Source organism: Carcharhinus amblyrhynchos, chromosome 13 (genome assembly GCF_965287045.1).
Source record: "Carcharhinus amblyrhynchos chromosome 13, sCarAmb.v2.hapA, whole genome shotgun sequence".
Lineage (NCBI taxonomy): Eukaryota > Metazoa > Chordata > Chondrichthyes > Carcharhiniformes > Carcharhinidae > Carcharhinus > Carcharhinus amblyrhynchos.
In genome coordinates this window covers 45568918-45713096 of record NC_137336.1, presented here as the reverse complement: position 1 = coordinate 45713096, position 144179 = coordinate 45568918, and the positions used below count along the sequence as shown (strand labels likewise).

At 41.2% G+C, this 144179-nt stretch overlaps 2 protein-coding genes across 2 annotated transcripts; one reads left to right on the top strand and one right to left on the bottom strand.

Annotated features, from left to right (window-relative positions):
• Positions 1–17716: 17716 nt before the first annotated feature.
• On the bottom strand, positions 17717–20215 carry dusp1 (dual specificity phosphatase 1). Its single transcript, XM_080201637.1, has 4 exons — positions 19718–20215; positions 19235–19383; positions 18770–18989; positions 17717–18425 (listed from the first exon to the last, which is right to left on the bottom strand). Exons 1-4 carry the CDS (start codon positions 20085–20087, stop codon positions 18061–18063), a joined length of 1104 nt encoding a protein of 367 aa, XP_080057763.1. The 5' UTR covers positions 20088–20215; the 3' UTR covers positions 17717–18060.
• A 13267-nt stretch (positions 20216–33482) lies between these two features.
• On the top strand, positions 33483–128611 carry ergic1 (endoplasmic reticulum-golgi intermediate compartment 1). Its single transcript, XM_080201635.1, has 10 exons — positions 33483–33612; positions 81227–81288; positions 98331–98403; positions 100760–100854; positions 103142–103266; positions 107695–107799; positions 110091–110151; positions 113813–113913; positions 114923–115045; positions 123824–128611. Exons 1-10 carry the CDS (start codon positions 33593–33595, stop codon positions 123929–123931), a joined length of 873 nt encoding a protein of 290 aa, XP_080057761.1. The 5' UTR covers positions 33483–33592; the 3' UTR covers positions 123932–128611.
• The last annotated feature ends 15568 nt before the right edge of the window (positions 128612–144179 follow it).

The following is a 144179-nucleotide window of genomic DNA, read 5'->3' as shown; positions in this document are numbered from 1 at the left end:
TTGTTGCTCCCTCCTCTCAGCTCAAGTTGCCATCCTTTTTCTCACCCATGTCATATATAGGGGAATTTCACAGTAATTTCATTGCAGTGTTAATGTAAGCCTTACTTGTGCCTAATAAATAAACTTTTTACTTTAAATGTTATAGTGACAATTTTCTTCTTTCCCACCTCAGTATACTCCCAGCACCTCTCCGACCCGTCTGCAGTCCCCTGTGCTCTTTCTGTTCATATTGATTCCAGCGCCTAAGCATCATTGCATACAAAGGGCGGGAAGGAATTCCTGATGGAGATGCAAAGCTATAGTGGGAATTCCTGCCCATAGCATACAGTAACATTTAAAGTGCTGACTGTCAGTGTCAAATGTGGATAGTTTGACAATATATGAAAATGATCACTGTATGAGGAATTACAATTCCAAGAATAGTCAAATAAAATAAGACTCAGCAATAAACGGTGCAGTGAAAAGTTATTTCTGCTATTCTGCTGTGAATTACTGATATTGGAATACATCATTGTGATAAACTGATCATTTGTTCTGCAGGAATAAACCAACCCACAAGGTGCTATAAGAGACCTGAACCCAGAATGGCCAGCAGGTGGCACTTTCCACAACACAATCATGCAAGCAAGTGGCAGGTGCATTATTCCTGAAACGGTGACCTGAGAGTGCTGTGAAGATTATCTTAGATTGAATTTTGAACAGATCAAACCAGGGGTAGACTGCACTCCTTCCCTCCCCCTTCCCCCACCCCCACTCTGAAAAGGAGCAGGATTCTTCAGGGCTATTTTTGTTAAAGAGCAGGATAACAGGGGGATGCAGATGGAACAGCCACAAACAACACTGTGGAACTGTTTATGCAGGTACTTGCAATAACTCAGGAAGCCTGACTGGAAAGTGTACAATCCAGGGTAGGATGGCTATCTGGGAGGTTGGCAGAGTTGTTGAGTACTGTGATAACCCCAATGAGTTCCATGGGGAATCTCTAACTGATCTCCACATGGGGTTCATTGAATGCAAGTTCCCTTGGTAACAGGCTGTCCAGGTGGAATTCATCACCTGAGCCCTGTATAAGCATTGGTGGTGGTTTCGAGGTGGCTGGGTACCATCAAAAATTTCAAACAACACAAGATTCACAAAGCCAGTTTCTCAGTTTAAAGACGTAACCCTTATTTTGACTAGCACCTGCTAAGAGTGCTGGTCAAAACGGTTGGGGCAGCTCCCGGTGAGCTAGACCTCTCCAATGAGTTCTGATGTATACAGTTCAAAACAGATCAATTATAGACCTTTCATGAGCTTTAAATCAATCATCTTCAATATACATAAATCAACAACAATACCTATCATATACTTTAGCTAATCACATCTTACCCTCTGGCATAATGGCATTTCATTAGTCCTTAGAATGCTTCCTCCCATTTTAGACAACTTAGCTTCCTCTGTTGCCTAGTAACCACAGGCGCTAGCCACAAAGTTGAAAGCTTCCCTACAGGTCACTAACAAACCAGTTTAACACCTGATTCCATGTCTGGGCATGCATTCATCTTACCTCGAGGCTGTAATATTCCTTACGTGATGTAGAAATACAATCTAACTCTAACCTGGTGTTGTGAGACTTCTTACTGTATTCCTGACAGCCAGGTGGTGAAGGAGACCAGAAATCAACGTTTACTCAGTTCAGGATTCAGAGTACAAAACTAGATCTACATTGTCATCAGAAATATCTCACTTCACTCAAGTATAGAAGATAGCAAGCTTTCTTGTGAGATTTACCATAATATTGCCTTAGGTTCTTCATAGAAAACAGTAAATAAGGAATACCTCTTTAAATGTATTTGCATGCAGTGAATTTGCAAATGCTCCAAGAGTTGCATGTCTGTCATTACTGCAAACGGAGAGGCCTTGCTTTCTTTCTCAGTACAATTATTTTGTGTTCTTCTCTTTTCCTTTCCTTGCAGGTTTTTCTCTGTTACACATGACACCCTTAATAAATGGGCAGGTAGTCAACATGCTCAATGGCATTAAGCAATTGCCTTTGGATGGATGAGGGAAGCTTCAGGTTTGTGAAATTCTGAGCAAGCTTCCCTCCTGCTGAGCATCTCTTAATGTTGGCACAGCCTAAACCAGGGAATTAAAATGAAAGTAACCTCTGCCGTGTGAGTCATTCAGAAATCAGCACAAATGGGTTGGTTTGGACTTTGGATGAAATCTAATCAGCCACAATTCTCCAGAAGTTAATTAATGTCACTTGAAAAATGGCCCAAAGTAATTTCGACACATAACATTTGGTTCCGAGAACTGTTCTTTATTGATGAGCCAAGACGTTGAGGGCTGAACTTTATTGCAAGCTTTGTCACCCTGGTGTCAGTCCGGTCAAGAAGTGAGCTTTGAGCTTGTTGTTGCTGGCAACAGTATTGCTCAGTGACTTTACTGCAGGCAGATCTTAATTTGTTGCCTGTGAGCTTGCTATCAATTCAGGATGGTTGCAGACCCAAACAGTGGTCCAGCACCTCTGAGCCTCAGCAGAATTACTGAAGTCTCAGTCCCAGATTCAGGGCAGGTGAGGCTCGCAGAATCACATTATCCGTTGGCCTTGGGTGGGATCTTACGAGCCTTGGACAGGCAAGACAGTAAAACTCCAACAATAATGTTTCACTCTGTGAATACATCCAGAACTGAGTAAAGATCAGCTTTTGGTTTCCTACTTCACCAGCTGGCTGTCAGCCATTTAACAGCCTCAAGTTTATGGCAGATAATTGTTAAAAACATGAAAAATTAAGGGGTCAAGAGTCAGAGTGATTAAGTCATTCAGGAAGGTCTTTGAGGTCGCAGGGGCTAACTTCTCGGATAGCAGCTCCATGAAATGGTGTTAAATAGAAAGTAAAGTTTGCAAATCGGGCTATCCCATTTCCTTAGAGCAGGCAGCTTCTCCATAGTCAGTCCTGCCATTGGGAAAATGCCCCAGTGTTCGGACTGCATCAGGGATCTGTTCTAATGCAGCTCCTCACTATTTTACCCAGTCTGTCAGTCTGGTATTTGACTAAAGGGGGTGTCATAGCCCAAAACTGATCCTCACTCAAAATCCACACATGCATTTCCGAAAGAGGTCACTAGATAATATTTATGAATGGGAATGTTGGCCAACATCCTGCTCCCTTCATTTGTGGCTCTGAAGGCAATCACACTAAGATCTGTTATCTCAGCACAAGACAAGGATTGAAGCTGGTCAGGATCACTGTGAAGAGACTGGGAGGAAACAAATTCCAGGATCTTCTTTGCCAATGCTATCACCCACTCAGCTGAAGTATCAGGGAGCTTTTTTTTTAAGCCAATCAGAAACATCTTGGCCTTTTGGTTATAATTCAATTGATATCAATTCAGCACTGTTGATTGTTCTGTCAGCACTCAGCAAAAACCTCACAGTGGTTCGAAATCACTGTGCACGTGAGGAGCTTTATCAACCACATTCCAGCCTAATGTGCTCATATCACCATCAAATATTGGCAGAACTGCATCACCAAGTGCAGTATGATAGAACCAATAGAGAGGATGTAGGAATAGTCTGTGGGAAAGACAGAAAGATTGTTCTTGAGGTCAGGCACTAATGTATGCCACAGTGCAGAATAGGGTGCATTTACACCACAATTTTGTATTAATACTGAAACACTTGTGCTATGTTGAAGCAACACCACAAGGGGTGGCACAGTGTGTGGGTGGGGGGAGGGGGTGACGGCATTGTGGCACAGTGGTTAGCACTGCTGTTTCACAGCGCTGGGGACCCAGGTTTGATTCCCGGTTTGCGTCACTGTCTGTGAGGAGTTTGCACATTCTCCCTGTGTCTGCGTGGGTTTCCTCTGGGTGTTCTGGTTTCCTCCCACAATCTGAAAGATGTGCAGGTTAGATGTATTGACCCAAACAAGTGCCGGAGTGTGGCGGTTAGGGGAATTTCACAGTAACTTCATTGCAGTGTTAATGTAAGCCTTACTTGTGACTAATAAACTTTAGTTTTAATCCAACATCATACCCAACCTAACTCAGGAAACAACCAATCTGAGACTCCTGGAGGGGGTGAGCTCATTCCTTGGAATAAACACTATATGAAATATAGTCACTCTAGTGCAATATACTACTCAGTTAACGGGTCACTGGACTTTTTAAATCCACCTACAGATGACCTAAACATTTGAAGAGTGTGATCTCTGCAAAACGTGCACCTTCAAGAATGATGCTTTAACTGTTGGAAGAGGAAGTCACATAGAGAAGTGTTTGATGAGAGCTTCCCCACCCACTGCCACCTCCAGACAAGCAGGAGGCAAGTAGTGTAAACAGGACTCTAACTGGCTAGAACTCATACTGCAGCTATCGAGTTGGAAAAATATGATTGCAGATTTAATGTTGCAGCAACTGGTCTGTGACTGATGTACAGAATACAAAGTACAACTGGTCAAACCTGCTGCAAAGTAGACATTTAACAGCTAAGGGGGAACTTGGAACTAGTGCACTCACGTACACATATAGCATGTTACAGCACTAGAGCAGCATTTATACCATTGGGCCATTTTGAGACTAAGTGCTTTCACCAGTTGTGGCTGATTCACTGGAGCCAGGAATCACCTGAATGAGCAAAAAGCGGGAGCAGATTAAAAGCACTTCCTGTACACCCAGCAGTCACATTGCCAAGGAAGATGGTTGGAAGGAGACCAGCCCTGTGTGAGATAGTCAATATCTTTTCCCAAAGGTAGGGGAGTCTAAAACTAGAGAGGATAAATTTAAGGTGAGAGGGGAGAGATACAAAAGTGTTCAGAGGGGCAATTTCTTCACACAGAGGGTAGTGAGTGTCTGGAACAAGCTGCCAGAGGTAGTAGTGGAGATGGATACAACTTTGTCTTTTAAAAAGTGTTTAGATAGTTACATGGGCAAGATGGGTATGGATATGGTCCAAATGCAGGCAATTGGGATTAGCTTAGGGGTTTAAAAAAAAGGGCAGCATGGACAAGTTGAGCTGAAGGGCCTGTTTTCATGCTGTAGATCTCCGTGACTCCGTGACTCTAACCCCTGATGTGCTCCAGCAGCTCTTCAAAATATCAGAACTTCCTGTAGACTGGGGGACTATGGTCTCGCTGTCTTCATAGAATCCCTACAGCGCAGAAGGAGGCCATTCAGCCCATCAGGTTTGCACCCACAACAAGCCCACCCAGGCCCTATCCCCGAAACCCCACATATTTACCCTGCTATTCCCTCTAACATACACATTCTGGGACACTAAGGAGAAATTTAGCATGGCCAATCGATCTAACCCGCATATCTTTGAACTATAGGAGGAAACCGGAGCACCTGGAGGAAACCCACACAGATATGGGGACAACGTGCAAACTCCATTCCAGGAATTGAACCCAGGTCCCTGGAGCTGTGAGGCAACAGTGCTAACCACTATGCCACTGTGATGTCTTCTTGCCACCTCCTCAGCCTTTCTACGATTGGCACTGAAGCTGACTTCTTATTTTTGGGCTCCGGCTCCTGTGATGCAGGGTCATGCCTGGGTTAGCACTGACACTCTTGCAAGCTCCTGCCTGCCTCAGTGCCAACAATCAGAGCCATCACTATCTGGAATGGCTCCAAACCAAAATCCATCCTCAGTCTGTGAGTACAAAGAAAAGAGAGAGCGGAAGAAATGCTGTTCACAACGTTATCCATTTTTGCACTTGAGCACATCCCTCCCACCTCCTTCCAATCCCTTTATTCAACAGCTGGACAACCCTTAACATCTGCCCCACCCCCTCACCCACCTGTGCAATCATGTATTACTGTAGCTGCTGTCCACACCACCCAGCTTGCATAGTGAGGCCTTTGCTCCTTGTGTCCTCTTCTTCTGTTATAGCCTCCAGTCCCCATCAGCCCTCTCTTTACAGCACTTATGGAACACTTTTGGATGTGCTGAAAGTGGTGAAGTCTAAAGATTCCCTTCAATAGGAGATGTGAACCTTTGAGGGAAGCTATGCTGCACCAAGTGACACTGGTACAAGTTTCAGTTTGAGCTTCCATCATGTTCCTTGATGAGACCCAGCAAGTTTCCGGCAGTGTTAATGTCATCCAGTAGGATAACGATGAGGCAGACAAAGGCAATGGAGATTCATTTTTTATGGAGTTTCCCTTATATGTTTCAGCATTGCAGCTGTTTCTGTAACATGGGTTATCCGGCAACACTTTTTCAGCTGCTAGTGGGGTGCCTGATCCTTATTTATTTATTATTGACACAGGTAGGCTTACATTAATACTGCAATGATGTTACTGTGAAAATCCCCTAGTCGCCACATTCCTGCACCTATTTGGGTACACCGAAGGAGAATTTAGCATGGCCAATGCACCTGACCAGCACGTCTTTTGCACTGTGGGAGGAAATCGGAGCACCCGGAGGAAACCCACGCGGACGCAGGGAGAACATGCAGACTCCATACAGACAGTGATCCATGCTTGGAATTGAACCTGGGTCCTGACACTGTGAGGCAGCATTGTTACCCACTGTGCCACCTTGCTGCCCACTTTTCTGATTCCTCTCCCTCATCTGGTGTGGGACTGTCAATAAAGGGAGTTCCATGAGGTGTGCCAATGTCCAGTGCTCATGTAGGGTTTGAAGGGAAGGAGGTCCTGGGTCAGTGACACTTGCTGTCTGCAAAGGGAGTTAAGACAGGGCTGGCCTGAGTTGTAGGCTTCTGCATGAGGACAGGATGATACCAGACTGTGAGAAGTTAACAGGAGTAGGTATGCAGGAGTCCATACATCCTCGGTGTATGTGATTCCCATGAGCCAGAAGGACAGAGCTGAGATCAGACATAGAGAGGAACTCTCACATTTGACATTCAGGTGCCTAAAACTCATATGGATTAGGTTAGCTGCAACACTTTTATAAGTCAATGGAAGCAAGACTTCCTCCACCCAGGGGATCCCAGCCACCACCACCTCTGCCACCCACCCCCCTCCCCAACCTGGTGTCACACCCTTCCCTCCAATTTGAACCACAGTTGCCTGCACTGAGTCAGACATGTCCCCCACAAGCAAGACAAGATAGTTTAAAAATAAACACCTTCTTGCTCCACCTCAGATACCTTGCCATCAGGTCCCTACTTTCCAAGAGTAACACCAAACTACACCCACGAGACCTTTAGTGAGTAAATGTCACTTGGCTGCTGCATCTGGGGTCAGTCCCACTAATGACATTCAAATGACTGTATTTGCATAATTATCAGGTTTCCACCCGCTCTCATCTGGATGGGAACCTGGTAGAATGATGGAGCAGGGAGTGTAAATCCCGAGAGCCCTCAAGTCTGTCCGGAATCCTGATTTTTCGGCTGACATCCGTCCACCGGGATTCCAGCGCATTGTCTGAAGAGATTGGAGGATCATCCACATTAAGTCAGAACTGGTATCTTTGTTCACATGATCTCACTCTCCTTTTTGTCCATGAAATTTAATGTTCTTCTTTTCAAGTAACAATCTAATCCTGCTTCTGTTTATGTTATTTTAAAGTCTAACTTTCATTAACAAGATCGTTTTTCAAACATTTTCTTTAAATCTTTATGTGATTATTTTAAATTTTCACTGTCTCATGTATTGTTAGAAATAATCTTTTTTAATTAAAAAAAATTCATTTATGGAATGTGCGCATTGCTGGCTGGCCAGCATTTATTGTCCATCCCTCGTTGCTCTTGTGTGGTGAGCTGCCTTCTTAAACTGCTGCAGTCCCTGAGGTGTGGGTACACATATAGTGCTGGTAGAGAGGGACTTCCAGGATTTTGACCCAGTGACAGTGAAGGAACAGTGATAAATTTCCAAGTCAGGATAGTGATTGACTTGGAGGGGAACCTCCAGGTGGGAGGCGTTCCCGGGTATCTGCTGCTCTTATCCTTCGAAATGGTAGTGGTTGTGCATTAGGCACTAAAGGGATCAAGGGATATGGCGGGGGGAAAGGGGAGACCAGGATATTGAATTCAAATATCAGCCATGATCAAAATGAATGACAGAGCACGCTCGAAGGGCTGAATGGCCTACTCCTGCTTCTAGTTACTACTTGGAAGGTGCTACCTAAGGAGCTTGTTGAATTCCTACAGTGCCTCTCGTAGATGGTACACATGGCTACCACTGCTCATTGGTGGTGGAGGGATATAATGTTTGGGAGGAATAAGATGGAAGCAGGCTGCTTTGTCCTGGATGGTATCAAGCTTCTTGTCGGAACTGCAGTCATCCAGGCAAGGGCAGAGTATTCCAACATACTCCTGGCATCGCTTTGCAGACGGTGGACCGGTTTTGGGGAATCTGGAGGTGAGTTACTCACCACAAGATTTGTAGGCTTTTATCTGCTCTGTTAAACACCATACTTTATGGCTGGTCCAGTTCAGCTTCTGTCCAACCCTCAGGATGTTTATCAATATTCACCCTATCATACCATTGCAATTTTATCACTCTATCACTAGACATTCCTGAACTGACTTAGCTCAATGGAAGATCTCCCAAATTCCTCAGGTATCTTACAACAATAATCTTTCAACCCTGATAACATCCTGGTGAATCAGCTTTGCATTTTTTCCATTATTTTCATATCCAGCCTTTACTGGTATGTCAAAATTGTACAAAACTGGTATGAAGTCATAGAGGATATGAGAGTAAGAAGGTAATATTGAACTTATACAAGATTTCCAACTTTAGTCAAAGTTCTTGTATAAGTTCAATGTTGCCTTCTTACTTTTATATTCTCTGTTCTATAACTTCTTTTATAAAAACAGACATTCCATTTTTAATGGACTTTCAATTTGTGATGCCATATTTAATCATGTCTGTACCCCATGCCAAGGTGTCCCTTCTCCATTTAAAATAATATTATTTATTGCAAGTTTCCATTCCCTATTATTTCTAATTTCTTGTGTTTTTCTTTATTAAACTCTATCTGCCACATATCAATCCAACCTGCAAACATAGCCATGTCCTCCTGCAGTTTTTACAATATTCCTGCCATATTTTGTTGTATTCCTCCTATTCTATTCTAGGGGTGGCATGGTGGCATAGAACATAGAACATTACTGTGCAGTACAGGCCCTTTGCTGCTTCACAATGCCTGGGACACAGGTTCAATTCTGGCATTGGGTGACTGTCTATGTGGAGTTCATATGTTCTCCCCGTGTCTGCGTGGGTTTCTTCCAGGTGTGTTGGTTTCCTCCCACTGTCCAAAGATGTGCAGGTTAGGTTGATTAGTCATACTAAATTGAATCTTAGTGTCCCAAAGACGTGTAGGTTCGGCGGATTTTTTTTTTGTTCTTATTCCAATTCAATCCAATCAAATCCAATTCAGAGTCTCAACAAGTTGAGACATCCCAATCCAAGCTGACAAGATAGGGATCTCACCTCCTGTCTTGGTCTTGATTTACATGATCCAAGTTGATGGGAGTAAGCATAGCTCCTCCTGCAAGGCTTGATCTCATTTGCATCGAGATGCTGCTTTTAGAAATTGCTTCAAATGAAGCCAAAATGTAACCTAATGACTTCAATCAAGCACATCGATACTACACTTGATCTTAGCCAAAAGACCATGGGAAATGTGCGAGAATATGGAGACAGGGTGGGAGGAGGGTAAAATGCCCTTTCGGAAAGTTGGTGTAGACTCGATGGACCAAATGGCCTCCTTCTGCATTGTTGGGTTCTATGCCTATTGTCATTAGTTAATTCCAACAAAAACAATCAATAAAAATTATAATAAAATTTCTTGAATCCTATATCAAGATCAGAATCTGCACCTGAAATTTCACCATCATTTTGGTTTATTGGAAAATGGGATCTGCTGTGCATGACTACAAACAGGGCACATTTGTTATGTCACACATCATCTTAAGACTGTTTAACACTGACAGTGTGAGCCAAAATTGGTAAAGAATTGATTTCCAATCCTGATATTTCTTATCTCATTAATTAAGACATTTATTATATTATTTAAAAGATAGTACAAATATGAAATCTGCATCTTGGAATTACTGTTTCAGATTTATTTTTTATCTTGTTAAAATGCTGAAGGATTTGACATTAATGTTTCATAAGTCTCTGTTTGTACAGTTTAATAGTAAATTATTGTAAGAATGAGAGTGAATGTTTTTCATTCTATTGAAGCAGAACGTGATGTTATTTACATATAGCTTGGGATCAGGACTACAAACCAAATCCACAACAAGCACCTTTATCTTTCACCATCTTTTCTTGCCAAAAATCCCTGATGTACTGCCGCTTTTTCAAATCTAGGGCTCCCCATTGATATTCTCAACCCTTCATTCATGTATTTATGTTGCAACACTCCATACTCTGTCCCATCACATCCTGATAACTCCCTACTAAGTGCTACCAGAATCACAGAAAATCCACAGAGGCCATTTGGCCCATTGAGTCTGCATTGGCCTGCAGATTCTACCTAATCCCACTCCTCTGCTTTATCCCCATAACTTTGCAGATCCCACAACCCTCTTCCTAATCCTAAATCATCACACTTCCTCAATGCTGAGATGTCCCATTTTCCCATATCCAAGTTCACCTACATCCCAGTGCCACTTCTCCAATGTCACCAGGTCCAAACTTTATATTTCTGCAACATCACACCTGTGCCACATACTTAAAGAGCTAAGAACAGTACAGCATAGGAACACGGCTTTGGCTGATCAAGCCTGGGCAAGCACATGACACCTTTTTAAACTAAAGACGTTTTGCCTCTATGCAGTCTCTATCCCCTGCCTATTCACAAATCTGTCAAGATGCCTCTTAAATATTGCTATTGTATCTGCTCCTACCACCTCCTCTGACAGCTCATTCCAGGCACTTACCAACCTCTGTATAAAAAAACTTGCCTCTCACATCTCCTTTGAGCATTCCCCCTTTGACCTTAAACCTATGATCCCTAGTAATTGACATTTCTACCCTGGCAAAAAGGCTCCAACTATCCATTCTATCCATGCCCCTTATCTGGGTGGCATGGTAGCATAGTAGTTAGCACTGCTGCCTCACAGTGTCAGGGACTTGGGTTCAATTCCCAGCTTGCATCACTGTCGGTGTGGAGTTTGCACATTCTCCCCATATCTGCATGGGTTTCCTCCAGGTGCTCCAGTTTCCTTCCAAAGATATGTGGGTCAAGTGGATTGGCCATACTAATTTGCCCTTTAATATTAGGGGGATGAGCTAGGGTATGGGGTTATGGGGATAGGGCCTGGGGTGGGATTGTGGTCAGTGCAGACCTGATGGGCTGAATGGTCTCCTTCTGCGCAGTAGCATTCTATGATTCTATGATCCTAGACTTCAGAGATTTCTCCCAGAATTTCTACTTTCCATTTTCTCATAATTACCTACTCCTAACACTCTGATATCCCAATGTGCCTAAACCTTATCTTTCGCTCTTCCTAACAAACCAAAATTATCCCCCACCTCCCCCCCTCCCCCACCCTCTGCTTCTCCCGTTTTTTCAGGCACTCTTAATATTCACAGAGCCGATATTCCCTCTTTCTTACACACCTACTAAATCATTCCCAGTACTAATTATGCACAATAAATGCCTATAATGAACAAACAACAAAATTCCCATATTCTGGATCATTGGTCTTTTAACATCGCAAAAATCCCCCTGGAAAACTCCCACACTGTAAAACCATTTCCCCTGCTATTTCCCACAACCCTGTTTTCCCTTTATCCAAGCATCATTATCACACTACTTCCACGTTCCACAATATCCTTCTCATTAATGAGACATCTCCATACACTCCTCCTAGGATCCAAAATTCACCTCGCATTCATTACAGCAGACCAAACCCCATTTCTCCGACACCAAGAAACTCTGCATTACCAAATTCATGTGCACCCTGTTACTCACCAACATACCCAAACCCTGATTCTTCTCATTTCAGTGCAATTAGATAGGCATTTCATAATTTGCACTTATCAATCTATCTTTCCTTATCTTCTTTTCTTCTGATGCTCACCACCATCATCCACCACCAAACTCTCTTCAACCCTTTCATTTTCATCCTCTAACCTTTCACCACGACTCACTGAGCTTGCAGTTGAACACCAACATCCCAGCACCAACCTCGTTCCTACTCAGCTCCATCAATATATCCTTCTGCATTCTGTCCAGCATCTTTCTCCCTGTTATTTTGTACCTCCCCCATCACTTAACCCCACTGTGAGTGAGATAAGGTGAACATCAGAAGAAAAGAAGGTAAGGAAAGATGGATTGATGAGCGCAAATTACAAAGCACCAATCTTTCTTCTCTGTCCGCTCAATACATATTAACCTTCAAAATCAGAGGAAGACTTCAATGTGGAAACATTCATTTTTAAAAAATCTTTAACTTTAAATATTGCAAGGTACTTTTTATTATTTTGTATATTTCACTTTAATGTTGGATAATAAATCACAGCTATATAATCAAACACAACACATCATTTCTTTTCCAATGAATTAAATTCAATTTATTTGAGATTGTATCGATTTCTCATCATTTTACATCATTACATTTCATCATTGTTTTGTACCTAACCTCAATAATGCACTCCAGTACATTATACAAATCTCTCCTTGTCACTTATCACATTGTATACATGTATGCGCACAGTCATAAATCACGGAGTCTGAAAACACCACTAAAATTCCCACAGCACTCTGGGCCAAAAATACAGCTCACTAATTGAATCCCCAGAAATCAATGACCAACGTGCTACACTCCCTCTACCCCCTCGCTATTCTTGCTGGCTGCAATGTTGATTGACATTTAGGGCTGGGAATGTTGGTTTTGTCCATTCGGTGTCCCCACCCACCCATTTCCCACTGCAGCTGCCTCCAATGTACTCACTTCATGTCTTGTAGCCTGCCTGCTCAGTTTTGTTTCATTTCCTGCCTACACCCTCCATTGAAATTTCAGGCTTCTTGCCACCTACCTCTTCCAGTATCTGTTGCTGTCATCCTGCCAACTGCTACCAACTCACCTTGAATCCATCCACCTGTCCTGTCTTGGGCCTCCCTATTTGAACAATTCCCCAACATCATGACTGTGCCATCCAACACTGAAGTCATCATCTGCCCACCATCTGCACCTTATTTTGTATCCCCTTGGAGAATGCAAATATTCTGGCCCCTATGTTCTACGCCAAAGGGCCATCACCGTTTTATGAATTTAGAAACCCACAGAATGGTGTACCTGAGGTGTAATTTTCTTCCTTTAATTTTATTTCTTTCTCAAGTATTGCCTAAAAATTTTAAGATAGTGTTTAACTAAGCTTTTTTTCAACTATTAATTATTAATGGGGAAAAAAAACTGTATATATCGTACACTCTGATAGACACTTTGTACACAATCTGAACGTGTGCATTGAGGTAAGGTTCCATTACAAGTTCTGGGCCTAAATCCTAACCTATGCCTGTAACAATTTTATTTTTTGCCTTGCACTTAATTACGATTTTCGATTGTAAACATAATGATGTGGAAATATATTGTAAACATAATGATATTGAAACTCAATGGCAGGGTTTGACCAGAGAGAGAGAAGCATAGCTAGCAGAAAGCTTTTGGAAGCTGTTACAATAGTTTCCATGACAGCTGGGCCAGAGATAAAATAAGGTGATTGTTCATCCTCCATCCGGCACTGCTCACATTTCTAAGAAATGAATTATCTGTGATCACGGATGTCCTGATTTGCTCTGCAACTTCATGTAATACTTTCATTCTTAATTCCTGTCGGATTTTTAAACGGCCCATATAGCAAGCGCATCCTTCCCCGTGTACCTCCTGGGGGGTTAGTCCTTTAAACCTGCAGTTAGTTGTCGAAAATTCAGTGACTTGAACAGAGTTCTGGCCCACTTTCCCTAAATATAACCACAGCTTAAACGTTAGAATGTGTCTACATGGGAGTGACTATAAAGACCAGATTTAGCTGTGGGGGCTGTAATATAATTAGTGTTTCTCTCATTATCTGTTGTTGGAGCTGCTATGCATCGTTAATACCCCAGCGCTGTCTCGGGGGAAGCTTACGTCGTGCTCTCAGGAGGAAAAGTGCAGCTTCAGCATTTTATTTTTTAAAGGTGGTGTGAAAGCCGGAATGGCTTCGTTATCTGTCAGGCGAATGCTGGCGGAAGTAATGCCAGTTCTATCAGAAATGAAGCGCAAAGGGTAAGATATCCCGATACTCAGAACAGGATGCAAAAAAAAATCCATCCGTTGCAAAGCTATTTCAGTCCATGGTGAAATGCTGCACTTGCAATTCGACCCATCAATGTTTCCAATGATAGAAGCAGTGTAACATCCGGCCTGAGCTGCCGCTGGGACAATTTGGAAAGGAATGGGAAAAGGGTGTGGGACACATTCCGAGGAATGAGGGGAACGTAGTGTCTCTCTCTCTCTCTCTCTCCGCCTCGCTGTGCCTCTCGCCGGCTGCAACGTCAATGCGCTCCTCTCTCTTTCCTGTTCATGTGCCGAAGACGCTCGCCTGCCGACTGGGGGCCTTGTCATGGAAAGTAACTGAGTGGCAGTGCCACTGGCCACACGCCGGCTTTTCCATAATAGAACAACGTCAAGGGCAAGAACGCCCAGTGAAAATAGGAGCTGGCTGTGCTGGGGGTACTCCTTCCCTGAGGTGATCCTCAGTGGCTCGGGATCACTTACCCCACCAACTCATCTGAGAAGTGAAATGCTACCAAACAGCTGATCAGCAACCCCCAACATACCCGATACATGGCGTTTTTATATATATATGTTAAAAAACATTGGAACCTATTATTTACACCTTTGCAACGTCCTTTTGTCTCACTGTTGTCGAAATTGATACTCTGGTTTGTGACAATCTATTTGAAATTGACACTCTAGTTTAAATGACAATCTATTTGAAATTTGCATCCTAGTTTAAATGACAATCTATTTGAAATTGGCAGCCTAGTTTAAATGACAATCTATTTGAAATTGGCAGCCTAGTTTAAATGGCAATCTATTTGAAATTTGCAGCCTAGTTTAAGTGACAACATCACTTGATTGTTTGGAATGAATACCCTGACGGGTTGAATCGGATTTGATCCTCTGTGGTTCACCCGGGTACAGAGAGAAAGCCACGCTTTTCTGCGGATGGTTCGATTGTCCACATCTGTTTTCTCAAACTGCAGGCATCGTGTTTAAAATACATTCCCCCGGCAAGGTTACTCATCAATTTAATCGCCATGCTTTTGACACCAGTGGACATGTAAGCCCACAGGGGGGTTTTGTACAAACGGTTGCTTCCCACAGTGGGGGATTTAACTGTAATAAATCGAAGAAGAGTTCGTCATTCCAATATTCAAGGTTCACTTCCGAAAGCTTTAACCTCTGGGGTGCACATACATAAATACACAGAAAAAGAAATCCTGATATTCAAGGAAGTTAAGATCAGTATGTATATATTTTCTATATATATACACATATACACACACTCTATATATATATATACACACACACTATATGTATACCCATACCAAAATGTTACTTTATAGGGACATATCCTCCGGGAATCGGTGCGTACGAACTAATTTTCACGTTCCTTAGAACACAACTCATTTATATTTATATATATATACAATGTATACATATATATATAAAGAAATCTTGATACTCAAGGAATTGAAGATGGGTGTGTATGTGTTTGCGCGTATATAAACACACACTATATAATATACATACCCTTATATGCATATATACACACACACACGAGCTATATGTCTACCCATATTAAATTCCTTGAACATTAGGATATCTTTTTTTGTATGTATATGTTTATGTAAGTATAAATGAGTTGTCTTCCAAGGAATGTGAGGTAGTTTGTACACACTGATTCCCGGAGGATATGTTCCTATAAAGTAACATATTGCTATCAGACTTGGAGACTATTCACTATAAACACTGCCTGCTTAGAGAGCCGGGCTGGTGGCCAAGAACAAGCCGTGACGCGCGGCTTCCTTGTGCGAAGAAGGAAACTCCCTGTGGTTTCCATGGAGACACAACCAGTCATACACTTCAGAGGAACAACTCCTCCACGTAACTTAGCAACGCCATTGATCCACGATTAAACCAGCGCCAAGACAAATAACTTGGCTAATCTTTACTTTTTAGCCCAAGTACCTCCGTCATTGTGAAACGTTCAGGATAGGTCCTTTTGCTTTGAGATTCCGTCTCTCTCTTCTGTTCACTTGGGTTTCATTTCTGCGACTGTGGGACTGACATGTATACTGCTGTCCCCAAAGTATTTCCGCTGAATATGGGACAGACTGTCCTGTCCCAGTCACTTTTATTTTGCTGTTCTTTGGATTTGCATCACATTCAAAACGTTTAAATTTTTTTAACGCTAGTGTGGTGATGATTGTTGGCGGCTTTTATGTTATTCTATAAATGTACATAAACTGAGCTCCAAATTAGCGAATACCTACCTTTGTGTTAGAGTATATTATCTTTTGTCTTCAATTTTTCAGGGTCTGAGCTACACTACCAAAGTTAACAATTTTAGTTGATCCTTAAGTACCTGGAGAGAGTGGTGGTAACAGCGGAACGACTTTCTCGGTCGCTTCTCAGGATATTTAAAGTACATCTAGCCTAAAACTACGAACAAAGGCGGGCATGGGGGTCCTTCGCTAATGGATATTAATGAATCGGCTGTTTAAAAAATATTGGACAGCTTCCTCGATAATGGAGTTATATTTTGACTTTTAAACGGAATCCAAATCACTTTCTCAATATTTGAATTACGACTCGAGCAACACCATCCTTCCTACCTCACTCATCAAAAGACAATGGTTTCTCATCCCTCCAACCCATTCAGAAGCAGTAGCTAAGAATAATTCCCCTCTAAGCCCCAAATACAATCTCAGTAAATGCCTGACGTAGGCAAAATATGTCTTTCGAATAAATTGGCACTTTAAATATAGCTACATCTGAAAGAGCCAGTTTAAAGGGGAACTGGATTGCAGTTGTTGCTTCTGGTAATAAAGACTGCACTGTCAAAAAAAATGTATTTTTGTACCTTTATAGACAGGGCGCAATGAAACTAAACCAGCTCCCTGAAGACATGATTTTTAACTAATTGCTGTGAACAGGATTTTGAAGATGCCGAAGCAACTGGCTGGACTATATTGAGGAAGATACCATACCCTCCAGGTTTTTTTTAAAAAAACGTAATGTCACTGAAACGATAGGTGTTACTGAAATTAAACACTCTCACTGTGTAATAAGGGACACCTACTCGGCGGTAGATTACGCCCCCGAGGAATGGATCACACGTTCATCTGCGGGAGAAACCTCAAGCGGAAATGGCGCACTAATTTACCATCCCCACTTTGTGTGCATAGAGGAGCTCGAGGATGGAGGATTGAAAGGGTTATGTTTCACGGCTCCCTTTCGTTTGAATTTGGCCTATGCGTCAGGAAAATGCTACAGTGAGAGAATCCTGAAAGTTTACTAACCCTTCCCCGAACACTGCATATGTTTTAAAATTCTTTATAAAATTAACCATTCCAAACCAAGTGAGAATTACTAGATAACTACCTGGTGCTGATAACTAGGGGAAAGCTAGTATTTAAAGTAACAGTTGGTAAAAGCTAAAACAGAGCAACTACCCCACGTCTCAGAACAGAACTTGCTGCTTTTAGGTGATTGATGGAAAGAGCTAGTATAACACGCCGTGACACATGAAGAAAAGTTTATGTAAAAAAATTTATTGGATTCATACAAAATAGCTGTACAATAAACAAAATGGCCATTATGTAAATAAATAATTGCATAAATTATCATACTGACAAATCAGTATGAACTGTAGTCACAGGTATAAAAAGTGCTCAAACGCCGGTCGGGTCCTCCCCAGACAGTTTAAGAATTGACACAGTGCACGGGTCTGGTTGAGGTAATAAAGTTCTTCAAAAAGAAACACAATAAGCAAACTCCTGGTCTGGGTAATCATAGATGGATCCCTGTACATCTAACATGATCTTTCAGCTTATTGTACTTGGTTCAGTCTTTAAAAATCAGTCTTTCCAGTATGTCAGTACGTGGGAGAAGTGGTGATGGGACTCTGGAGATAATTTAGTGAATTAGTTGCCGGATGGACTGGCATGGAGACAGGAAAGTTAAAGACAAATCGAGTTGAGGTACCAGAGGGGTTGCCGGAGGGACTGGAAGCCTCTGTCGAACACGAGGGGGTCAATACTTGAGATTCAAATTGCAGGAGCTGTCCCATGAAGCTGAAATTGGGGGAAATAACACTCCGGCGCTGCTTAACGAACTCAAAAGCTTCGTCCAACTTCACTCTGTTCGCCCGCATGAGATAAGCCAGGCAGATGGTAGCAGATCTGGAGATGCCAGCCTGGCAGTGCACAAACACCCTACCACCAGTACTCTTCACAGAGTCTGAAAGAAACAACAAGATCTGATTTAGCACCAGGAACTGGATATTAAAACACCCAATACGATTATAATTTACGTTAAGTTTAAGCAAAAACTATTTTAAACGGATTAGTACAACTAGAAACTGACCAGAATGTCAAAGGTTTCAAAATGAAGTAGAAACTAAATTTAAGTTAAATTATAATTCGGAGATCGAATTCCACCTCTGCTATTAAGAATGTTGACGTTATTTTATCCAATTAAAATATTCTGACAGCAATAGGAAACATGATACAACGACTCGTCAACATTCTTATTTGCTGATCTAAAAGAATAATGTTTATTGTTTAATGACCTGATGAGCTTACCGATAAATTCAATTGCCTCAATGAACCAGGAGCTGATGTCTGCTTTGTGACTGTCCTCCACAGGAATGCATTTGTATCGATAATGTTCCTCAAAGTGGTTTGGGCAGTTGGCAGAGACATTGATCAGGGCTGTGATGCCCAGGGCATCCAGCATGTCCTTCCTGGACGCATGGTAGGCACTTCCGAGGTAGAGGAAAGGGAGGATTTCAACAGGTCCACCCTACCGAGAAAAAACACACCACAGTTCAGTTTTCAAATCAAACCATCTCATTTTTGCGACGTACATATTATACTCCCCGAAGCAAACACATCCATTAAAAAGATTACAAGTTATAAAAGGGGCGATTTAAATCAATTTTACTAGGCAGTGTTATCTATTTTATTACTTATTAAAATGTTGGGCAATACAACTGGGCTAAACACTGAAGCTCATCGATTATTAATTTCCTTCTCGAGTTAACTAACCTGATCATATAGCGGAGTCTCGCAGGAACTGCAGCTCGACTCTGCACTGTTGGGATTGTTGCTGGAGCTCAGAGGTAGAGATAATCCCGAAGGAGGTGAAGGTTTAGTGCAAAATTCTGGATATTCCGAGGAGAATGTATCGTAGCCACCTGAAATTGAAGACGCGGAGCTGGTTAATTGTTTTTGTTAACTTTAAGACACCGATTTCAAACTTACTGGCGCACAGTCAGTAAGCGATTATGTTATAAACACGTGTACAAGGTTCAGAAGGATAGGACCGTCGCGTATATTGAAGAGGAAAGTTAGAATTCGTTTAAAGAGACAAATACAATGTTTTAAACTATAAAATCACCAAATGCGTACATGCCGGAGTTATATCGCTTTGAACAATCGATTGTTCATGCGAGGTAACGAATGGTTGGGGTACATTCATTGTGTATCGATGTGGGGATTTTTTTTAAAAAGACGCTCAATTGTGCTTACCTCGGAGAAAAACGATCCTTGCTCCATAGGATTCCCGGCACAGCGCGTTGACCGCCAGGAGTACAGTGCTGTCCTTTTTGAGCAGGTCAAACTCACACGTTCTTTCGTCAAACACAACGACCACCGAGTAAAGACCGGACACTAAACTATGGCGGGACTCCTCGTTGGGCACAATGTGTTCGAGCCCCATTGTCCCCTTGGCCCTCCGCTTGACGATGGTGCTGAAGCGGACATTGAGCGAATTGACGATGTGCGAAGCGTTAAAGGCGAAGAAAGAGCGACAGTCCAGCAGCAGGCATTTGGAGGAGTCCTCCTTCAGGAGCTGCCCGAGAGTTTCATTGCTGACACTAGAGATTTCCATCATGACCATAATTGCTGATTTACACAGTTGATTCTTAAGGAGCCAGCTCTGCTTCTTGGACTTTAAATGAAAATCCTGGCTATCTGTGCGGTGAGATTGCTTTGCCTTCTGGTTCTGGCCCCCGCTGCTCCAAGAGTTGCCTTTTTATGGGCGACTTTGTGAATGAAGGTGACGCGCTGCGTGTCACGTGACGGTCCATTGTGACGCACTCGGCGCCTGGCTGAGAGTGACACGCCCTGTCCTTGACGTTTGCCAGGGGAACACGTCACGCTGGGCTTGTTGTTTCAATGGACACAATGTGATGTAACCTCAATCCTTCAGCAGCAGCTGACCGGCAGCAACTCCGCTGTAAGCAACACAGGGCACTGTAGCATGGCACAGGCACTGCAACATTATACAGGTTTACTCACTGCAAATAGCACTGCGAAAAGTACAGGGGAAGTCATGACAAGCAGCAGTGCCTCACCTCTGAGTTTCTGTGCTTTCCCAAAGTTCTGTGCCTTTCCAAAGTTGGAGAAAGTTTTAAAACCAAGCTGCTAAATTTATTGCGCACTTCAAGGCGCCGTGAGACTCGCGTGATGATTAAACTTTAGTTATCTTGATTTAGGTGGTCAGCTGGGAACATAAACTTTGTTTGGTCGTCACTTTTTCGTTTTACTTATTAATGCCCTGACCTCCCATCTGGGTTCAAATTGAAACTGAAGAGGCTTGGGATCCATTTAATACCTCCCTTCACCAACGTAATTGAACTGCGCTGCAAAGGAACAGACCAGGTGACGGAGTACTCAGGGTATTGGTATGAAGTTACCTGATTCCCCAGTGAAATCATTCTGACTGTACATCTGCGCGCACGCTCTTCGGGAGGGAGAGATATCGCGAAGTATGTAGCGTCTTCAATTGCTGTACAACTAACCAGGATGTATTTCTTTTACTGTCTATCAATTTGATATTAAAGTTAGGTTAAAACACGCTCTTGATAACTCGAAGAAATACTAGTCGGTCGTTCTGAGCCGATAGTTTAAGTAACGAATGATTTTTTTTCCCCTACTGACTGAACAAGCCGCTGACTGCTGAACAGCAGAAACACGCGGCCAATGAGCTAAATCTTAAAACGTGTGAAGTCATCTTTTCACAATATCGCAATGCAACTACATTGCCAGGCACACATTTTAAAAGGGGGGAAAAAACACGCGTTTAGAACCTAACCAACCATCAAACACCGTTGCAAAAATATATGTCGACAGTAACAGAATATTTGTTAAAGACCATGAATATCTTAGACCTTTATTCGATTATAATGCAAAATTAATGTGTGGAATTACTAACATCATGCTTTGATATTTTTACTTTTTGAAAACAATTTAGCTTTGTCAAACTGCAGTGAAATGGGTCGACATGCTTAACAACACCTATGGGTTAATTAACGATGAATTAAAACAAGACTATTTTCGGATGGATGATTACTGTAAAAAAAAACTATGTGTTTGTAATTTAGTTATGATGTAATTTCTGAATTGTCTCACCTGACGTGATCATCAACTCAAAGTCAGAAGATGATGAGTGTCCCTTCCCCCCACCACCCCCACCCCCGATAATGTGCAATTTATAGAATTGGTAGGTAGGTGTTTTTACAATTGGTCCGAACATTGATTAATAACGTGGTTAGAATTTCTGTGCATTCAATTTGGTTTAAAAGCGAACTGACTTTGCCTGCTGGCAATTCTAGCTTATTTAATAACGCTTTGGTTTATTGTTGGACTGCGTAGAGTTTGAGACGAATATTCCAGACACAGCGGAATAGCCAATTGCACTACATCCTCAATCATGGGGTTAAGGCATCTGCCACTGGTTTTTGTCAGTGAAAATTGAACTATTGTAGATGAATTCTTAAAAGGATAGGTGTCATCAAGTAAATTATTTTTAAAAAAGCACAAACTTTGAGCGGCTAAATTACGCAAAACAGAAAGGAAAGTTGGTAACTTAAACCAAGGTGTTTCTGTAGTAGTTTCTGTATTGCCCATTGGCTCTGGAAGGCTTCAGATGTACTGGCAGATACCAAGGCACCTCCCCCCCCCCCCCCCCCCCAGGGCTAGGCAAGTACAGACAGGGATGCAGAAGAGCAACTTGAACCATTGGAGTGTGGCTAATGACGCATGTTATCAGCTGAATTCTACAAGATTTTGCTGAGTGCAGCTATTTTTACCCTTACGGTGTTTCCTCTTATAATAGCCAGGGCCCTTGAACACAACTATCCTTCTATTTACTAATGAAAGTCTGGTGTGTATTAAAATAGTGTGTTCTGATGTACATCCACCCCTAGAACTGGCTCTGGGTTGTTCTTGTTAAACTGAGGAAGCAAGTCACTCTCTTATGCTTTGAGAAGCACCATTCCTCAACAGTGGAAAGTTTACACTGCAAAACAAAGAGCATGTGATTTAGTTATATGATAGTCATAAAATTTGAGTGCTCATTCATGACATCTTAAAATTATCCATTATGTTGTTATGTATGTCATAAACATTGTCAAGCTTATTGCGAAATCCAGATTTCAAAAGAGGCCTAAATCTTAATGTTTCGATTCCCATATTGGTTATGGTAGTTTAGGGAGACCTGTTGCCTCACCTTGTTCCATACTTGAGTGGTGCCCCTCAAGCTACATGTAACCAGTTGTCTCTCTTTAATGGAAAGGGATGCATATGGTCCTGTGTGGACCACAACTAATTATCTTGCTTTAACCTGTAATGTTGTCAAGCATACATTTTAAAAAACAACATTTAATATGAAAATTCTAAGGATGATCAAATAATAACGTCAGTGCAGGAGAACATCAGCATTTTGTCTCTCTGAAAATTTAAACATGTTTGTATTTACAAGAGTAAAGTGCAGCAACTGGAAATCTGAAATAAGAATATACCGCTGGAAATAGTCAGCAAAGTTAATCTTTTAGATGGGGAAGCCATGATGGCAGAAGCTGCGAATCTAGTAGGAGAGTGACTGGGAAGATGTGTGTAAACTCTGACAGAATGGAACAAAGAGGAACTTGGTGCAGGCATGAGAGGTGAAGTGGAGGCAGAATAGGAGAACAACATAGTGAATACATTAAAAATAAAACAATGTAAACTGAAAATGCAGTGAGAAGGTAAACAGCAGAGAGTTAAGAGACAAAGTTCAGTTGCATATGAGACGGAGTCCACCTGATATGGAATTGTTTTGTTTATGTGGCCTTCCCCATTGTGAAATGCTGATAACATTTGACATAAAATTGGATTACCGATTATAAATGTTTACATGGTTAAAGTTCATTGTAAGTATTGATGTAAACATGTTAAATAATGACAAATATCTTTCACTTCAATAGCTAATGCCGCAAATGTTAGAGTCATGGATCATAATTCCAAGATATATTACGAAGCCAGACTAGACTCCAAGAATGTGCTTATTATGACAATGTGAGGAAAGGATGCTTTATCAGAACAAATTTTATTTATAACACAGTTTAAGTATAACTCTAACAAAATAAAGGAGATTAACACTTAACAGTTGAACAATCTCTAAACATGAAAGGAACTTTAATTTCTAACTTATCACTACTTCAGTTCCAAATAAGCACCATTCTTCTTAAAGATTTAAAGCCCACTTATTTAATTAGCAATCACAATTATACTTGTTCTAATGACAACCTTGGAGTTTTCAGAGAGATCTAGAACTTTCAGAACTCTGCAAAACTCTCCTAACTAGAACAGCCAAACTCCAACTCCTTCCATCAAAGATGCCAAAAGACAGAACCAGACCAAACTAGAGACTCAGGCTAGCCACATTAACCCCTGCTGACTGTGGCAAGGTCTGCAAATCATAACAGGCTACAAGATGAAGGCATGTAAAATCATCGGCTCCAACACACCCCTCCCTGATGAACGCAATGCATTCTATGTCTGTTTTGAGCAAGAGGTCAACGAGAGCATGCCCTCCATCCTGGAAGCCCTGAATGAACCTATATCTGGGGTCACCATTGCAGATGTCAGAGCAGCTTTCTCAAAGATCAACCCATGGGAAGTATCTGGCCTGGATGGGGACACTGGACGAGCAATCAGGTCCTGCACTGATCAGCTGGCAGGGGTATTCACAGACATCTTCAACCTCTTTTTACAACAATCTGAGGTCCCTATCTGCTATAAGAAAATGGCCATCATCCTGGTACCTAAGAAAAACCAAGCAGCATGCCTTAATGACTGTCATAATGGATGTCAGAGCCACCGAATGGCTAGTTATGGCACAAATCAATTCCAGCCTCCAGAACTATCTAGATCCACTACAGTTTGCCTACTACCACAACACCTCCACAGCAGATGCCATGTCCCTGGCCCTGCACTCATCCGTGGAACACCTAGATAACAAGGATACCTATGTCAGATTCTGATTTATTGACTACAGCTCAGCCTTCAACATTGTTATTCCCATGGAACTCATTTCCAAACTCCATGATCTTGGCCTTGGCACCTCCGTCTGCGACTGGATCCTGAACTTCCTAACTCACAGACTACAATCAGTAAGGCTAGGTAACAATACCTCCTCCACAATCATCCTCAACACTGGTGCCTACAAGGCTATGTTCTCAGCCCTCTACTATACTCCTTAGGTACCTGTGATTGTGTGGCCAAATTCCCCTCCAATTCAATTTTCAAGTTTGCTGATGACTCCTCCATAGTGGGTTGGATCTCAAACAATGACAGAGCACAGGAATAGGATAGAGAGTCTGGTGAACTGGTGCAGCAACAATAATCTCTCCCTCAGTATCAACAAAATGAAGGAGATAGTCATCGACTTCAGGAAGCATAAAAGAGAACATGCCCCTGTTTACATCAACAGGGATGAAGTTGAAAGGGTTGAGAACTTCAAGTTTTTAGGTGTCCAATCACCAACAATTTGTCCTGCCCCCCCATGTCAACACTGTAGTTAAGAAAGCCCACCAATGCCTCTACTTTCTCAGAAGACCAAGGAAATTTGGCAAGTCTAATAGAGGTGTATAAGATAATGAAGGGTATAGATAAACAGTGGCAGACTTTTTCCTAGATTGGAGACAAATATCACGAGGGGCCACGGGCTTAAGGTGAGGGGGGAGAGGTATAATTTGGATGCTAGAGGCAGGTTTTTCACACAAAGGGTCTGGAATGCACTGCCAAGTAAGGTGGTGGAGGCAGGCACGCTGGAATTGTTTAAGGTTTACTTAGATGGACACATGAGCAATATAGGGATGGACGGTTATAGGAGACTGTTTTAAATAAGGATCAAAGCCTCGGGACACTCCTGGAAATCAACTGTGACATGTGTTGATGTTTTTCTCTTTTACTCCACAGGTGCATCGGTCCACCTTGTTGTCTAACGAGGGGCATACATGCGGTGGGTCGTGCGAGGGCTGCTCTTGGATGTTTCGAGAGTAGCCTAGTACTTTGCGTCGTTTGTGTATGCTTAAACTGGACCAGCAGACCAGCAGATGGGCACCACAACAGCTCAGTGACTATCACTGTTTGCTGTGCAGATACATGGATTTGGGCCAGTATCTTTGGGAGTTTGCGCATTCTCCCTGTGGTTGCGTGGGTTTCCTTCGGGTGCTCCGGTTTCCTCCCACACCCCAAAGAAATGCTCTTAGGCTGATTGGTGTAACAAATTGTCCCTAAATTATTCTCCCCTTAATCTGGTTTCCAATGGGGGGTACCATAAGCATAGACATGGGTCAAGGGTGGAGGAGGAAAAGCACATTGTTAAAATGGCGGCGTGGGCTCGTTGGGCCGAAGGGCCTGTTTCCCATGCTGTGTTGTTCTTTGTTCTTTGCTCTTTGTTCTAAGTCAGCTATGACTCTCACCAACTTTTACAGACGCACCATAGAAAGCATTCTTTCTGGCTGTTTGACAGCTTGGTATGGCTCCTACTCTGCCAAGACCACAAGGATTTACAAAACGTTGTGAATGTAACCCAATCCATCACGCAAACCAGCCTCTCACCCATGGACTCTGTCTACACTTCCCACTGCCTCGGCAAAGCAGCCAGCATAATTAAGGACCCCATGCACCCAGGACATTCTCCCTTTCACCTTCATCCTTCGGGAAAAAGATACAAAAGTCTGAGGTCACATACCAACTAACTCAAGAACAGCCTCTTCTCTGCTGCTGTTAGAGTTTTGAATGGACTTACCTTGCATTAAGTTGATCTTTCTCTACACCCTAGCTATGACCGTAAGACTACATTCTGCACTCTCTCATTTCTTTCTCTATGAATGGTATGCTTTATTTGTATAGTGAGCAAGAAACAATATTTTTCATTGTATACTAATACATGGGACAATAATAAATCAAATCAAACCTTTCAGCAAAAACTTTCTGCAGACCCAAGACTGCACATAAATCACAACTTCACGTGACCCTGTCAATCACTCTAATCTGAAATCCCAGGGGAATGTAAGTGATTAACTCTATTTAACAGAACCACTAGCAAGGTTGACATGCTCTCCCAGCATCTGAGCTGACTATAGAAAATAAAGCTGAACTTTAAAACATTCTTCTGAAATTCATAAAAAACACACAATGTACATATCATTTGCACACTCTCATGACACAAAGGCACTTCAAGGAACAATATCAAACAAGCTTTTACACTAAGTTAAATAAGGAGACATGAGGGCAGATGACTAAAATATTGGTCAAAGATTTTAGGGAGTGTTTTAAGAGGAAAGGGAGATAAAGAGATGGAGAAATTTAGGAAGGGAGGATTCAGACGTTAAGACTTTAGCTGATGAAGGCACAGCTGTCAAAGGTAGAGCAATTAAAATTTTAGATACGCAAGAGGCTAGAATTGGTGGAGCTCATCCATCAAGAGGGTTGTGGAGCTAGAGGATATTTCAGAAATAGGAAGGGATGACGCTATGAAGGAATTTTTAAAAAATGAGAATTTTAAAAGTAATGCGATGCTCAGCTGGGAACTGATATAGATCAGCAGGAATAGGGGTAATGGGTGATAGTTCAGCTATCAACAGGAGAGGGTTAGGTGAGATTAAAGTTATGAAAGGAATATTGTGTGTCACATATAGTATATTACGAGTATACTGGTAGATAATTCCATGATCATCGTGAGTTGGCGTTCTTATAAATACAGTTAGGATAAACAGGGACATTGACCTATTGATCTCCAAGGCAAATGAGGTCATTGGCAATCGAGGAACTCCAGAAGAGTGGAGTATGACATTTGAAGAATGATTTCCTACACAGTGAATATTAGGGATGTTTTCGGGATCGAAAAACACTCATCTGAGTGGTTGTGTTCAATAAGAATGGGACCCTGGATGTCAGGGAGCCTGATATAAAGCAGGTCTGGGGAGAGATTTAGAAATATTCCTCATTGCTGGACTCTGAAAGAATTGGATTGAGGGTTTGGAACAAAATTTAGCAGTTTTAGCAAAATGGAGCAATTTTGTGGGGAAGGGAACAGGTGAATGAGATTCAAACTGCCACTGTTGTTTGGAACCAGCAGGACCCAGCTACCCATATGCTTTAACAGCTCTCTCAGCTTCCCCTGCAATCTTCCAAACCTCATGTATGTACACCCATCCCTACTACCTAAATGGTACTGTTTAATTTGTATTGTTTCTTGTCATTCTTCCTACTGAAGTTAATCACTTAACACATCTCTGTTAAATTTCTTCTGGTGTGTTTGCCCATTTCACCAGTCTATCTTTGCCCTCATGAGGTCTGCTTTATTTTACTCATTGGTTACTATGTTTCCAAATTTACTATTATTTAAAAACTTTGAAATGATGCCATTCCCCTCTACACAAATCATCTATTATATAGCAAAAAGATCAACGATGCCAACAACAGAGTAGCTTTGGATAGTGTGTGGAATTTTGATGAGAGGAGGGAATTCAGTGAGGAGAGGAGGGCAGTACTCCTTTACTTTCATAAATGTGTGACCCTGTAGGAAGTGTTTTCTGCTGTTCTGCAGGGGAGGAGATTTGGTGAATTCTAGTGAATGGTCAAAGTCTATTTTCCAAAGGTTTAAATTTGTCCTGCAGTTTGTGATAAGCTTGCTTAATACCTAAAATAAAATAAATAATCAATTAAAGATCACAAGGATGGCAGGACAAATTATGTATCAAAGCACATGAGAGCTCAAGGATACTGGTGTTATCCAGGAGTGTCTGCGGCTTGAAGAACTTTGGCTCAGAGTCTTTGAGCTGGAGGCCAAGCTGTGGACACTGCTATACATTAGAGAGGGAGAAAGATCCTGGATTCTTCGTTTTAGGGTGGTCATACCCTTTGAGAGAAAATCTTCCAGTTTGGAAAACAGTATGGGATGGGGGTGGGGGGGTGGGGAGTGACTGCAGCTGAGGTAGGTAAGGGACCCAGAGGACAGGAGTACAGGCTTGTCAGCTTCTGGAATTGTCCAAAAAGTTTGATGTTCTTTTAATGTATTTGGATGAGACTGTTGGCTGCAGGGTGCATGAGCTGACTGCTATGGCACCATGGTAGAGGAAGCCACATGGTGTGAGAAAGGTTGACTTTTGGTTCATGAGGCACTGACAACAATACTGGGGAAAGCTGGGTAGGAGGGGGGGGAGGTGCTGCACCATTGAGACAATCTACACCTGAACTATGCTGGGACCAGTGTTCTTGCAAACCGCATAACTAAGGAAGTAGAGGGGGATTTTGTAGTAACTCCACAGAGGCGAAGGTCCCGTCACCATAAGTTTCTTTATTTACAATACAAGGTATGCAACAGAGCATTCTTTGTGCTTCCTGCATTAGCAGGCAGAGAGACTGACACACCTGCAATAAATAAGGAACATGAGGCTTCCTGATTGGACCATCAAATAGGGCTCATCAGGGATATATTTTTGTTTAACCAAATAAACAAAATCAAACTAACTTAGGGACAACTCAAAGGGGCAGCTCCCTAAAGGGGGGGGGGGGGGGGGGGAACCGCCCAAAACAAAAAAAAGTGGAGAAGAAACTTAAAACATCAAATTAAAATGTGGTTTAAAGAGTCAATAATACACCCCCTGTCTCTGCAGTGCCCAGCAGTTATGGAAAGCATCAACAGTGCCCCCAAACACTGCATGCTTCCTTTCCAGGAACACCCATCTGTGAATGTAGCTATGGTAGAGAGGCAGACAGTTGGGTTGGACAACCCCCTCGATTGCCTGCTGCCTCGACCAGTAGATGGAAAGGACTCATCAGGGAATTCATACTCAAGCAGGCCAACCTCATTTGCCTGACTGAAATCATCACACATCTCCCCCACAAAGTCTGAGGAATCTTCTCGATTTACTTTCCTCAGGGGTCTTTTCTTCCACTTGAACATTGGGTCTGGATCCTCCATTGTGGCATTGGTAGGGTGTAATGGTTGGGCGCCCATCTCTGGAGGGCTGATTCCTCTTCAACTTCTGGCATGTGGGAGCTGCTGCAGCTTTGTCCCCTGTGTCCATCTTGGATTCTGAGGTTCCCACCAGGGGTGCTGGAGATATTGGCCTATGGAGGGGGACCCTGCTTGTCCCTAGGACTGCAGGGAGGATTGGGCTTAAGAATAGGTGGAGGGTTTGAGGCATGGACCTGGGACAGGCATTTCCTTACAAGAGCCTCACCCATGCATCCTCCGTAGGATGCCAGTCCTGCCCTGGACTTGACTGTTCCCGTTATCCATGTGGGTCCATTTGCATAATTTCTTACACAGACTTTCTCATTGGCATCAAAGTGCCTGTCTTGGCGAGTGTTGTCATGGCCCCGGCATTGGGCTTCTTGGTGTCTTTCCACCTTTCCTCCTAGGTTTGGAAATAACAGGCTCAGTCTGGTGCGGGGTCGTCTGCCCATCAGTATTCCCATAATGGTATGTGGAGCTTGCCTATAATTGAATTATAGAAGTCTGACAACACCAAGTTTAAGTCCAACCGATTTATTTGATAGTAAACTCATAGGCTCCGTCTGAGGCCAGAACTCTCCTTTCACCTGACAAAGGGAGAAACCCCAAAAGCTTGTGAGTTTACTATCAAATAAATCTGTTGGACTTTAACCTGGTGTTGTCAGACTTCTTACTGTGTTTACCCCAGTCCAATGCTGGCATCTCCACATCATGACTATAATTGAATAGCCAGCGTGAGAGTTTAGTCTCTAATGACACCACTGTTTTTTCAACCAGGTGTTTAAGGTCTAGACTGCTCTCTCCACTAACCCATTTGATGCTGGGTGGTATAGTGCCATCCTGATGTGCTGAATCCCATTCGATTTCATGGATTTTGTGAACTCTAGGCTCGTGAAAACTGATCCATTGTCGGAAACTAACACCTCTGGGATCCTGTGCGTTGCAAATGAGGTGTGCAGTTTCTCAACGGTTACCATTGTGTTTGCCAAGTTCAGTTTGTAGACATCCAACCATTTGGAATGGGCATCTATTATTACCAAAGTCATGGACCCCATAAATGGGCCTGCAAAATCGACATTGCATTGTGACCATAGTCTAACTGGCCATTCCCACGGGTGCAGCGGGGCTGCTGGTGGCGCCTTCTGCCCCTGTTGACATTTCTGGTATTGTTCCATCAATTCTGCTCTGTCTGCATCCAGACCAGCCCACTAGATGTAGCTCCTTCATTTTTGACATTCTGGGATGCACATGGTGTAATTCGGCCAGTATCCATACTATGACCCATGCCCCCCATAGCAATATCTCATCTTCCACAGTGATCTGCTCTCTTCTGCTCCAATATGTGTGGAAGTTGGCTGGACTGGACTTTCCAATTCCCCTGTTAACACCAGGTGCTTTACCTTTGCTGTGTCCACTGCCGTATATTGTGTGTGGCCACTGGGAGGGTATCCAAGATGTTTAGTGTCATCACTGTTTCTTCTACTCTCGGTATCAATGGTGGGGCGTCTGCTAATGGTAGCCTGCTTAGAGCATCGGCATTTGTCACTTGAGTCTCTGGACGGTTCTCCAACTGATATTGGTATGTTGCCAGTAATAATGCTCAGCACTGGATCCGGGCTGAAGCAATTGGCAGCACTGCTTTGTCCTCCTTGAATAGGCCCAGCAAAGACTTGTGATCTGTTATGATCATGAATTTCCACCCGTATAGGTACTGGTGGAATTTTTTTACTGCGAAGATTACAGCCAGACCTTCTTTTTCAATTTGGGCATATTTTGTTCTGCTATTGCTAGGGTCCTGGAGGCATACGCTTTTGACCATTCCTGTCCGTTTTGCCATCTGTATGCCAGAACTGTGCCAACCCCATATGCGAACGCATCGCAGGTGAGCACCAACTCCTTCTTGGTGTCATAATGTGCTAATACATTTTCTGATGAGAGTTGCTGTTTAATTTTCTCAGTGAGCCAACTATCCCTAAAATGACTGGAGTCCTAAAGAAATGATTACTTACTATTTCACTCTCTCTGTTGACATAAGCCTGAGGGTATTCATTACTAGATTAATGCCACATGACTGATTTCACAACCATCCATTATCACAGCAGGTGCCTGCTGTTTCAATTTGATTGACAGCTATAAGTGGTTATAGATTTTATTGCAGAACTATGAATTCCAATGTTTGTTGAAATAAATTGTGCACTTGAATGAGATATTTGACATTTTTGTGGCTTTATTTAGTTGAAGGTATATAAAACTAGTAAATAGGTTCTGAGTGTTTTTTCAATGATAGTGAAGTCTGCAACAGACACAAAAAATATTTTACAGAATTTTAAAATTTTAGATTTAATTTATCTAATTTTTGCATGGGTTCTGAGGCCAGCCCATGATGAAGTGGCCAGGTAGGTATAGAAGAAAAGGGTGTGGAGGCATGGATTAGTATAAGTTGGCCCTAAATTAACATGGGGTTATAAAGGGCTAGGGTGGGTTGAGAAGTATGAATTGGCACAGATGGGGCATGGGGAGTACTCTGAGGGGGGAGGGGGTGAGGACTGAAGGGATCTTTCATGTTTTAATTTTTATTGATGAACTTTGGGCACAGTGCTGGTGCCCCATGTGGCTCTTCTCCCCAGCCCATTCCACACCTGTCAGTTCTTTTTGGGTTGTCAGTCCTGACCCTCAATCCCCATCCCAGATAAATGACAGATCAATCATAAATGCCTGGGTATTAACAGGGTTGAGAGTCACTGGGAGCAAAAATCTGGGCCTGGGAAAAAATCCCACAGCAACAAGGTGAAAGCCTTGTAAATAGCCTCAGTAACCAGCAGCCTTTGTGGCTGCCCTGACCCTATTCTTGGATCAGCTGGCCCAAATTCAGCCCAAAACCACCTCCCATCCCCCACAATGAAAATCTCATCCTTGTGCGAATCTTCTCCCGAGACAGTGAGGCCAAGTGGGAAGTTTTCCTAACTCCCACACCCGTCTCAAGGCTGAAACTCCAGGCTTAAGTATTTAACCACACTACAGAATCTGGGCAGTTCACTCTTTTGTGGTAAAGCTCAGGATAGTTTCTTCAATAATCACACCTATCAATTTTGTCTTATAAAACTAAAAATCTCAAAAATCAAATGCTATTTTTCCAATGTTCTTTCTATTTCTTATCAGATGGTGTAGTACAATGTTTTCAAACAGCTGACTTTTAGATATATTCCACACGTGTTTCACCAGAAATGCCAGGCGGCAGTGTGGTACACTGGTTAGCACTGCAGCCTCACAGTGCCAGGTACCTGGGTTCAATTCTGGCCTTGGATGACTATGTAAAGAGTTTGCACATTCTCCCCATGTCTGCATGGGTTCACCCCAGGTGCTCCAGTTTCAAAGGTGTGCAGGGTAGCTGCATTGGCTATGCTAAATTGCCCCTTAGTGTCCAAGGATGTGTGGGATTGAGGGATTATCAGGACAACTATGTGGAGTTATGGGAATAGGGTGGGTTTGGATGAGATGCTGAGATGGCCGAATGGCCTCTTTCTGCACTGTAGGGATTCTATGTTTCATTCTCTGTTCGAAATTGTGATAGTTGTTGCTTTGGGTTTTCACGTTTTCCAACTACTATACATCAAGGTACAACACTTGAAGGGCATCATCTGAAGTGCCTCTACAACTGATTGATATACTGCTTGGGGGGACACACAAGTAGCCCAGGGCTATTAGCTATTCAACCTGTCAAGTTTATGTCAGCGCTACATCTTTAGGGGTGGAATCAGCTCGCCTGGACCTCTGTCTCAGCTTTACTGTTCTTCTTTGGCCATTTGGCTCTCCCGTGGCCAGGGGCTTCCAGTTTGGTGGGTCGAGGAGGAACCCGCAGAGAAGGCAACAAGAACAAATTCCAAACAAAGTACCAAACTTTCCTGCAGTCAACAGACCGGAAAAGGAGCGAGAAAGCTGTTTCTCAGCACAGCCAATAGCGAAATGCAAGGCGTCCCGAGAGTGACGGTGCATCCGGGAGCAGCCGGCGGGCTCCAGAGAAAGTTGCTCACTTTGCTTCTTTGATCATTGCCACTACGTTTCATTGATTTGCCTCGCTGATCTGGCTCTCGGGAGTTTGAGCCGCCGGGATGGCTTTCGATGTCAGACGGTGAGTTGGAGATAGGACGGGCTGGTGCATCAATAAAATGTTTTATTTCTTGTTGCAGGGAAGGATGCAGAGAGTTTATTATTTAACTGGTGGTGCCTGCAAGGTCCTATGTAAAGGGTTCCCTTTCAGAAAAGGCACTGCAACCAAAAACCTCAGAGAACCCAGGCAGAAAGGAGTAGCTTGCACTGTGGGCGTGTGTTTGCAATTCTTAAAATACTGGGCTTCTTTCGAGCTCAGGAATGCACCTTTTTTTCCATAATTGTTTCTGATCCCATGTTCTAGCGGAATTTGCATGGAAATATACTGTCAGGTCTGGAGCATCTATTCCAATATCCGTGACCAGCAAATAAATGCGTGTGTCATAAGAGCCTCTGTTAAAATGATACATGTAGCCAGGATAAATAGTATCGTTTTCTCTGTGTTGTGAAAGGACCCGTGTCTCCAGCTCGGTGAGTTCTTTGCGGTTGATTTATATTTAATATCCTTCTTTTCCCAGAGCAGCTTTAATGTGTTAACACGTGGCGCACCGTGATTTGTCCTAACCTAGGTCCGGCTCTACCCGGAAGTTTTTTCTCCTCTTGCTTTAATGTGGCATTTCAGAAATCACATGTAATTTCAGGTAGAAGATTAAAGCAATGATATAATTTAAACATTTTTTAAAAGCAGAACTCCTTAATTAACTATTTTGCATTATTGATTAAAATCCTCTTTGAGTTGCATATTTTGATTTGGAACTGTATTTTTTTTTTGGTAAGTTAGAATTATGATTGACTTTCCATTCACTTCTCCACACTGTTTTAGCTCATAGGATTTACTCATAGGATTCCTTTATGCAAATTTTTTTGTTATCAATGCGTGTAATTACCTGGAAATGAAGTTGCGTTAGGTTGCATATTGATTGGTCGACCCATGTTGGACGAGGTGGGCTCGAGGAGGAGTTCTTGGAATGCTGCCGGGATAGTTTCCTGGAACAGTGTGTGTTGGAGCCGACGAGGGAGCGAGCTATCTTGGATCTGGTGCTATGTAATGAGGCGGGTAGAATTAGGGACCTTGAGGTGAAGGATCCTCTTGGAGAGAGTGATCATTGTATGGTGGAGTTTCTGTTGCAGATGGAGGAGGAGAAAGTGGGTTCCCGGGCACGTGTCCTTTGTTTGAATAGAGGGGAGTATGGTAGGATGAGAGAAGAATTGGCGAATGTGGACTGGGGGAGTGCGTTGGAAGGTAGGTCTGCTGAGGAGCAGTGGAGGGTCTTTAAGGAGATCTTTCTTGGTGCTCAGCAGAAATTTATTCCGATGGTCAAAAAGGACAGTAGGAAGAGAGGTAATAAGCCGTGGATAACGAAGGAGGTGAAGGAAAGTGTTAAATTAAAAGCGGAGGAATTTAGAGTAGCTAAGAGCAGTGGGCGAGAAGAGGATTGGGAAAGGTTTAAATGTCAACAAAGATTGACAAAAAAGTTGATAAAGGAGGGTAGAAGAAGCTATGAAGCTGGGCTAGCACTTAATATAAAAAAGGATAGCAAGAGTTTTTATAAATATATAAAAAGGAAGAGGCTGGCTAGGGTGAACGTTGGTCCCTTAGCGGATGAGAAAGGGGACCTAGTGGTAGGGGATGGGGATATGGCTAAGGTCTTGAATAACTTTTTTGTTTCTGTCTTCACGGAGGAGGACGTGAATAATTTGCCGGGTGTTAGCGATGGAAAGGTGGTAGGACTGGAGGGTCTTAATGACATTACTGTTACTAGAGAGGTGGTGCGCGACAGACTGGAGGGGCTGATTGTGGACAAGTCCCCAGGACCGGATGGAATGCATCCGAGGGTTCTGAAAGAAATGGCGGAGGTGATAGTGGATGCCTTGGTGGTTATTTTCCAGACGTCGCTGGATTCCGGGGAAGTGCCGGAGGATTGGAAAACGGCTAATGTTACGCCGTTGTTTAAGAAGGGTGCCAGGCAAAAGGCGGGGAATTACAGGCCGGTTAGTTTAACGTCTGTGGTAGGTAAAATGTTAGAATCCGTCATTAAGGAGGAAATTGCGAGGCATCTTGAAGGGAATTGCTTGATAGAGCAGACGCAACACGGTTTCATTAAAGGGAAGTCGTGTCTGACAAATTTACTGGAGTTCTATGAGGATGTGTCTAGGGCGGTGGATAGAGGAGAGCCGGTGGATGTGGTCTTTCTGGATTTTCAGAAGGCGTTTGATAAGGTACCTCACAAGAGGTTACTGCAGAAGGTCAGAGGACATGGAGTTGGGGGTAGGGTGTTAGCGTGGATAGAGGATTGGTTGTCAAATAGGAGGCAGAGAGTGGGGGTCAATGGGTGCTATTCGGATTGGCGGTTGGTGACTAGTGGAGTGCCCCAGGGGTCGGTGCTGGGGCCTCAGCTATTTACCATTTATATAGATGATCTGGAGGAGGGAACCGAGTGTAGGGTGTCGAAATTTGCTGATGACACCAAGATTGGGGGAAAGGCAAATTGTGCGGAGGGTGTGGAGAGTCTGCAGAAGGATCTAGATAGGCTGGGCGAATGGGCCAGGAAATGGCAAATGGAATTTAATGTTGGCAAGTGTGAGGTGGTCCACTTTGGTAGGAAGAATGGTAGGAAGGACTATTACTTACGTGGCGAAAAACTGCAGCAGGCGACGGTGCAGAGGGACCTCGGGGTCCTTGTGCATGAGTCGCAAAAACCCAGCCTGCAGGTGCAGCAGGTGGTCAGGAAGGCGAATGGGATGCTGGCCTTCATAGCGAGGGGGATTGAATATAAAAGTAGGGAGGTCTTGCTGCAGCTGTATAGGGCATTGGTGAGGCCGCAGCTGGAGTACTGTGTGCAGTTTTGGGCGCCGCACCTGCGCAAGGATATTTTGGCCTTGGAGGGAGTGCAGAGGAGGTTTACTAGGCTGATACCGGAGTTGAGGGGGTTGAGCTACGAGGAGAGGCTGAATAAACTAGGCTTGTACTCGTTAGAGTTTAGAAGAATGAGGGGAGATCTCATTGAGACGTATAAGATGATGAATGGGATGGATAGGATAGAGGTGGAAAGACTCTTCCCGCTCAAAAAAGACAGTAGGACTAGGGGGCACAGCCTCAAGATAAAGGGGGGGCAGTTCAGAACGGAGTTGAGGAGGAACTTCTTCACTCAAAGGGTGGTGAATCTCTGGAATTCTCTGCCCGTTGAAGTGGTGGAGGCTGCCTCGCTAAATATTTTTAAGAAGCGGGTTGATGGGTTTTTGATAAGAGAGGGGATTAAGGGTTATGGGGAGAGGGCGGGAAAGTGGAACTGAGCCACGACAGATCAGCCATGATCTTATTGAATGGCGGGGCAGGCTCGAAGGGCCAGATGGCCTACTCCTGCTCCTATTTCTTATGTTCTTATGTTCTTATGTAGTAGTATTGTCACTGGGCTAGTAATCCAGAGACCCAAGGCAATATCTATGGTCCCAGGTTCAAATCCTACCATGGTGAAATTTAAATTCAACTTAAAAAAAAATTGGAATTGTTGATTGTCATAAAAACCCATCTGACTCTGGATCTACACCAATGTGAATGAAATGGAGGGCAGTTGGGGATGGGCACGAAATGGGCAAAAAGGGCGGCATGGTAGCACAGTGGTTAGCACTGCTGTTTTACAGCTCCAGGGACCTGGGTTTCATTCCTGGCTTGGGTCACTGTCTGTGTGGAGTTTGTACATTCTCCTCATGTCTGTGTGGGTTTCCTCCAGGTGCTCCAGTTTCCTCCAGGTGCTCCAGTTTCCTCCCACAGTCCAAAGATGTGCGGGTTAGGTTGATTGGCCATGCTAAAATTGCCCCTTAGTGTACTAGGATGTTTAGGTTAGAGGGATTAGCGGGTAAAATATGTAGGGATATGGGGGTAGGGCCTGGGTGGGATTATGGTCGGTGCAGACTCGATGGGCCAAAGGGCCTCTTTCTGCACTGTAGCATTCTCTGATGAATATCCATCACATCCATCACTTCTATGATGAATATCCAAATGTCCAGCCACTACTATTCACAATATATGATTATTTTATATGGATGTGAAGTGTGTTTTTAAGGGTCTTATGAGCATCAACCACCCTGAAGTTGTTCAGGTTTTTACATCTAGGTAATTTAAGGCCTTGTGGTTTGTGAACTACCTATTTCTCCTTTTGCCCAGGACTTCTGTTTAAGAATTAGAAGACAAGCAAAGATTGGGAGTCGTGGTACAAGGATACAAATTAATTGGAAAGTGCATCAAAGTGTTGAGCCAATATCAGTGCTTTTTTTCCTTTTACACCCTCCATTTTCTAGTTTTATCCTTGAGCTTCTTTCTCTTAAAATTGCCGATTCTTTACTGAAATATGTAGTTCTCTCCTATCTTGTCCCAATAATCATTTTCCTTCATAAGTTAAGATGGTGCGTTAATGGATTGTGGTGGACATAAAGATCTCCATTACTGTACGTATGTGTATATTAGAACACACAGACATCGAACAATCCTGGATATCCGGATTGTTTTTGAGGAAGAAATTTGGATTTTTCTTTCATCCCTATCCCAGGGATGCTGAATCCAGTGGGAGCCTCCATATTTCCACTTCAGCTAAGAGCTAACACAATTTAAATCTGACCTTCTATTGTATGATCTGGCAATTATTTACGAAGTGATGTCGTCTTGTGTCCTCTTCCAAACGTACTTAATCACTTGCTCTTTTATCCTCCCCCTGTGCTTTTTGGTTTCTTGTATCTCCACAAAAGGATCAAGTGAACACACATTAGAATTACTTGAGAGATTCTCACTTCGTTCCTACTGCTAACTGATGTTTGTAGCTCTTATTCTCAGGATGTGATGTTTGGATGGTGTGGCGATAACCAAGGGACAAAGTGTTATTGGAGGGCGGACCAAACACCTCCAATTGTTCTAGAATAATAATGATGGTAAATAGGATAAATATTTTCGGGACTGGGAATTATCTTTGGATAGCGGTGAACATTGTTGCAACAGATTTCATTCCTTTTGTCCAACAATCAACCTACCATCACCACCACCGTCACACCATGTGCAGCCCCTCCAAAACCCCCTTAACCCCCGCAATCATCGAAATTCTAAATAAAAATGATGAATTGCTTCCTTAGATATTCGGTTTCTTGTAAAAGCTCATCTTACTGGATGTTGCACTTTTAAACATCTGTTTTCAGCCTTTAGTGCTCTTGTGTTAGATCAATCTTGAATAAGTAATCCGAAAGGGAGAATTATATATTAATGAATTATCAAAATTAATTTGCAGTAAACAGGAGGAAAGGGTGCTGATTGGTTGGCAGGTCGACACTGGTTGAGGCATTGCCATGGAGAAAGTGTGAAAGATCTATAGGTTCCATGGGCTCCTCTGTAATTCTGAAAGGACACAAGGCTTGCTCCTTTGCTTTATGGAAAACTGATGTCAGTGCATAAATGTATTTTGCTTCTGGCAAATGTAAATGAGCCACCTATGAGTTTGACTGATTATCTTAAATTGGTTGTTTGTGTAGCTATTAGTGAGCAATGTAGCTTATTTATATTTGCTGGAAGCAATACACATTCACTTGTCAGGGTACTGTTCTCTGCAAGCAAAAGAAATATGTTCAGTCCATTTTACTTTTTTTGAATTATGGAAGCTTGAAGAACCTACAATTCCCCACTGCCTTCTCCATGGCAACAACTCGCCCAATCAGATTCAACTTGCCAACCAGTTGGCATCCGCTTTTCTTGTAGTACAAAATATTGAGAATGGCTGAAATTTGGCTTTCCTGTTGAGTACAAGATAAAAAATACCTCTGTCACAAACCTCTTGATGCATAACTTTAATATTACTGAACAATCATGACAATATTCATGAATTCTGGCATAAGTTTGAGTAGCCTGTGGATAAAGATAATGTTACAATGCCAAGCAAAATGTTGCTGTACTTTGGAAAGTGTCAGCCTTCATGTATTTATGCATTCATAACAAGTAAAAGAGTCACCAGCAAATGTTCAAAGACTATACTACATACTATAATACATTTCAGCTTCTGCTGTATTGAATATTTCTTGTTTCTGCCTTCAAAAAAGTGATTTTATAATCCAGATGGTCACCCAAAGAAAAGATTAAAAGTGTGCACGACTGAAGTTAAGTGCAAAACCTACTTGGTACATAGTTTATCAGCCAAGATTGAATTGAGTTTTCAGATGTGAATGTTTTTTTTGTTTGCCTGTCTAACATTGAGTCATCCTGCATTAGGATTGCTACAGTTCCATGTTCAGCGGGAAATGAATTATCAATCGCATGGCCTATTAATAGAGTATACAGGATGTGCTTCAAATTCACAATCCACATTGTTCTGCGGCAGAATTATCATAATTTTACAATGAAACCATTCCAGACTTTCAAATGATTACATTCATACGCACCATGCGCATGCTTTTAATATGTATCAAATTTTTCTTGATGAGGACATCCTTTGCCCTTTTTTCATGTTCTATATCATCTTACTAGGCTTTGATTGATGTCTTTTATGTATTGTGTGTTAATTTATGTTTGAAGAATTGAGAGAGCTGCTCAACCAAGCCAGTTCATGACTGTCACAAGGTTTTAGTTGAGCTCTTTCAAGGCTTCTCTGAACCCTTTCAGTATGTTGAACATTGTGTATATCATGGTGGATAGCAACAGGATCAGAAAGAACTTGATGCCAAAAGTCTCACAAATACAGTTGAGCTATGGTGACACAATGGCCTCGCAGCACCAGGGGCTTAGAGTTCAACATCCTCAGGTGACTCCATGTGGAGTTTGCGTGTCGTCCCCATATCTGCATGGGTTTACATTGGGTGCTCCAGTTTTCTCCCACAGTCCAAAAATCTGTGGAGTAGGTTGATTGGCCATGCTAAATTGTCCCTTAGTGTCAGGGGGATTAGCAGTGTAAATAGGTAGGGTTATGGGGATTAGGCCTGGCTGGGATTGTTGTTGATGCAGCCTTGATAGGCTGACTGGCGCCTCTCTATACTGTAGGCAATCTCTGATTCTAATGGTTTATCCTGGAAAATTGGCATATGTTGCAGTCAACTGCTGCATTGTGGGTTTGTTTAAAACCAGTTAATTTCAAACTTTAATGTACATTTTCATCTTTGGCCTAATTTTCAAGAATTAGAGGTAGGTGCTTGGAGGGGTACAGCTATTTTATGATTTGGGAGTGCCAGTCATTGGGCCTTGATGGTAGAATTAGTGGTATTTAACCTCATACAGTGCCTCCAGTATCTCACCTCCCAGGTGACTGCGTGGATTGGACTTTCATAGTCCCAATCTGGACCAAAATGGTGGCTGGTCCTGGAGCTGGAAGTCCTCTTTATTCCTGGCATTGATTATTTTCAGTGGCATGGAAAGGGGATGGCTTGTGACCCCCAGCCTCCTTGTGGAGTTGGTGTCACTGTTTTAAGGATGTCAAATTCAGATGTCTGATGATTTTTGTGGAAGTGGCCACGATTGAGGTGACCCTCCTAATTTATATCTGATAAATGAGGTTATGAACTGTGACCTGGAGGTAGAAGAATGTTTCCTGCTTTATTGTTCATCAAGAAATACTGCAATCTGAGGTGTATCTGTGCCACTTGAGCTGGCAGAGTTTTGGATGGGGGAATGTTTTATTTTCCTCCAACTGCTTAAAAGTCTAATGTTTAAGTGAAAAAGTCAGTCCAGTAGACATTTGAAGGGTGTTATTATAGCACTGCGTGTGAACACTTGAGTGAGGGCGGGTGGGTGAGGAAGTGAAGGGACGGAGGAGGAGAGGCCATAATACTAATCTGTTATGCTTTATTTATTGTTTCAAACTGCTAGTTTCCTTACCCACAACGATGAGCCTCGGAAATGGGCTGCATTAGCATTGGCCTGTTCCTCTCAGCCCATTTCTGCATCTGGAGCAGGCTCAAGGGGCCGAATGGTCTACTCTTGCTCCTTGTTCATATGTTTAAATGTGAACCCATCTCTAGTTCAACTCCCTGACAGGAAAATAGAACTGGAAAAATTCCAGCCTCAACTACAAATATCCGGGACTATATTTAGTAGATGCTATTTAACATGTCAGTGAGTGGCTTTCGTGTCAGCTACTTAATTGAAAAACCAAGTTAATGTTTTATGAATGATAAAATGTTAATAATCACAGGATATATTTATTTTATTTGTCTGAATAGCGTCAGTCTGCCAGAAATTTTTTTCACATTTTAAAACTGTCGGTTTTACTTTTATTATATTGCAGTAACTTTTGAAATATTGTATGGAAAGGACTATTTGCATTATTTTGCCCCTTGGGGTTTGAGTTGCATATAGGAAATGGGTTGCAGCAACGGCTGTATGGTGGTTTCATTATAAGGAAGTATTAAAAAGATTAGCAAACTGGTAGCTAGATAATATGTAAAGAAACCACTAAAGACCATCTGTGATATTTTGTAGAATTCAATTTGTAAATCGGTGTACTGTATAATACATTATTACTTTACTGTTTCTTCAGTAGCTAATTTATTAAGTCAAATAAGACTAGTTCACTGATTTTGCTACAATTTTGCCAGTTGGGAACACTTATTGCATCCTCAGCAATGTTGTCATTAGGGAAAAATATCACATTTAAGACAACATGCACTTATTCAGGTCGGCCATAGGTATCTGCTCTGATTATCGCTGAGAAAGTACATGTATTGGAGCTTTTTGTTTTGCACTCATCAGGATATTTGCAAACATACCAAATGTAAAGGGAACATCAATTTGTACTTCTGTAGAACTTAACCTTTGTGTAAGAGTAAAAAAAAGGCTTCTCAGTCACACCAGCTGCTCATTGTTGCCCTAGTGGTATAGTCTTGATGGGAAGATTAGCCTCATTCGTGACCTTCCAAATTCTCCTGGCAATTTTATCCTCTTCAACTTGGGGAAATGCAACTATTCCTTTAAAAAAAATAATCTTGTTGTCTTGCACACCTTGTACAAATGTTTGGTTAGCTAATCTAATATCTCCTAATATGTGGCCTAGTGTCACATTAAGAGCCCTCCTGTGCAGTACCATGAAAACTTTCACTAACTTTTAAAGATGTTTTGTAAATGAGAAATCTTTATTTCTATCCTCATCCCCATGTCTCTCGAAGCAAATTTGTGAAAAATTACTTTGCTCAAAAAAAAGCAATGCAAAGATAGTTAAACTGAGCTCTGAGATCTGGCAGTTGTGCAGGACTGAATCAATTGCCTCAAATTATTTGCAGCAATAGCGATAAACTTATAACCCCCCAGTACTCCATCTGCCTTCAGATATCATCCAGATTTGGAAGACAGCAGCAATGTGCATTTATATAATACCTGTAACATCAAACATATTGCAAAGATTTGGAATAAATCAGGTGAAGGAATGCCGAACGATATTGGAACAGTTTGGAAAGATGGCTGAAAGTTGGGTTAAAAGGATAAATTGGGAAGATGTTAAAAGATGAAAAGTGTAACATTAATTGAGTTCATTACTGTGGGACAAGGCTGTTGAAAACTTGAATTCTGGATAAAGAGAAGTTGGGTGCGCAAAAAGATGAGTGGCAAGACTGAGGGTATGTGCGGCGATCAAATTGTTAACTTTACTGTTCAGTAATTTTCATGGTATGTTTGGACAGAGTTGCAAATTCCACATATCACTACACTGCTCTGAAATGCTTGCGATAATCCTTTTCTTGTGTGTTTCCTTTTGGCTTAATGAGGAACTTAAATGGTGATAATCTTAAAAGTATTGGCATGACGTGGCTATCTTATTGCAGCATTTGTCTTTTGCAGTAGTGTTGTGTTGGCAGATATGCAAAAATCCGATTAAGGTGACCAGAAAGCCTCTTCCCCTGCAGAAAAGAATGGCGTGGGACTTACCCCTGATTTTGGACGTCAGTTATCAGTATTTCGGTTTCTAAAATGAGGTGTGGGTTTGGCTTGTGTGACAATTTCGAGCTGTTTTCAAAGAAGGGGGAACAAGTATTGTTCCAGTTGAAAACCTTAAAACATTTTCTGGTGCTTTATTTGTGCAAATCCAGATTCCTGCATAACTAAAGTGGGGAGTAGACATTAATGCTTGATATTTGTGGTCATAATGTTTGATTTGCTTTCAGAGATAATTGACATTGAGGAGGGATATTATTATGACTGATATTTGAGATGGATCTACATCTGGTACTTAAAGTCCTGAGGTGCATTAAGTCTTGTGATGCAGTACATTTGCAGCACATTTCTTAATGCTTTTTCCAATTACCAAAGATTTAAAATGACCACACTTCCTTTTTACAGTAAAGCAGTGGGTAAACACTTAGTTTTTAATTTCTGGATGTGTGTACTGCAAATTCTCCATATTTTCAGGATCACAACTTTAAGGTATTAGCCTAAATTTTCACAAAGTTGGTTTGACTTAAGAGCCTTTTTTTTAAAAAAAGTGATGATTGGGTCCATATTCTGGGATTCCTGACTCCTTTTCTGGACTGTCTGATTTTCCAGTGTGCTTTCAAAGGATGAGGTCTGTTCCCTGTCAAAAGTCAGCATCAGGTACTTCCATGTTGGCTGGCTCCATTGTGGAGATTAGTAGTTCCTTCTCCACAATTTTCATGGAGTCAGGCCAGGTTTTTAGAACAGTGGCTCACAGCCCCTCAGAGGAGCCATGGATCCTAAGCTGCATGAGAGGACCTTTTTAAAGGATAATTTCAAAATGCCCTCCTCGTGTCCTTGTTCACACCCTATGCCTAGCTATGTCCCTTCCATTGCCATTGACCCACTATATACTGTCTAGGACAAACAAATCCTTTAATTTATTGTGATATATCTTTTTTTAAAAAAAGCTTAAAAAATAATTGTTTCATAATTTTCTCCTATATTGAAAGAAAGGTTATTTCAATCAAGCTAATTAAAGTGTCAAGATTCTTTTGAAGTATTAATAGCAAAAACTATGAATGCTTGAAGCCACTGTTTTGAGGATAAGGGGATGTGAGGGGGAGAAAGATCCCCCTCCCCCCCCCATTGTGTCAATTTTTCCCTCGTGCTCTCCATTTGCAGAATCTTCTTGAATCTTGCATTGTGTTAACTGTGGTGTATTTTTTTTGGTGGTATCCAGAAATCACAGGATGTGGCTGGATATTCCTCAAAGCCAAAGCTGATTCAATTGTTCCTTAAGTAAGTGGGACTTAGGTTTGAATTCAGTCTAGATTGGGTGAATCACCTCTCTGAGGCTGTTGAACCCAGGGAGAATTTGTTTAGTGAAAGCTAATTTCATTTTGGAGCAAGCATTGTCCACAGGATCTTTAGTATTTTGGAACACATTAAGCAACAGTGACGACAAAATGTTTGGGGAAGTGGAAATCTCTGAGTGCTAGTCAAGTGTTATGTTCTGAGCGGAGTTGGAAGCACACCATTGAGACCAGTACAGAGACAACATTACCGTACATAAGCCGATTGAGGAATACTGAATGTTGACCAGGAAGAGGTGGTTAACATTGTCTCTGTCCACCTTATTACAAAATTGCTGGGAACGTAAATGAGAAAAGACAAAATGAAGACAAAGTAACACCATGATGCTCTGTGGTAGGGTATTTGTGACTAAGCTACATCTACTAGCCCTAGTGCACGCAGGAAGAAGTCCCGCAATGCCAAGTTAAAGTCCAGCAGGTTTATTTGGAATCACAAGCTTTTGGAATGCTGCTCCTTGATGAAAGAGCAGTGCTCTGAAAGCTCTTGATTCCAAATAAACCTATTGGACTTTAACCTGGTGTTGTCAGACTTCTTCCTGTGCTCACCCCAGCCCAATGCTGGCATCTCCACCAAGTGAGGACCAGTATCTCAAACCTGAGACCAAGGTCTTGCGTGGTTTACTGGGCAGCAGTGATCTCCACTCTCTGATATCCTTTGGAAACTTGGAGAACCTGCAGCAGGCACTTCAAAGCACTGGAGAAGTAACATTAGTGGGGCCTTCGCATGCTCCTCCAAATCTGATGATAAGAAAGACAATCCAACAGCAGCATCCCCTTCCAAGCCTACATACCTGACATTGAACATAGAACATTACAGCACAGTACAGGCCCTTCGACCCTCGATGTTGCGCCGACCAGTGGAACCAATCTAATGACCCTCTAACCTAAACTATTCCAATGTTATCCATATGCCTGACCATTTGAATGCCCTTAAAGTTGGCGAGTCCACAACTGCTGCAGGCAGGGCATTCCACACCCTTACTGATTGAAGTGTTAATCACTTAAAACTGGCTCCAGTGATCAGAGCATATTTGTCATATGCCTGATACCAGACTCCTGTTCTATTTGGAATGCAGTTGTGGTCAGACACTCTCAGGAATACAAGAAACACACTTGGGGGACGTACCCAAATAATCCCTGAAGGCATCAAACATTCTGGAGGGATTTCCTCAAAGAATCCCTGAAGGGATCAAACTTAAGAACATAAGAAATAGGATCAGGAGTAGGCCATCTAGCCCTTTGAGCCTGCCCCACCATTCAATAAGATCATGGTTGATCTGAAGTGGATCAGTTCCACTTTCTCGCTTTCTCCCCATAACCCTTAATTCCCTTGTCTATCAGAAATCTATCTATCTGTGACTTAAATATATTCAATGAGGTGGCCTCCACCACTTCAACGGGCAGAGAATTCCAGAGATTCACCACCCTTTGAGTGAAGAAGTTCCTCCTGAACTCCGTTTTAAACTGCCTCCCCCACCCTTATTTTGAGGTTGTGCCCTCTAGTTCTGTTTTCCTTTCTAAGCGGAAAGAATCTCTCTACCTCTACCCTGTCTAGCCCCTTCATTATCTTGTAAGTATCTATGAGATCTCCCCTCAGCCTTCTAAACTCTAACGAATACAGACCCAGTCTATTCAATCTCTCTTCATAAGCTAACGCCCTCATCTCCGGTATCAGCCTAGTGAACCTTCTCTGTACTCCCTCCAAGGCCAATATATCCTTTCGCAAATAAGGGGACCAAAACTGCTCACAGTACTCCAGTTGCGGCCTCACCAGTGCCTTGTACAGTTGCAGCAAGACCTCCCTGTTTTTATATTCTATCTCCCTCGCTATAAAGGCCAACATTCCATTTGCTTTCTTGATCACCTGCAGACCGGGTTTTTGTGATTCATGCACAAGGACCCTCAGGTCCCTCTGCACTGTAGCATGCTGCAGCTTTTCACCCTTTAAATAATAATCCCTCCTATTATTTCTTCCAAAGCGGATAACCTCACATTTGCTAATGTTATATTCCATCTGCCAGGTCCTCGCCCGCTCACTCAGCTTATCCAGATCTCTCTGCAGATTTTCCGCGCAATTCGCTTTTCCACTCATCTTCGTGTCGTCAGCAAATTTCGTTACCCTACCCTCAGCCCCCTCCTCTAGATCGTCTATGTGTATGGTACACAGTTGAGGCCCCAGCACCGATCCCTGCGGCACTCCACTAGTCACCAACTGCCAACTAGAAAAGCATCCATTGATTCCAACTCTCTGCTTCCTGTTAGATAACCAATCCTCAATCCATGCTAACACCTTACCCCCAACTCCATGTACCCCCAACTTCCCTGCTGTTTCATGGGAGTCCCTGGCGCGAGACTGATCAAAATAGAGAAGGTTCACTCAGGAAGGCACCGGACACCTTAAGACTTTGTCAGGAGCAAATCGGCAAAGCCAGGGTGTTGGAGAGGGCGCATAAACCTTCAAGCAAATCATACACCTGACTCTTTGAGCACATCTGCCCATTTGTGGCACAGTTTGCAGACTGTGCTCTGGACTTGATCAGTCATGTCTGGTCCCATGGAATCAGGAGTGGTAGCAAGTCATCCTTGATCTTGAGGTACAGCCTGAAAGAGGAGGAAAAACATCTGCTAACATTTTATCGTCTATCATGATTTTAAATTGAACTCTGAAGTTCACACAGCTGCTAACCAGAAGAATACATTTTGATTAAAAAAAAAAGTCTGGCAATTAAGTGACCGCCTTACTGCGTGAAGCCAATATTAGCAACTTGTTAGAGGATGGAGTGAAGTCGTATTGAGGGGAATTTGTATTGAACCCTTTCTCCTGCACAGCATGGGGCAACTTTATTCAATGCAGTTTATTGAACTTTTGCTGCATGCTGTTAAAATTGGGCTCTTTGTTCCATTTGCCAGAGGCAGTGATTATAAGGGACCACTTGTAAATTGAAACAAATGTAAGAAAAACTGCTGATTTTGCAGTGCTTGTTACAAGTACATTATTATTATGATTCAAGACTTTTCTCTGATGTATTGGAAACAGATTATAAAAAGTATCATTAGCAAGAACAATAAAAAGGGAAAACTGCACATTATTTTGGCTCACCATTGCAGTATATAGTATAAGCAAAATGTGGCAGCCCATCACAATATGGTGAATGCACAATAATTCCTGATAAGGTGGTCAATGACTGTTTTATTAAAGAAAACAACTTGCAGCTCTTAATCACATTTTTGCTGTTTTCACAGGTGTCAGTTTACTGTTGCTTTGTCACTTTGTCACCTTTTATATCTGATGCCAGAAAATGAAGGCTCTTAATTGTCTCCCTCAGCTCCAGATTTTCTCTTTTTCCTGCTTTCACTTGCCTCTCCGTACTCTTGCTCAATTTCTCCCTCATTCTCCTTTTTTCTGCACATATACATCACCTACATCACCTATCTTTATCTCTCTACATTACCTTTCTTTATATTTCTCCTGTCATCCTTTCTCTGTATTCATCCATTCCTTTCTTTCTGTACTCTTCCTTCCTGTGAACCATTATAGCACAGCCCATTATATGCCTGGTGGCAACATGCCAGAACAATCCAAAACTGCTTTCCTACTTTCTTCTTTACACCAGTAGTTCTGATTCTTGCTTTTATTTTGTATATTAATCCACTTTTCTGTTGAACGATGCATTGATCCCTGCCTCAACAATGCCCCACATGTTCACTCTCGCAGAAAAAGGCAAACTGAAAAGTTGCCGTCATTTATGAGGTAACGTGAGGTTTGAATTTCATCTTGTCCAAGTTCTAGTTGAACTCCAAATCGGAAGCAGATTATGGTTATGTAATTATTATTGTTGCCTGGGCAACATCAAAAGCATTGGTAATGAGGAAAATTGAGTTATGCAAGCATTTGGTCTTGTGGTTGTTCCTGTACTGCATCTGGTAATTGGATCTCATGAGAACTTTTATACTTTGTGAAGGTGTCACAACTGAAAGCAAGTAGTATGATGTGAAAGAGGTTTTAACAGTGATAACAACTGTAGCTGCTTTCCAAACTACATTATATTGACAAAATTACATTAACAACTGTTTGCATTTTATAGAATGCTTTTAACTCAAACGGAAACTCAAATTAGATACATAAGCTTTATTCCGAGGAAAAATAAAACTTCTTACGAGAAAGCTAGGCTTGAGTACAACTGTTCAGGTCTTGTGTAAAATTTACGTTTTAAGTTTTGCCTATTTTTCCAAAATGTGTTATAAATAAAACGTCAGGATTTCTCTGATGACAATTGGTCATGGCTGTGCGCCAAGTCCTATGGCATCAAATGTATACATGTAAACAATTGCTAATTGTTCAAATAGTGAAACAATAGACTCATAAAGGACTTGACATGTTGAAAGTTTATGGAGAATGACCAATATGATTCTGGGCCTTGGCTCTTGAACCATAACTAAGTCCCAATTTGTGCAAAATGTTAAAGTAAATGAAATGAGACAATCTCCTCATGTAAACACTGCTGAATGCAAGAGACCGAGAAATATGAAGGTATTACAATCCCAGGTGTTATGCTCCCAGTTGATACAACTAGACTCCAGGATGGATCAAAAAAAATTACTCTTTTTAAACCTGGAGAGTAAAGTCACAGGACTGCCAATTAGTTTTAATAAGAAAAATCATACTAAAAATGAAAAAGAAGATATACTCCTTTACTCCCTCCTCACAAATACACACAGATTTTAAGATTAATATGAATTACAAAACATACCTTAAACGGCAATGATCTCAGTAACACAAAATCCCTTTAAACGTACACTGGCTGTGTCAAAACACACACTTCACTCTGAACTCAAGCGGATATCTGTGGATTTCTCATCAAAATCCTCTTAAAAGATTGTCACATGAGAGTTTTCAAACCCCATTCCTAGGAAACACACATTTAAAATCTCTTTTCACAATAATGTTTTTGATCAGTGGCTTGCATTTTGAAATCCAGTCCACGTTTTCCAAGTGACCCTTAAACAGCTTCTGCCCCACTTTCAACAGATCCAAGATTTTCAACTCCTTTTAGGATTTCTTTATTATGACTGCTGTACATGTGATTCATAGTTGCATTAAATCATGATTCTCAGACTATTAAAAAGGCATCAAACTTTTGATTTAGCTCTGAAGTCTTTTTTTTCCCATTTATTGCAAATGCCTCTTTCACTCACAACCTTTTTGTTTGTTTCTCCCTTTGACTTCTCTTCTGTTGCATATCTTGGTCTCTCATCTCTTAACTTAATTCTGTCCCAATTTCTTAGTTATCTGGACACTATCTGATTCTTTGGGAAGCTTGCCTCTTTACAACTCCCTTGTCCTGGCAGAGTTGAGAGATGTACTAGCTTCAACTGCAATATATCCAGCTGAATCTAAAGTCCAAAAAAAACTGTTCTACATTAAAGGATTCCTGGTTACTAAGCAAACACTGCTACTTCTGTCAGCCTATTTACTCTTGATGTCGTAACACTCTCTAAGCACAATAGAAACAGAGTTGGAATTGAAACCAACACCCATACATGCAAACATGTTTGTCCGGCATGAATCTTAACTATAGGGTATACCCATCTAGGTGCCAAAACATTAAATTAAATCCCCTTAATAATGTCTACTAATTCATTTAAAGCTACCTTTGCTTTTCAAACAAAGGAAACACTGTTGTACCACAAGATGCTCAGGTAAGCAAAAGTTGCAACTCAGTGTTTTTGATCAGCCATACATTTGTAAATCTATTTTTTAACTTGGCGCATAAGAATACATTTTACTTGCAGGCCAGGTTTCTGTGGAGCAAAACCAGCAACATTTTAGTTTAGCTTCTTGACAGTGTATAGATCATGAAAGATCCAGGAATGTCATAGAACCATTAAAAAAACAACAGCTTTATCAAACAAATAGAAAATATACATGCATCATATTGGTCATGTACATTGATGAACAAATGGTGACTTAAAATACAGCAAAAGTCCAAATACAAAGAAAATACTGTGGCTTTGTTTCAGAGCTGTGGTTGAGCGGATGCAAATCATACTCTCGGCAGCTGGTGACTTAGTGGCTTTATTGTGTGTCCTTCTTGTTCAAACTGTCTTTGGGGAACTTGGGTAGCCCTTGACATTATGGCTTGTAGATACAAGGATGCAATCTGCACCTTCATGGCTGCAAAATAGGCTATTGACAGCTACATGAGTGACTTCAAGCATCTGAACATCATCACAAAGACAGGTACAAATAATACTGCATAGACAGTGACACCTGTAAAGACAGGTACATTTGGGGCACCTGACAGATGTGAATGTTGAATGCATTTGTATTTTAGTTCAGGATTGATGTCCATGAAGAAGTACAGTGTGTCCTAGAATCTATAAGGGGCAATGATGTTGGCTACCTGGCTTGGTCATAGCTGGATTCTTGACCATAAATGAATCAGATGAGTGTAGAGGTACATTGGAAAGAAGAAAGCTTAAATGCATATACATGTGCACAAGATCAAAATAGCTTTGTGCTTGTTCACCAAGACTAGAGTCGTGTATTATTGGTTGCAATTGAGAAAATATTCAGGCTTTTATTACCTCTCATGACTTGATGATCTCATCAGGTATTGGCCAAGTGTAATATAATCTTTTATCATTCATTCAAGAATGAATCACATACAACTTCTGACATTGGTTTGATATTTTGAAAAAAAGTATGGAGGATGGCAAATTAAACTTCCCCTGGCATATTTTTCCATCTAGATTATGACAAAAGAACAGGTTTTGAGTTGCTCCCAAAGAAAACTTCCACCCCAATACCTTTTACAGCTGTTTAGCTTGAAAGGTAGCTGATGGTCATCTTAGATTATTGACCCTGCATTGGAAAACTGTCAGTGTCCAGTCTAATAATTTATATCCGAATAGTAATAAGTGATATTGGGGCTAGTTTGTATAGTTTTGGATGTGGGCCACAAGTAAAAAGTGATTACATTTTCTTTAAAGCTAATAGTTTGAGAGGTGTGTGTGTGTGTGTGTGTGTGTAATTGCTTAAGTGTGAATAAAAGCTGTTTTCCCTTGTAACATACAGTTGAAGTTGGCTGAATATTTACTTCATAAATTTAGTACCTCTGATCACAAGTATTTATAGAAGAGATTGAATTAAGTCATGTAGCAACAAATAAGGCACATGTGCTGCCAGCAATTGAGTAAAGCAATGACTTTAATTTCTAGCATAGAACATTTGTTTATTTCTTTGCTTCACAGAAAGTATCATCTTATTACTTTCTACTGTTTCTATAGAAATGGCAGGGTTGACTTTCAGTTTGTGTGTATTAGTGATAGCAGCATAATCTGGAAGAAATGTGACAAACCAATGCAAAAGATTGGGAACCTTTAAAACTCTTGAGATACGGCCAATATCCCTTGTGTTCATATCTTCCACAATCTTTTACAGTATTTTAATAATTCAATTTTACAAATCAGGTCCCACTCCTAAAACTGGCTGCATCTCTAAGGCAACATTGCAAGATTCTCCAATTGTGTTGTTTCAGGAGAACTCTTCAAATTGCACATATTTTGTTAGGCGAAGGCAAGTGTTAAAAGTTTTCTTCGTAACAAAAATATGTAATTGGTAAGTTACGCTATTGAACAAGCTTTGAGTTCAATAGCTGGTCACTTTATCACCAAAAATAAGTCTTTTTAAGTAAATCCATCCCCAGCCATATATGTGGCACAGCGGTTAGCACTGCTGCCTCCCAGTGCCAGGGACCCAGGTTCAATTCCCAGCTTGGGTCACTATCTGTGTAGAGTTTGCACTTTCTCCCCGTATTTGTGTGGGTTTCCTCCCACAGTCTGAAAGATATGCTAGTTGCTGCTGGAACTGCAGGAGGAAAAGGAAAAAGGCCCACTGATCCCTGGGGTTTGGGGCTGGGAGGGTTTGGGTCGGTTAGGGAATGGAAAGGATAGAGCAGGGCAGGTGGATTCAAGGCAGTGGGTGGTTAGAGAGGGTGTTCGATTTTGGAGATGCCATTCTGTGATCAGCAAAGGGCAGTCACTGAAATGTGATCCAATCCCCCCCCCACCCCTGCGCACTTTGAACTTAAAAAAAAATCCTCCCAGCTGTTCTTGCCAAACATTTTATGGGTAGCGTATTATTAGCTTCTATTGGCTTGATTTCACATGCCCCCCGCCCCCTGTCAGCATACTGGGCATGAGAAATATAACCCTTGGTCTCAGGTATTTAATAAGGGGTGTTTGAAATGAAGAGTGGTTGAATTATGGAGTCCATTTGGATTGAAATGGCCTAAAGGGAACTGCTTATAGGAGACATGTGTGGCTTGCTATAGAACCCAGTGCCAACAGAAACAGAAAAATTTAAAGTGAGATAGCCCATTCAGGCAGATGTGATCATTTGGTTGAAATGCTTCAGGATTCCAGGTTAGACGATAAACGTAAGCAATCTTGTTTGGCTATCTACTGCAACATCTCAACACTCTGTCATCTCGTTCTACCAGCCTGACGACCTGTATGTGAGTTCGTAAGACAAGTCACGTCCAATACACAAATGTTCTCATGACTCAAGATTACCAGGAAATTCAAACTTAAAACAGCCGCTACACACCCCATTTTATGTGAATTGCCTTTGGGCTTTGCATTTACCATGATGCTCCTGGCAAGAGGCAAAGAATGATTTGAATGGGTGAGTCAGAAATGGTATTCCCTGCTGATTTGCATTGAAGTGGAGATGCCAGCTTTGGACTGGGGTAAACACAGTAAGAAGTCTCAAGTTTGTGTCTTTATATGCCCTGTTTGTGAACAGAACTCACACTCGCCTGATGAAGGAGCAGCACTCTGAAAGCAAGTGGCTTATGCTACGAAATAAACTTGTTGGATTTTAATCTGGTGGTATGAGACTTCTTACTGGATTTGTATTGAAGGCGTATAGTTAGGTGTGTCCCTTCCTTTGATAAAAGAAACCACTCCTTTTATCAAGAAGCTACAGCTGTTTTCTAACTTTGTCTACTATTCTTCCCAGCTCGGCTGATGCTGTGAATAGCCAGTATTGGTGTTCATGACCCTGGGATCAAAATCCTGGAACTCCCTTACCTGACAGTACCATGGGTAGATTTACATCACACATACCACGGCAGTTCAAGGAGTGACTCACCACCTCCTTTTCGGGGGGTCGTTAGCGGTGGGTAATAAATGTTGACATTGTTGGCCATGCCCAAATCACATGTTTTAAAAAAAAAAGTGAGTGAGATGCATGAATGAAAAATGTCAGACAATAGAAACAAACATGATCCAGATGTGCCATGGAAAGAGACCATGTGATTGACAAAATGGAGGGGGGTGAAATTACAGCTGGCTGTTTGGAGGGGGAAAACATTTGCTGACTGTCTTGTGTTTGGCGGTCTGTTCAAGCATTCATTCATGACAAAGCTTTGAGAGAAATTGGACAGTGTACTTTGGCTATCTGTGAGGAAATGTGAGTTCATTCTTTTTCCTTGGAATATCTGAATGATGGCACTGAACTGCGTGGAGCTTTTGTACCTGCCAATAATGTCAAGTACCACCTCCTTCTACTGAACTATAGCCATTGATCTTTGGAACTGCCTGACGTGGATGCCAAATAAGCTGAGCTTTTTTCTGCCCATCTTCTGAAAGTAACTTGTTACGACTCACCCCAAGTGACAAATTGAGACCCCGTAATTTGTCACTCTGTGGCTGGGATGCCCGCAAATTGTTACAATTCCAGGTGGGGGTGGGGGGGAATGACCTGGCTCCCTGTCTTAATTCAACACCTTCCCTGTTGGTTGTAATGAGTTTTATTCAAAAAAAAATCCTTTTTCATGCACACTCTTTCCCCCAGACCCAGTAGTGAAAAAGGAGACAATTTAGGCAGGCTTTCATGCGTTAACGGTAGAGTGGGTTTATTAATTGCGCAAGGCAAGGAAATGGTAAAACACACACACGTAGATATTCATGTAGATCAGAAAGAAGAATTGAGTTCAAAGTAGGTAAATATAAAAAAGTGTATAGAACAGTCCTTGTGATTTAAGTATCTAGTAAAATTGAGTTCAGTAAGTGAATAGTCAATTTCAAGATTCTGGAATTATTGACTTCAGCAGACAAATAGTCAGTTTTGCAATTCCAGTGTTCTGTAGTTTGGTGATGAAGCTTCCCAATTCTCTTTTCAGCAAGCGTCTTTGCTGACTTGCACAGTCAGAGAGTGAGAGTGATCTTCCTGCAAAATGCACTTGCTGGTTATTACTTCCATGTCATCACTTCCAGCATTTGTTGTGACAGAGCAAACACAAAGACAACCTGGGCCAACTTTTTAGCTGGGTTTCAACCCATTCTTTGTAAATTCCAAGTGGGACGGTGAAGCCACAAATTCAGTCTGGGCATTACACAGGAAATCTCTTGATGAAATGATGATTATGTACTATTGTCTCTAATGGAAATGGCAATTTGTTTCTTGATGCTTTTCAAAGTATCTTGTCTGCTAATAGGGTTGGCTTCCATTGTCACTTCATGATTCACCTTGCAACAATTCAGTCAGTGGCTTGTGCGTCCATTTTAAAAAAAACTCAGTTTTAGGTAAACATCCAATATTTCCAGATGTAATTTGATGCATTTTTTTCTCTCCATTATAATGACAACCTCCATCTCTCTGTCTGCAAAACTGGCTGTCATCTAGTTGTGCCTCCTTTTCCTTTGATTGCACCTTTAAGCTGCTGAAGTACTTAAAGTCCTTGACAGTGCGAGAGGTACATCTGCCGTACCACCCAATTTATAAAAGGAAGACCTCAGTCAGCACCCTAATAGAAATCTGCCTGCAATTATTTATATTAGTTGACCTTGGAAAGTATGCTGGTGTCACAAAGTAAGCAGAAGGACCCCTCTCATCCTGACCCCATCTTACACTGATGCAAGGGAGATCTCAGCCATTGGCCCCACCACACCAACCAATCTCCAAGATGATCATTAATGTATCAATCTCAGGGTCTCATCTACAACTGAGCTACAATACCAATATATATTAGATCGTAGAACCCTACAAAACAGTGCAAAAACAGGCCCTTCGGCCCATTGAGTTTGCACCGACCACAATCCCACCCAGGCCCTATCCCCATATCCCTACACATTTACCTGCTAATCCCTCTAACCTACACATCGCAGGACACTAAGGGGCAATTTTTAGCATGGCCAATCAACCTAACCCTGCGCATCTTTGGACTGTGGGAGGAAACCGGAGCACCCAGACATGAGGAGAATGTGCAAACTCCACACAAACAGTGACCCGAGCCGGGAATTGAACCCGGGACCCTGGAGCTGTGAAGCAGCAGTGCTAACCACTGTGCTACCGTGCCGCCCATATTGAATATGGTGACAGTATATCATGGTCACTCAAGGAAAATCAACTTGCAGGACTATGTGGATAGCGTTGGGCAATGGGGAGTAATGTATTATTCTACAGAGGGGCTAGCTTGGACTCTGGACTGAATGGCCTCATCCTATGCTGTTAAAACTCTATCTACTTTGCACAAGGGCAAATTGATAATTCCTATATAGTTAGGATGAATCCCTTATGATTGGTTTTGGGCTGGGATTGGGTACTAATGAGTTGAAAGAAAATCATGAATCCAAAATTGTGTAGTAAAAATGTTGTCAATGCAGTTTCAAGCACAATTTAAAAGAAAAGTCATGTGCTCCCTAGAATATCAGACAATGTCTTTTTAAAAACTGTACATACTTGTATTGGGATTATGTTTTGGATAATGAGTGGATTTTTAAAAATAACGTTTCCTAATGTTTCAGAATGACCTGAGAATATACATTTGGGAAATCTTCAAGCTCTGTCATGCTATATCATCATTTTATGAATGTATGCTTTTGCTCACTTCAAAACATTGATTTAAGCAGCAACAGCTTGCCTTTAGATTCTGCCTTTGATGTAATAAAACATCCTAAGGCCCTCAAGCAGTAAATAAGGAAGTACAGTGCAATGGGTATAGTACCTGAAGCAATGTGATATATTTCCATAACTTTCACCTGTTGCTTTAGGAATATAGGAACTGGGAGCAAAAGTAGGCAAATTCAACCCTTCGAGCCTGCTCCGCTACTCAGTCAAATCGTGGCTAATCTCTTCCCGGTCTCAAATCCACCTCCCCACCTGTTCCCCATATCCCCTTATCCCTTTTATAAGAAATATATCTATTCAATGACTCAGACTCCACCGTGCCATGGGGTAATGAGGTCCACAAATTCACCACCCTCTGTGAGAAGTCGTTGTTCCTCATCTCAGTTTTAAACGTACTGCCTCTCAACCTATACCTGTGATCTCTTGTTTGAGATTGCCCCATAAGAGGAAACATTTGGTTTATATTTACTTCATCAGTCCCATTAACGTTTTATAAACCTCGATTTAGATCCTCTCTCATTCTTCTAAACTCCAGCGAGTATAAGCCCAAACTGTTTAATCTCTCCTCGTATATCAACCTTTTCATCCCCAGAATGAATCTGGTGAACCCCCTCTGAACCACCTCCAATGCCACCACATCCTTCCTCGCCTCCCATGCCACCACACCCTGCCTCAAATAAGGAGACCAAAACTTGTCACACTACTCCCGATGTGGTTTCACCAACACCCTTTACAATTACAACAATACTTCTCTACTTTTATACTCCAGTCCCTTTGCAATAAATGCCACCATCCCATTTGCCTTTTTTATGACATGCTGCATGTACATACCGACTTTCTGTGATTCATGAACATAGACACCCAGATCCCTCTGCCGTGTTCAAAATCATATGGAAGCTGGTGCTAATATACTCCTCAGTTTAACTTCTTAAGCTATTGGTAAGCTTCATCGGAAGCAACATGGTTCCAGTTTGTACAACATACTACATGTGGAATATCCTCTGTTTGCAGAATAAAAATAATTTTAAAACGTCCAAAATATCTATCTTATGATGTGGATGTTGTGCAGATCTAAAATATCTATGGGGAGAGAGCATTAAAGAAACAAAAATGTAACACTTACGTTGGCTCACAACAGAGTGCATTTTGAATCAGTAGGAAAGAGGAAGTAGATAAATGGTCCAGAGCAAAAGAAAAATTAAAACAGCCATAGCAAGTGAGCAAAAAGTAAATTAGACTACAAGAAGAAACAGAAGAGATTTGAAGGTTGAAATTGGGAATACTGAAGGAAGGGAAGCAGAGAAATTAATGGATATGGAGATGCATGGTTGTACTTGCAATGGCTAATGATGGCTAATGTTAGTTTTATTGCAAGTATTTCTCTTGAGCACATTTACCTACTTTAATACATTTTGTGGATTTGCTGTTGTACAATCCCTGGAATGATAGAAAGATAAACTGAACAGCCAAGAGTGGAATTATGAGTTTCATCTTTGGTTGTGTAGTTCTGATGGAGTTTTCTTTTGTAGCTGGAGGTTACTGCAGCAGTGTCATAAAGCCGCTGCAGACATTTGGGCACCGTTTTCCTAAAACTTGGTTTCCACATCATCGTGCAATGGCTGAAAGGGTCAGCAGCTGGCCATGTACCAGAGGAGATCCTAGCTAGCTGTTTCCCTCAGCCAGATGTCCATCGTGTCATCAAAAGAAACCTAGAAGTCAGCAAGTTATACTTTTTCTTAAAATTGTTATAGGGCGATGTTTAGACAAATGGGAAAATATCTCCCAAACAGATGTTGGCTTTTTTCCAGCATAGTTGGAAGTCATGATTGCATTGGAGCCATTGATAACCAAGTGGTCTCTGGGGTCTACTTGAGTCTTTGCCACTTTAGCAAGAGCACAATTGTGGGTGACTCCTCTAGTGTCAAAGAGCTCTTTGCAGTTCACTTTCAGAACTAATAGTTCTAATCCAGCTAATGGATTGACTAATATCTCTCTGGTGATGCCACCCCCAATTGTCTTTTATGTTCAAATGTTCAGTGCCAGACTTTGGTGTTAATTTACTCTAATCATTTACAACTACCTTTGCAAAGTGGAAATTTTGACTTGAAGCAGAAGCTGTAGTGACACTGAGTTAGAAAATTGCTGTAAGTGAAACCAGCACCAATTTTTATTAAAAGTAGGCCATAGGTGTATTGCATCTTTCCTCTGTGGATGGGTTGATTGGGAGAGGGGGGTATAATATATAACATAGTATAATATTCATTCTCTCAAGGCATTCCACACATCCTTCACAAAGTAAGTTCAGAGCTGCAATTACTGAATGAATTCTCACTTGTTACAGTGCCACTTATTGCTCCATTGTTAACAATGCTGTACTGCATGTATTGTGACTGACATCATATGTCCAGAAACTCAGCTCCACATGGTGTAATGCACGTCTTAATCGCATTGGAAGGTTACTATATTGTCTCTTCTTAGCTTTAAAATCTAAGCTCCAATCACCTGTGAGAAGCAGGCATTATGTAAACTGGTGTAGCTAACCTGCAAGGGCACTTACTTACAATACTGGAAAAGTGCCACAATATATAATGCATTAAAACAGACAATATGTTCTTTCTTTAATGTTCTTTGTACAATGTGTTGAAACTAACTGCTGGTACATTTTAAGGTGCAGTCGCTGAAGAAGTATGTCCGGGTGTCAGGCTTTGTTCTTGAATGTAACTTTGGTTATTCTGTGATAGAGGCCTTATTCTGTTACGATGACTTTAATCACCTCCCATAGCCACTGTTTTTGCCAGAAGGCCCTTTAGTCGCCTGCCTGTTATGCTATGGCAAGAAATGCTCAGCTTCAAAATAGTATTGATTGTGGGAAATATTTTTGTCATAAATTGGCAGATATTTGATGAGGTGGTACCTGGAGTGCAGTGAGACAATGACCGATACAGTCTGCAGCAGAGTAAGGACATTGGTTCATATCACCAAGATATTTGTATAATATGTGCAGTGCACTTAAGCTGGTGTTGACAACCTACAATACTGGAAATGTGGCACAAAACATAATGCATTCAAGCAGACAAGTTATTTCTTTAACTCACTTTGTACGGTGCGTTGCTTAGTTCTTTTCTGGTAACGAACACGTGTATTTTGCTAAATGTGTGATGACTTACTCTTTATGTGAGAGGGATTATATGCAGAGAGGCTGGCACTTGGTATTGCTTGATACTGTTGAAAAAAGAAACATTGCTGAAGCTATTGTCTTGCACTCAACAGGACAACATTGCCCAATCACAACTAATGTTCCAGGAGAAAAGGGGTGCTGTTGTTTGGAAAGTTTGATCTATTGGTTTAGGCATTGCCATAGAGAAAGCAAGTGAGCACTATAGGCTGGCTCACCAAGCTCCTGGGTAATTTGGGGAAAAAAGCACAAGCTTGAACGTATTCCTTTTTTGCAGAAAACGAGTTCAGCAAGTGCTTCCCAATTGCAGAATCCAACAGTAGATATTTTAGGTTTGCGAGCACTGTGGTTGAGGTACTCTGAGCTTGAACAACAGATTAAGTAAGCCACTTCACATTGCTATAATGCAAGAGGCTGCCACCAGTCTAAAAAGATGTTCTGCCTACCAAACAATTAAGTAACAATTATAGTGCTCACTTGTTTTCTCTGTGGCAACGCTTAGACCAATATATTACACTTTCCAATAATCAGTACCCCTTTTCTCCTGTAGCATAAATTGTTATGATTGGTTTGAAATTTGGCATTCTTCTATTTGTCATGTTGAGTACAAGACTAACAATTTCAGCAATTTCTCTTTTCAGCAATATCAACCAATGCTGGAGTGCTGCCCTCTCTGCATATAATTGTTTTAGTGTAACCAGTATTAGTGTAACCAGCAATTGACCGACTAAATCAAACAGCATACTCCTTTGATTGTTTGCAAGAATGTACTCAACCAGCCTGTGCTTATAAAGCCAAAACAAAACTACTGCTTTTAGATGTGATTTTGTGGTTGGGCAGCAGTTGCTGAACAATCCTGATGGCACTAATAGCTACACTAACAACCAATTTAAGATAATCAGTCAAGCTTGTAATCTGGCTCATTTACTCTAGAAGCAACATACATACATTCATACACAGGGATCCCCCTCTCTGCAAACAGAAGTAATCCGTTGCACCATTTTTTGAACTGGGACCTTGGGGAGCCTGTAGCTCCCTGTTGCTTTCAGCTTGGCAATGCTTTGCCTCCTCATGTAATATAAATTGTGAATGTTTGAAATTTAGCATTCTAACATTCTTCCTGATGAGTGCAAGATGAGAAGCTTCAATAACACATCACTCTTTATAGCAAGTGACTATTGCATGATAATTCAGTTCTTAAAACCACACTGGAATGAAGTTGTACTATTCAGTACTGGCATGTGAATGCTTGGTTGTTGTTTTAATGAATGCATTAATCCACTAAATTCAAATTTCACATTCAGCTGTTTTGTTTGTACATGTATGGGTGGGTGCAGATGAGTGCCTACATAGTAGTGTATGCAATAAAATATATTCAGCTTCTCAAGATAAATGAAGGAATATTAATAAGACAATATGAATCATAATGAGACAAATTAAAGACTCAAATGTTCTCCCGTAAAATGGTGGTAAGTAATCAAGATAAAGTGGCTTTAGAAAAAGCTGCAAAGCAGAACAGGTCTTTAACATCATGGTGATCTGCTCAACTAGTCCACTGTTGGCATATGTTCACCATACATGGTAGGCTGAATCCTATGGGCCTAATGCATTCTAACATCCTTTATCCTCTTCAATCACCTATCCAACTGATTTTTAAATGATCACATGGTCTCACCTTCAATCCTTAACTCCAGTAGTGCATTCCACATTCTGAGTATGCTTTTTTATTAACAAAAAACGATGTCTTGCATTTATTTCTATGTTCCCTCGACGACTAAAAACTGGTCTGTTTTCATTTACTTTGTACTGTCCTTCTGAATTTTGCACTCCTCTGTCCAATCACCTGTCCAACTCACTGATGTAAAATTTTCACGTCTTTCTTTGTAATTATATCCTCATTCAGGGCAGCATCTGGAGTGAATCTATACCATTCCCTCCATTGCCTCAATATTCTTTATTATTTGGAGCCGAAAACTACTGTTCTCTAAGCGGGACTTAATACTTTATGTGAATTTGCTATCACCTAGTTTTATGAATTTGTTTTTAATGTCTTGGGAGCCTAAATCCCCAAATCTTGCTGCTTTTTCACATGCTGTAAATTTTCCCCGTTCAAGGTGTAATACTTTAACCAAATGTACCACCTTTGATACTTGTCCACTCTCCCATCTTATCACTACTCGCTTTCCACGTTTTATTTATTATAAGCTTCTGTGGTGATACTCTGTCTTTAAGAAATATATTTTTCATGTTTCTTATGAAGGAACTGTTTTATACTTTAGCTCTGATTACGATGCCGATTGCCTGCAGCCCATGTGCTGAGCCTGCAGAAGAATAATTGCTCCTAGTTGTTGGGTATCTATTTTAATCTGTGTTAACAATGTTTTAATTTTGGGATTATCTTGTGTTTTAGAATTGGGTTTAATTAGGTTTATTAACAGGAGAAAGTCATGTGAATGCAATGGAGCTAGGCTTACAGAGAGACAGGCAGGCAGTTGCTGATTGAATTTGAAAAGGAGTAGCAATACTTTCTCTCTCTTTCTGGAAATTGAAGTCTGGGACCTGTTAGAAAATAAGTATCTTTCTCTGGAGTTCTGTGTGTGAAGATAGGTCTTTTTCTGAAGGCTGCTGTCTGAGAGTCAGAAAACAAGTAGCTTTGTCCAGAGGACTGGCAACTCACATAAGCCTGTGTGTTTTTGCTAACTGATTCTGGAGAGGAATTTATGTCTATGATGAATATTGCTTAAATTAGAACCAATTGAGATAACTAGCGATTAAGAATTATACCTTATGATGTTTAAGTATTTCAATTGATAAAAGTTACACTGATTCATTTTGTTATAGTTAAACGGTATTGTTTAATTTCATTTTAATAAAAGTTTTCTAGAGGGTCAGTGGAATCACACCTGGAGTGAAACATCTTCTGCTTATCTTAATGCCAAAATCAAAAACAGTTACAGTCTAGTCTAACTTCACAATATACCTCGGAGTTTCTAATTTGCGACTTCAGCGTCACCAACTAATTTAGGTATCATTCCCTCGAGCCAAATCACTAATATACATGTTGAATAGTAGTAATTCCAAAATACGGTTACACATTTCTAGTTACTGAGAAACTACTCCAACATTTGACAACTTCCTCCCCACTAACCATTTCTAACTAATTTTCTGCCCTTTCTCTCATGTGATTAACTAACTGTTAAAGCTCTTTTAAAGCCTGAGTACCATATCCACGGCATTACCATCATCCATCATATCTATCACCCCAATTGTGAACAATCTTGATCTCCAAAGTATAAAGACATTGAGGCACTGGAAGGTGCAAAATGCCTTGCTGAAGGGACTGAGGGGTCACACCTGTCCAGAGGGATTGAACAGGTTTATATTTTTCTCAAAAAACTGAGAACTGAGGAGTGACCTGATAGAGGTCTTTAAGATTCTGAAAGTTTTGATAGGGTAGGTTTGGAAAAGATGCTTCGAGCGGCAAGAGACCAGTGCTTGGCTGCCATAAAAATAAGATAGTCACTAAAGGGAAATAGGAAAAATTATCCGTATGTATGGTGAGAATGTGAAACTAACTCCCAGGTGAAATAGTTGCAGTGAATAGCTTAGATATATTTGAGGGGAAGATAAATAAACACATGGTGGAGGAAGGAAAAAAATAAAGACTTGCATTTATATAGTACCTTTCACGACCACAGGCCCTCTTGCAGCACTTTCCAGTCGCTGAAACCGTATGTAACTGTTGCATTGTAGGAAACAATGCAGCTAATTTGCACACAGCAAGCTCTTAACAAACAACAATGCATTAATGACCAGATAATCTATTTTGTGATGTTGATTGAAGGATAAATATTGGCCAGGACGCATGGCCTTTGTCTTATTTGAAATTGTGCCAATGGGGATCTTTTATAGCCACTCAAGAGGACAGATAGGTTCCTGATTTTTTTGTCTCAACAGTATCGCACTCCCACAGTACTGCTCTTGAGTGTTTGCTTTGATTTTTGTGTTTGAGAAACTGGAATATATCTTTAGTGTTATCAATGTATATGCAATGATAATTGTGTTCATGTGATGGACATTAGTTGGAGACTTATCTGCGGAAACAGGCTGAAAACTTAATTATTGGTTCAAAGTCCATAAAGTTTAACCCTTAACCCCGAGGCTACATGAATTCTAATAGTTCTTAATATAAACAACTAATTGATAAGTAGTAATTAGCGTATGACAGTCAAATTCCAGTTGCAATAGCTTTGACTTGCTATTTATAAGCAGCTTGTGCAATGCTTTATTCTGTGGTGCTCGAAAGTAGTAAAAGCTGTTCTAATCAATGTATTTCTTGTTTGTTTTCCTCGACCCTGCTATCTTCCTTACTCTATCAGCTGGTCAAATTGACTGACAGTAAAAGTAAAAAACATTACTGTATATATTGGAAATCTGAAGTAGAAAACAGAAAATGCTGGAAAAACTCAGCAAGTCGAGCAGCATCCTTCAGGAAGAAGAATATTACCATTTCAGACTGGTTTCCTCCTACCTGATTAAATGTCCTCTCTGCCTCCAGACTCATCACAAGAGAGGACATTTTTTAAAAAAACCACCCACTGTCTTGCCCCTGCTGTGCATCCACAATGTGATCAGTTTCCCTACACCTCACACATGAACGGTAATCAGCACTTTCCCCCCAATGTACACTGTAATCAGCCCCTCTTATCACTCTCCCCAACACCCAGACACACGCACACATCAGTCAGCCAGTGGGGAGGCACAACAGCACTGCCAGCCCAAGCTGGTGTGCAGCATCGTTCCTGCAAGTATAATTTTTAATGGCATTGAGAGGAATGCCACTGCTGAGATAGATTGATATAAAGATTCAATAGGAGAAGAATAAAATGGTGTTCTTCATTTGAACATGCTTACTTAATTTCAATAATGTTTACCTGCCAGGCATATTAAAGTAACAAACCTGTAATTGTTGTAATTATCTGAAGTAGCCCTGTCTTCTATTTTGGAAAGAGTTATCGCAATCTTAATCCCTGCAGCACATAGCCACTTGTATAGAATCCTGAGAAAACATTTCTATGGCCCCGACTAAATTTATCCCTTCTATTTTCCTCCAGATCTTTCGATTTATTCTGTCAAAGTCTGGTATTTTGTCCTCCTTTTAATTTAATAACTTCTCTAATGCTTTAATACATAATTATTGTAACATTTCTACATTGTTTACTAAAATTCTGAAAGGAAAATTCTCATTTTGCTTTTAATCGATTGCAAATTAACCTCCTCCCAAATTACCTTTTTTGTTTGTAAATACTATTGCAAATAACTTGAGCATCACGCAAATTTTCATTTATCTTTTCTTCATTCATTATTCTGGGCCCATCTCTCTCACAACCATTATATTTTTAATGCAATATCTGCAGAACTCTGTACAGTTTTTGAAAGTTTTGAAACTTTTAACTTGTTCTCATCTTTCACATCTTTCCTTCTGTCCACCAAAGTTCTTTTTACTCAATTTGTTATCGATTTTATCATTCCCCTGGCCTCCTTATATCCCTTTCTTTAATTTTGGCTCGGTTCCAACCTTCATTTATCTACTGCATCCTGAAACTTAAAATTGTCTCCCTTTGCTGCTATTTATTCTACAAATTTGCAATATCCCTTTTTAAGAATGAAAATACCATTTAAGTATTTATTAGTGTCACAAGTAGGCTTACATTAACACTGCGATGAAGTTACTGTGAAAATCCCCTAGCCGCCACACACCGGCACCTGTTCGGATACACTGAGTGAGATTTTAGCATGGTCAGTGCACCTAACCAGCATGTCTTTTTGACTGTGGGAGGAAATGGAGCACCTGGAGGAAAACCACGCAGACATGGAGAACATGTAGAGTCTGCACAGACAGTGATTCAAGCTGGAATTGAACCTGGGTCCCTACCGCTGTAAGGCAGCTGTGCTAACCACTGTTGATTTGTAGACATGTGTAATGATCTTTCTTTCTTTCTCACCCTAAAGAGCTCCTTTTGTAACTTTGTAAATCTGCCCTTTTACATTCCAGGATGCCTAACAGTGTTGTGTTGCTTTTTTATTTTCTGAAGCTCTTGGCCCTTTCCAGTCAGCTGTGTTCTAAAGTTTTCCTGTTTTGGTTTCCATCTCCTTTATTTTTTCCTCCCACTGCCTCAGCTATTTTTTATCTAATTTCTTCCCCCCTCACCCCCCCACCTTTTTTTTTCACATTGATACTTCTTCCCACTTAAGCCTGTGTGTGTGAGGTGAATGTTGTCCAGAGGATTAAGAAAACTTCCTGATATCCTTTTGAGTAGTGTCTTTTACATACACCCAAGCAGGAAGAGTCTTGGTCCAATGGACAATGTGGTTCCCTCAAATGTTCGCTTATCGCTGGGATACTTTGGCCTCCCTGTGCTGTTTTTCTTGGCGGTTGTGAGTAGTGCACCATTGGCTGGCAGTCGGATCTTCTGGTCCCGTTGCAATCAATGGGATTTTTCCATTCGTTCCACCCAATGCAACCGGGAAACATGTGGTTCGGGGGTCCTGCCGGTGGGATCAGCAGGTCCTGTCGGCGGGACCAATCAGAAAATTGTGCCTAACGTATCACATGTTTAAATTGGAATAAGAGTTAAACTCACAACCTTCTGACTCAGAGTGCTATAGAGGAACTAAGTAGACATACAATGTGCTAATTGATAGCATGTTTTAAGATATTTAGTGGCTACAACCTTCCTTCTTAGTGTTTTGTTGCATTCATGATGCATCAGCAGTGTTGCATGCAGCCTCCACACATACGCTGACAACACGCAGCTCTCCCTGTGTCCTACGTCTGCTGACCCCTTGTCTTGTTTTACCAGACTGTTTGTCTGACCACTATCCTTGGATGAGCTGTAATTTCCTCCAATTAAAACATGAGTAAGACAGAAATGGTCATGTTTTTAAGCCAGCTGCAATTTCCATACCCTTTTAAAATCAATTACAGTTCTCTGCTCAGACACTGTTCCATTTGAAATGGCAACTTCATTCTCAAGTCGGTGTTGACACTGCAAACGCTAAGCTGAAATTTTATATGAGCTCACTTTGAGAAGAAATGACCTTAATCCTCTCTGCAATTTTTCCAGTGCTGTTTGGAAAAGGGAGGTAAAGAAAACATTATGTGCTCACACCTTGGTTTACTTGCCTGAGTCAGAGGCTTAATCACTGTTCCAGGACTTAAATCTGTAATCTCGACTGGCACTGGGGCGGGGGGGAAATGCCCTAATGTTATAGTTGCTGAGAGTAGGATATTGCAAGATCTGACTATTTTGTTATATTACTTCCTCTGATGGGGAGGTGTAAATTAAGTTAGTTTACCCCCCTCCCCCAATTGGTGGATGCGCCCCAGCCTTTTACCTGAGTACACCTGCCCATCCTGCTGAGGTGTGGGGACCAACACGAAAATTTATCTCTTTTCCCTCTCGCTCTCTTCTTCTCTCCTTCGCTGTCTCTCTCTTTTTCTCTTTTCTCCGCTTGTTAGTTTAAAGCCTGGGCTGTTTGGGCGCTCAGTTGGTTCTCCAGCGGCGTACCTCTGCCTTTCATGTTTTTATATTATCACCGTCATTACTGGTGCAATTAGACGGGATGGGGTGGGTGCCAGTGGTACCAGGGGTTTGTCCCCTGGGCACGGAGAGCCCTGAGCCCATGCGCATTGGAATGTATACGCAAGCATGTGTGGATCTGTATCTGTGTTATTTTGCTATGTAAAATATAAGAACATTTTCAATAAACATATAAAAAAAAGTTAATTGAGTTATGGCTGCCTGCTGAAACTCCACTTAGGGGGGATTTTCCCATCCTGCCCACCACGGGAACCGTAGTTTTGGGGGCTGGGTAAAAGTCCATTACCATCAGGTGGAATCTTCTGGTTTTGGGGCAAGCGCGGCTGGAAAATCCCGGTCCACGTGTTATATCGATCATGATGTCCTAACCAAACTAAAAAACAAACCTTAGTTGGTTCTCCATATCCTTAGTCCATATCCTTCTATCCCCTCCCTCTTCACATACCCATCCAGATGCCTCTTAAATGTTGCTAATGTGCCTGCTTCCACCAGCACCTCTGGCAGCACATTCTAGGCACCCACCGTTCTCTGCGTGGAAAAAAAACTTTCTCCCTTTCCCCTTGAAACCTGTGCCCTCTTGTAATTGAAATACTGTAAAAGGAAGCAGTTGCAGAATGATACTGTTAAGATTACATTTTTGAATTAAAGAAAGTCTCTCGTCATTGTATGTATGTATGTCACAAACTTACAAATCAACCTTAGGGATACATTTGTAGGAGCCCTTAAGAACAATGCAGTTGAGGCCAGGCTTTTTTGAGTAAAGACAGTAGGCTGATGTGGAAGAAGATTTGCATTGAGACCACATGGAAATAGCAGAAAGGGAGTGTTTCCGATTGCAAGGAAGTTCATTTCCTGATCTTCAGATTTCAGTGACATCCAGGCCACGGTAGCCACATTTACAGTCTCGAGGTCGCTGGTACTGTTGTCATGGCAGGCACCAATTGTTTAAATGCCCCCATTCCCAGTTACAGCACTATGCCTGTTGGAAGCTGATCATATCCAGATTGCATGCAAGAATAGAGGAAACAATAATGCTGCAGGTCATGGTAAAACTCCAGGCTGTGCACCAGATTGAGGTTACGGTAGATCTAAAGCTAGTTCAGGTCTCTGGAGATCCCCTTATGCGCATATGATAGATGTGGAAACAGAAGTTGATGATATTGAGTGAAAGATCAAGAGCTTTACTCTGTTGGAATACAGGAAAAATAGCATGTGGAAAATGAGAGTCGGAAGTATTGATATAATTCCAGTGCCCGCAGCAAAGATATCTGTTGAAGACTCTCAACTTGGTTTCACTGGTGATGCAGCTGAAAAAGACCAGTGCAAAGAAGTCCCTAAATCACATTACCTTACGCAAAACTAAGGTGAGACTGACTAGTTATTCCAGTAGCAGTATTTGACTGTCACTGGTAGATTGGAATATGATGAAACATTTTATTACCTGCCATTGGTAGGAGCAGGAGGGAACATAGACTCCCTGATAGGGGGGGGGAAATTGGCTGAAGAAAGTATGGCTAAACTGAGCCAAGTTATTTACAGTAGGAATCAAAGAACACATCTGTCATTGAGGAAGTGCTGTGAGAGCACAAACTGGTCTTTGAGCAAGGAAGACCAAATAATATCAACCATCAGTATGATATTAAATATTGTAAATCGGAAGATCAAGCAAATATCCACATTCTATTGAGATTTTCGATTGAAGGCTGAGTCATTTTTGGCCAGAGTTACCAGTGACGACTTTACAGAGACATGACCTGCTGGTGTCTGCTAAAGGAATTAATGAAGTTAGGAGCAAGTTTGTGATGCCTAATGAAGTGCTCACTTATCCCATGAAAGTGCAGGAGTATTTCACATGTAAAACTCAACTGTGTGGTGATCAAGGCTGTCTCCTAAGGGATTTAAGAGTCCATTATTCCATCAATGTTTCGAAATAGATCACTAGGGGATCTTCATAAAGAGGGATAGTCTATATGAAAGCAGTAACAAGAAGCTGTTTTTGGAGATATTGAAGAGTTGGTGAAAAGTTGTAAAATGTGTCACGGCATGAGAAACAATATAGTCCAGGTTCTTACATTGCATGGTCAAACATAAAACTGTAGAAGCAAGTACGTCAACTTTTTTTGAAGTGGAAGGGATGAGTACTTTGCTTTGGTTGATAACTGTAAGAAGCAGATAAGTGTTGACTCAATGCCCAATGCTGCAAGTGCCAAAACTACTGAGGTTTTGAGAACAGTCTGCAGTTCATGGGTTATGAGGTGTTGGTGTCAGATAATGGTCCACAGTTTACGTCCAAATATTTTGAAATATTTGTGAGTAAGAATGGAGTCAAGCACGCACTAACACCACATCATCCTGCATCAAATGATGTTGCAGAAAGATGTGAACAGATTGTGAAGAAGTATTTGCAGAAGTGTTTGCTCGGTGGCAAGCTAGGCAGTAATTTCTCTGCTCTTGTTTGTCAGAGGCTGGGCAATCGTTTTCCTCTCTGACAGAATAACCCCTCTGTCCACAACAGCTTACTCACCTTATGAATCAGTGTTTAAACACATTCCTAGGATGTACAAGTTTTAGTTTGCTTAAGCCTGAAGTTAATAAAGTAAGAGCAAAACAATGTGAAGATGAGCCATGGTACACAGCGCATTGATAGTTCAGTGCTGGCCAGAAGGTCATGATAAAAAAACCATCAAGGTGATCAGGAGAAATATGTGATTGGAGCTGCTGTAAAGAGACTAAGTGCGTTCGCAAATCTAGTGAAGTTTGAAGCAAATGTCACATAGATCATGTGCTTGAAAGTGGAAATCTGAAAACAGGAGAGCAGAAGAAACCTCCTGTAGTCCAAATTTCTCCACCAGCCTGACATGAAAGGCTCAAGGAAACTGAAAGTTGCCAATAGAGCAATATGAGTCAGGGTCTTTGAGTAAGACAAACCACTGCCGCAGTCTCAACCATTAAATGGAATTGGCAGTCAAGAGCAATGTTGACCATGAAGAGTCAAGCTAATGGAAGTGGACGGAGATAGTCAGAAAGATTATTGAAATTGTGAAAAGAGTAAATAAATTATTTCTTTCATTGCTTTTTGTTAAATATATACTGGTGTTAAGGAAAAACTTCTGTTTTGCATGTAAATTACTCTGAAAATATTGGTTAAACTGTAAATGTTGGCATGTAAGCAAGGAATAGGGGGTTATGGATTGTGTGAAGGCAAAAGATTTTTAGTTTAGAAAGATGGCATGTGTCAACATAGGATTGATGGGCCAATGAGCCTGTTCCTGTGCTGTACTGTTCTTTTTATGTCAACCTTTTGAAGCCTCCAAAACTCATTCCAGAAATGGGAGCTGACTTATATGGGGAGAATAAAATGTGAATTGCTGGTGTAGGCGGTGACCATTTTTGAAAGTGAACAAAAACATAACATTGGTAAGTCATAGTGAACTAACATGGCATGGTTTATTGAATAAATTAATTGGACAAAGATACCTTCAACCACAGGGTCAAATTCATTGTCTTCAGCATCCGATGCAAAGAGTTGATCGCATTTATTCTTGTAAGGTGTCATTATAAAGATCCCATTCTGGATTAGATGTAGTGCTTTAGGTTGCAGAATCACCCTTCTAAGTTAAATCATTTTTCTCCTCATCTATTGAATAAGATATTCTGCATATTTTGAACAATCTGATGACAGATTGTGTCCCAATAACATCCCACGGTTTGGTGACAAAGTCACACACAACATCAAGCAGGGCAATGTGCATGTTTCCAGTCTGTCAATCCACCTTTCCCCCTTGGCATGACTGATTCTTAAATGATTTGTTGATGTACACATTCAAAGGGATAAAATATGGCTGTTAGAACTTCCCACCCCACCACTGATATAACTGCAATGTGGGTGTTACTTTTTCACAATTGTCTCTTGATCATGTAGGCTTTATGGTAGATAACATGTACCACACTCATAAGCTGCATTTTTTATGTAGGCCATAGGATGCCTATTTCACGCATTATCGATCCATAACTTCACTCCATCCTCATCCATCTGATCCATAACTTCACTCTGTTCTCATCCATTCAAATGTTATCATGAACATGCACAGAAATTCATCCAGTGAACTTGGTTTTCAGCATGATTTCTTTTTAAATAAAATACTATAGGCTTTAATTTTGTTCCATTGGCCATACAGGCTAGTGCCACCGTGAACCTCGTTTTCTCATGTTACGCCACATGCATTTCACAAACTGTTTCAAACCTTTCCACTCCATAGGTTGGTTGCTGGGTGTATCAAAACTGTTTCATCCACATTCTCAGTGTGGTACAGTGGGTGCTGGTGTTTTTGCTGCTATCTGACGATGAATCCATGGGAACTAGTAATTTTTTTGCACTGATAATTGTTCAGAACAATTTTGGCCTTTGTACAACACTAGACATTTTTATTCCATTTAGTTAATGGTCTGAAGTCTTTGCTGGCTTTGGTTTGAGTGAATGCATACCATTTCTGCGCTGATATTACCATTCTGATTATTTCTGAGGACCCATTCCGACACATGCTTTACAGGGTCAGGCCTGTGCCTGGTCAGTGTCCTCATGACTTGTCTGGACTTGGGCATTTATTCAGGTCGGATTCCTTCTCCTCCTATTCCCATACCAGTTATTCACCAATATGACCGGCTGCAGCAGTTATTTGATAGATCAGAAAATGTTATGACTGTGTGTAAGACCAGCTTCATAATTCATTTTTTGGAAGGTTCATTTCTCTTTGTTGCGTTTCACATGAGGTCCATGTTTTATGTGGGCATGCCTTAAACTCTTGCACATCTTTGCAACACCACCTATACTACTTACTTGATTCCTTGTGCCAATTTATAAGGGAGGTAAAAGTTGCATTTGTGGGCCAAAAATTTGAGGCTGACTCCTAATGGAAGTAAAAACATACCGTGGTTAAAAAGATGGATCGATCTTTATGCTGAGTATCTACAAAAACATGATTTTTGGGGCTGGAGAAATGGGGCTGTCAATAAGACAACTGTGTTGACTTATTTGTAATGATTTACAGTACATGTTTTTGTTGTGATTACAGTGAGAAGCAGTGTACAAACCCAACCTGTTAACTTTTCAGATATCATTGGTTTAATTATATTCTGGAAATTTGTGTGCATTAATATTTTGCATCTTAATTTAAAAGTTTTTGAAGTGGGGAGGGGGTGTAGCCCCTGTTTGGTAGGTGTAAATAAAATTAATTCAGTGATGGCCGTCTGCTGTGAGGGCCACAATCTTTTTAGAGTGCATTACACATTGGGTAGTAAAGCAAGGTTCTGTTTGCCATTTAGAATTTCAAGTGGATTTTTATCACAATTTGAGGAGTAGCAAGAAATCTGGCTAACAGCAAGGGCAACAAATTAACTGTTCAGTACATTTACAGTTATATGCTGATTATAAAATAGCTGCACTGTCATCTTACATATTCACTGCATTTCAGAGTATTGTTTATGAAATGGTTTGGCAGTTTAAGAAATCCAATTTTGTTTTAGAAATTATTGTAAGTGGTTCCTTCAGTAATTTACATTTAATTAGGGCTTCATCAATACACTTGTGTTTCAAACTAATTATACACATATAGAGAAAATACTTTATCAGCAGCAGCCTGATGGCTTATACTACCCATGAAATTCTATTTTGATTCAGTTAGTGTTCCTGCCGACTTGGACAAGTGCAGAAAATAAATGATCAAGACCTTGTAACTCCTTTCCGTCAATGGAAGTTTTAAAGTTAGGTGCACAGTCACTTTCTGGTATTTACTAATGTGTAGTTCATACAATCATAGAATCCTACAGTGCAGAAGGAGGCCATTCGGCCCATCGAGTCTGCACTGACCACAATCCTACCCAGCCCCTATCCCCATAACTCTACCTATTAACCTTACTAATCCCCCGACATTAAGGGGCAATTTAACGTGGTCAATCAACCTAAACCCGCACATCTTTGGACTCGTAGAAGGAAACTGAAGCACCTGAGGGAACCCATGCAGACACAGGGAGAATGTGCAAACTCCACAGACAGTGACCCAAGCCAGGAATCGAACCCGGATCCCTGGTGCTGTGAGGCAACAGTGCTAACTGTTGTGCCACTGTGTCACACCTAAGAAAGTAATGACCCAAATTTTGTGGTCAGCAGGTGAAGCAAAGGCATTCACTGCTCACCTCAAAGATAATTGCCCACAAAATGCAGTGATTTCTGTGAAGTGCAGTTCCTCCTCTTTGGCAGTTGTTTAAACTTGCTGCCCAGCCAAGGGATCACCAGGCATCCGGTAATGATATATATCGAGAAGTAAACTGCACTGATTATCCTTCACTTAGAGTGTAAAGTAAATGATTGGGATACACAAATGGGATTAAGATAGAAGCTAAAATATAACTAAATCTAAAAAAAAGTAAAAATAGATTTTATTTATCACAATGAAGGATTTTGGAACTTCAGAAATATAAAGTTAGCTTCTAAAGCCCAGTGAGGCTTTTCAGCAGTAATTCAGCATTGTCGTAAGCCATCAAAAGCCCAGTTACAAGTCAGTAAACATGGTGTACTTTTGACAGAAGTTGTTATATCGGACTTAAAATAGCAAATTCACATCAGTTCAGTGATTTCTAATTGATCTGGAACACAGGATGGCAGAGGGTGGACTTCAACAGTGCACCCTATGGAGAAATTATCCTCGGGAAGTTATCATATAGCTGTATAAAACACTCGTTTGGCCACAACTAGAGTATTGTGCCCAGTTCTAGCCACCACGCTATCGGAAGGATGTGATCGCACTAGAGAGATTGCAGAGGAGACTCACCAGGATGTTGCCTGGACTGGAGCTTTTCAGCTATGAAGAGAGGCTGTTTAGGCTGGGATTGTTGTTCTTAGATCAGAGAAGACTGAGGGGGAAACCTAATTGAGATGTAGAGATGTACAAAATTATGAAGAACATAGGGTAGATAAAAATAAACCTTTCCCTTTGGTAAAGGGGTCAGTAATCAGGGGGCACAGATTAAAGATATTGGGCAGAAGGTTTAGGGGGGATTTGAGGAAATACTTTGTCCACGCCAGAGGATGATGGGAATGTGGAGCTCTTTTACTGAAAGGGTGATAGAAGTAGGAACACACAGCATTTAAGAAGCATTTAGGTGAACACTTGATACACCATAGTACACAAGGCCATGGACCAAGTGCTGGAAAGTGGAATTAGAATATATAGGTATTTAATGGCTGTTGCTGACATGATGGGCCTCTTTTTGTGTTGTATGATTCAGTGACTCTTAAGTGTTTAATTACTGACAGCAGCTTCTGGATGTCTACATAAATTATGTATGTATGGACTCCAGAAGTTGTTGTTAGTTTGAGGAGTAATGATGGTTGGCATTGACAGTTTCACTATAAGCGTCACCACAAAATTTGGGGCAGTTGAGTCTGTGTCTGCTTTCCTTATGCCTTCAAGCAATGATATCAACTTGGTTGCAATGCAATATTAAGCCAAACCTCAGATGCTTTTATTTTCATTGGCCAGTGTTTGCCACCTTACCACCTATCCTAACCAAGAAGAAAATAAAAATGCATGCTTGCTTTATTTGTCTCCTATGGTGTGTAAAGAATTGGGAGTTGTATGATGTATGGCCTGTAACAACTCTTAGAAAAATTACACTCTGTTCAGTGACATGTAACTGGGCTCTAAATGGGTTGGAAGTGATGTTATCTTTGTTCACAATGGTTCCATTTTGATTTTTTTCATGTTCCCCTTTAATAAGAGCTATAAGAATGGATTGAAAATATTTTGCATTGGAACAGACATAATGTTCAATTGAGAATGGCAGTGATGCAGCTGCCAGCACGTCTCAAACCGTCACGATTGTTGTAAGAACAATTCCTGCCAGAAAACTCTCCTGTGAGGCAACTGTAAATCCTTTAAACAGAAACAAATTAGAGGCACCAGCAGCCACTTCAAACGCCCACCACTCAATTTACCATTGCTATTTTAGATTGTGGTTGCAATATTTGTAATACTGATGAAATTTAAATTGTCATATATGTAGGAATATGGATAGGAGTGTTGCCTGGCAAGTGACTTTTCTTTCTGTACCACTTGGCAAGTCAACTAAGAAACAGTTGGCCATAGGCAGGGATTAATCTAATAAAGAAGGGCCTTAACAGCCGACAGAGATCTGCAGCGCAGCAACCGAAAAGGAAAGAGTCTGTCCTCGACTTGACTTGTATGTCCAAGCTGTCAGGAGGTGCGCCAACACCAGATTCATCAGCCGCACTCACAAGGCAGCCCCGAACATCACCCAAGCACAACGCAATGCCCATCCATGCTCTCATGACCAACCACAACATTGTCATCAAACCAGCAGATAAAGGAGGGGCCATTGTCATACTGAACAGAACAGATTAGTGCAAAGAAGTGTACCGACAACTGAACAACGGGGAACATTACAGACAGTTACCCGCAGATCTGACCAAAAAACATACCCGTCAAGTCAACAGACCAATCAAGACCTTTTGATCCGGACCTTCAGAGCACCCTCTGTGCTCTCATCCCAGATACTCTCCATGTTGGAGATCTCTACTGCCTCCTGAAGATACACAAGACAAACGCACCCGGCTGTCCCATTGTATCGGGCAATGGGACCCTGTGCGAAAACCTCTCTGGCTACGTCGAAGGCATCCTGAAACCCATTCTACAAAGAATCCCTAGCTTTTGCCGTGACACCAAGGACTTCCTACAGAAACTCAGCATACATGGAGCAGTTGAACCAGGAGCACTTCTCATCACAATGGATGTCTCGGCACTCTACACCAGCATCCCCCATGATGATAGCGTTGCTGCAACTGCCTCAGTACTTATTGCCATCAACTGCCAGTTTCCAGATGCAATTTTACAACTTATCTGCTTCATCCTGGACCACAATGTCTTCACCTTCAACAACCAGTTCTTCATGCAGATGCATGGAACAACCATCGAGATTAAATTCACACATCAATATGCCAACGTCTTCATGCACAGGTTTGAACAAGACCTCTTCACCGCACAGGACCTTCAACCGATGCTGTACACTAGATACATCGATGACATTTTCTTCCTTTGGACTCATGGTGAATAATCACTGAAACAACTATATGATGACATCCCACCATCAGACTCACCATGAATTACTCTCCAGAATCGGTTGCATTCTTGGAGACACGGACCACCATTCAGGACAGTCACCTCAGCACTTCACCGTACTGCAAGCCCATGGATAATCTCACGATGCTCCACTTCTCCAGCTTCCACCCTAAACACACTAAAGAAACCATCCCCTACAGACAAGCCCTCCACATACGCAGGATCTACTCAGATGAGGAGGATCACAACAGATACCTCCAGACGCTGAAAGATGCCCTCATAAGAACAGGATATGGCGCTCAATCGTCGATCAACAGTTCCAATGTGGCACAGTGAAAAACCGCACCAACCTCAGAAGACAAACATGGTACATAGTGGACAGAGTACCCTTCATCATCGCCCAGTACTTCCCTGGAGCGGAGAAGCTACGACGTCTTCTCTGGAGCCTCTAACATGTCATTGATGAAGATGAAAAGCTCGCCAAGGCCATCCCCACACCCCCTCTTCTTGCCTTCAAACAACCTCAAGCAGACCATTGTCCGCAGCAAACTACCCAGCTTTCAGGGGAATATTGACCATGACACCACATGACCCTGCCACAGCAACCTCTGCAAGACATGCCGGATTATCGACACGGATGCCATCATCTCACGTGGGAACACCATCCACCAGGTACAGGGTACATACTCTTGCAACTCGGCCAATGTTGGATATGCTGCAGGAAAGGATGTCCTGAGGCATGGTACTTGGGGAGACCATGCAGACGCTACAACAATGGATGAATGAGCACTGCTCGACAGTTACCAGGCAAGAGTGCTCTCTTCCTGTTGGAACACTTCAGCGGTCAGGGGCATTTGGCCTCTGATCTTCGGGTAACGTTCTCCAAGGTGACCTTCACGACACATGACAACGCAGAGCCACTGAGCAGAGACTGATAGCCAAGTTGCACACACGTGAGGATGGCCTCAACCGGGATCTTGGGTTCATGTCACACTATCTGTAACCCCCGTGACTTGCCTGGACTTGCAAAATCGCACTAACTGTCCCGTCTGGAGACAATACACATCTCTTTAACCTGTGCTTAACACTCTCTCCACTCACACTGTCTGTACCTTTCAGACTTGATTTACTGTAAAGACTTGCATTCCAACCATTATTTTATAAATTGAGTTTGTGTCTTTATATGCCCTGTTTGTGAAAAGAACTCTCACTCACATGATGAAAGGGCAGCGCTCTGAAAGCTAGTGGCTTTTCCTACCAAATAAACCTGTTGTACTTTAATCTGGTGTTCTGAGTCTTCTTACTGTGTTGACCAAAGGACACAGAGCAGAAGCAGGCCATTTGGCCCATTGGATCTCTTCCATCATTCAATAAGATCATGACTGATCTATTATCCTTCAACTCCACCTTCCCACCAAATTCCCCATAATCCTTGATTCCCTTGCTGGTTGAAAATCGGTCTATTTCAGCCTTGAGCATCCTTAATAACTAATCTCTATAGCCCTTGGGTAAATAATTCCACAGATTTACTACCCTCAAGAGAGAAGGAAATTCCTCCTCCATCTTAAAAAGGGCGACCCCTTATTCTGAGGTTATGCCCTCTGTTCCTAGACTCTTCTACAAGGAGACATAATCTCTCAGCAACTCCCTTGCAAGCCCTCTGAGAATCCTATATGGCTCAAGAAGGTCACTGTTCATTTTTCTAAACTCAAAATGAGTATAAGCCCAACCTATTCAACCTCTGCTCATAAGAAAATTCCTCGGGTCAACCTAATGAATCTTCTCTGGACTGCCTCCAGTGCTAGTATCCTTCCTTGGATAAGGGGACACAGTATTTCAGGTGTGGTCTAACTGGTGGCTTGCATAGTTTTAGCAAGACTTCTCTGTTTTTGTATTTCATTCCCTTTGAAATAAATAGGAGCATTCTGTTTGCCTTCCCTAATACCTGCTGAACTTGCATGCTAGCTTTTTGCCATTTATGTAAGAGGACCCCCAAATCCCTCTGTGCTGCAGTTTTCTGCACTTTTTCTTCATTTAATAATATTCTGATCCTTTATTCGACCCACCAAGGTTTATAACTAGGGGAGAATAAAGACAATTACTTGGATGAATTGAATGTTGTCACAAAGTAGAAAATGCATGAAATCCTTTTTGATCACTTGCTGCAGGTAAAAAGAATTAGGAAAGTGGAAAAGTTGAATATTACTGCGTCATTCTCTTTATTCTATCTATCCATCCTCCTATATCTCCCTTATTGAATATATAGCATTATTACATAATCTAAACTGAATTTCTATATTCCTTGATATTTGGTGATAAACCTGTAGGTGTGTTCTCAATGTTGTTGATGTCTGTCTTGCATTATAGTGATGGAGTCCAGTTGGTTCCCTGCCATCTTCCTCCTGGGTTTCTGCTGTACAGTATTTCAGAATGTCTTTCTTATTAGTTTAATACTGCCGAAATGGAGGAATCTTATTTCCTTCTTTGGTAATACATTCGCGTTTCTAAACTGTAATCAACTTGCTGCTTCCTGTGAATGTCCCCCGAGCATGCTACAGTATCAACATTTTGTTTCTGAACACACAGCAACTGAAAGGACTTTGATTGCCTGCAATTATTTACATCACACTTCCGTGATGTGTGATACCCTGTACTACTGGAATGTTGATTGTTGGCTTTAATGAATACAGTGCAGGATGTCTTTCTTCCTTCCCATGTTGTCAGATGTTTCATTGTACCGAAGAAGTTATTTTAATTTGACATCCTTGCTCTACGAAATCACTCGGGCTCTTACTCTTAGTGTTCCTTCTGGCCTAGTCCTCCATTTTTTTCCTCCCTTATGTATTGGGACTGCAAACACATGCACAAGTGGTGCCTACTTGTTCTGATTATTCTTTGATGTGGCTTGATCATGTTAAGCAGAATTCTGTCCTTGTCCACAGCTGATCCTGTTTTGCTCTCTGCTTGTCCTAGAGGATAAGGATAGTTCAAGATAGTTCTTTCTATGCTGAATTGCCTGCATAAAGCTCAGCTCTGTAGCTTTGCCTCCAAAAACAAGTGCAAAAAGCACTGAACTCATCACCTCTACCTGATACTATTCATGTGATGCCTGTCTAATAGGTTGTGGGTAAGGGAAAATGTTCCCTTAAATGAACATCTGGAAGAGCAAAGCCATCATTTTTGTCCTCTGTCTTCAGCTGAACTCCCTGACTGATTCCATAACCCAGCTGTGCAAACTCCTTGAATTCTCTTCGCCCGAGAGGTGAATTTTGCCCCCCAGCACCAACAGCTGCTAAGAACTTGATTTGTTATCGGCAGATAGGTTTCTCCATTGGCACACTTGCCATCCTCTTCCACCCTGAATTTCAATTTCACCCAAAATATTATTACTTCTGCCCCTCTGCATTGGATTTAAAATCTTCCTCCTCAAAATAAAATATCTCCATGGTGCCTGCCCCCTGCCACACCGCCTCTTCAATCTCCTTCCACACCCTTCACTTTTGAAATTTGATGCTTAGTGATTATGTCCCTCCATCCCAACATTAGTGACAGAATGTTCAGGTAACTCAGCCGCATTCTGTCTAGTTCTGTTTCAGAAAACTCCTTTAAAAATCTTCAGACCCATATAGAAACCCTACGATGCAGAAGAAGGACATTCAGCCCGTAGAGTCTGTACTGACAACAGTCCCATTCAAGCCCTATACCTGTAACTCCACATATTTATCCCGCTAATCCCTCTAGCTTATGCATCCTGGGACATTAAGAGGCAATTTAGCCAATTAATCTAACCCGCACATCTGTGGACTGAGGAGCATTGGAGGAAACCCACGCAGGTGGAGAATAAGCAAACTCCACACAGACAGTGATCCAAGCCAGGAGCCAGGAGTTCCCTGGAGTTGTGAGGCAGCAGTGATAACCATTATGTACTGTGCTGCCCCTCCTATCTCAGCTTTGCTCCATTTATTTAATTGTTTCTATCACTCCATAAAATGCCACATGCCTATTCCTACAAAAAAGTTGCAATGTAAATGCAACTTGCCTGCTTATCTTTGGCATAAGTGGGTGGCACAGTGATTAGCACTGCTACCTCACAGGGAGCCAGGTTTGATTCCTAGCTTGGGGAGTACATGCGGAGTCTGCATGTTCTCCCCGAGTCTGCATAGGTTTCCTCAGGGTGCTCCGGTTTCCTCCCACAGCCTAAAAGACGTGCTGGTTAAGTGCATTGGCCATGCTAAAATTCTCCCTCAGTGTACCCAAACAGGTGCCAGAGTGTGGTGACTAGGAGATTTTCACTATAACTTTATTGCAGTGTTAATGTAAACCTACTTGTGACACTAATAAATAAACAAAAAAAACTCATAGCATTATTATTTTATATTAACTGACATGTTAATAATAGCTAAATGAAAGCAATTTTAATTTTTTTCAAGAAGTGTTTCCTAAATAATTAAAGCAAATAGTGTTAATAAATCAAAATATGGTTAATGAAAATGTTGAAATGTATGGCAGAGTGGGAGTTAAATTTAAAATTTAATTACATTTTAAAATATTTTCATATTTTTCCCTAGATTTGATATCTACAGGAAAGTACCAAAGGACCTTACACAGCCCACATACACGGGAGCTTTCAGTAAGTATTGTTTATAACATCCTGCCCGCTTGACCTTGTGCCTGTTTTCCAAAAGTGTTCTTGAATACACAGCAGTTGAAAAGAGAGTTTCTTCATGAATGGAACAAGTCTTTGTGACATTACGACTGCTGTCCTGCTGTTGCAAAATATCCCCCACTCCTATTTGATTCCAACAATGAAATACTTGGAATATTTGATACATTAGAGGTGCTATATCAGTGTAAATTATGGTTGAGTGCAGGGTCAGCAGAGTTTATAGTTTGGCAACTTAATGTTAAAATAAATCAGCATTTTTAAAATTCATTTCTGGAATGTGGGCAAGACCAGTATTTATTGCCCAACCTTAATTAGCTTAATGTAGGTTGTGGTGAAGTACCTTCTGGAATCTCTGCAGTCAATGTAGTGTAGTGTAGTGTAGTTATATCCACAGTGCTATTAGGGAGAGAGTTTCGAGATTTTGATCAAGGACAGTGAAGGAACAGTGAGATAGTTCCAGGTCAGATTGATGGTGTCCCCACGCAATTGCAACACTCAATTTTCTCTGGCTGAGGTTTCAGGTCTAGTCAGTGCTTGTTGAAGTAGTCTTGTTGATTTGCTGCAGGGAAACATTTAGATGGTTTGTGCCAGTAGTGAAGGGAGAGCAATTTTAGATGTTCACTTTACTATATGTTCTTCAGTGCAGCTTGGGCAAATGGATACACCTTTGGAACTGGATGCATACTTGGGAGTTTGGTGAGTGGGGGATTTTAGTAAGATGGGGAATGAGGTGTTCCTTTTCTTTGCTCTCCTTTTGCTTTTACTTTTTTTTAAAACCTGTAAGAGTTGGTTCTTACTCTATTGCAGGGAAAGAAGCTAGCTATTTGGTGAGTATTTATGTAGTTAAAGTCTATTCCAGTCCTAATGTTAACAATAGTACATAGTCTGGTTAAGGTAATAAAATATACAGTAACAGAAAATAAGTAAGTGAATTAATAATGTAATTAATTAAAAACATTATGGCCAGCAGGAATGGTGATGTGTCAAGGCTGCAGCACGTAGCTTCTGGATACCATTATGATCCAGAGCTCCTGTAATGCCCTGAAACTGGGATGACTAATCTCCAAAGCTGTTTTTGGTTGGACTCATATCTAGTACAATGGAGATTTTCCCCTTGATTCCCATTGACTTCAATTTTACAGAGGATCGTTGATATCACCTTGAGTCAAATGCTGTCTTGATAAGAAGGGCAATCACCTTCCCCTTACCTCTAGAAATCAAATATTGCCCATATTAATGAAGTTGCGGCTAAGGACGTAGCTAGTTCTGAATCACAAGTTTTCACTACCACTGCCAAAATATTGTCAGGGCTCATAGCTTTTGCTATATCCACTTCCTTGATATCCTATGAAGTGAATCAAGTTGGCTGAAGACTGGTATGTGTGATGCTGGATATCAGGGATGGGAGGGTTGGTTGGAGAGAGAGGGAGGAGGTTAAGAAGATCATTCATTCAGCACTTCTGGCTGAAGATGGTTGCAAACATTTAAGCCATTCTTTGCATTCTCATGTTGGGTTTTGCTATTATTGAAGATTTTATTCTTTTATTCATTCCTGGGACGTGGACATCACTGACTGACTAGCATTTAGTGCCCTTCCCTAGTTGTCCATGTTCAGAGGGCAGTTGAGAGTCAACCACCTTGCTGTGGCTTTGGAGTCACATGTAGGCCAGACGAGGTAAGGATGGCAAATTTCCTTCCCTAAAGGACATTAGTGAACCAGATGGGTTTTTATGACAAATGACAATGGTTTCATGGTCATCAGTAGATTCTTAATTCCAGATTTTTTTAATTGAATTCAAATTCCACCATCTGCCGTGGCAGGTTTCGAACCAGGATGCCCAGAACGTGAGCTGAGTTTCTGGATTAATGATTTATTGATAGTACCACTGAGCCACGTTGAAGATAAGGATGTTTGTTGGCTTCACCTCCAATTAGCTCATGATTAGATGTGGTAGACTGAAGATTTGATCTGTTCTGTGGAATTGCTTACCTCTGTTTATCTCATTGTATATTCCTGGATGATTGCTTCATTTTTGTCTTACACTGCTGTCTTACGCTCATTGATTAGTTAACCATTAACTAGTTAACTGCAAATGATTAATTCTAACAAAAAGCTGGCATGAATCCTATGGACTAAATGACCTGTTCTCCCATTCTGTAAAATTCTACGGTTCTACTGTAGTACTGTTTAACCATCCTGATTACCTCACTAGTGTGATAAAAACCTATTTGATCTTCAGAGAGATTCTGCCCTTTGGATGCCGTAAAGTATTGCACAAGAGTTACGAAGTTTTCCTTGAAACTCTGTTTCCCTGCTCTATCTGGGGCACTTTGAAGGTCACGGTGAAGTCTCTGTTAAAATATTAAATTGTGTCGTGCCAAGAATTATACCCTTAAGTTACCTGTTTGTTCACTCTGTTTTTAGAGCCATCGTATTTAAGTTCATCAAGAAGTGATGCTTTTGAAGCAGTGTCACTGTTTGGTATGAAAACAATCAATCAGTGAAATTAAACATGGCACAGTCCAGTAAACTAGGGTTAATTATTTGTCTTGATGATAGTGCTGGAGTGAGAGACATGCCCGGCTGTGAGGTTCAGTTTGTGATGGAACACTGGTCTGCTGCTGCTAATGGCGCACAATGCCTCATGGATGCACGGTTTTGAGTTGTTTGATCTGTTCCAAATCTGTCCAATTTTGCGTGATGGTGGCGCCACGCACATGATGTTCGACTTGCTTCCACAAGGACTGTGCAACGGTCACTCCTATCAATACTGGCCTGGACGGATGTACCTGAGATAAGTTTATTGGCAAATCTGAGATGAAGTAGGTTTTTCCCTTTTGTTGACTGACTTACCACCTATCGCAGGTATGTTCTTCAGGGATTGGTCAGTTTGACTGAGTATGACTGCTGAGCCAGCTTGGTAACAAGCATTAAAGTCCTCCACCCCTGCCTTTCGTGACCCTCAGTGATTCTTCCAAGTGGTGTTCAACGCACAGGAGTACTGACTCACCAGCAATGGGAGGGCGATAGATGGTAATCGTCCGGAGGTTCCTTGCCCACATTTCTCCTGACACAGAGAAACTTCTTGGGGTCGTCAGTCACCGATGAGGTCTGCAAGAGCAACGCGTTCAAGATTATATACTACTGTGCCACCACCACTTGATGGGTCTATCCTGCTGGTGGTACAGAACATACTCAGGCATAGTGATAGAGGAGTCTGGGACATTGGCTGTGCAGTAAGATTCAGTGATTATGGCTGTTGCTCCACTAGTTTGTGGGGCAGCTCTCTCAGTTTTGGCAAAGGGCCCAAGACGTCAGTGAGGAAGACTTGGCATGGTGTACTTTTATTGCTTCCGGTGCCCAGGTTAATGCTGGGTGGTCCGTCAGGTTTTATGCTTATTCAATTTAATTGGCTAAGCTGTTCCAATGCAGCTACAACACTAGTGTCTACCTGCCAATGGAAAATTTCCCTGGTATGTCCTGGCCACAAAATGGACAACCCCAATCTAGCCCAGACCTCTTAGCTGTTTTGGTCCAAGTGTATAAAGAGCTGGGTTCCCAAGCTGGTATGTCCACTATGACTCTCATCAACTTTTATAAATGCCCCGTACAAAGCATTCTTTCTAGATGTATCACAGGTTGGTATGGCTCCAGCTCTGTCCAAGACTGCAAAAAACTACACAGGGTCGTGAATGAAGCCCAATCCATCCATCCAGCCTTTCACCCTTTGACACTGTCTACACTTCCTGCTGCCTCGGAAAAGTAGCCAGCATAATTAAGGACCCCACCCACCCCGGACATTCTCTCTTCCACTTTCGTCCATCCAGAAAAAGAATCAAAAGTCTGAAGACATGTACCAGTCGACTAAACAACAGCTTCTTCCCTGCTGAAATCAGACTTTTGAGTGGACCTACCTTGCATTCAGTTGATCTTTCTCGACACCCAGCTGTGACTATAACGGTACATTCTGCACTCTGTCATTTCTTTGTGTGTGAACGGTGTGCTTTGTATTGTGCGCAAGAAACAATGCTTTTCACTGTATGCGAATACATGTAACAATAATAAATCAAATCAAAGGCTGCTTGCACTTGATATTAAGGCAACACTTGAGATCAAGAAATCCTAGCAAAACTAAAGTCAGTTGGAATTAGGGTGAAGGGAGGAAGGGGCGTTAGTGTTGGCAGGAAGAATACCCACAGGTTGGAGTCACAGGGGCTGAGGTGCATTATAGACCCTGACAATCACATTTTGATTTGATGTATCTTAAATTTCCTTTGTACTTTTGTTTTTGTTTGGGCTGTCCCCTTCCTTTTGGGGAGCTGCCCCTTTTACTTTGTCCTAATGTAATTTGAGTGTGTCTACTTGGTTTAGCCCGAAAGACCCAGCTCATTTTGGAGACTCCTAAACAGTTCCATTTGTGTCAGTTACCCAATACGTCCATTTAATTAATTATCGTTTTTTTGGGGCCACGCTGTATTAAATTGCATTGATTTTCTTCATGCAAACCAGTGACTGCTTCAAAGTTGTTGTTTCTTGATGAAATTCATATAATTGCTCCAAAAGCAAAATGAGCTAACAAGGTAACTAAGAAATAATTCTTGGCATAATGCAATACTTTCATATTTTAGCAGGGCCTCCAGTGTGATATGCTACCTTTTAAAGTGCCCCGGGTGGAACGGGGAAGCAGAGTTTCAAGGAAAATTACGTAACTCTTGTGCAATCCTTTAGAGCTTCTGAAGGGCAGCTTTTATCACAATAGTGAGGTAAATCTGAAGAGTAGAACAGCACCACGGTAAACGTCAAATTTTACAGTGTGGGGAGAGCAGTCATTCAGTCCGAAAGGTTGATATAAGCTTTTTATTAAAATTAAACATTTCCAGTTAACTAGTTTCCATACTAAGCTATCTGGCTAAAGTTTTGCCTGTAAACTATTCGCATTAAATTCTGTATCTTCCTCCGTGTCACATTTGTTCCTATTTATTATCAGAGATACAAATGTATGTGCCTCAAGCACTTCACGTGACAAAGTGCTCCCGAAGTCCAACAACTCTCTGAATAAAGACATTTCTCCTGACCCTTTGACAATTGTAAATAGTGCTAATACTGTTGGGGGAAAATGTCACTTTTAAAATTGAGACAAAAATAATCCTGAGGTAAATCATACAAAACAAGATTTCATGTGGTGACCATTGTAAATTGCTGCGTCCAAGTCACTGATCAGCTGGAGGAAATACTCTGGCAAAATCATTCCTCGTTTGAAAAGAAAGCCACCTTTTAAATCTCCTTTTAGCCACTGTTCCCCCTATGGAAATAGGCACAGCCTTTCAAGTCTCTCCTGAAACTACAGCTTCCCATCCCTGACTTCATACAGTTGGCATTTACATTGTGCACAGTAGTGTCCTTCCTAAAATGAGATGCCTGAAACATTTGAGCAGTAGCCTAATCATTGCCTTGGACAATTTTAAAGTTGGGTCTTTACCTTATGCCTCTATTTGTAAAACCTAAATGGACCAGATGATTTCTGTGTGATACTATTAATTTTTTTTGCGATTTAGCTTTGAAGTAGAAACACATTTTGTTGTTTACCTCAAACATATGTGCCTCTCTCTGCTCACAGTGCAGTTACACAAATACACAACATAGTTATTGCAGTTGGATGGCGTAACCAAGCTTTCCTGCTCTTTGTTTCAGAAAAATCATGTGACCTATAACTGGATAGTGGTGATGTGTTTGGATTACTCATTTTTGACAGTTTGGTATCATGAGTCAGTAAGGCTTGTAGTGACTGGTTAGTGACTGTAAACTGCACATCTTAATATTGTAAAATGTTTCCTCCGTTTTTATACACGTCATAACGCCTATCTTTCTTGCAATATAGTGACCACCTTCAATGACAAAATGAATGGTACCCGTAAATGATAATGTATTGTGAAGTATGATGTTCTAAATTGAAAGCTGCAGTTAATTAGGAAAATGAAGTAGATTTATAATCCAAAACGAGCACAACCTGTATAATAGTAAAATTATAATTAATGCCAGTATTGCTCGAAAAGTTTCAACCTTTTCAAAATTGAGATCAAACTAATCCTGAGATTAAGCATAGAAAGCAAACTTTTATATTGTTTCCAAAATACACAAATAAGACACCCTCAAATATAAGGTAGAGAATATCCTTCACATACCAAAGGCTCGAATAAGAAATGACATCGTCGAAGAGGAGAGAGTGACAAGAATAAAGATTTAAAGGGCTCCTGAGCTCCATTTTTTTTCCCGAAATGGATACAATTGCAAAATATGTTCCATAAAACATTATCTTGAGTAATAAAATTTAATCCTTTGGCTGCTGTAAGAGAATGGTTCCGATAATGAGATGATGACAATTAGGAATTTTTAAAAAAGAAGAGAGATCTGGGTGAGCTATTTGTTGCTACAACATTGGTGTGATGACAAGGTTAACAGTAATCTGGGAAGAGGAGTCATACATTCAGGAATTTCTAAGAGGAAGTGTAAATGGTATTGTTCACTGATTCTATAATATTCTATAGCCTCTGGTTTCCAGACAGTACATGTTGAAGAGCATGGCTATGTTTATTTATTTCTTGAACTTAAGAATGCATCGCTTAATGGGAGAATTAACAATGTTAATTGCGCAACATCTTTTATCCCCATCCTCTGAGTCAGGAGGTTGCTCATTAAGATTACAAGCAATAGTCTACTCTTGAACAGGAGGAGCAACAGTAATAGCTAAATTGTGAAAGAAAAATAAAGTTTTTTGATTGAAATAGGGTTCACAGCACTGTACTACTCATGTTATTAGACCAGTAATCTAGAAGCCTAGATATATAATTCAAAGAAATTCAGTGTAAATCATGTTGTCGTTGTTTTCAGGGATTACATTATTCACTGTTTTGCTTCTGTCCTTTAGGAAAGGAAGTCTATTGTGCTCAGCCCATTGGGCCTATAAACAATTGCAGCCAACATCAAAGTGGTTGACTTTATTTAAACTGCCCTCTGACGTGACTGAGAAAGTCAGTCATTGCGTCCAATAGTCCATACTTCATAGGTGCAGAACTAGGCTATTTGACCCATTGAGTCTGCTCTGCCATTCTTGATTTGATTTATTATTGTCACAAGTATTGGTATACAGTAAAAAGTATTGCCTCTTGTGAGCTAAACTGACAAAGTAAACCATTCATATTGTACATAGTGGAGAAGGAAAGGAGAGGGTGCAGAATGTAGTGTAGACATTCAATGAGATCATAACTGATCTGATCTGATTATGCTCAACTTCACTTTCCAGTCTTATCCCCAAAAGTCCTCAATTCTCTTACTGAATAAAAATCCGTATATCTCAGCTTTGAACATACTTAATGACTCAGTCTCTACAGCTTTTCTCAGTAAAGAATTCCACAGATTCACAACCTCTAAGAATTAGAAATTTCTCCTCATCTCTGACTTAAGTGGGTGATCCCTTACTCTGAGATTATGACCTCTGGTCCTGGACTCTGCCACTTGGGGAAATAACCTCTCAGCATCCATCCTGTCAAACCCTCTGGGAGTCCAATATGTCTCAATAAGATCACGCCTCATTCTTCAAGTCTAGTGCATACAGGGCTAACAGACTCAACCTCTCCTGATAAGAAAATCCCTTCATACGGGGGATCAACTTGGTGAACCTTCTCTGAACTGCTTCCAATGCCAGTATATCTTTCCTTAGATAAGGAGACAAAACTGTTCACGATATTCCAGGTGTGGTCTAACTAATATCTTATATAGTTTTAGCAAGACTAATCTATTTTTATATTACATCCCCTTCGTAAAGGTCAACATCCCGTTTGATTTGCCTTTTACCTGCTGAACTTGGGGCCACAACTCCTTCTGTGCTGCTGCTATCTTCAGTCTTTCTTTTAAATAATATTCAGCTCCTTTATTCTTCCCGCTAAAGTGCATAACTTCACATTTTCGTACATTATATTCCATCTGCCAAGTTTTTGACCACTCAGTTAACCTATCTATATCCATTTGTAGACTCTTTGGGTCATCCTCACCACTTGCCTTTTCACTTGTTTTTGTGTAATTTGTAAACTTGGAAATGGTACATTTACTTACCTCATCCAAGTCATTAATATATATTATAAGTAATTGTCAGCCCAGCACTGATCTCTGGAGCACTCCACATAAGAAACAATACTTTTCGCTGTATATTAATACATATGGCAGAAATAAAGGCATATTTGGCCCAGTCAAGCCTACAAAGTCCTCCTCACTAACATCCTGAGGACGTGTGCCAGAATTAGGAGAGCTGTACCACGGACTAGTCAAGCTGCAGCCTGATCTAATCGTGCTCAGGATTGAACCTTTCAGCTAATATTCCAGCCAGATTCTTTCAAAACCATCCCTGGGTATGTTTTATCCTGTATACATTCAGGTGGGAGTGACTTCACAAGTCTTCAGAATTGTCTCTGGGCTCCATGAACTCCAGTTCAGTCATGGTGTCCTCAGTAAGTGTTTGTGGCTTGAAGAATTTTAGCTCAGAATCATTGAGCTGAAGGCTGAGCTGCGGACACCGAGTAAATTCTCCTGATTACTACTTGCCATCTTTCATTAGCTGACGCATCATTATTCTCCATGTTAAAGACCACTTGGAGGCACTAAGAGGAGGAGAGCACAGAATATGTACATGATGGTGATTTAAGTGGCTTGGTGATACTGCAATTAACCCAGCTGATTGGGTCCCAGACTGCTGCAGTGGTGCAAGAATCAATGCAATAGTATAACTGACTTGAGCTGTCTTCATCCATCTGTCTAGCACCACACAGATTCATGAAAGCAACTGTGGATGGACAATAAATGCTGCTTTTGTTCATGTCGTCTACATCCTGAGAGATTTTTTTGGAAGGTGAACCTTCAAAATCCTAATAACCTGAGACTGTGCATTGTGATATGTGGTGGCATAGTGGTTAGCACTGCTGCCTCACAGTGCCAGGGACCAGGATTCCATTCCAACCTCGAGTCACTGTATGTGTGGAGTTTGCATGTTCTCCCTGTGTCTGTGTGAGTTTCCTCCCACAGTCCAAAGGATTAGATGGATTGGCCATGATAAATTTTCCCCTTTAGTGACAAGAGGATTAACAGGATAAATATGTGGGGTTACGAGGTGTAAGGCCTGCGTGGGACTGTTGTCAGTCCAGACTTGATGGGCGGAATGGCCTCCTTGTGCACTATTGGATTTCTATGATTAAAGTGCTCTGAATTTTGAAGTTAAACTTTTTTTGATTCAGTATTTCTGCATTTTGTTTAATGTTTTCTCATAAATATGGAATAAGTGTACAGTAGGTTTCTTTGCACCATTTTTCTTGATCTTCATGGCTTATCATTTCTTGATCACATGCTTCCCCATGTTCTCCATAAATCCATATGTTAACATTTTACAGTTTTTTTCATTCTGACAAGTTTTAATCTTGTGTTTTATATAATTATGCATCAAAATAATGCTGAAGGAAGACTTGGGGACTGTGCCTTATTTTCATTACGATGAAGGAGTTTCGGGGGATTTGATATTTAAAATTGGAAAGGACACTATGGACTATTTGCAGAGGTTGAATGAGGAGATGTAGATACAAACTTGAGATCCAGGACAGCAAGTAGGCTGCCTTTTACACAGTCTTTTACACAGAGTGTTGTGAGGCTTTGGATTTGGTTTTTGAAGCAAAGGCTGTACCAACATTCAAAAATATATTAGATTAGGTGGTTGTAGGGAAGGGGAGTGAGAGGATATGGAAAGGGGAGTGCATGTGGAAGTAGGCCTGCTTCTCATGAGAACAGTGGAGTGAATTGCCTGCTTCTGTGTCATAATTGCCATGCCAGTCTACATAAATGCTTGTGATGAGTGCAATTGTATTTTTCTTCATAGAATAGTCCCATTAGATTATGAAACACAAATACAAACTTAAACACACACCAGCGAGACGTACAAATCCATATGAGAGGGGAGTGATTCAAAAATGTTCAGAGGGTGGTGAGTATTTGAACCAAGCTGCCAGAGGTGGTGGTGGTAGAGGTGGGTACAATTTTGTCATTTGAAAAGCATTTAGACAATTACATGGGTAAGATGGGTATAGAGGGATATGGGCCCAATTGGGACTATCTTAGTGGCTTAAGAGAAAAGGGTAGCATGGACAAGTTGAGTTGAAGGGCCTGTTCCATACTGTAAACCTCTTGACTCTAATTTAGGGACTATTTTTATTCTTTTAAAAGATGAGGATTAAAAGAAGAGTGGGAACTGACATTTTCTGACCAGACATTCCACTCCAGTGATCTCATGAGTGAGTGCTGCGCACAGCTCACCGTTTTGGTTCATGTCATTGAAGGGGAATTTCAGGAAGCCACACCAGGGGGAGTTCCACAGCAAGCATTTGTTCCCAGGCTGTGTTAAACCAGCAGCAGCTGCAAGGTATAAGCTAAGCATAGTAACATGGGGACTGGCAGAAATTCTGTCAAGTCGCCACATTTTTCCTTCAATATCACTTGGGATTACCTGACAATTGCAAGGAATTCAGTTTCCTTCAAATCATTTGTTCAGCGATGTCACGCGTTCTGAAGTTTTCCTTTAGATACGTGCACGTACACCGAACATATTGTTGAGGTTTTAACAAAGTGGTTTGGCATGTTCAGCCAATAACATGCCTAATTGATTTCAGAACGGTTACCCATAACCGTTATGTGGAGAAGCTGTGGGAGTGAGATTCTTAGAGCAGAGAAGGCTAAGGGGAGAGTTAGTGGCAGAGCTTAAAATCTATGAAAGGCTTTGGTGTAAATGAGGATAATTTATTTTTCCATGTTAGTAGATTGTCAAAAGAAGCAGCAGTGATGGATTGGTGGAAGCATGGTCAGTATGATTTTCAAAAGGGAACTGAATAGTTGAGAAGGAAATATTGTTAGGCTGGAGAGAAAGGGCAAGGATGATGCATGAAAGGTTAATTATCTCATTGAAAAAAGTTGACACAGATCGTAATAAGACCACAAGACATAAGAGCAGAAGTAGGTCATTTGCCCCTTGTGTCTGCTCCATCAGTCAATGAGATCATGACACATTTGATCTAATTCACAACTCTACTTTCCTGCTTTATCCCCATAACCCTTGATTCCCTTAAAAATCTGTCTATCTCAGTTTTAAGCATATTTAACGACCCAGCCTCTACAACCCTCTGGTAAAGAATTCCACAAATTCACTGCCCTCCTGAGAAGAAATTCCTCAACATCTTTGTCTTACATGGGCGACTCCTTCCTCTGAGATTATGCCCTTTTGTCCTAGACTCCCCCACAGGGGAAAACAGCTTCTCACTTAAGATGCACTTTGTAATCCATGTTAATCTTAAAATCTGTGTGTAATTGTTAAACTGTCAGGTGGTGTGGGGGATGGGGGAGTAAAGGAGCATTGCACCATAATCCAATCTTTTCATGTTTAATTTTTGTTCTTGTTATTGAAACTAATTAGGGGCCCTGTGATTCTGTTCCTCTGTTTTAACCTCAAATGTTATAATCTCTGGATTTTACCTGAGCCATGTGCAAATGGGCATAGAGTAATAAAAGTTAAAGAAATGAATATATGGCTCAAAGACTGGTGTGGGAGAAGCAGAAACCCAGAGATTATAGGTTCTGTTGCTTAATTTTGAGCCTAGCTCCTCAAACTCCATGCAGAGCCTCTTTCCTCATTCTACCAATGCTGTTGGTACCTGCATGGAAAATAACAATGGAAATCTCCCCCTCTGCCACTGCAAGTTCCTTTCCAGCCTGGAGCAGATGTCCCTAGATGTGGCAGTGGGAGGACAACACAGCTGCTTGGATCTGGCTCTTTGCTGCAGAGAACTGTGTGAATCCCCTCACTATACTGACCCCTACTACCACTCCATTCTCATAACTTCAGTGGCTTCCTGTGCCATGGCCAGTCAGCTCATCCGCCCTGCAGCTCCCACTCTCATCCAAATTGTTGGACAATTGGGCCCTCATTCCTGCCTCAGCCGCAATCATATCATCCACACACACATGCACCCGCCCCCCCCGCCCCGCCCCTGTCTTGGCCGACATCCCCAACCGGAAGACTCTAGCCTGCTGTTTAAGAAGGGAGGGAGGCAGCAGACGGGAAATTATAGGCTGGTTAGCCTGACTTCGGTCACTGGCAAGATTTTAGAGTCCATTACTAAACATGAGATTGCAGAGTACTTGAAAGTGCATGATAAAGTAGGACTGAATCAGCACAGCTTCATCAAAAGGAGGTCATGTCTGACAAACCTTTGAGTTCTTTGAGGAGGTAACAAGAAAGTTAGATAAAGTAGGACCAGTGGAAGTGATTTATTTAGATTTCTAGAAGGCCTTTGACAAGGTGCCGCAGAGGGGACTGTTAAATAAGTTAAGTACCCATGGTGTTAAGGGAAAGATCCTGGCATGGATAGAGGATTGGTTGACTGGCAAAAAGCAGAGAGTGGGGTAAATGGGCCTTTTTCAGGATGGCAGCCGTTGACTAGTGGTGTGCCTCAGGGGTTGGTGCTGGGACCACAACTTTTCACAATATACATTAGCAATTTGGAGAAAGGAACTGTTTCTAAGTTTGCAGATGATACAAAGATATGTAGAAGGACAGGTAGTATTAAGGAAGCGGGGAGGGGCTACAGAAGGACTTGGACAGGTCAGGAGAGTGGGCAAAGGAGATGGAATACATTGTGGAAAAGTGTGAGATAATGAACTTTGGAAGGAGGAATGGAGGCATAGATTATTTTTAAAATGGGAAAATGCTTAGGAAATCAGAAACACAAAGGGACTTGGGAGTCATTGTTCAAGATTCTCTTAAGGTTAGTGTGCAGGTTCAGTCAGCAGTTAGGAAGGCAAATTCAGTGTTGGCATTCATGTATTCTAGTGCTCTTGACAAGAGCAGGGATGTACTTATGAGGCCGTATAAGGTTCTGATCATACCCATTTAGAGTATTGTGAGCAGTTTTGGGCCCATGTCTAAATAAGAATGTGCTGGTCTTGAAAAGGGTCCAGAGGAGGTTCACAAGAATGATCCCTGGAATGAAGAGCTTGTCATATGAGGAATTCTGGGTTTGTATCATTAGAGTTTAGAAGGATGAGGTGGGGATCTTATTGAAACTTGCAGGATACTGCGAGGCCTGGATAGAGAGAACGTGGAGAGGATATTTCCACTAGTAGGAAAAACTAGAACCAGAGAGCACAACCTCAGGCTAACGGGATGATCCTTTAAAACAGAAATGAGGAGGAATTTCTTCAGCCAGAGAGTGGTGAATCTGTGGAATTCTTTGCTGCAGAAGGCTGTGGAGGCCAGGTCATTGAATGTTTTTAAGACAGAGATAGCTAGGTTCTTGATTAGTAAGGGGATCAGGGATTATGGGGAAAAGGCAAAAGGGGGATGAGAAAAATATCAGCTATGATTAAATGGCAGAGCGGACCTGATGGGCTGAATGGCCTAATTCTGCTCCTATGCTTTATGGCCTTATCCTAAAGGGTGTCATCGCCTCCTGAAACAAAGCATCCAAGTAACTCTCTCCCTCCCTGATGTGTTCCATTGTCCACAGCTCAGCCTCTGACCCGAATTTCCTCAACCCGCAAAAACTTATTGCAGATATGTTTGCCTTGGATCGTAATGTTATCCAGGACACAGTGGGTCAAATAGTCATCTCCTGTAGCTGTATCATTTTATAATTCTATGATGCTTATCTTGACGGCCACAGCCAAAATAATCTTTAACGTCATTTGTTTGCTTAGGATATTTAAATAGTGGTTGGATCTGGCTTCAGTGATTTGCACAAAATGGTGGTGACAAAGCATGTTATTGTTCCTCGGTCTGTGAAACACCTCTGCAACCATGACATTTACATCTATTGGTACCATTGTTTAAGAAACATTAACTTGTACAGTAGTGCAATAGTAGATACTACAACACAAATTTTGCTTTGGCTCTGCTGGACATCTATATCTACACTTGAATAATTGGAGTGAGCTTTTGGCTTGGAAGTAGCATTTTTTGCCTCAGAACCAGAACGTGCAGGGTTTTAAACTTGCCCCTGGCAAGTGGGGGCTGTAGCTCTAGCTCTGAAGTTTTGGTTGGCGTCCAGCAGAATTATTCATCCCTCCTCTTTATTCATTATATGGAAGCCCAGTAAAAACATCTTGCTAGTACAGTGCGGCCCCATTATAACGTGATGGTTGGGGTCCATAAAATGTTACTGCGAGAAAAGCGGGGTCGCGCTAAATCAGGGCTCAAGAAAATCCACGTTCAAACTGACCCAGTGGGAGCTTGCTGCCTGAACTTGGTGATGATTTCAGCAGTGACTGACTGTTCTGTAGAAGATACTGCACACTGAAATTTGCAAGCCTAGTAGTTGGAGCGATTTAACTCCTGTCTTATTCAAGGAATATATCATATTACTTCACAATTCAACCTTACTACATATACAAGCACCTGGAAATCAGATGCTGAAACAACCCTGACATCTACTCATTGTCGGACTGGAGAGCCTTCTATTGGATCCACACAATTTTAACCCCTCTATTATCCTGCATTGCCATGGCTCTGCGCATCCTGAGTGCCAGCCGTGTCCACCAGGGATTCTAGGTAGCAAGGTTGGGGGAATCCGGAGATGCAGAGTTGGAGAAAGGCCATGGTCTTGCTCGTTACTGCTTCAGTTAGCTTCATGTTGCTGTGGGTGCCAACGGTTGTGCTTTTCCTTTTCTCACGGATCACTGGCAAATACAATTGCCGAGGCTACAATGACCCACTATTTGTCATTAATGAAATTGGATGTATACTCAGAGTTCTGAACTGCTCTACCAGCACCTACATTTATGCTCTAACCCAGGTAAAATTCAGGGCAGCGCTGACGACAATGGTACAATCTGTTATCAATCTCAATTTTCAGTTCCCCGGAAAGAGCATAAAGATCCAATGATTCATTGTGTTATATCTGATTTTGTGCTAAATTGGAGCGCGTAAAATCGGGGTTTCACTGTACAAAGTTAACCACCTTATTTGCTGATACTAAGATGGTCACATCCACAGAAGGAGTTTATTTGACTGTTAATTGGTCTGGAACCCCTTCCATTTCTTCCCACTGTTCTCTATGAGAAGCGTGTGAAGATATGAAAACCACCTTTAATTTTTAATGTTGGAATGATCTTGTGTAATATGTGTTAATGTAAGGGGAATGATATAAATTCAAGTCTTTGACACCAGTACAGTATGTTGTGCATGAAGTTTCTATATTGGAGGATTCTTGAATGGAGAACCTTGTGTATTGAGGATTCCTGTGATGGATGGCTTGTATACTTGTGCTTCTTCATGGACGTTACCATTGCCTATCCATTTTGTTACTAGAATTCACAAATCATTTACCATATGTAGGTACAGTAACAAGAATATTGACCCCAGTCCACTATGTGAATAGCTTTTTAATGTTTAGCCATAGTTCTGACCAACTTTTCTTATTTTGAGGCACTTGCCAAACAAGGCACACATTAGAAGCACCTCCTATTGGGTCTGCTTGTAGATCAGTTCATATGGGGAGAGTCTCTAGGCAGGCTCTCTCTGAATTTGTGACTGATGGTCTAGTCAAATTTGACTACTGCACCGTTATCTATTTAAATGGTGACATGGTCATTTTAAGAGCTGGTCATGTGATTTGATGGTGATATCATTGGAGTGTTTCATGGGTTTATGCTTTAACTTTCAGTCTGTACTCTGTACAGGCAAGACCTCTTCGAATAAATCTGTCATTGTTAGTTTGAATATACATGTATAAGCCACAGCTTTTCTTTGTGTTTAAAACCCACAATCCTAAACATAGTTAGGACATGACATGCACCATGTATTCATTTTGTGTTTATTTGAAAATGATTAAAATTTTGATTTGTTCAGATAAGCCAGTAGGTTTGATGTTTAGGTGGATTGGCTGTACTAAATTACCCCTTAGAGTCAGGAGGATTGGCAGGATAAATATGTGAGGTTATGGGGATAGGGCCTGGGTGGAATTGTTGTCAGTGCAGGCTTGGTGGGCTGAATGGCCTCCTTCTGCACTGTAGGGATTCTATGATTTTTATCTTGCGGTGATGTTGGACTTGGGAGATATTTTGGTTTCACTGAAATGTAACCAAACGTTGGTATAGTCAGTTAAGCGAAGGGAACAAACCTGTATTTACATAGCACTTTTCACAACCCCAGGACCCTCTAATGTGCTTTGCAACCAATGAAATATCTTTAGGAGTGTAATCACTTTGCTGTATAGGAAAGGGGCTGAAAGGATGCGACCTTCTTCAGTAGCTGTGACGACCGGAACAGAATTCCATGTGCCGAGTGCCATCTGTTTAATCCTACATCTGCCAAGATTTTATTGGCTAGCTGTGTTTTAGCTATATCTGAGCTTTAGCAGCTCAACTGCAATAGGCTGTGGCGCATTCCCATTGCATTAAGACTATATAATGGTTCACCACCCTAATGAATAGTTGAGTTGACATCAGGAATTTGGAATCATGTGGAATATTCCTTTTTCAAATCAAACTGCAATACTACCACTTGCTTGTAGGCTTGTTTCACTCTCCTAACTTCTTTTAGTATCATGAAAATGAGCTTTTTATAGCACATAATGGATCCAGGGTCATAAAACTCTTGCAATCAACTTGTTTTTTTTGTCTTTACAGAGTTGATAAGTGCAGGTCAATATTCAGATAGAAATGTGTGTTTTAATGTTTTATAAATTTCTTTACTTGACACTTAACATCAGCCAAGTGACCAGATTGTCAGCCTTTTGCTGTATTAATATGCCAAAACAATATGAGTCTTCACTATTTCATATAAATGATAGGGTGATAATATTAAATTATGGTCTGTACTAGTATAATTCAGTGGAATCTTTCACTCTATGCAATGACTATGTATTCTGTGTTTGGAATGAAATAGCACTGGAGTTTGTTTAAGTGCGTTCCTTTTCTTTTACAGTTTCCATCTGCTGTTGTGTGTTCATGTTGTTCCTTTTCTTGTCAGAACTGACTGGTTTCATTGCCACTGAAATGTGAGTATGTCACTGTAGCCACAGCTTTTACAGTTGCTGTAATATTGATTAAAACACTTACTTTGCAGGAGTGAGCTCAATGCAGAAGGCTCAATTAAAATGACTGTCACTCAGTACTGTTGATCCTTATAGAGTGATAGAGGTTTACAGCATGGAAACAGGCCCTTTGGCCCAACTTGCCAGAAGGCCAATGCTATTTCATTCTCCCTGGGTTGATTATGTAAAATAAACAATATTTACTCCCCCTCTTTCTGATTGTCTAAAGCGACAGGTCTTGAACCAATCCCTACATCAAATGTATTTTCACACAGGATCGATAAGTTGTGAAAACAAAAGTAAGCCATTCAGTCCCTTGAGTTCTCTTCCACCAGTTAATTGAATCATGGTTGATCTGTATCTTATCTTCATTTATCCACCCTCACTCTCTATCCCCAGAGACCTTTACATGACAAAGCTCCACTAATTTCAGTTTTTAAATTTTCAACTAAACTAACCTCAACAGCCTTTTTTTTGGGTGGGGGGGTGGGGTGTGGAGAGGATGTAAAGGTGGGATTTCTAGATTTTCACTCATCTTCATGTGCTGAAGTTTTTTATTCTAAAGTTGAGGTTTTTTCCCCCTTTGTGCTAAGCCTGAGCAAAATATAACAGGTGAGAGACTTTTTACAATATTTTACATAAAGTTCTGCTTTTTAACATCATTAGCACTCTTCCCGTGCTTTATGTTCTGTAGGTGGAGCACAATCTCTAGCTGGGATCATGGGGCTAAGCATCATAATAAGTGGCTGAATGTTGTGCTTCCTGTGCCACTCAACTTCCTGGGGAGACTAATGCTACCGCGTTTCGAGCAATCTCTCTTCCTCCCAATCTCCAACACACAGTTTTGTTTTGCGTAGTTTTTCCTCGCTCTTTATCCTGAATGCTCTAATTTGCTCAGTACAAACCGAAAGGAGCAGAGCAGCTGCTGGAGGAGCAGAGCAGATTTCTTTGATGTTTCGATGACCGATTTCCTTCCTGGCTCCAGATTTCTGATCTGACTCTTGGCGTCAAGTTAAAAATCAAAGACTCTCGGTTGAGAGAAAGTGACGGAGGCGTTTTTTAAAAATAATCAGCACTAGGTGGTGACTGAAATAGTGGGTTTCCATTTAAATGTCAAAGTCTAAAGCACATGATGGAAATGTGTCAGTGATTTGCTCAGGGGAAAAACAAGCTTCTTTAAGGTTCCTGTAACTTTTGATTAAATTTTTGCTTGTTTTTTTAAAATGTTCAGATTGCTTTTGCTGATGATAACTTGCACTGGGCAGCACAGTGGATAGTACAGCTGCCTCAAAGCGCCAGGGACCTGGATTCAATTCTGAACTTGTGTGTGGAGTTTGCACGTTCTCCCTGTGTCTGCGTGGGTTTCCTGTGACTTCGTCCCACATTCCAAAGGTGTGCGGGTTAGATTGATTGGCGATGGTAAATTTAACCTGGTGTTGTGAAACTTCTTATTAAATTGCCCCCTTAGTGCCAGGGAGACCAGCAGTGTAAATACATAGGGTTACAAGTTTAGAACCTGGGTCTGCTTGCTGTTGGTGCAGGTTTGATGGGCCAAATGGCTGCCTCCTGCACTGTAAGGATTCTATGAAGTCAGACAACCTGTACATCACCCATTAAATGCAATGCCTTGAATAAAGATATCTATCTGCTTACCGATTGACTTTTATTGTTTTTAACTTGAAAAGTTGTTGTCATTTTTTTGGATTCCAAGCCACCACCGTGCTGTGTTTTCGAATTTTAGCCAAGCCTTCAGCTACTCCTATGTCATTATTTGCATGTCTCTCATCTGCTTCATTGTTTTTGAGAACGAAGCAGAAAATAATTTGAAGTGTTATTTGACTTGGTCATGCCAAATAACCAGCTCAAACGGTTGAGATTTTGTGGCGCCAAGTTGAAGGTGGGGAGCTGTAAATGAATTACATCGATTTGCTACTCCAATGAGATGTCAGCCAAATGAGTAAACCTGCCCGCATTGCACTAGGATTTGTTGTTAATTGCCTTTCAATTGTGTCTAATTATACTCTAGTGGAGGGTTTCTTTAGGGTTTTACCTGAGCGCACACAAAAGGATATCTACTGAAACTGTATGCAGTTGAGTGAGGAGATATATGTCTGTAACTTTCACTCTGTAAACAAATATAAGACTAAATAAATATTAGCTCCAGTATCATCATTCACCAACTGGCTTCCTAGAATATATGGTTAGTTAGGAAAACACTACATTTCTTTGCATCTTTAGTGTTGTCTGCTGGAACCTTCTTTAAAAAAAGTGTTTTTATCACCAAATCTTCTTGGAATGAATGGTTGCCATTTTATTTCAGAGTGAATGAATTGTACGTGGATGATCCTGATAAAGATAGTGGAGGAAAAATTGAAGTAAATCTAAATATCAGTTTACCTAACCTTTCATGCGATGGTGAGTATGAGTAATCAAAAATGAACAAAAGCAGGAAGGAATGATAAAGTCAGTTTACCCACTTGTTTGTATGTAAATACTCAAAGCCTCTGGGCCAAACTTCATCTGACCTTCAAGGTTGATTTCAAATCTGCATCAGTGCCACTTTTAGGTCAGCAATCTGGTCCTTTGTATTTTCTTGTGTTTCTTTACTACTGTAGAATGCATCTTATTCTGCTTGTAAACTACGCTAACCATGAAGCAGTTACTAATTTGTAAAGCTGTGTTTTGGTTTAGTTTCTGTAACTGATAATTCCGCTTCTCAGCTCCTTGGTTAGCAAGGAAGAATGTTTTCACATCTATCTCATTCCATTTCATACTTCAAAAAGGAAACTTCGATCATGAGTTCACCCACTTCTATCAATTCTCTGCTTCCCCATTCCCCATTGTCCTCTTTACAGTGAGAGTCAGTTTAATTTATCTTGGCACTTTTCATGCATGTTTAATGCTGGTATTGTTTGCAGTTGTGTTAGTGTTTGTTGCAAAAGAAATCAGGATTTCCAGCATTGCCTGCCTTGATTTCTTGAGGTCAACCCAGAAATGCCCTGCAATTCTCTTTGTGCATTTTTGAACTGCATAGAACTGATGGATATACAATATTATGCTAAGGCTTCCTTCCTCCCTTCTTTCCACCCTTCATTCATTCTTGTGTGTAGAGGTATGTGGGCCAGTGGAAGTCTATGTCCATTTCCAAGGCTAGTTTTTGCTGGAATGAGCTGCCAGAGGCCATAGCTTATGGACTCCACTCCACATCTAGTATGTCTGATCAGGAGTCTTTCCCACTTTAATCATCAGCCAGAAGCTTATTGGAAGGATTTTAAGGTTGTTAATCAATGGCTGGAATTTTCTGACCATCTCTTCCTCCCTCCCCCCATCCGACCCAGTCCTCACCTCTCAACTCCATGGCGGGTTTACCAGGATGCAGTGAGCTACTGGTGTTGGTGGGATCTTCAGACAACTGGATTTTTGCATGGCTTGTCCACCACTGTATTTGGTATTGGTGGTAAACCTTTGCTGAGTTGTATCAGCTATCAGCATTTATTAATTGGAATAATTTGATGTTGTCACAAAATGACCCAAGATTCCCTTCTACACAATTGATCATCAAAGCTTGAAAGCGTGGGTTCTGCATGGCTTGGCTGATACTCCAGAATTGCCCTCCCAAGTTCCTCCTAATTTACTTTGTGCAGAGGAACAAGCATGCATGTGCAATTGTGTGTGGCCTCCTTCTGTTAGACTTTGTACTTAGTAGTGTTTGCACCTTCAAGGAGCAGGTGGTGATGTGTTATAGAGACTGGTTATGTAATTGTTAGTAGGGAAGCTAGTTGATGTGCGATATATCGGAGATGTACTACAAAATCCACCTGAAATATAATTGGCAAAAGTGACGTAAGCAGCAATGGCACGTGCATGGTGATCTTCATTTTTAGTTTGGCAGCTGCTGTATCAACTCTAGGCATAAAAATGAAGTTAATTGTAGCAACTAATATATTTTGATATTTATTTTATCTGTTGCCCGGCCTTATACATGCCCAAAAAAAATTGATTCAGTACTGAGGTGATGTTGGATATTGCATGCTTTTAAGATTACCTTAAGAAATAATTTTAAGTTGTCATGTTATCTTAAGAAATTTCTAAATCCACCACTAAAAAATTGCCCTTTGTGCATATTGAGGTGAACAAATTGAAGAAAGAATTGGGTATGGCCTACATTTTAAGTTGTGATAGTTCACGCAGTACTTCATATTCAACCCAATTGATTACTTTACTGCATCATTGGTAAGACCTTGGGGTTTTGGTTTTCATAGAAAAATTAAGCCAAGTTGCAAAATTTGCTTCTCAAAACCAAATCACCATATCATAGGCCTCTATTAATTTTTCTTTTGAGGTTTTTGGGCTTTTAAAGACTGATGATGGGAATTAATTCTTAGATATTTATTTAAGACCAAATACATGTAATTTTACCAAGGCTTAATAGTGTCTTCCATGTGTATTCCTGCCAATGTTTTATTGTGTCAGTAATTCACACTTAGAACTGTTACATACTCCTTTTATAACCAGGAGTATAGCATTAATAATTGGCTCCTGATTACTTTAGGGCTAATTGAATAGTTATTTTAGTCCATCAAGAGCCAATTTCAGAATTTTAAGTGGACAATATGGTTAAAGTTATCTTGAATGTTTTGAGGACTTTTGCTTCATGTTTGTATATTTGTTGTGGTTTGTTATTTTAAAATCTTTTTTTCAGTTGTTGGTCTAGACATCCAAGATGAAATGGGAAGACATGAAGTAGGTCATATTGATAACTCCATGAAACTTCCTCTAAATAATGGCCAAGGCTGTAGGTTTGAGGGACAATTCAGCATTAATAAGGTAAGTTTGAAAGGAACAGACCTCAGGATATTTTACCAAGATTAAAAGCTAAAAGAAAACCTTTTGTATGTCTTCAGAAATGTTATAATTATGTCCAAACATCTAAAAATTGATGCAACAAAGCATCTGTAAGGAGAGAAAAGAACTGACATTTTGAGTCTATGACCCTTTGTCGAAGAGCTTTGACAAAGGGTCAACTTGACTTGAAACATCAGCTCTTTTCTCTACTTACAGATACTGCCAGACCTGATGAGATTTTCCAGCAATATTCTCTTAGAGTTTCAGATTCCAGCAACTGCAGTCATTTGCTTTTATCAATTGGTAGATGTTTGGACATAATCATAACGTTTCTTGGAGGTGGGGGGAGGGAGATAGAATTTTCACTTGCTTCTACAAATTTTGCATCCAAATTCCAAAGCGAGGGTGAACCTGTAGAAAAGGTTCTACACATATCACTACAAAGTTTTCCTTGAGTTGCGTTGGTCAGGTAGACTCTTTAGACTCTCAGGCACTATTGGTGTGTTTTTGAACAGTTTTCCAAACATGTAATTTACAAAGAAACTGAGGTCACGCACCATCCGACTCAAGAGCAGCTTCTTCCCTGCTGATGTCAGACTTTTGAATGGACTTACCTTGCAGTAAATTGATCGTTCTCAACACCGTAGCTATGTCTGTAACACTACATTCTGCACACTCTTGTTTCCTTCTCTATGAACGTTATGTTTTGTCTGTATAGCATGCAAGAAACAATACTTTTTACTGTATATTAATACATCTGACAGTAATAAATAGTGTACAACTAAACTATTGAATGCTTCAGTGTTTGAGTTGATTTATTCTTGTCACATGTTTACAGTGAAAAGTATTTTTTCTTGTATGCCATACAGACAAAGCATACTGTTCATAGAGTACATGGGGAGAAGAAAAAGATAGTGTGCAGGGTATAGGGTGTTAGAGAAAGAATCACCTTAATATAAGATAGGCTCATTCAAAAGCCTAATAGCAGCAGGGAACAAGGTATTCTTGTGTCGGTTGGTATGTGGTTGGTTTCAGTAATTTTTACTGATTTTTAAATCTGGTTGCTCACAAGGGGAAGACTGGACACGTACTTGGTTTTTTGCCGTTAAATCCATATTCAGCAATGCTAATAAAACTGCACCAGGTTACTCGTCCTAAATACATGAAGCAATGCCTTTAATGGAAAGGAAAAAGTGGTTACATTCCATTGCTTTGGTTCACAGACTTTAGTTTGTGATTATGGTCATTAATTTTAGCTGAAACCTTAAAGTATAATCTAACCAGACACATTTTGGACCCAATTTCATGAATATTCACCAAGTTGGGACTCTACCTTGATAACCAATCACTGCTTTAAAAGAAAGTCTATAGAGCAATGTCTCATACAAAAATTTCGTGGATGGCTCAAATGGATTTTTGAGTTGTAGACATTAAGCGAGGAATCAAACTGTATAAATGCAGGAGATTTGTTTGGCTTAATCCAGGACCACAAATTACTTCTGAATCAAAATGTCAACTATGAAAATCAAAACAAGCCATGGATAGCATTGGAAAGGTTTTCAAACAATTGGATCTGTTCTTTTTGCAATTTGTGGACAATAATACAATTAATTAGATTTGCTGGGAAAGATAAGATGGACTAAAGTAGATTCTGTAATTAGGAAAACAAAAGTCATCAAAGTGCGACCAAATATAAAAAATTATCACACATACCATCATGATAGGTTGAATAGCTTCCTTCTGTGCAACCTTATGTGTTCAACCATCCTTTTAGTTTCTTTATTTATTTGGTTTGGAAATATGTACACCTACTTTTGATAACTTAAGGGATAAAAATAATTATAGAATCTTACAGCGCAGAAGGCCATTTGGCCCATCAAGTCCAGCACCGACCACAATCCTACCCAGACCTTATCCCCATTAGCCCACGCGTTTACTCAAGTTAGTCTCCCTCACACTAAGGGTCAATTTAGCATAGCCAATCCGCTCAGCCCACACATCTTTGGACTGTGGGAGGAAACCGGAGCACCTGAAGGAAACTCACGCAGACACGGGGAGAACGTACAACTCCACACAGTGACCCAAGCAGGGAATCAAACCCGAGTCCCTGGCACTGTAAGACAGCAGTGCTAACCACTGTGCCACCATGCCACCCATAGTTTTAATTGTTTCCAGGTAGTTTTAGTAGTTTCATAACTCAAGCAGAACAGCAATAAAGAGTCTGCACCAGCTGTACTAGTTCGTTCAACAGAATGACTTGTCCTGTGCGCTATTAAGGTGAGTTAGAGGTTTTGCTCAAAAAATGCTTACGAACCTTGACTCATCTGTAATCCTGTGAATCAGGATTTCTTTGCGTTGCTGTGCCTCACTTTCAAGTACTCTTCCAGTTGCTGGTCGACCACAGAGTATATTTATTTTTTGTAACTGCCCTTGTGACTTGCATCGCTTGTGTAAAGGGTATTGAGTCATGTGGCAGGAATCCCTTTCTTTGTCTTGATTAAGCCTGTAAGGTAAAGGCTATTTAACCTTCAGATAACTTTGGGTAATTGGAAAATAGCGTGTTGTTTGGGAGTGGCAACCTCTGACTAATCACTGAATTTCTTTTTACTGATGGGTCCATATTGGTAATATTAATTGGTAAATGAAAATCTGAAATTGGAGCTTGAGGGATATACACTGATGCCCACTAATACTTATCCTAAAAATGAGAAATATCTTGCCATAGTCGAAACCACCATTATTTCACTAGGTGTCAGCTGGTGCCATTGGAGCCATATCATGTCAGGAGTGGAGACGAATAAAAGAAATGTGGACTTGATTACAGAAACACAGATGAATTAGCCTAATAATTCTCAGTATGCTGAAACAGAAAGCAACATCTTGATGCCTCACTCTGTAGTTGTCCTGATGAGTAAATATGATTCAACCCCTCTATCTGAAACCTGACAGGAGTTTAGTAACTGATCTCTTTACATTACTTGCTGTATAGAGTCAGCAGTCAAATGTCAGACAAGTGGAATTTCTATCCTCACGAAGTGGTTGCAAGCTATCAAAACAAATGCAGTACGAATTGTATTCTGACAGCATTTAGTTATGATTTGTTTTACTTAATATATCAATATTTAAAATAAAATTAAACACAAAAAATGTCTACAAACATTGAAAAATGCTCCTGTTGTTGTCTATTATTTAAAATTGTTTGGTTTGATTGAAAATTCTGTGAAGGATAATGGTTCAGATTCTGCATTCATCATAATAGTGAGACTAATGTCGCTCACCGATATTACAAAGTAAATCAGACACCAACCTCTGACATCCATTTGTGCATTTACACGTGGAAATCTGGAGGTTGCTGTCAGGGATACCTGCTTTTCCACAGGGCGTACTGGAGGAGTCTTTTCTGTTGAATTCAGCATTGAATGGCATCTGGTGGCTCAGAAGATAGCACTCCAATCTCACAACGCTAAGGACCCGGGTTCAATTCTACCCTTGGATGACTGTCTGTGTGGAGTTTGCCTGTTCTCCCCTTGTCAGCATGGATTTTCTATGGGTGCCCCAGTTTCCTCTCACACTCCAAAGACATGCGGGTTAGGTTGATTGGCCATGATAAATTGCCTCTTAGTGTTAGGAGGATTAACAGGTTAAATGTGTGGCATTATGGAGATAGGGCCAGGGTGAATTGTTGTCGGTGTAGGCTCAGTAGCCAAATGGCGGCCTCCTGCACTGTAAGGATTCTATGATTCTATAAGCTTGGGCTATTTGCTCACGAGAAAGACACCATTCATAAGTTAGGGCCGGTGCATTTATGAGTAAACCATTTTAAATGATCCGATAATTGATAACTAATGCCAAACAACCTCTGTAATCCTGAATATTTAATTTTCATTTTGAGTCTCATCCTTTCTAAAGTTAATTGGTGTTGGAGATCAAAAAAAAACTTTCCTTCTCTTTTCTTGCTGCCTCTTCTCTCTCAACCTATCTGTCTTTTCTGGTGTTTATTTCTCTTTCTGTTCATGATCTGTATCTAATTTGTACTGGTTTAGTATTCTGCTTGTCACAGTTGGGACTCTTCAATCAGATTGAAGAGCTTTGCTGTTTTATTGCCTTACTTACAGGTGCCATGTGGAGAACACTGTGCTGGATCAGACAACTGATTACAGCAGGTCTGCCCATCAAAACTTTGTAGGTGCCTGTCACACTGTTAACCATAAGCGGCATTCCTTTGGCACTAATGACAAAATCTGAACCAAAACCTTGAATTGGGTTTAAAGATAACATTTTCTCTCCTCCACCAACCCCTGTGTTAAGCGTTCTCTGTTTCTGTTTGACTGTTTATTTTATTTTTAGTACATTAGGTGGAATTCTGGGGTTAAAGCTGTATTGGTGTAAGTGAATAAATGTCTTTGTTAGGTTCCAGGCAATTTCCACGTATCCACCCACAGTGCCACTGCTCAACCAGATAATCCAGACATGACTCATGTAGTTAACAAACTGACATTTGGTGAAATAATAGAGGTAAGTGCATTCTTCCCCATTAAAATCATTGCTGTTCTCACAACTGATTTCAAAACCCTGCCCAAAGTGGCAAGTGAGTGATACTCTTTCATCAGATTTAATTGCCAGTATGAATAAGGTATAGAAATCCTTGGTTTGCAGTTCTGTTTTTTCAATTTGAATACTCATTACATTGAGTAGACTTATTTCATAAGCTTTCAGTTTTGCTGCTGATGAGGAATCTGAATCATTGTATTGTTTGTCACGGCAGTGGTTATGATCACAGTCATGTAGTTCAAGATGCACAACTTGCTTTCACCTAACTTAGAAAATTGGATATGCTGGACTTCTCCACATCATTGACTTAAAAAAAAGTCACACTGAACTCCTTATGGTATACCCTTCTTTTGACCTTTTGTTTAGGGCTCCCTGCTTTACAACCTTTAGGCTTTTAATTCAAAAATGACACTGCCTGAGCAGCGTCCTGATTTGAAAGGTATCCTTGTCTGTATGTTAAATCTCTTCAGTGTTCACAGTCAGAAAAATCGATCCAAGACCAACAAATCAGTGTGCGTGATATGTTAGTAGACTATTGAGCCAAGGAAACAAACTGATAATTTACAGACAAAAGGAAATATTCAGCTAGTTCATTAATATCATAACCACCCATCACCCTTGCACTTTTAACACATATACCTATCATGGTTAATAACCCAGAAAAGCAACACTTTACCCAAAACTTTTTTGTGAAAAATGGGCAAACTTGATAAACGCTGCAGTTCAGGACCTGAGGGAGTGCCACACTCAAGAAGTACTGCTGTCATTCCTTTTTGAGTGAGTTGTGGAATTGAAGTGCACTGTGTTCAGGTGACTTAATTGGACTTCATTCCTTGAGAATGGGCAGGTAGTTCTAGTCTCATAACCAGCATTCATCTGACTATCAGACCATTAATCCAATGACTGTTTATGCGATTTACCTGTTCACATTTCAGTGAATCAAAACAAAATATTTTAATTGGAATGATTTTAGACTTATATGAGAGGCAGGATAAAGTGCCATGTAAGTTATAGTCTGTTCCTTAATTTAAACCCAATGGTAATGAAATAGAATGATGCTGATATCTAGGGGAAAGGAATTGGCTGCCTGGTAAAATTCACTGCAAATATCATTTTCTTTATTAAATGTTTCTCCTTTGCATTGAATGAAATGCCTTTTTATCTCCAGTGGTTCAGAAATGACTTAGGAAATTGATTCCTTTTATTAGTACTATCCTAGAATTATTGTAATGGTGGGGGTTGACTTGGGCTAGTAAGTTGACCACATGCAGTAAAAGAACACCGCGTATTAGCGAGGAACGGATAGAGAAATGTGAACTAAAAATGCACGTATCTATCAGATCTCTGATTTGATGAGTACTTCAGCCAGTTTGAGCTGCTGGATTCTTGCCTGAAAATTACATCATGTACTGACCAGGTGGCTCCAGTGACCTGAGCAGTTAGAACTTTATTATTCAGGCTCTCCTCAAAAACAAAGCAGCTGGAATCCCATACAGCCAACCCTGGAACTGACTCCCAGGTTACTTATGGAGCAAGAGGATAATGGAGACAGAAAATAGATGTAAAGGTTGCATAATTCTTTTAACTGTAATTTTTTTGTTTTGAAAACTTTATAAACTCTTGCCACCTATACTATTATAGAGGGGATAGAGTAGAGAAAAGGACGAGCTAAACTCCAATATACCTAAAATGAATACAGCCAGTGTTACAAAGGCCCAGAGTGGTATTTGGAAGCGAGTAGAATTCTCGCAGATGAAATTCCATACAGCTAAGTTCAAGGTCTTGCATCAGGAAAACACGAGGAACATAATTTGAAGGTTTCAGTTGAATTTGATTAAATATTGTCACGTGTATTAGTGTACAGTCAAAAGTATTGTTTCTTGAGCGCTATATAGACAAAGCATACCATTCATAGAGAAGGAAAGGAGACAGTGCAGAATGTAGTGCTACAGTCTTAGCTAGAGGGTTGAGAAAGGTCAGCTTAATATAAGGTAGGTCCATTCAAAATTCAGGTGTTAAACTAGCCAGGAGAGAAGCTGAAAAAGCTATGCCAATGATTCTGATATGATTAGTAAGGGGGCTTCTGAATTGGAATATTTGCTGCATATGTTCAAAGGGCTTAATAAAGGAGAAAAAAATATCCTGAGCACCGGCAGCTGATTTAAGGTAAATGGAATGTTATGTTGGGCATGAGGAAATTATTCCCAAAGTCAATGTATCCTCGTATAAAAGTTACTCTGGTTTTATCTCTTTAGGTTAAAAATGTTCAAGCTGCTTTTAATGCACTAGCCAGAACAGATAAACTTAGTTCAAATCGTAAGTATTCACATGAATTAACTTTTCCAGAGCTGGTTTAAATGTTTGACTATTACTTCTACTTTACTCTCATTATTGCGTTAAAAACTGTGAGAAGTAAATTATTTTTAAAGAAAATAATTGGGCTGTGATCTACAAATTACTGCAAGGTAATCTGCAGTACCTATTGAATCTTCTGCTCTCCCTGTGGCAAGTAAGGAAGGGCAAGTAATTAGGTAAGATGCTTTATCTCCTGGCGGAAGACTCGATCAACCTTCCCCACCCCATTGCCTATTGAGGACCTTAAGTGGCAAATTAATGACCACTTCAGAGCACTGAGAACCATTTCTCTGCCATTGCTGCCAATATTACCCTTAACCTCTGCTGATTTGCTTACCTGAGGCCTGGGGTTGCTCCAAGACCCTGGGATTGTGCCAGGTGTTTTTTTCCTGCAGCAGCCACTGCCTCCCTGGGCTCAAACTGGTACCAGCCTCTAATCAGTAGGTGAGACTTCCACCCCTCGGGGCCTTATTTGCTGTGCTTTGCTGAAAAGAAGCAGCGCAGGTCTCTTGCTGGCTCTCCACTGGTAGCCGAAACCCCCTAACGAGACTTAGCCCATCCATTTGTGAATTGTGCAGAAAATTCAGTTCAAGTTCCTCGCTACTGTGATTAGTGGAGCTTTTCTGTGATTCATTTGAACAGGCTACAAATCAGGTTTCAAAAAATTCTGTCCAACAATTATTTAACATTGGATCAACATGGACTTGCCGTTTCTGTGGGGTATCAAAACTTATTCAGGAAAGGTAACTGAAGGGGTTCAACTGCCCAGAGCGGGAGAGAATATTGAAGCAAACTCCACATGTTCTAGAAGGTTTTTCATTCCATTAGATATAAAAACATGTCAAATCAGTGATAACACAATGTGCAGTATTTTCAGCTGCCTAGTTAGATGTATTGTAATTTGCATTTGAAATAGTTACAGATTCAATACTTAACAAGATGAAAAAGTGATTTCTAAAGCTTAAGTTTGAGCAAGCTTCCTTTAAATCTCCCCCAACATCACAAATAAAATGTTCCTTAGAGCTGTTGTAGTACCTTAGTTGGAAATATGCTCTGGTAGGAGGAGAGTTATAATTTATATTTTAGCTAGCCGGGTAAACATAAGGAGGGGCTGATGGTTAAACTTATATTTAAAAAAAAAACTTGAAGAATACACCAGTATTTTAAGATGCAAACAATATATTTCAGAATAATTCTGTGTAAATCTCACCTGAATACAAACATGAATTTTGAGAGTACAATGTTTAAATGAGCATCGACTGACTATGTTAGGGGATGGTAACATCAGAATCATAGAAACCCTGCAATACAGAAAGAGGCCATTTGGCCCATCGAGCCTGCACCAACCACAATCCCACCCAGGCCCTACCCCCATATCACTAAGTATTTTATCCACCAATCCCTCTGAACTAAGCATCGCAGGACACCAATGGGCAATTTTAGCATGGCCAAACAACCTCACCTGCACACCTATGGACTGTGGGAGAAACCGGAGCACCTGGGGGGAAACCCATACAGACACGAGGAGAATGTGCAAACTCCACACAGACAGTGACCCAGGTCCCTGGAGCTGTGAAGCAGCAGTGCTAACCACTGTGCTACTGTGCTGCCCCAAACACAGTAATGTTGTGGTAATGTTAGAGGATTGGTAATCTAGAGGCCTACACTGATGCTGCAGTGATATGGGGATGGCTTTGTGGGGAGACATATTGCTCACCTGTCCACCTCCCCCTCATTTCCTGGAAGGAAAAGTCTATGCTGCACTTGACCGACGCTGAGCAAGCAATAACACACAGCCAGGTGAGAATCTGATTCCCACATCTCGGTGGGAGGCAGGCATGTCTCCGAGAGTTGCCAGCCTATCTGATCAATCGGCATTGCTCGAACTCAGTGACAGGTGCTGCTGGAACTGCAAACAGTCCCAGGCGGAAAAGTAACAATGTCAGAGTGCAGTAAGTTCTGGGTATTTAGTTAACTGTTTAAAAATAAGGGTCTGCCCATTTGAAATGGAAACAGTGATGTGGAGATGCTGATGTTGGACTGGGCTGGGCACAGTTAGAAGTCTCACAACACCAGGTTAAAGTTCATCAGGTTTATATTGAATCACAAGGTTTTGGAGTCCTCACCTGATGAAGGAATAGCGCTGCGAAACCTTGTGATTTCAAATAAACCTGTTGGACTTTAACCTGGTGTTGTGAGACGTCTTGCATTTGAAATGAGAAAAACAAAACAAAAAGAAATTCTCTCAGAAGGTCATGATCCTTTGGGGTTCCCTTCCTGAAAAAGCTGGTGGAGGCAATATCTTTGCATGTTTTAAAGGCAGAAGTAGATAGATTCTTGGTAAGCAAGGGGGCTGGTAGGTTACTGGGGGACAGGAGGGATGCAGATTTGAGGTGAAGATCAGATCAGCCATGGTCCTATTAAATGGCAGAGCAGGCTAGAGGGGCTGAATGGCCTATGCTTGCTCCTTGTTTGCATGATCTTATGAGAAGGAATTTGCAACCAAGGGAGTAGGGCAAGGGGGTGGATTTTGGGAGCTGGGCCAGAAGGAAAAAGGTGGGATTAGCATTCTTGAGATGGGGTAGAGGGGGACATGGCCTAAACTTTTCTTTCTCTTCCTTTTCCATCTGCACAAGTCACAGATTTTTTTGTGTCAGCCAACAGCAGGGATGCTTTTGATAGGAAGAAGCAGAGTATCAGGTTTAGTGCTCCCCTGATACGGGTTGTTCAGCTCCCTCAAGCTGGCACCTGACACCAGTTTAACCAGGCAGTATGTTTTTGTAAATCAAAAGTAACCTGATCTAATAGCTCACTTTCAAGCGATCCAACTAAAATAGAACTAGAAATTGAACCATTTGTTTAGGTATTTCAGGTGCAGCATAATGGTCCATACTCCCTGATTAACATGTTGCAGGGTATATATGGGGCTTGAGGAACAAACCCACCACACGTGGCTGACAGCACTATCTGCAGTTATTGTAATAGTGCTTGCACTGCTGTTGAATAATCCCGTGCTACCTTGCTGATAGATATTGCTGCTTAATATTTTATTTTCATTTAATTACCTCATTGGAACTGTGCCCTAATTGCTTCAGTGGTGATTCAATCTTCCACAAATTGTTATTTTAAGACATGAAGGTAAGTCCTTTGGTTAGTCACACTAATCGTGGCATGGCTGATGATCAGGGACTCACTCATCCCATTCAGGTGGAAATGCTGCTGATCCTTTATGTGTGGCGGCTGCAGGGAGTTAAACTAAGAAAATATACTGCTCCTCGTGCCTTTGGCGATGCACTTTGACAAAATATTACTTCTTGCAGTGCTCCAGTCTTTGTTGGAGCTGTCATTGTAATAATGATGGTAATTTACTTGGAGATTGCTATTCTTTATCTGTCGGACAAACCAAAACTGAAACTCTTAATTAGCTTTATATTGTAAGTTAGTTGATTCATTTTGAATCAAATAAAGGTTGAGGTAATTGTCACTGTTTATTTTTGTACCATGAGTAATGTGTTAAAATTGTTACATATGAATGACATCCACAATACTTCTAGAAATCCAATTGAAAAGTTGTCACTACATATTGCAACATATCCATTTGACTCTCCCTGCTTTTACACAGCTCTTGCTTCACATGACTATGTATTGAAGATAGTCCCCACAGTGTATGAAGATTTAAAGGCAAATCAACGCTTTTCCTATCAGTACACAGTAGCACAAAAGGTAAGGTGACTTCTTTGTAACAGGACTTAAAGAATGCAAAATTGTGCTTCCATCCATCTTTAATTAACGTTCATCTGAGGGTAGTCAAAAGTTTTTTTTATTCATTCGTGGGTCAGCATTTGTTACCCATCCTTAATTTCCCTTGAACTGAGCTTCCCTAATCCATCCCTAAATGCCCAGAGGTCAACTGCATTGCTGTGGATCAGGTGTCACATGTAGGTGGTGGTGGACGATTTATTTCCCTACAGATCACTAGTGAGCCAGTTGTTTTTTTCACAATAGTCAGCATGGCTCATGGTCACGATTAGACTTTTAATTCCATATTTTTATTTTAATTGGATTCAAGTTTTACCATCTGCCAAGGTGGGATTCAATCCCGGGTCCCCAGAGTATTACCCTGGGTCCCTGGATTAATAATCCAGTGATAAACCACTACTATGCCACCGCCTCCATAAATTGTTCTGTCCCCTGTGTTACACATTATTTCTTATTAACATTCACGTTCCATGTAAGCAGCCTGTTTTTTGACTGCAATAGTAACATTTATTTAACCGCTGTGGGACTTGGCAATAATTAACTAGGCTTGTATCCAGTATAAAAAAGACTGAGGGAGTGAGGTAATGGCAGAGGTGCCATGCTTTGAATGAAATACCAAGTTCACCTTGACATTAAAGATTTCTTGGTATTGTGAGAGAACCTTCTGGCAAAGTTCCCTTCTCAAAACCAGATTTCTTGCCTATTCAGTGCTCTGTTGGTTATGCTGTTTAGAAAATGGCTGCTGCTGCTTTCCTGCACGCTGTCAATTTAAGTTTCAAACTAACTTATTGTGTATGATGCACCTTAGATCTTTGCAAGAATTGAATAATCTGCGATAAAAATTCAAGTTGGTGTCCTTGCCCCTTCTGTGTATCAGTTGTTGAAATAAATAATTGTGGAAAAAAACCTTTTCAACTGAATTTAAATAACGTCTGTCAGAATTCGATTAACGTTTAATTTTTGTATATTTCAGGAATATGTGGCGTACAGTCACACAGGCCGCATTATACCTGCCATCTGGTTCCGGTATGACCTCAGCCCAATCACTGTAAAATATGTTGAACGGCAACAACCATTATACAGGTTCATCACCACAGTGAGTTGATGTTTGCTAATCACAATGATGTGACTGCTTAACAGTACACTATTTAATACAGATCATAACATGTAGCCTACCACAAATAGAACAGCAATTAAGTTAGTGTCCCAAGATGTGTTGGTTCGGAGGATTAGCAGGGTAAACGCATGGGGGTAATGGGGATTGGGCAGGGCTGGGCCCGCTCTGTTAGAGAGTTGGTGCAGGTTTGAAGGGCTGAGTGGCTTACTTCTACACTAGAGAATCTACAAAAGGTGCCTGATTTAAAAGCCGACATTCTGATAGTGGGTTTTGTTTTTCAATGACCTTAGTGTGATTCGAGCTTGATTGGGGAAAATCAGATTAATTGCACTTTGACTTCATAAAGAAGATTTGAACTGTTATTTCAAAGTTCTGAGTGTTCTCAAGTTTATTCTGTGGGTTACTTAATTTAGAACCTTGTGGTTTTCCGCTGCAGCATTTAGGGACTTTAAGAAGGGTATTTTCTCTGACTCAAGTTTCTGATATGGGTTCTTTTCATGACTTAAGATAGAGTGCTTTAGAGATTCCTTTACCAATGCATTTTATTTTATTTTTAATTGTGAATACAGAACTGTTCTGATTTTTGAGGTTGCTTATTGAATAAAGTGAAATGGGATGTTAGTGTCAGGCTAGACCAAGACAAGTAATAAAATTAATGTCGCTTCCTTTAAAGTTAAAACTTTGGTGTAGTGTATTCCATATTCAATTTTCATAATCCAGTCTTGAATTTAAATCCTGTTTGGGATAGTGAAAGAAAAGTTTTTTTGTTGGTTATAGGAGTTTTAGATGGAGAAAAGCGAGAGAAGGATGAATGTTATTGCGCACAGAACTATATCAGATTTGTCCTCCTAGTTTGTCAGTAAAATGGCTGAGAATACAGGATAGTTAGGGTGGGAGATTGAAGCACATCCTACTCCTACAGCAGGAGGTCCCCTGTGGTGCTAGGTTGAGACTGAGGAAAAGTCTTACTTCCCATCTAAGCTATCACTAACCTTGCAGTGTTCAAAGCTGCTATGTGGGGCCAAATTTTGGCTTTGAAGTGAGCAACTCATGTCGCAAAATTACTGGACTCAGAAGAGACACCTCGGTTTAAAGCTCCCAGTCACAAACTATTTGTTCCTGGGAGGCAGTTGCGTGATTGACTAAAACTTAGCAACCCAGCCAAACCCTAGGCAACCACGGAGGCGGATGACTGCCAAGTCACGTGGTTAGAAGGTCCCTCTTGGTTCTCCGGAACTTCATTCCAGTTGTAGTAGTAGCAGTTAGGCCTTCCAGCCTTCATCGCTTACTGTCTCAATCCCCTCCCCCTTACTCCCAAGGCCTTTCTCATATTCCATGCTTACTCATACCCTCCCAGTGATTCCCCACGGCCCCTCTTAGTCTCTGTTCCAACTCAATGTCAACTCGTGCCACCTCCATACCCATTCATCTAGTACATACTATGTACATAACCAGTGAGTTATACAATAATAATCACATGTGGAACTGCTGAGAATTAAAAAGGTCAGCAAGCGGGCTGCACAAAAGACAAGTGCTGACAGAGCTTCTAGCTTCAGGAACTGTTGAGCAAATTCTACCTTTCATTTTCAACTGATGAATCCTGTCAGGACTGACCCTCCTCCATTAGTTTCCTTTGTTGGGGAAGAAATTTACCAGGTGTTTGCTCATGTACTACTAAACCTCTCTTAACCATCGGGATGTGTACGGGTGTAATGTGCACTCAGGTAGTCGTGGACTGGTGAGTGACGACGCAAGCATGTTGTGTAAAGGCAACATTGTTTGTGACTCTTATTTAACTGCCAAGTTAGGGTCCCAACGCCAAGGAAGAACATTTGGGTAAGATTGATTAGTAATAGTGGAGAGCAAAGAACAATCTAATGCAGATCTCCTAAATTGAAATTGGACTAACTTCATTGGGATGCCAGAGAATTTAGCCAAGGTAAATTGAACCAAAGTTCAACAAGAAAATCTGTAATGAAACAAAGGGTGATTTTTAAGGAAGAGATATTTCAGGTACGTTTCAATAAGAGGAATGCCATCAATGGTTTGTTGGATGACAGAGAACTTGGAAAATAAGATGAAACACAGTGGCTAGCACTGCTGCCTCACAGTGCCAGGGATCTGGGTTCAATTTCATCCATAGGTGACTGTCTGTTCAGTGTCTATGTCTGCGTGGGTTTCCTCCGGAGGCCCTGGTTTCCTCCCCCAATCCAAAGGATGTGCTGGTTAGGTGCATTGGCCGTGCTAAATTCTCTCTGTGTACCTGAATAGGTGCCAGAGTGTGGTGACTAGGGGATTTTCACAGTAACTTCATTTCATTGTTAATATAAGCCTACTTGTGACACTAATAATAAATAAACTTTAGACTTTTTTAAAACGAGAGTGTATAATGCAAGGCAGGTGAATTCTCCAGGTGAGAACAAGTCCTCAGAAAATAAGTTGAGAGAAGTGAAAAGGAAATTAAAACTGTCAAACTGAGAGAATAGACTTAAGAAGTTCGTGTTCCTGTTGCCCTTTACTGATGGTTCTTGACTTTAAGATTTGATAAAAGACAAAATTACACTGACATGGAGTTTGATTCAACCACAAACCTCACCCTAATACAAAGAGCTATAACCTAGTGTAAGTGACATCACACAATCAATTGGTTAACCCAACTTAAATCCCTCATGATTTAACTTTTGGCTTTCACTTAAAATCACTGTGACTTATAAGAAAGCCTTTATTTAGTTTAAAAAAAATCCCACAGTTCTGCCTAAACCTCCATCAATTCAAATCTAAATGCCTCCAGGATTTGATAATTACCTATAAGTCACTTTAAAATCAGCCCCAATACCTCTCAGATTTGGCTACTAATTTGCAATCCCTTATGTAGTTGGTGCTGTCCTTTGGGTAAGAATGGTAGGTTCCTGAGCCAGGTTGACCGTTTGCAAGCCCCCTCCTTGACAGCACTGCCAGTTTCTTCGATCTTATCCTTCTAATGACAGCTCTTATTATTGAGGCATGGTGGGGGAGAAGGCCTGGGTAAAATACTCTATCAGAGAGTTGGTGCAGACTTGATGGGCTGAATGGCCGCCTCCTGCACTGCAGGGATTCTATAATTTTATGAATATTGTAAGCACACTTCCTGCAGCCATCCTGCTGGATGGTCAGCGCTTAGTACCTTTTGATCCTTTGTCTGTTGCATGCCCTGGTCCAGATCACTCAGTGCTGATATTTCTGTAACCAAAAGCAATCAACTCCATTAAGGTCAGGTATATCTGTCTCCAAAACTGGAAAGGTTTCTGTTCTTCCTGGGCCATTGTGAGTGCTGTTGCGTGATGAATGTTGTTTGGTTACCATTTGTAACAATGGCCTCCTCAGTGTTTTAATTCGGTTGCCTGATGGCAGATATCTTATCCCGCTGCTGTGATAATGTCCCCACTTCTAGTCCAATGTTGGAAAGTTTGATTACAGTATAGCCTGCTTCAGTCTGTCTTTTGTTGAGGTTTGGCTTTTTGTTTCTCACACTTGGGAGTCCATGGGTTTTGGGGTTTTTCATATTTCAGAAAATTCAGTCGGAGGAGATTCCGATCCTAGATGGAATGGCAGTTAACGTTAAAAGGGAACTCTAAAAAATCTTCTTGTTGCGTGTAAATAGTAAGAGGGTAAGGGAGGTGGTGATGGGTGCTAATTGAGGCCTAAGAAAGTGTCATATTCTCGAGGCATTAGTCAGAGCTGAGAGTACTTTGTGTCCATGTTTACTAAGGAAGATGTCCAAACAAAATATCTAAAGAAGTAGAGATGATAGAGGTAATGGATGGGCTGATGTTCAGAATGTACTTGACAATCTAACTGTGCGATAGTGGCTAAGTCACCTGGTCCACAGAGCTTGATTCTTAGGCTGCTAAGTAACTGGGGGCTCGGAGATAGGGAAAAGCTTTCCATAATCACTCTAACTTTCACTGGATGCAGGAATGATGCCAGAAGTTTGGGGAATGGCAAATGTGACACCCTTGTCCAAGGAAGGGTGCAAAGACATCTCAAGTAACTGCAGACAGTTAATTTATCATCAGTAGCTTTTGAAACAATAATTGGGGGGGTGTTGGGGTAGGGTGCGGAATCGACAGATACCAGGAGTTGATTAAGGAGAGCAATGTGGATTTGTAAGACATCATGTTTGATGAATCCTATTGAATGTTTTTGATAAAGTAACAGAGAACATTGAAGGAAATACGTAGAGGGGATTTGACTCAGATATTGGAATACAGAGTTAAATTTCAAAATTAACTGACAATACCAAACTTGGGAGGTGTGGCGAACAATGAGGATGACACCCAATTGACTGCTTCAGGATGTAAATAGACTAGCAAAATGGTCAGATATGTGGTAGATGGAATTTAATTTAAAGAAGCGTGAGGTGATCCACTTTGGTAGAAGGGAATGGAATTTAATATCAAGAAATGAAAGTTGATGTGTTTGGCACAAAGGATAGTGAAAGGCAATATATAGTTAATTGCACAGTGCTAATGAATGTGCATGAACAGGGAGGTTCATGTGCATAATGCTTTGAAGGTGGCAGGACTTATCGACAGAGTAGTTAACAAAACACATGGGATCCTAGGCTTCATAAATAGAGGTATTGAGTACAAAATCTAACCTTCATAAGCTCTTTTTTGGCCACAGCTATGCTATTTCATTCAAATTGGGTCATCACACCTTAGGAAAATGTGAAGATTCTTGACATGGTGCAGAAGAGTTTTACCAGAATGGCTCCAGGGATGGGAAATGTTAGCTTCAAGCTTAGCTTGGAGAAGCTTGGGTTGTTCACCCTGAAGCATACTGGGGAGTTTGGTGATGGGTGAGTGTAAAGTGTCAATCTGGTTCTTGAAAAATCTAGTCTAATCTATAATTAGTCTGTGGACTAGTAATCTAGAGGCCCAGGGTAATGCTCTGGGGATCCAGACTTGAATCCCACCATGGCAGATGGTAGATTATGGGAATGGAATTCAATAAAAAATTGCAATTAAATGTTTAATGGCCATGAAATCATTATCAATTGTCATAACCCAACTGATTCACCAATGACCAAGGAGGAAAGGTGCCTTCTGCACCTGGTCTGGCCCACATGTGACTCCTGGTCCATTGTAATTGGTTGACTCTTAATGTCCCATTACAGCACAAAAAAGTAAATGAAATATGCTGCATCCTATCGTTATCACCAAGCTAGGAGATCAATCCCTGGTTCAATGAACTCTGCAGGAAGACATGACAGGAGTAGCACTAGACATACTTAAAAATAAAATGTCAGTCTGGTGAAGCTGCAACACAGGACAATAGTCTGTCAAGTGGCAAGTAATATTCACACCACACAAGTGTCAGGCAATGACCATCTCCAACAAGAGAGTATCTAACTATTGCCTCTTGACATTTAATGACATTACCACTGTTGAATTCCTCACTATCAACATCCTGGGGGTTCCGGTTGACCAGAAACTGAACTGATTAGCCATGTAAATAAGTTGGTGAAGTATGCTGCATACATGCTTCAAGAATGTTTGAGCAAACCTGAAACTAGAATTGTGGTTTGATCACAGAGCTTTACTAATTATGCTTCCTTCCATTTGTGATATAGCTGTACAATTCCAGAAAATGAAATTTGAGTGGCCCAGCTGCAATCCTTTACTGCACCTTCTCACATTTCTAAGTGAATGTTATCTGCATATTACTTGTGTAATGTGTACTGGAGCAGATTCTGGAGGATTAGAAAGAAGTCTGACGTAAGAAAGAATGGCATGTTTAACTCCTCATGCACCTTTGATGCCTGTGAAGCTACTATTTGTAAAATATTTACATTATTTATTTAGGATTTAGAAAATTGCTCATCTTATCAATGCAGCTAGCTCCCTTCATCCTGTGTTTTGGTTGCATTTAGTTAAGCGGGAAAATGGGCACTTTATTGAATTGTTGCACTATGAAACTAGGTAGAATTGCTCGTACTGCAGAGAAGTGGTGGGAGGCATCATACTGCATGTGTTCAGAAACATGGAGTTGCACTGTGCATATCTCATCCACATTTAAAGTGGCAGCTGTTCAGTGGACCAGTCGCGCTGCAGCACTTAGAGCTTGAGTGCTGTTTAACCCGCTCCCTGTTATTCTTGTACAAGTCTATTGCCAACCTCCGGATCCTTTTAAAATAAACACTTAACAAAGCAACTTGAGAGAGAATCTACATAATGTCTCTCATTTGCCTCGTGGGCATTCAGGTTCTTTCAGCTAGTCAATTTCAAGAATGTATGGATCATGCGCTTGAGCTGTTCACTTCAATTCTCCACACGGGTGGGTTCCCCTAATTACCAAGCTGGAACTTTAAGAGGGAGAACAGAAATGAATGTTGACATATAGTGACCACAGTATTTAGGGGTTAGAAGAGATTACAGAATCTACGATTCAGAACGCTTACTGAGAATTATTCTGTCCAAGGGAGTGACCAAAATCTCTTATAAAGCTTCAAGAAATATATAATTCTGAATTTAATCCAGCGCTGGGTTGAAATTTAAGAATGGGGAAATGGAGTAAGAAAAGTACATGGATTGAAGATTAAGACTCCCTTAGCGTGCTGAGACTGTAATCGAAGGATATCGTTCTTATAGGCCAAATATAGAAACTAATAGTGTTAATCGTGAGGATTTGCATCATTGTTGCTATGGCAGTACGTGAATCATCACTCTGCACTGCAAGCTACCCAGGGCTGTTTCTAGGGAGATTATCTCCTGGATGGCAGATGGTGTATTGTTTGTGGAGCAAGCATTTGGGATGAAGCAGCAGCTTTCACACCTACGCAACAAATACGTATTCATCAAATAGCATAAGTAGCAACTTTAATTTCAGAAATTATCAAATATGATCATGCAAGTGTCCACATATTTGTGATTTTGGAAAAAAAATGCACGTTAGTTTGAACCTTGTAACCTCACTTACCTAAGTAGTACTGATAAGAGTGGTGTTCAAAAGCTGCCAGATTTGCTCTGATAGTATTAACTTTATTGGATTTGTTACATTTATTAGATTACACTGATTAGTGTAGCCTTAGGGAAGCTTAAGACTGCATTCATATCTAGTATATATTTTTTATAAGAAAAGGTTAAGTCAAGATTCATTACATGTAGGGAGAATAAACATAAATTAACTATGCCTCCCAAATTATGGGGTAGCTGCAGAGGTGGGACCAGGGGTGTCAGTGGAAGAGTCATAGTGGGAAGATGGCATGCTGGTTCATCAGCATTTCTCCACCTCCTCACCCCGCTGTCAAGGGGACAAAATCAGGGGCAGGGAGATAATGGAAATAATTGTAAGGCTCTTCTCCTGTGCTGCCTGGAATTTACCAATTGGCAGGCAAGACCCTCTCAGCAGTGACAGAAAGATGGACATAGAACATAGAACATTACAGTGGAGGGAGTTGCTTCCTCATGGCAGGCCAAGGAAGCCATGCCTCAGAATGATGTAAACCTCCCGCCCAAGCCCTCTTCCCCTTGCACCCCGTGCCACCATTGCAGAAAGATGGTCATAACTGTAGCCACAGTTTGTCTTCTAGAAGATCTCTGGTGATGATCTGACATTTTAATTTTGGAATATCAAGGGGGCACATCCATCTTGAAATCCTCCCTTCCCCCTTCCCTCCATCAGCAGACTGCCACTGTCTCAGTGCTGGAGGACTTCCTGCAGGAACCCCTCACTGCCCTTGGTCACAAATTGACCAATCATTTGAAAGTCCTGTCAGGTGACTATTTCTGTCATGGAATGAGATTGAGTCCTGCGTTTGATCCGCATCATGTTTTCGATCCCAAATCATAAAACCTTTCCCACCTCTGCTGCGGGATCCCACACCTACCTGGTTCTGAGGGCTTGGGCACCTAACGTGGAGGGACCACTTGTAGATTGTAGAACTACTGGCCTCAGACAGGCAGGACTTCCTCCCAAGTGAGAGGCAAAAGGCCCACCTTCAACCAATGAGCTCTCCTCAGAATGTTTTAAATCGGTAGGGGGAGGGGGGTTGTTGTTGCCATTGACATCCTGATTGGTGGATCTCCAGAAGGCAAGGTGGGAAACCAGAGAAATCCTGCCCATTGATTCTTCTTTCATGTATTTTTCACAGACGAACCTGAACTCTGCCTATTACCAGTTTTGCGCCTCTGTGGATTTTTAGCAGCCTGGCTTCAAAAATTCACACAGTGGTGCATCTGAGATTATACTTATCATACTGAAGGGGATTTCATTGTTGCAATCCAAAATCATGATATTGTAAGGCAAGATAACCTGAATTGTGTAATAATTCCTGATGGCAAAGGATGTGGAATTGATTTCAGTGAGGGACTGATGTTTGCTGAACCCTAGAGAATAATTACTGCTCACCTTACACTGTAACAGAAGCATTTGTGTATGTTACTTGTTTTTATTTTCTGAATGGATTGATAAACCCAGATTTATTATTCCATAAGTGATTTGATCAGAATAGCTGTTGACAACAGAATTTGTAAGAAGCACATTTACCTGTTTAGATTGGGACAGTCTTGAGTTTAGGGTACCTGGAAGAGTTTGCAAAATTATGCTTGAATTTACTTGATGAAAACCTGGTTTTTGATTTAGGAAAGAAATATTATTATGTGAATCTTGTCTTGGAATAAGGTTTCAGGTGATCTTTTAAAAAAAATTCATGTTTGCGAGAAATTTGGGTATCTGAAATTACATAATTTGATTCATATAATTTTTGACCCTCAGATCTGTGCAATAATTGGAGGAACATTTACAGTGGCTGGGATCATAGACTCTTGCATTTTTACCGCATCTGAAGCCTGGAAGAAGATTCAGCTGGGCAAAATGCACTAGCAGTAATGTATGCAATTACAGAGCTAGTCCAGTTTACACGTAACTGGCTTCAAATAATTTGAGATGATTTTTATTTATGCCGATCTACCAGCCAACGTCATTCAAAGTTGCAACTCGATTTTGGGCAACTCCTTGTTTCATTACGTGGTCCATTATGTAGTGAAATATGTTGTGTAGGAGGTTTGAATATCTTAAGTTGCGAATATTTTTGAATGGTTAAACATGACATTTGTCTTTACTAGCGTTACATTATATCCTGACATAAATTGGTAACATTTGCCTTTTCTAATCTTATAAGCCGAATAGAAACACTGGACAATGGAGAAACTCCTTGGGTGGAGTTTTACAGCCCCATCACAGTGCTGGCGGGGCTGGAAAATGCACCAAGCTGTTCAAATGCGACTGGAAGATTCTGCCACTTATTTTTGCAGTTGTATGTTATTTTGATATAAAATCGGGGGTTGTTTAAAAGTTTCTTTAAAAATGGATGTCCAAATCGATGAGATATATTTTTTAAAATAATTTCAATTGGTTGTGTATTTAGTTTTCTGATTTTCACAGCCGCCCCCCTCCCCTGCCCCACAGAAAACAAGAATGCACCAAAATAATTGCTTAATACACTTTTATAGCCAGTGGTTCAGAAATAAACTATTTGGTTTGTAATAACGTATGTCAGGTGGAGTGTGCCAGCAACATTTGTATAATGCAAAAGTATGAAGATAAGGAACAGAATTTTGATTTTCATTGTTGTCTTTCTTTGTGCCTATGTAACAAACATGTATACATTAAATGACATATTAATGGACTTTTTTTAAAAAAAACACTGTGGCACATAAATTATGTGACTGCTTTTGAGGGCTATAATCTATGCTCGAAGTTGAAAATTGTGATCTATATTTATACTCATATGCCATTTTGTCCATAGTTACTTACTGGTACTTCAGTGCATTTGAAGTTATTTGGATGCAAACAATCTCCATGCTGGCATTTTAGGTAAAACTAAGCAATTGCTTGAAGGGGAGAGAAATAAACAGTTGCCTTATTTCTATAGGCTGTAGTTGTCTGAAGTGAACCATTAAATAGGAATAAGAGGAAATTTCAATCTGTAGTTGGTAAAAATGCAGAGTCACTCAAAATTCTAGGATGCAGCTATAAGTGATTATGATATGTAAACACACTGTTTCAGTTGCTGTCGCTTTAGTAGATGCTTTAATTATAGATAACCAGTGATAGTGTGCCAAAAACTGAAAACAATAGCCTGATTTGATTTGATTGATTATTGTCACATGTATACAGTGCAAAGTATTAATAGTCCAAGAGATGTTTTAAAAATTGAAGTGAAAATGAATGACTGGTAATACTTAAATATTTTTTTCCAATGCACACATGCCAAATATCTTGAATAAAGGTATAGTTCATATCTCTTAAATATATCTTTTAAGGTAAATTATGAAGTCATTTTTTTAAATAAGTATTTAGTCCCCCAGAATTATAAAGAAGCCTTAAGACTTGAGGAAGAAGGTTCTAGGGAAAATTACTAACCAGTATTTTACAGTCTGTGGTTTGTCTGCTGGAATCTCGACAGAGAGGATGTAATATTGCATTATTCCATTTTTCTTCCCAGGCTGTATGGGTTATAGTTCTTTCCAAAATAGGCTGACTGTCAATTTTGTTGACCAAATTAGGTCTATCAAAAAATTCTGAAATTTGCTCTCCCTGACTAAAATTGATGGAGTTCACAAGGCTAGAGGCATTACTTTATTAACTTTACTTTCCAAAATATTCCCACGTAGTCTCTTACTTCAGGAAGCTTCATTTGCTTCAGTTGTGCAATGATGTGCAGTTTATGGAAGTTAGTGCATGAAATGTCTGGTTACATTTTGGAACTACAGTGCAGTTCCATTTTTAAAATTAATTCTGTTTCTTAGCTGCAGTGATACCAGTTGCCGACTGCAGCAATAACTATATTATCTGGTAGCTTGACAGAAACCACTGAACTATAGCAGCAGCCCTACCAAATGTTTTAACAATGAATGCACCTAAAACAAGTATTATGCTGTTTACAAAGTCCTTTTTTCAAAAAAAAGTGACAGTAACGTTGCTGTAAAATCTTCCATCAATTTCCATCCATTTGGATTGGCAAGTGTCATTGTTTTAAGTGTGGTGAAAGCATATTTAAATGTTTTCTTTCCAGCTGACGTGCATGGCACTGGGGGAGACTATGAATTTAAAAAAAATACCTTCCCAGTGATGCCTGGATTCTGCAGAAATTCCATTTCGAACTGATGACGCTGCAAAATTGTATATCATCCTATTTTTAGTTTAAAAATATTTTAACCAGCATTTTTCCTTTCCATTAATGGTTAGATTGAAGGCAAATAAAATAAGGCACAAATATTAGGGATCTTCGCAGTCTTCCCAAATGTATCCATACATTTCTTTACATCATGAAAGTCCATTTGTTCATGTCCTGCAATGAACAGTATATGCAATTATTTTAGAAGATGACATAGTTCTACTTTTTAAAATCTTGAGTATTACTGAAAAGGGAAACTTTTTGTTTCACACACCAGGACAAATGCAAGAATTGCAAATTTCAAACTATCACAACAATTTACACTGCAGGGGAAAAACGATGCTGATTCGTGTGCAGTTTGACTCTGATTTGCCAAAGTGTTGCCATGGAAACATTATTTTTAATTTTGATCCTCCAAGTTTTTTAACACATGGAAATATATCACGGGGTGAGGTTGGGATGTTCATTGCCTGAATCCAGGGCTAAAACTTTTGTTTGCTGGTTACAATGTCAACATGCAAAAAAAAAATCAGTGTTGAAATCTCTGACTCAAATTTCTGTGGTGACCTTGGAAATTGGCTTTAAAATTATTGCACAAGTATTGGCAATAAATTCTGTTAGCGACGTTTTTGTATATAGGGGGCCAATTTCCCTCCCACTGCTCTTAAAAAAAAATTAGCGCAGCTGGCCAGGAGATTCTCGCTTTGACTGATGTGCACACGCGTTCCTGCCCCAATAACGTCTCCCAACCCTAGTTTTTTGGCGCTGACAGAACCACGCTGAAAATCAGTGTAATGGATATTTGCATGCATTTACATACCTTACCATCTGATTAGAGGGTCCGGGACAACAACCTTCACCCTTGGTAGCACCTCACAGCTCTCTGGCATGATGTCACTTTGGTGTGGTTTACAACTGCTAAATAAAAGTTGGGAGTTGGTGTGGCAGCATTGAACAGGCGTAAGGCCCCACCTGACGGGGTCCTTTTTGACTAAGGGTCCAATGGCTGGTGGGGTAAGTAGGGCAGGCAGTCTATAACATTTAGCCGAGCATTGTGCAGCGCAGGAGTCTGCACCTTTGGGATTAGGGAGCATTCAATTCTATGGGGGGAAGAATCCAAGATAGATTAGTCAGAGCTGTGAGGTGAAAATAAACAGTTTATTGGCTTTTAACATTGAACAAAACTTAACCCTGATTACTGGTGACCTTTGTCTGTGCTCTCTTAGTGAACCTACAACTTTTTAATCTTGTGTGGCCTACTGCTTCATCTAGGTGCTCCCCCAGGTTGCGCACCAGAGGTGGAGGTGTCTAGCTGTGATCTTGGCAGCTGTCCCCTGGGTGGCTGGAACCTGGACGGCCCTGGCTGACTTATGGATGACACTGCATCTATGCCACCCTGTTCATCCAGCAGGCCCTGAAATGCTTTGGTGTGAGGAAGGAGGGGGAATTGGGATGTCCGTGATCACCTGGCTGGAAGGCCCCAGCATGGGCGCTAGCTCTTCCTTCTTCCTTGGGGTATCCAGAGCCTCTGGGGACACTCCATTGGATGCCAGAGCAGCTGGATGGTGTTGCCAGTCCTGGAGGCCCAGATGTGTTGCCTCATGGTTTGTGATCCTTCAGTCCTGGCCCTCTGAGACTGTGCCGAGCTCTGGATCCCCTCCACTACAGCATTCTGTGAGTGAGCCAAGCTTTGGAGCCCCTCAGCGGTGGCCCCCTGAGACTGGACTAAATTGTTGAGGCTCGTAGTTTTGCCTGCTGTGTCTCCAGGATGCCAGCGAGAGTTCCAGGCATGGCCAGCAGTGTCTCCAACATGCCCTGGACACACATGGCCACGGACTGATGCGCCTCTTGGATGCTGGGGACACCCTCGGCCATGGCCCATTGTGTCCCTGCCGTGGCCCGCTGTGTCTCCAGGATGGCCTAGACCCTGTCACCCATGAGACCAAATTCCTGATTCAGACTTTCCACTGCGGATGCCAACTTTGCGGTGTTGATTACCATGCTGTGCCGTCACCAGCTCCTGCGACGACTCTAAACGGCCTTGCAGTCACAGCATGGTTGCTGACAGCCCGTCCACAACTCCACAGGTTTGCTGATGCATCTCCACCAGGCTTGGGATGAACGAAGCCCGAGGCCCGGCATCTGGCTTGGTGCTAGCTGGTTCCTCACCTCCGGCAGATTTCCGTGTGCCCGATCCCTCGGATGTGCCTGCCTCCACCCGATGTGCCTCAGCGGCAGTGATGTGCTCACCAATAAGTACCCAGAAGCCTCTTTGGTAAAATGACCCACATAATCCCTGCGTTGGTGGGTTGTGTGGTTGATGCCTGTGCCGGATCAGTCATGCTGACCTCGGGGTCGGGGTGGGGGCTTGCCAAGGGTCACCACTGGAGGGGAGTACTGATTGAGGGAGGGGGAGAGGTTGCATGCACTTCATGTGGTGGGGGGGGTGGTGTTGTTAGATGCCCTTCAGGTGTCTGAGCACGGTTTGATATTGTTAGTACAGCACGTGTAAGTTTCAGAATGGAATGCAGACTCACCCTTGCTGCCCAAAGAAAGTTGTTCAGTTTCTTCTGAGACTGTTGCCCGCACTGAGGTGACAAGGTCTTGGCATTAACTGCAGCTGCCTCTCCCCCTGCAGTGTCTTTATGGTGCGACCCCTTGGGTGATGGCCCTAAGTGGGGAACAGCAGCTGACACGTCTCTTCCATTGTGACCACCAGTTGGGCCTGGTCAGCCTGGCAGCACCCTGGGGCAGGTTTCTTTCCAGCCATCTTCCTGACGTGACTGGCTATGTGCCCATTATTGCAGTTTATATACAACTGCGGCTTGTTAGGGGTTCTAGGCTTAGTCAGTTTGGGCCAGTCATGGGCCAATTAATAAAAATTCCATGAGAAGTGTAAAGGGAACCTGGTTTCAACAGAGGATGAGCCATCTCCCAAGGTGCTGATTGGTTCTTGCTCAACAAGGTACTGTGTCCAGGGCTCAAGGCTCTCAAACAGCAAGGGGGAATGCTTGCAGACAGTGGGTGTGCATGGCAGCACAGTGCTATTTGTGTGAATTGTGGGAGGAAGGGATCAGGAGGCCAGCGATGTCCGTGGGGGAATGGGGGGGATTGGTGAGAGGCCAGCAATGCATGTGAAGTCAGTGATCTCAATGCTGGGAGGTCCTTTTAGGCTCTCCCAGAGATGTGTGCATGCACAGGGTGTAATGATTTCAGTCAGGCCATTGAGGTTGGCCTATTGGAGTATGAACTACCCGATTAAGGGTCCAATTGATGGGCCAATCAGGGAGTCTTTCCCTTGTCCATACCTGTACCCAGGAGGGTCAGTTCCCCTGTCACCCCTGGAGCTAGACTGCTAACTACTAGCACTCTGTGTGCTACTGTAAGAGTTTGTAAATAAAGGGATTTTGGTGAAGGGACTTAAACCTCTGAAGACTTATTACATGGGGCCCTGCTCATCATGTAAATTTCAACTCTTCAGTGGGAATAGGCCTTGCTCCCTGGTTTTTGGTGATAATCACACCAGTGGCTCTGCTGCGCACACAATGCGGGAGATTAATTTCAGGAAACACACTGGAAAAACTGGCATGATTTACCCCAGTTTTCAAGCAAATTTGACACTTGGGTTATTTTTGGGAGAATTCCGGCTAGGGTTCCAGCCAATTGTTTGGAATTAGCTGTACTTTTTGATTGCTGAGTAAATTGCCAACTAAGTGTAACTATATTTTAGTTCATTTAAAAAAAAGGGGGAGGGGCAGAAACTGTGGCTTCTCTATAATAAGAAGTGACTAGATACTCTGTGCAAGATGTCGGGATTATACTGGCACACACTTATAGTATTGACAATCGAAGCTGTTAATTCAACATATTTAACAACCACTGAATCAGTCATTGAAAAATTGCTTTTGTGTGTGGAATTTGAGGGACAACACATAAGAGACCAACTATTTTTAACGAGTCTATTGTTTTTGATTCTGCTAAATGATTTCAGTATATAGTTTGTTAAATAAGGGGTTTAGTAATGGAGTAAATTATTCAGAAATTAGTGCAGAGGTGAGTTTAGGTATCAAATTAAAGGCTTTGTTGGGCAAGTGTGATTGGGAAAATGTCTCTGCATGGCTGGTCACTTCATCGTTCTTCCGGCGTGCAAAATTTATTGTGTTAATAAAGCGTGCACAAGTAGAACTGAACCTGGTCCTCCTTACGTACAACTGAATTCAAGTGACAAAATCTTTTACCAAAACCAGTATATCTGTTTCAGATTTTCTCTTTCTGCGATACACTACAGATTAGGGATACTTGTTACTCATTACATCTGACCTGAGGGAATGATTTGTCTGGTGCACGATTCGTTTTCTTTAGTATTTTAGAGTTTAGTTGGATTATTTGGGGGATGATACTCAGCCTAACTGTTTATCAATATGTGCTGAATGCAATGTTGATTTTTTTTATATAGCCCTTTATATACTATTGATCCGCCCGAGAAGGAACTGAGAGAGAGCTGTTCTTTTTAAAAGATATTTGCCCTTGCACCAACTGATTTTGGTTCCCATCATGTAGCCCATCTTTTATTTTCATTTACGGTTACCTTTATAAAATTTCCTTTTGCCGTTTCTAATTAGTAAAAAATATTTTCTTTTGTGATAGTACTTCACTTTGTTTTGGCTGTTGAACTTGAATTATTTTTGGTATATTTAACTTCGCATTTTTCATGCATTTTGATTTCTACTTTAACTTTCAAAATATACGTCAGCCAGAAGGAGACCTTCTCTGTCTCAATTCAGTGTGAATTAGTGATTTGCTGGGAACCCATTGACAACACTCCAGATAACAATGCCTGAATTCCTTTCAAGAAGGCATCAATTGTGTAGAGCCTCCTTTTTTTTCCCCTCTGGTGTAGTTCAGTTTAACCTGGTGTTGTGAGACTTCTTACTGTGCAGTCCAGAAGGTCAGACTTGCCGGAATCCCTAATATTAACATAACAAGTAAGCAAGGATTGCAATGAACATCTCCTTTCTGGTTAACTCCTTCTAATTAAGCTTCCAATTAAGCTGTGTATCTGAATTTCCATTTGTAATTTTCCTGATCCCAGTGAATTAATTAAAAGCCACTTCCGTGCAGGTGTGTTGCAAGGACAAATCCTTTTTTGACGGATAAGACTCTCTCCTGTGCCATTCCTGTGTGATTGTCAGACTTACCTGTGGTAAGAATAAGGAACATTATATGTAAAGGTTGTGTAATTCAATTTTACAAAGGTATCAGTAATTCAGTATGTAAATGAAATGCAGTAAATAAAACTTGAACTATTTAACTAGGTTTTGTATTGTTTGGTTATTGTAACCCTTTCAGCCAAGGAATGTTTTTGTGTCTTTCCACACTTCCCATTTTCAGGAATCTCCCTGTGTTGTGTATTTTTCTTGCACTTCAAGGCCGTTATTAGTCTGTGTGCGTCTGTGTCTGTCTGTCTCCTGGTGCACCAGCAGATCAGGGTACCCTGCGCAGTGGCACCTGAGTGCCCTATCCCCCCCAACCAGTGCAAAACACCTAGCCATCAAAGAAATTGACAAGAGAGCCGGAAGATTGCTGTGCCGAGCTCCGTGAAAAGACCGGCACGGAGGACTCCACAGTTTCACACTATGACACTTAGGAATCTTTTGGAAAATTCCACCCTTTGTGGACAGTGGTAAAATATTTCCATATGGGCAGGATGGGAAAAAAATGTTCAAATATTACGAGATACTGGTGCAAGTCAGTTGTTAATGTTATGGGATGGAGATATTTGTTGCATAGCATTCATGGAGAATCAAAAGAATTACCTTTAATAAAAATAAGCTTAAAGTAGCTTGAAGATAGGAGAACACATGGTAGGCATGGTTGAAACCCTACCCATTGCAGGCATTCTCTTCATTCTAGGGAATGATATAACAGGATCACAGATGTTGTGATGCCTGCTGTGGTCAAGCAGCCAATAGAAAATCCAACCACAGAGAAACTACAAAACAGACAGTCCATTCTGGATTGAGTAGTGACAGCATCACAGGCTCAGCAGCTAAGACAAAAAAGGAAGGCATTACGAACCCAGGGTGAGGCCAATGAGATCAGGTTATACCACCTTTAGCAGAGTAACTGAGGATGGAACAGACGTAGAAAGTGGTTCTGTTGGGTTCAATTAAGAGGTTAATTGAATTACAGCAGGGTGACTCACAATTAAAGCCACTTTATCCGGCACTTGAAGCTCAAGACATTCCCAAGTGTGATACGTGCATAAGAACTAGGAGCAGGAGTAGGCCATTTGGCCCCTCGATTCTGCTGCACCATTCAATAAAATCAGGCTGATCTTTTTGTGGACTCAGCTCGACTTACCTGCCCACTCACTGTAACCCTTAATTCCTTTACTGTTCAAAAATCTTATCTATCTGTGCCTTAAAAACATTCAACAAGTTAGCCTCAACTGCTTCACTGGGCAGGGAATTCCACAGATTCATAACCCTTTGGGTGAAGAAGTTCCACCTCAACTCAGTCCTAAATCTGCTTCCCCTTATTTTGAGGGTTTGCCCCCTAGTTCTAGTTTCACCCACCAGTGGCAACAACATCCTAGCTTCTCTTTTATCTATTCTCTTCATAACTTGATACATTTCTATAAGATCCCTCCTCATTCTTCTAAATTCCAATGAGTATAGTCTCAGTCTACTCAACCTTTCTTCATAAATCAACCCCCTCAACTCCAGAGTCAACTTAGTGAATCTCCTCTGCACCCCCTCCAGTGCCAGTATATCTTTTCTCAAGTAAGGAGACCAAAACTGTACACAGTGCTCCAGGTTTGGCCTTACCAGCCCCTTATACAGCTGCAACATAACCCCCTTGTTTTTAAACTCCATCCCTCTAGCAATGAAGGACAAAATTCCATTTGCCTTCTTAATTACCTGCTGCACCTGCAAACCAACTTTTTGTGACTCATGCACCAGGACACCCATGTCCCTTTGCATAGCAGCATGATGCAGTTTTTTTTACCATTTAAATAATAGTCCATTTTGCTGTTATTCCTACCAAAATTGATGACCTCACATACCAACATTGTACTCCAACTGCCAGACCTTTACCCACTCACTTAAACTATCTATGATCCCTTTACAGATGTTCAGTGTTCTCTGCACACTTTTCTTAGTGTCATCTGCAAACATTGGTTTGCAGGTGACACTTGGTCCCCAACTCCAAATCATCTGCATACGTTGTAAACTATTGTGCTCCCAACACTGATCCCTGAGGAACACCAGTTGTCATCATCACCAACCAGAAAAACACCCACTGAGCCTCACTCTTTGCTTTCTGTTAGTTAACCAATCCTCTATCCATGCTAATACATTACTCATAATGCTGTGGACCTTTGTCTTATGATGTGGAGATGCCGGCGTTGGGAGAAAATGTTGCAACGCCAGCATCTCCACATCATGGCTACCATGGACACCGCAAACTGTGGCTCCAAGTGGAGAGAATTTCCAAGAACATTGCGCATATCGACATAGACATCAAGTTCCACCTTTATCTTATGCAGCAGCCTTTTGTGCAGCACTTTGGTGAATGACTTCTGGCAGTCCAGATACACCACATCCACTAGTTCCCCATTGGTTGGCACAGTAGTTAGCATTGCTGCCTCACAGTGCCAAGGACTCAGACTTGGGTTCAATTTCCGGCTTGGGTCACTGTTTGTGTGGAGTTTGCACATTCTCCCAAGGTCTGAAAGGTGCATTGACCCAAACAGGCACCAGAGTGTGGCAACTAGGGGAATTTCACAGTAACCTCATTGCAGTGTCAATGTAAGCCTTACCTGTGACTAATAAATAAACTTTAACTTTTGTCCACCACGTTCATAATGTGCTCAAAGCATTCCACTAAACTAGTTAAACCTGACCTGCTTTTCATGAACCTGTGCTGTGTCTTCCCAATGGGACAATTTCTGTCCAGATGATCGATGCAAGCGTTTTCCCCATTCCAGAAATTAAGCTAACTGGCCTATAGTTACCTGTCTTTTTTCAACCTTTTTTAAACATTGGCCTCACATTTGCTGTTTTCCAATCTTCTGGAACCTCCCCATGTCCAGCGAATTTTGGTAAATTACCAGAAGTACATTTGCTATTTTCTCCTGCCATCTCTTTTAGCACCCTGAAATGCATTCCATCAGGACCAGGAGACTTTACCTTTAGCCCCATTAGCTTGCCCAACATTATCTCTTTAGTGATAATGATTGTTTCTAGGTCCTCACCTAGCATAGCTGCCTTGTCATCAATTTTTGGCATGTTATTCGTGTCTTCCACTGTGAAGACCGATACTACCTGTTCAATGCCTCAGCCATTTCCTGTTACTAAATCTCCCTTCTTATCCTCTAATGGACCAATGTTTACCTGAGCCATTCTTTTTATATATTAACAAAGAACAACCCAGCATGGGAAACAGGCCCTTCGGCCCAACAAGCCCGCGCCGCCGCATCACCCTACACCTATTCTACCCTGCGTGTCTACAAGTGGAACCCCTAACTTAGCCAGATTCAGGGGAGAATAGTGTCAATTTAGTAAACCAATCAGCCTAAGAGCACATCTTTGGGGTGTGGGAGGAAACCAGAGCGCCCGGAGGAAACCCATGCAACCACAGGGAGAATGCACAAACTCCCACAGACACAGGCCCAAATCCATGTATCTGCACAGCCAGCAGTGCTAGTCACCGAGCTGTTGCGGCGCCCGTCTACCGGTCCAGGATCAAGCACACACACCGACACGAAGTACTAGGCCACTCCCGGAACCTCCAAGAGCAGCCCACGCACGACCCACCGTGTGCATGCCCCTCGTTTGACAACGAGGTGGACCTCCACCTGCGGAATAAAAAGATTTGTAGTAACTTTTGCTATCTGTTTCTATATTCTGAGCTACTTTACTCTCAATCTATCTTACTTTTCTTCATAATTTTTTTGTGGCTTTCTGTTGACCTTTAAAGATTTCCCAATCGTCTAGCTTCCCATTAATCTTTGCCACTTTGTATGCATTTTCTTTCAATTTGATACCCTCCTTTATTTCCTTAGATATCCATGGCTGATTATCTCTTTATCTACAGGCCTTCCTTATTACTGGTATATATACATATGTGTACATCAGAACAAGCATGAAATCAGGTTCGTCATAGAGCAGGGGGAGTGACTTCCTTAAAATTAATTTAAGTGCTGTGGAAGTACTGGGAAATTTAAACCAGTGGTTAAATCATCTCTAAGAGCTAGAGTGAACTGATCGAGTTACTGAAGTCCTAAAACTGTATCTGTGGGATTAACTAGGTAAAATGGGGTTAGCAACACATGACATAGCTGTGGCTGAAACTGCTCCAATCAAACAACTTCTAAGTCATCACACACTCAAAAGGAAATTGAGTAATTGCTCTGAAATGATATTATTGAGTTATGTTCTAATGACTGGAGTTCCCCTATTCTGGTGCTCAAGTCAGAGAGAACCCAGAGACTTTGCGTGGACTACAGGTGGGTGAATGTCGTAACCAGGAGGGATTTGTTCCCTGTTCCATGTTTGGGAGACTGCATAGAGAGCACTGGATGATTGAAATTTATCAGTAAAATCAACTTTCTAAAGGGCTATTGGCAAATATCATTGACTGAGAGGACAAAGGAGGTCTCTGTGTTTGTGTCACCACAAGGACTTTGTCAGTTTGAAGTAATGCTATTCAGGATAAAGAATGCTCCCATTACTTTTCAGTGGCCCATGAACCAAGTGATTTGAGGTTTCAGTCACTGTACTGTTAACATTGATGATTTCCCAGAGTTGGGAAGAGCATTTGTGCCACCCAAAGAAATTGTTTGACACCGTACACCAATCCAAACTTGTGATGAACCTAGCAAAAGGCAAATTTGCTAAGGCGTAAATTTCACACTTGGGACACACAAGGGATCTTGAGGCAGACTTGATAAGGGAGCTGAAGATGAAGGAACTCTTGGGAGGCAATGACCATAATATGATAGAATTCACCCTGCAGTTTGAGGGGGAGAAGCTAAAATCATATCAGTATTACACTTGAAGAGCAGCAACTCCAGAGGCGTGATGGAGGAGTTAGCCAGAGTTGATTGGGAGAGGATCCTAGCAAGAATAACAGCGGAACAGCAATGGCTGAAAGTAATTCGCAAGACACAGCAAGGTGCCGCACAGGAGGTTGCTGAGTTAGAAAAGAGCCTACGGTGTTAAAGGCAAAGTACCAGCATGGGTAGAAGACTGGCTGATTGGTAGAAGGCACAAGTATGGGGATAAAATAGTCCTTTTCAGGATGGCAGTGACTAGTGGAGTCCCACATGGGTCAGCATTGAGACCACAACTTTTCACTCTATACAAATTATCTAGATGAAGGGACTGAGGGTATTGTGGCTAACTTTGCAGATGATAGAAGATAATTTTGCAGACAGGTGGAGGGACAGGTAGTATTGAAGAGGCAGGGAGACTGCAGAAGGACTTGGGCAGGTTAGAAGAGTGAGCAAAGAAGTGGTAGATGGAATACAGCGCGGGAAGGTGTGATTATGCAGATTGGTAAAAAGAATAGAGGCATAGAATATATTCTAAATGAAGAGAGAATTCAGAAATCAAAAGTGCAAAGGAACTTGGAAGTCTTAATTCAGTATTCTCTTAAAGTTAACTTGTAGGTTGATTTGGTAGTTTGGAAAGCAAATGCAATAATTTATTTCAGGAGGACTAGAATACAAAAGCAGGGATGTCCTGCTGAGCCTTTATAAGGCTCTGGTGCGACCATATTTATAATGTTGCCAGCAACTTTGGGCCCTGTATCAAAGGAAGAATGCGTAGGCCTTGGAGAGGATCCAGCAGAGGTTCATGAGAATGACCACAGGAATGAAAGGCTTGACATAAGAGGAGCATCTGAGGACTCGGGATTAGTATCTCAATGGAGTATAGAAAGATGGGGGGAATCTCACTGAAACTTACAGAATAATGAAAGGCCTGGATAAAGTGGATATTTGGAAGATTTTTTTTAGTAGGAGAGACTAAGGGCACAGCCTCCAAGCAAAGCGAAAACTCTGGTGGTGAATCCATGGAACTCATTGTCACAGAAGGCTCTGGGGGGCGGGGGCAATTCATTGAATACGTTTAGGAGAGACAGAGAGAGAGAGATAGGTTCTTGATTGGTAATAGGATCAAGGGTTACGGGAAAAAAGTGGAAGAATGGGGTTGAGAAACTTTATCAGCCACAATTGAATGGCAGAGCAGGCTCGATTGGCCAAATGGCCTAATTCTGCTCCTACATCCTATGACCAAATGGCTCTGCAAGACACAAAAGTACAGCATGTTTGGAGTTTTGCTGAACCCACCAATTGAGAAGAGATTCTAAGATTTCTAAGGATGAGCCAGTGAAGTTCATTCCAAATTTTCGCCATATGAATAGCACCATTCTCAGACCTTTACAAGCACTTTACCTGCTCAGAGGACTGTCAAACTGTGTTCAACCATTTCAAAACAGAGATGATGACAAGTCCAGTATTAACAACTACGACAAGGAGTTCAAACCAGCAGTGGATGCTAACGACATAGGGATAGGAGCTGTGCAATCGCAGGAAGATGGGCTTAGCTTTAAAAAACCAGTGGGATATTTCTCAAGTAAACGAAATCAGCGCCAACAAAAGTACTTGACTATTAAGAATGAGACTTCAAGCACCACAACATTTTGAGATTTATGTTGCTAGCAACCCAGCGGAGACAACTGTATATACAGACCACAACCTTTTAATGTTTCTGGAAAATTCTGAGACCGGACACCAGATTATTCTGATGGAGTTTGCAATTGCAACCATTCAGCTTAAAAATCTTCCATGTGGCCAGGAGACAAAACGTCATTGCAGACACGTTATCCTGAGTGTAAAAAAAAGATTTCTGGGAAGAGTGGGTGTAAATTTATAGAGTAACCTCAATGTTAATGCATGTTTTTGAATGTTGTAATGTTTGTAACCCAAATAAGGAAAGGGTTGAGAAATGAAAGGTCCTCAAATTCCGACGTTTCATTTTTTAAAAAGGGGGATGTGTCATGTATGTGCCAGCAGGTCCAAAGCCACCAGTGTTTTAAAAGATATTTCCCAGGATGGAAATCCCAATAATAACAGAAATACATGATCCTGTTAATAGGAAATACTTTGGGGTAGATAATGGTACCATTGAGGGAAGACATACATATGTTGATGTCAGACGCTATGACAATGGATGAATGAACACCGCTCAACAATCATCAGGCAGGAGCGCTCCCTTCCTGTTGGGGAACACTTCAGCAGTCACGGACATTCAGTCTCTGATCTTTGGATAAGCGTTCTCCAAGGTGGCTTTCATGACACACATCAGCGCAGAATTGCTGAGCAGAGACTGATAGCCAAGTTCCACTCACATGAGGATGGCCTCAACCAGGATCTTGAGTTCATGTCACACTATCTGTAACCCCCACAACTTGCCTGGGCTTGCAAAATCTCACTAACTGTCCTGGCTGGAGACAATACACATCTCTTTCACCTGGGATTAACCCTCTCTCCACTGACATTGTCTGTACCTTTAAGACTTGATTATCTGTAAAGACTCGCATTCTAACCATTGTCTCGTAAATTGAGTTTGTGTGAACACAAATCCCACTCACCTAATGAAGGGGCAGTGCTCTGAAAGCTTGTGGCTTGCGCTACCAAATAAACCTATTGCACTTTAACCTGGTATTGTGAGACTTCTTACAATATCAGAGCTAACAGAAGCCAAGGGGACAGACAGCCAAATATACAGAGAGTGTCTTCGAAGGGAAGCAATGATATAATTGGTAACCGCTTTATGGAAGCAGGAGGCAGTATCCATCTAGCAGCCTGAGGCGCAAAGTTCAGCTAGCAACTTGTAAGTCAGTGCTTGTTAGCAGACCAGAAGCAAGCATGCAGAGTACAAATGTGGAGGCAGTTAAAACCCATATCATCACTGAACCATGAAGATACAGTGTGGTAATTATAAGCTAGCCTTTGTTTATAGATCTATTAGATTAGGTGTTGTTTGGGCAGTGGGAAGTCCTGAAAGAGTACAGATCTTGTAAAATACTTTGGATCAGAGGGGTAATTCCTACGTAAACTTTGTGGCTGAGTTTAGCAGTCCTATATATAACTGTCTTAGATTGTTATTGTCCTGTTCATGTTTATGTGTCTTTTCTTTATTGTAATAAACAGTCTTTAATAAGTTTTACACTACAACTGGGCTCATCACTTTTCTCACTGAATATCACACATGGCCCCTTACACCATTCCTGCAGACAAAACTATACACCACCACAAACTGATGTTTCCAAGTTGGGACGCCCTCGCAGTTAACATCAGCCAGGTTTGTGACAGTTACCCAAGGCTGGAATTGAACCCAGGTCCCTGGCACTGTATGGCAGTAGTGCTAATCACTGTGTTACCATGCTGCTATTTAATAATTTCCATTTAGTGAAGCCCAAAACAAGACTGAGATCACTAAAGTAACAGTAAAGAGTTTCAGAGAGATTTGATGAGCCATAGTGGAATCGAACAGCCACATTAGATAATATTTCAAGTGAAGCTCTTGCAGGACAGGTTGATTTGACAAAGCAGCCATGGGTTTCTAGGAGCTACTTTGCCAAATCTAACTGCAAATTGTTTTTCTACGTCGTGAATCGACTTGTTTTAATTGGTCCTGTACTTTATTTTTGAAGGAAGGCTGTATTTACAAATAATGTGAAAGATATAAAAAAAACTTCCTACTTTTTTTTATATCATTTCACGCCTGGAGAGGTTATTATAATTATAATAATTATAATGCAATGCTAGATTTTCTGGGATCCTTTATAACGAAACTCTATTGATTCATTAAGGGAAGGAGCCTCCTTCAATTTGAATTCATTTTTGTTCAGCAATTCATTTGGTTTATATATATAAAAAAGCTCCTAAGAAACAATTTAATAGAAGTAAATGTTATTTCCATTTGAACTCAGAATTAAAGCCTGTGCGTTTATTTGATCTTCCTGTGTCTTTCATATGCATTTACGATGCCATTTAAACATCGTTCCAGTTCAGTAAATATTTTGAATTTGCCAGAATCTATTCAGAAAAATGAGATATGATGTAGATTTTGGCAGTTACTCCTAAACAGTTACTTCACTAAAGAAAGTGTTCAGTTCAGCTTTCCTTAACAAAAAAAAATCAGTGAATTGTTCAAATGTACTTAATCTTCAAATTTATCTCAGTTTCCAAATCATTTTGCGATCTCTTATTCTGTCCCATTGTGGGGTTGCTTCTCAGCTGCATTCTCCTGATTGCTGTGCTGAGTTATGCTTTAAGTTAACAAGTGTGTTACATAATCATAAGTAGGAAATTATTGCCTAAACAAAAGTGTTCTGCCTCCAATTTCAACCACCCAGGGTCAGATCCTTTGGCAGATAATTATATCCTATTATCATTTTTGGCTGAAATATTTCCATGTGATGTACACTTTGAAATTCAAAGAACTGTGTTCTTTGGAGGATCTTGTAAACAGTTTATTCGGTTATTAAATATAGTTGGAAAGATTGTTAAATTTATGTATATTAAACATCTTGCAAGGAATGCATGGATGGTATTTGAGTTTTCAAAGCATTAATTTTAAAACAAATGATCTGAACTATGTGTCTGCAACCTCTGCAAATCTGGATTGGTTTGATAGGATTAGCCAGAGACTCTTCTATTCCTCTGGAAATCAAAATTGAGAGAGAGTAAATACTGATAGTGGAAAGGGAGTCTCCTTAGTTACAATAGTTCACCTACAGGAACACTTATGAATCCTTCTGATGTGAACACAGTTTATTATGTACAATATTATCCTCATTTCATGACCTTATTGGTGCCTGTCTGATGTGAAGTAATTTCAGTTTGAGCAGCATCTTGTCCTGATGATTCAGAGGACACTAAAGAAAATGCTTTATTTTACATGTCTCTAAGGTGCTTATAGCACCTGAAAAATTCAGAAGTATATAAACAAATTAATAATCTAATCTATCCAGAAGTTGTATTAAAATATGAAGGGGTTAATATAATTGAGGGGCACATCTCTTTAGGGACACTATACTTTGTTCTGGAGTTAGACATTGTGTTCTTGGTGTAATGGCATATAAATAAGTGTGTGTATAACTATACACATTTGCCAAATCCATTTTAATTGACTTGGGAGGTATAAATGCAAAATAATGCTTGTCAATTCATTTAAGTACACATCACACAATATCTTGTGTACACAATATCTGATGTACACAAAGTCACAGCATATCTGATGAACGCTACGTCACAGAATATCTGATAAATGCCGCGTCACAGACTATCTGATGTACACTGCCTTACAGTATCTTATGCACACAATGTCACACAATATCTGAAGTACGCTATGTTACAGAATATCTGATGTACACAATGCCAGACAATAAATGACGTACACAAAGTCACACACAAATGATAGCTGTGACCTGGCTTGTTCATACCAGGTGAAAGAAAAATCTTATCCGATCCATCCAGGTAAAGGAGCTGGGAAGATTGTGTTAAGGCACATGGGCTTAGCAGCCATTAAGTTCCCGATATGCTTGACTGGAAGCATGTACGCATTTGAATCCAGAAGTGCATTGTCTGTGCTACTGTTAAAGGCTAATAGCTGGAGCACAGGTTAGTTATATTAAAGTCGAGAACAATATATTCAAATTAGGGTTCTGCGGGTTTTGTGGGACTCATACTCTAGTTTTATGCTTCATGGTGCTTCACACTTTCATGTGCTGAAATTGCACTCCACAATGGCGTGAATGGGCAGAAAGGCCCTCATTACTTGCTATTTAAAAGGTCTTTGGAATGTGCAAGTTATTTGTTGGTTTTTTAATCAGGCTGCTAGCTAACATCTCGATGTTTCTGCTGCATTTTATCACTTTAGAAAATCCACTTTGTGAACAGCAAAATAGTTTGGCCTTGCACTGATGCTCTCCAACAGTAAATGCAAAGGGCTCAAGGACAGAATAATGGGTAATGAGAAAATAGCACCAACTTTGAAAAATTATTTTTTAATTTGTCTTCGTAGTAGAAGATCCCAAGGATAGATGAAAAGCAGAGGGCAAAAGGGAAGGAGGAACTTAAAACAGTCACAATCATAGGAGAAAATGTACAAGTCTAATGAAACTAAAGGCAAACTAAAATTCCTTGGACCTGAATGTCTGTATCTTAAAAGAAGTGGCTACAGTGACAGTGGGCAGAGCTTTCTCTCCTTTTGACAATGTCAACTTGGGTGGGAAAAGCCTGCTGGTTGCACTGCCATTTTATTCGCTTTTCCTTTTGAATAGATGGTCAAAATTAATCCTGGAGGCGGGTCCCATGACATCAGGCTGTCCCACTGAAAGCCTGAATGAAAGTAACCAAAGGATCCCTCCCCCATCACCACAGAATGCCTCCCTCACCTCATCCCAAATGTCCCTAATGGAAGTCCCCCTTGCACTGCCCCCTGACAGTGCCAGATGGAAATGTAGGGAGAAGTGGCAGAACTGCCCAGACATAGTCTTGTCTCCTCTTTCCCCCCCACCCCAAACCCCCTCCCCCACCCCCACCCCCGCACCCCCACCCCTGCACCCCCTTCCCTCCAGAACAATACTTAGCTGTATTCCCTCAGCGAGTTCTCTTGGCTAGACCTTGTGCTTCATGACCTGCTGTAAACCGCACCTACAAGTACTCTCTGAATGTGATAATGTTCCAACAGATAGAAAAATGGCAAATATAACATCATTATTCAAGAAAGGAAATAGACAAAAAGTGATAAACTATAGACCATTTGGCCTAACATCTATCATTGGGAAAATGCTAAAATCCCTTGCCTGCCAAAGTTCATTATGGAGAGCTTAACTAAATCAGGCCTTTCATATGTCAATAACGTTATGATCCTTAAAATTTTCCTTATAACCACCATCTGTATGCCTGTTTTCACTTTAGGGCACTTGCCGTCACTTCACTACAAATATAAACAGCTGAACAAAACACTGAAAGCAAACCAAATTTGTCAGTAATTCCTATAGCATGTCAATGTTAAATAAAAATGAGGATGGAATTTTCCAGTCTGGCCAGCGGTGCCGGAAATTTGGAGAGGATAAACAGTGGATTCCCACCGGTGGAAAAATGAGTCAGAATTTTGATTGAGATCAAGCATCAGATCAAGCCCAGGATTGGGTGTAATTCTCTTTTCTTGTCAGCTTGGATCTTGTTTGCCTCTCTTATGGGGACCATGAATTGGATTCAATTTGAATTTGTCTTTTGGAGCTAGCAAGGAGATGGATTTGGGATTGCCTTATCCACTCTTGCATTAGTTGTGTAACTTTAAGATTCAATTAAAAAAAAAATTTAAAATGAGTCGGAATTTTCCTCTTGCCACTTACATGGGGTGATGATGGGTCACTCTTTCTGCCAACGTCAGGAATGCCATTTGGATGCATTATCATGTCATGAATGCTCATTAAAAACGTAACTTGTCAGAATCCCATTTCCCTCCCATTTATGTGCCACACCATGTGTATGCTAAACCCTTGCCAGTAAGCGCTGAGGATGGGGTTTGTGCAGAAAGGTAGATGAAATGCTGGTGAATAGGCTTTCAATGCTGACATCTCTCCCACTAATATTGTGCGAGATAGCTGAGTTGAGTGATACACTGAGTGCATAATGCCATGATGAGAGTGTGAGTTTGGAGTGAGCTGAATGATGACTTACCCTGATAGTGCGATCATACATCCTCCTCCTGCACTGGCTGACTTTTCTTGAGTAGGTGCCAGAAGAACTCCCTCTCAATTGCTTCCCAGGCCAGCGAGGTGAGGTTGTTGGACCTCCTGGAACTTTCCCTCATGTAGAAAATTTCCTGGTGCTGGCACACGCCATGTGTGACTGCCCCAAGG

Excerpts from the sequence above, each read along its gene's own strand:
- dusp1 (XM_080201637.1), bottom strand. The coding sequence starts at position 20,087 with ATGGTCATGATGGAAATCTCTAGTGTCAGCAATGAAACTCTCGGGCAG. Across the intron at positions 19,384-19,717 it reads AAGGATCGTTTTTCTCCGAG|GTGGCTACGATACATTCTCC; the intron begins GTAAGCACAATT and ends CTTCAATTTCAG. Across the intron at positions 18,426-18,769 it reads TGAGGCAATTGAATTTATCG|ACTCTGTGAAGAGTACTGGT; the intron begins GTAAGCTCATCA and ends TGTTTCTTTCAG.
- ergic1 (XM_080201635.1), top strand. The coding sequence starts at position 33,593 with ATGGCTTTCGATGTCAGACG. Across the intron at positions 103,267-107,694 it reads GACAATTCAGCATTAATAAG|GTTCCAGGCAATTTCCACGT; the intron begins GTAAGTTTGAAA and ends TGTCTTTGTTAG. Across the intron at positions 107,800-110,090 it reads CATTTGGTGAAATAATAGAG|GTTAAAAATGTTCAAGCTGC; the intron begins GTAAGTGCATTC and ends TTATCTCTTTAG.